At 39.3% G+C, this 102,855-nt stretch overlaps 1 pseudogene; it reads left to right on the forward strand.

Annotated features, from left to right (window-relative positions):
- Nucleotides 1–6,718: 6,718 nt before the first annotated feature.
- LOC131870861 (uncharacterized) lies at nt 6,719–77,509 on the forward strand (annotated as a pseudogene).
- The last annotated feature ends 25,346 nt before the right edge of the window (nt 77,510–102,855 follow it).

The raw sequence follows: 102,855 nt of genomic DNA on the forward strand, positions 1-102,855 counted from the left end.
CATACAAATACACGATTTCCCTCGCGCGCCTCAAATATGCAATTGGGTTGTTTATTAGTTGACCCAGGTCGCGTACTATTTATAAAACCTGCAATATTCCCTGTTGCTTTTGGTCGACCATCAATGTATATAGCCACTCGTTTACTTTGATCATTATCTTTCTGTTGTATATAATTTGTTGACAGTGCATACCTATGCATACTTTTTTTATATTTAACAATCTGCATCCAATTATTGTAATTGTAACAAGGTCCAACAAACTCCATCAATTCAACAACTCTATTGTAACAGACCTTTATGTTGTCCATGGAAAATAAGCCTAAACCATGTAACGACGAAGGTGCTATGCGATATATCCTATCGTTAACACAAAAATTGGTGTTTATTGGAGGAATTTCCTTGGGCACCCATTGTTTCTGTAGATGTTTGTACCTCAGTGGCACCTCAATGTCGCCTTTGGTCTCATCATCATAAGAACATTACCCCCCTTGAGCAAGAAAAATTTTCATGCGTTTATTGAATTTTCTTCTAATCTTTTGACCTCTTGTTGATCTCCCTATTATAGACCTACTACATGTGTCACTTTCATTTTCTATTCCTCCATTTTCCTCACTCGACGAAGACAGATCTGACAAATACCTATTCGGGGGTACCTGCACTCCATAAAATGTGAGAGTTAATTGGTAATGAGAGAGAATTTTTGCAAATGAGGGTAATGTTGATGAAGAAGTCAGCCCTAAAGTTGATTTCGGTATGAAAATTGAAATAAGTCCAATCGGGGCCTCAAGTGTTGATAACTGTATTAGATTTGCTGCTAATGTCGAGGTTTGAAAAACTGAGGAAGTTTGTTTTCCAAGTAATTTTTAAAAAATAAACTGTTTCTATAGGGTGTATTGACTAGTTATACCTGTCCATCCATGAGACTGTGCAGGATCCTCGTCAAAGGGGTTCAGGGTCCTGTGCAATGTAATTCAATTATCTTATGTTAGCTAAAAATTACATAGTACACAACATGAACATTGTAGACAAAAAGAGTATTAAATAATAAAAAGATGTTGTCATCAAAATCATTGTAATTTTTTTAATTCCTTACCTTTACTTTATGTAGACTATGCAAGAGCCTCAACTAAATGGTTGACGATGTCTGTAATCAACGATCTGTTCCCACCAAGGGTGACAACATCACATAGGGACTATACCTGAAATCAACACCATCGATTGAGCATCACAAGCATGACTACATTTGTAAGTTGATAAACAATAAATACATACGTATCATAAGCATCAGAAGCATCACATGATGTGTCATCATATATGTAATTGAGCATCACAATTAGCATCACATGTCATGTGTCATCATAAACATGTAATCCATCACATATGTATCATAAATCACCATCCATCACATAGGTAATAAACAATCCACATTATATAAATAAACACAAAGTTCAAAAAATGTCACATGCATCATAATAAACATGTGATCCATCACATATGTATTTTAAATCAACATCCATCACATAGCTAATAAACAATCCAATTTCCATAAATAAACACAGTTTAAAAAATGTCACATAAATAGTCACTCTCCCTATCTCCATCTCCATATTAAAAGGTGCATCATGAATTAATTATGTAATAGCATTAGAATTCAAAACATAATGAATTAATTATATAAAAAAAATTCTATCAAGAAGTTCGATCATGATCATCATCCACTTCATCTTCTACTTCTTTGGTATCTTCTTCTTCGATATCTTCTTCTTCCATCACATTATACTTTATCGACCTTCCTCTTGGATCATGTCTAACAACAAATGACCAACCCGGTTTACGTGGAACCTCTGAGTAAAATACTTGCTCACATTGACTTGGAAGACCATAGGGCTCATCCCCAACTTTCAAATGACCTTGTATTTAGCATTATAAAACCATTATCATGTTCAATAACAATTCTATCAGGATCATTTGTATTCAATCGTAGCCTGTACCATTTGACGACGAACAAAACTAATTTGAAGGAATTTAAGTCACGCTCAAATATATCATCCAAAATGCCATAGTATCGATTTTGAGATTGTTGAGGATGTATGTCATAGCTCGATGAAATATTTGTCACCTCAAAGACTGCAATGATGCCAGAGTCACAAGTTTTCTTCGTGTCATCCAACTTTTTTACGCGAAATTTATGACCATTGCAACACATAGCGTTGTGGTGTTTGACCTACGATATGTCAAACATGTAAATTTTATTGCATCGTGAGTTGATAAACATATGGGTGATTAATAAATTTATATGTACATGTTTATCTCTTAAACCATATGCTAAATCAATTTCCCTTTGCATAACATTGGAATCTCCATTACGATGTGCTTCTTTAACCAATGAAGCCACACCTTCCCATGTTAACGTGCGTCCAGAATGTTGACAAATTTCAATCCATACCATCATCCAATCAAGATTGTTTGCAATATACAAATATAGTGCATCCCACTCTCGACCAACTGTACAAAAAATAAATAGACGTCTTATAATCGATTTATTTTGAAGATTAAGAATTAATTAACTACAATAACATCTTATAATTACCTCTCACTTTCCTCAATCTACCTTTCCCCGTCAAGTACTCCCCTTCGAATTTGTTAATGGTGTTGGGATCTCAAATGCGATCCACGTGGATCTTTGATGCAAACTTAGGAAGATATTCAGAAATGTACACCATAGTTTGGTATACCATATATCCCTCCACCATAGAACCCTCAGGATGTGCTCTTTGTCGAACCAAAGCCTTCAAAAATTTCAAGTGCCTCTCAACCATCCACATTGACCTAGTGTGTGCAGGGCCACACAATTCAATCTCCTCAACTTGGTGTATGAGGTAGTGTTCTTGTGCATTGAAAAAAGCTGGAGGTAGACACTTTTGCATTTCACACACTAAATGAGGAAATTTTCTCTTCCAATATTTTATATCGTCTTTATGGATTTCTTTACATGATAACCACCTACAACGTATTCAAGACACAAAAAAATATATTACATAACAAGTAAAACAAATTGTAAATATAATATCTATACAACGAACTGAACAAATATCACTACTTACCTCATGTATTTTCCAAGATCATATATGACTTGCTTGACATTATTGTCGAAGTCGTATGGGAGAGATAGAGGTAGAACGTACTGCAACAATTATAAAATTATCTTTTCATTTTTTTGTAACATAATACAATGAAAAGTACATGTACGCGCAATACTTAAATACATACTAAAAACACAAGAACATGAATTACCTTAATGAAGGTATGCCAATCATGCGTTTTCATCCCTGGCCCAAATTCACTTTTCTTTGATATGAGATTGTTTATGTTCGCAGCCAACATTGCTTTGTTGGTCTGTTAATAACCAAGGAAGCTCACTTATATTAATCTGTTCTTCATGGCTATTTGATTGAATGACATTTATCAATGCATGATTGGAATCCTGAATGTCACTACATATTTTGACATTTTTTTCTTTATCACGCCTTCCATCCAATATTTTCCATACTGTATTTGTTATATTCTTTCCAATATGCATACTATCAAATGAATGAACAATTTGTAACTGCTCGTAGTAGGGCAACCTACTAAATTGTTAGGGATAACTTTTTATTCCCTTAGGAAGGTGGTCATTTATGGCTTCATGACCTTCATGATTATCAATCACATCATCAGTAAACAAAACAAAATAGAAAAGATGTTTTCTGACAAACCAATAGATGGAATGACATTACCTTGACGATTAAGTCTATTATATTCCAACTTCCACAGGTGAGGTGTCATTCTTCATGGCTTTGATGTATTCTCTTCTTTTTCATTGAAAAGATATTTTTCAGTATTTCGATACTTATGATTTTTGTGGAGAAAGTGCCTATACTCATCAAACACTTGCTTTCGTAAACCTTTTGAATGACGAGATTTCATCTTTGGACCACAAACCGGACATGCAAATTTTCCCTTTGTTTGAAGACCTACAAGATAATGTATAATTGGATTAAATATGATAATTTTTTGAATTATAATGTTCATGCACAACTTAAACACTATAACATACCACAAAAATGTGTTAGCCCCGGGGCATCGTGTATTGTCCATAGAAGCATCACATGGAATTGAAATTGGCTTTGTCCTATTGGTCTAGAGATGTCATACATAATGACACCATTCCATAACTCCAGCAACTCGTCGATGAGAGGCTTGATATATACATTCATATCTTTAACTTGGTACTTACCTAATCGAATGAACAAAAACATTACATAATTATTATGACCATTTTACTGCAATATTTATAATTAAATTTAGACGACTATATTTAAATGATAAAATACCTGGAACAATCATTGCCAACATTATGTGCTCCCTCTTTATTGACATCCATGGAGGAATGTTATTGTTGATAACAAAAACAGGCCACACCGAGTAAACAGATCTCATCTCTCCAAATGGATTGACACCGTCCGCTGCCAATGAAAGTCTGAGATTACGAGGTTCTTCTTTAAAGTGTGGCCACTTTCCCTTTATGTCCATACATGTTGAACCATCTGCAGGCATTCGAATAATGTCATCTCAACTTCTATTGCATGCATGGTAATCCATAAATTGTGCCAAGCTAGTGCACTTGAATAATCGTTGCATACGTGGATAATGGGAATATAGCGAAGAACCTTGTGAGGAACCCTTTTTGTTATTTGATTTGTTTGATATCTACTGATATGACATTCAGGGCATTCAGTTTGAAATTCATGTTGTTTGTGATATATAATATGATCATTGGGACAAGCATCTATTGCTTGATACTCCATTCCAATATCTTTTATAACGACAGATAATTCTCGGTATGAGCGAGGTAGAATATTTGATGGTGGTAACAAAAACTCACCTATCAATCTACAACAAAAAAATATAATTTGTTAATATAAAGAATATTAATGGTACAACATGATTCACGGTTTATTATGACATATATGACATACCTTAACATACGTGACATTGTTATGTTGGATAAACCATTCATAACCTTCAAGTTCACCAACAACAATACAACAGAGAGATGAGTTACCTGCGAGCCTTCGTAAAGGGCCTTAGATGCCTTCTCAAGTAGAGGGACATCATGAACAACATCAAGGTCATCTTCATCATCATCATCAGCTGTGCAAGTACTAAATGAGTCATGGATCAATGTATTTGTACCATCATCTTCAATTATGTTTTCTGGCTCATGATCGTCATCTTCCATGGGATCATTATCTTCAGCTTCGATATTCACACCTCCATGTTCATCCACTTCGAAAACCATATTCTCAGGGTTCTGTTGATCCATACCATGTGCTCCGAGGTGCTCAACCTATATAAAATTGATAAACATAAATAAACCGCGATCATGATCTCATCATCATGTGATTTATTATGTATATAAATTATTAAAACGATATAATGAAAAACTTACCAATGGATGATAATCATGTCTACCTTCAATGTGACCATGCAACCTACAATGTTTCTTCACTATTTTGATTAGAAGTCTTCTAGTCTTTGACCCCTTACAAATTTTGCACGAACAGTAACATTTTCCATCACCTTTTCTTTTCAAGTTAGACCACAATCTATCAATTGTCTCCTTATTTTGTTGTTCGTTGATATTGTCTGACATGGTCTTTCTTGACAGGCAAGAAAATTGGGCTATAGAACTAGTTATATAGAAGTTGAAATGTTAGTTATGAAATCACGTTTTAGTATAATATACCAAATCAAATTACTTGAAAATAGAAATTATCATCATTGAACCAAAACCATCTAACTCTTCTTTTTCATCTCAAAACATATCTAATGGCTTTGTGGTATGCAATCCTTGTATAAGATATTAAGTTGATTGATGTGTAATTGGGGTAATCCATGAGTGTGGAATGTGAATTCAGTATCCTAAACATTGGAGAGACCTTATTTGACTTGCCTAATCAATGTGGTTGCTGTCCTAATATGAAATATTGAGTTCTACCCTTGCCTCTACATCAAACTTCTCACATCATGTTTCTTCAACAAAGCACACTAATATGAATTGAGCCAACACCATGAGGATAGGGTCAAGTATCAATATGGAAACTAATCATAATACGTGAAGATGGGGTTCACACATAAGTGTTGGCTCTCAACAATGCCACACTTCCAAAATTGTCAGTCTCAAGACTTGTCCTATTGGGCGAGCACTCATTGATGGCCACAAGGCCAAATCAATGTATGTAGCCTTCGAACTCCTAACTCAAGGCTAGGAGGACCCTACAGAAGGTCTATGAACAATCACTTGGTCTAGGGGTTTCACTAGAGATATTCAATAGGAGGACCTAGAAGAACCCTCACTAGAGATATTGAATAAGAGACGGACTTCTACTGCTGCATTAAAAGCATTGGTATGTTCTTCATTTATTGATGTAAACTCTCTGTGACGCCACCACAACCAACAAAAATAACTGTAAAATATTTGGGCGAGCTTATATGCAAAAACTCATGCTTCCTGATGGGTTTATGTACAGAAATAAGCATGAATTAAGTGGTAAGGGGCTTCTGGAAACAAGAGGGACAAAGAGGCAATGGAAGTGAAAACTTCTGGTGTTGTGTTTGTCCATCTTAGAATGGGAATGGCGAAGGTGTTGTAAGAGGAGCTGAGAAGGGTGTTGGAAGAAGTGGGGGTGTTTACATTCCCCCATTTAAGCTGGCTCAAATGATGAAAGATGTGGAAGACAAGAGCAGTGTGGAATACTAGCGCATGACATGGGAGGCCCTTCGGAAGATTATCAATGGGTTAGTAAACAAGGTAAATGCATCTAACATCAAGAACATCATTCCAGAGTTGTTTGCAAGGAATCTCATCCATGGGAGGGGTCTATTTTGTAGGTCTTGTATGAAATCCCAAATGGCATCCCCTGGATTTACAGATGTTTTTGTTGCGTTGGTTGTTGTGGTAAATACAAAATTTTCTGAAGTTGGCAATTTGCTTTTGCGAAGAATTATTTTGCAGCTTAAGAGGGCATACAAATGCAATGACAAGCACATGTTGATAGCAGTAGCCAAATTCACATCTCATTTAGTAAATCAACAAGTTGCACATGAGATCATTGCCTTGGAACTTCTCACCCTTTTACTAGAGAACCCCATAGATGACAATGTAGAGGTTACTATTGGGTTCGTGAAAGAATGTGGTTCTTTGTTGCAAGACCTTTCACCCAAAGGTCTCTATGGGATTTTTGAAAGATTTAGAGGTATTCTCCATGAGGGGGAAATTGACAAGTGAGTACAGTTTTTAATTGAAGGCCTTTTTGCAATTCGCAAAGCTAAGTTCGAGGGTCATCCAGCTGTGTGTCCAGAATTGGACTTTGTAGAGCAAGAAGATCACTTAACACATGAAGTTTTCCTAGAAGATGAACTTGATCAAGAAGTTGGTTTGGATGTTTTCAAGCCAAATCCTGATTTCTTAGAGCATGGGGCAACCTATGAAAAATTGAAGAAAGATATCGTTGGAGATGCTTCTTTAGATGAAGTAGAAGGGGAGAATGATTCAGGTGATGATTCAGATGATGATGATGATGATGATGAAGAGGAAGGTGAGGAAGCACTGAGAATACAGGATGAGACAGAGACAAATTTGGTCAATTTAAGACGTACAATTTATTTGACAATCATGTCAAGTGTTGATTTTGAGGAAGTTGGTCATAAGCTACTAAAGATCAAGTTTGAACCTGGTCAAGAGATGAAATTATTCATCATGTTGTTAGAATGCTGCAGTCAAGAGAGAACATACCTTCCTTATTATGGTCTTCTTGGGCAAAGATTCTGTATGATCAATAAAATTTATTAGGAAATTTTTGATAAGTGTTTTGTACAACAGTATTCTATGATACACAGACTAGAAACAAATAGATTGTGTAATGTTGCAAATTTTTTTGCCCACTTACTTGGCACAGATGCTCTTCCATGGCATTGTCTTGCTTATATACGTCTGACAGAGGAAGAATATACTAATTCCTCTTCCCATATTTTTATAAAGATTCTCTTCCAGGAGCTAGCAGAGCAGCTTGGTATATTGTTGCTTAATGAAAGGTTGAATGATCCAACAATGCAGGAGTCTTTTGATTCAATTTTTCCAAAGGACAATCCCAAAAATTCACGATTTGCTATCAATTTCTTTACTTCTATTGCTCTTGGTGGTATCACTAAGAGTTTACGTGAGTATTTGAAGAATATGCCAAGGCTTATAATGCAATAGCAAAAGTCTATTCCTGAGTCAGATGAATCTACCTCTAATGATGATTCTTCTAGTTCATCAAGTTCGTCAGATTCTGAGAGTGAAACTAACAGTGAGAGCAGTAAGGAGTCACCAAGAAAGAAAAATAATTCAAAGCATGACAATGAGTATGAAAAAACAACAAGAAAGAAAAGGGTGAGGGCATCTGACTTGGAGAATAGAAGTGACAGTGAAAAAATCAGAAGGAAAAAGAAAAGGAATTAAAAATCTTTCTAGTCAGTTATTCAAGGCTCCAGTAGACACCGTTTTCCTAGACTGTGACAAACAAAAGAATCACTCCCAAGTGCTTTGGTTTTATAATTGTAGACACCTAAAATTGTCATGTCTAATTAAATAAATATTTTATTTATTTAATTATCCAAGCCTAATTCTTCTATTAATTAAATAAATCTTTATTTATTTAATTAATTCATTTATCCTCTTCTAGCCTTATTTCTCATTTAAATAAATACATTTATTTATTTAAATTATCCCTTTCCTAAATTAAATAAATATCTTATTTATTTAATTGGTCCCACTTCTTCTATTAATTAAATAAATCTTTATTTATTTAATTAATTCATTATCTTTTTCTACACATGACACATGTCATTCATCTCTTAATTCATACACTACCTACCTCTTTCATTATTTTACTATTTCTTTTACCTACCCTCTAATCATAGCCGACCTCCTTTTACACCTCTCAATCTTAACCCTCCATTTCTTATTGTGTCTTCTATTTAAGGAGATGCTTTCTTCATTGTCAAACCCTAATGACCTAATCACTCATGCTAATGATCTTTTATGCAATTGACTACACTACGATTCTACTTGCAACCACATTCCGTTCTTTGTTGAGCTCTTGTGCATATAAAATCTGAGAGCAAATATATCAAGCAAGATCAATGGAGATAGGAAGAATGGAGATCAAAACCCTATTGGACATGTGATGGTACAATCTTTGTGATTTTGAGTTATTTTGCATTGTCTTAGGTTATCTTCATATGTTATGGTGGATCTTTGTTCATTGTTAGGCTAGGGTTTGGTGGTTGAATTCATTTTAGCCTTTCAATATTGTTATTATTGTTATCCATTTTCACCATATACATTTTGGCACGCCCGGTGGGACTCTTGTCCCTTTGCATTTAACAATTTTGTTGCAGATTTCGCATTTTTGAAGTTGCAGATCGGACAATTTTCGATGACATTTTAGGTTTTTCCGCGTCTGCGAGCGTTCGGATCGCGTTTTTGTGTTTCAGGAGCGTCTGCGATATCGGGAATCGCGTATGTGTTTCTGTCAATTTTTATTTTGCAGGTTCCCGAAAGGTGCGTCTGTGATTCAGAACCGCATCTGTGCGTTATATTATTGCGTCTGCGTTCAGGAGAGGCGTCTGTGACCTCTGATCGCGTCTGTGAATTACAGAATCGCGTCTGTGTCATACAGACGCGTCTGTGTTTGGTATAGAAGCGTCTGTGCTTTCTGTTTTGCAAATTTCAATTTTCTTTGATTCGGATTTTCAGATTTTGTACTTAGGGTTTCAGATCTGGTTTATTTTCGGCTAACCCTTGCAGATCTAGTTAACCTGGTTTGTGCAGCTTGCTTTGGAGGCAAAAACGTTTTTGTTGAAGGCCCCTTTTCACAAAGTCTTTTGGGTTTTCTAAAAATTACCTAACTTGTGTGCTTGCAGGAAGGGGTGATCATTTGAAACAACCCAAACTACTAACAATTTTGTTATAGGGCCTTAGTTAGGGTTTCATAATTTTATTGTGTGCCTTGTTTTCATAGATTAGCAAACACTTCCATTGGTGCACTAAAATTGAATCATTGTCTTTTGTGTCTTGAGCAATAGGCTCTTTTTGTTTGATCTTTAGAGGGCCTGTCTTCCCGTGTGGTCATTAGGACTACTAGTGAGAAGAGAACGACCCAAGTGGTAGCGAGGAAAACCCACCTCATCCAAACCACTATAATCAAATGTATTCATGGTGAAAACTATGAATAACGTGTGCTGATTAGTTCATACCGACACTATGTCTCCCCATAAACCCGTTTGATCAAATTTATTTGATCATTTGTAGGGCGTAACCCCTACCGGCTGGGAGCCTTCTGTATTTACAGAGCTGAAAGTGCCGCATGTATGGCCACACGAGCGGATGCCCTTACTAGCACCTCTTTATTTTAGATGCCCAAATCCTTCTAGTTGTTGAGGCAGGAGGTCGGACCTCTGGTAGCGGCCCACACACATACGGTTCTTAGTAGAGATACAAAGTTCGCCATGGGGAGTTTTCATGGGGACTGATGCTTGGCTGACCCGAGAAGTGAGTGCCGAGGGTGGAGCCAGTGAGGTCAAGCATCTAAGTATCCGCTCTGAATAAGCGTAGCCTCGGGGGTAAAACCCTATGTGGGATCAACAACTATTGTCTTGGCCAGCCCTAAGATTTGTGCTTGTCTTATGCTAAACACTCAAACATTCAAGACAAAACAACAAAACATTGTGTCTTTTGTGTCTTCAAGTGTATGCAAAAATTTTTTTTACATCAAACAACATACTTTTGGAGTCTAAACAGTTTGCAAACATTGAGTCATCAACATTGTGTCCTCTTGTCACGAAAAACAGTCGAAAAATTAGATTTGGTCACAACAAAACAACTTCACAGATAGGAAAAATTGCACTAAGGTTACAGAAACGCGTCTGTGTCTGTTCAAACCGCGTCTGTGTCAGATAAGCGCGTCTATGAAGTACATAATAGCATCTGTGTTTTTATCAACGTCTGTGTCAAACAAAGAGGCGCCTGTGTCTGGGAAACGCGTCTGTGAAGTATACAGAGGCGTCTGTGTCAGGATTTGAAAACTTTAACAGTCAAGCAAACAAGAGAAATCAGTTTCGGCATACTTGAGCTTCTTAGGTTGTCTCTTCAGGTTTCATCTAGCATTCAGCCTGTTCTAAGGTTTCACACAGTCCATCATTGCTTCACATCTCATTTTACATTCATACTTGTCTAAACTTGAGTCAAAAAGGTCACTTGCTTGTCCTCACCATACTTTTTCAACACACTACATAAAAATACACTTTGCTAAGTGGTCCCTCATCAAGGTTTCTTACCTTTGGGTCTCATTTGGTCTTACTTAGAGTCAAGGTCAGCTTACCTCATCAAGAGAAACTATCCTCTCTTTGGAAGTCACACCTACTCTACTACATACATACTTGGTCTTACACTTTGGACATTGCAAGTACACCTCAAGATTCATTTACACTCCATACAACTCTTGGTCTTCCATACTTTTTCCATTTTTCATCTAGTTTCTCATCTTGGTCAAACACCTAGTTCATGGTTGAAACCCGCCTTCAAAAATCTAGGAGAATAGCTAAAGAAGCTCAAGAATCCGTAAACATGAGTTCTTATGAATATGACAATGATCTATTCTACAATCCGGAGCACACTACATTACCAGACATGAATGTTTATAAACACAATCCAAATGTGGAAAGCGCAAACACTATAAACAACAATGCTACACACAATGACACAGTGGACAATTCTTCAATACTATCAGCAGACATACAAGAATCCATAATGGATCCTCAATTCAATAGATTGGTTGAAGAGATAATGAGGAGAGATCGTCAATACTTTTTATACATGATGGCACAAAGTGGAGCTAAAATACCGCATGATTTTGACCTATCTCAACTTATGGAAAGTCGACCCTCACAACAAACTCAACCTAATATGGATCAAAGGAGACCAAATAGTGGAGGAAATAGAGGACCGAATAATATGATGCCGGAGTCACCATCAGCTTTGCTTCAAAAGCTAGCACTCCCACATACACAAGCTCAAACATATGATACTTACACTCAAGGACCATCATGGAGGCCTTATGCTCAATCACATGCTCAAGGTATGAATCAATCAAAACAAGTGGATACTCAAGGACATCCTCAAAATTTTGACACAAGGAGACCTCATGTCAAAATTGGGGGCAACACAATGGAAAATGAAAGGCCTATTGAATATGGTTTATACACACAAAACAGATATGGGGTCCCTCAACAAGAAGTTATGCCAAGTGCTCCATATATGTCACAACAATATAGACCTCCATATGGACATGTCTATGATCAGTATCATCCATACATGCAACAAGCTCCTCCTCAAATGGGTGTTTCAAACATGGGGTATGCTACAAGAAATCCATCTCCTCCCAAGAATAATTTGGAGCAACAAATTAGAGATCTACAAAAGAAAATGGAGGACATGAGTACACCAAAACCTACATACACTATGAGAGATATATGTCCTTATCCCTTTGATAAGAGCATTCCAATGCCTCCATTTCCTCCACATTTTGTAACGCCAAAATTAGACAAATATAGAGGGAGAGGAGACCCCAAGGCACACATAAGACAATTCTTCACAGCTTGCATTGAGGTAGCGGCAGAAGAAACATACTTGATGAGGTTATTCCCACAGAGCTTAGGCGATCAAGCTATGGAATGGTTTTCTCAATTACCTCCTGGTATTAAGTCATGGGGCGACTTAGCAGAGGCATTCATTCAACATTTCTCCTACAACATTGAAACAGATGTCTCAGTTACTACCTTGTGCAATACGAAACAAAAGGAAGGAGAATCTTTCGCAATATTTTTACAAAGATGGAGAAATTTAGCTAGCAGATGCTCTTGCGAAATCCCACAGAAACAAATGGTAGAAATGTTCACTCAAAACGTTAATAAGGCTATTGGCTATGATCTCAGAAAAGCTTGTTTGTCTACATTCAAGGATGTCATTGAAAAGGGCCTAGCAACAGAAAAGGTCTTAATTGAACAAGGAGTTATCAAACTATTCAAAGAAAACAAAGAGGACTTCAAAGGAAAGGACAAACCAAAATTTTGGAATAAGAACAAGAACACGGTTAATGATGGTGTTGTTGATGCCAATACGATGCGACCCAAATTCATCTTTTCAGGATCAAGTTCTACAAACAATCAAGTGAACAATCAAACAACTTCTAAACCACGAAGGAAGTACACTCCATTGGGAGAACCACTTGAATCAGTATTCAAAAAGCTTGTAGCAAACAAAGTGATTACAGTTCCAGACTTTCCTCCATATGAACCAAAGGTCAAACCGAATTGGTGGAATGATGATGAGTATTGCGAATTTCATAAGAGTAAGGGTCACAAGACAGGTAATTGCCATCGATTGAAAAACATTGTGCAAGATCTCATTGACAGAGGAGATATAGAGATTGAGGGACATTCATCTAATCAAGAACATGAGATGTTTAAGGAACCATTCCCAAAACATGACAAAGGAAAAGGCAAAGTCACAGATGATCAAGCCAATTGTACTAGAGCACCTTACAATTATGATTCTACTATCAATCACATCTCAATGGACAATCATATCTCTACCATTACTATCAAAAACAAAAATCCTGAGAATCCTTCTCAGAGACCCAAAATTGTCCTAAAAGGTGTGGGATCTTCGTCCGAATCTACCTCTGAATGTCATGTTACAACCCGTCGAGGTAAGATCACGTTGCTAGGTGCCTCCACTAAGAATACCAATCTTTCATCAACCAAGCCTGAGTACGACCTTGTAGAACAACTAGGGAAGACACCTGCACTCATCTCTATTCTTGAGCTCTTACGTATATCTCCTGCACATAAAGCTATCCTTGACAAAATCTTGAGAGATACTGCCGTCCCTACTGATCTGAACGTGGACCAGTTTCAAGCCATGGTGGGATACCTATCCGTTCCACACTCCCTCACATTCAGAGAAGCTGATGACGCCTCCATAAGTCAGCCACATAATGCACCTCTACATGTTGAAGCCTTCATACATAAACACCGAATAAAGCAAGTCTTGATAGATGGAGGAGCAGGTCTTAATATTTGTACCTTGAGTACCATCAGACAATTGGGATATTCTGACAAAGCTGTGAATTCTACAAACCAAATTACCATTAAGGCTTATGATGATGAAGAGCGCTCGTCCAAGGGCACGGTCACCTTACCACTAAGAATAGGGCCAGTCACAAAGGATGTGGTTTGTCAAGTCCTAGATCTAGATCTCATGTATAACATATTGCTAGGACGTCCGTGGATTCATGAAATGAGGGCAGTCCCATCAACATACCATCAGTGCATTAAGTTTCCTCACAATGGAGTTGAGGTAACGGTCAATGGTGATCCAAATCCATTCATATATTGTAATAACTTGAGATCACATACTGAGACTATCATCCCTAGCAATCGTGAGGCTACTCCTTCTTCAGCATATATTGATCCTGAGTCATTAAAGCCCTCGACATCCAAACAAGGTGAACTTAGAGCCAAGTTTCAAGACAAAGGCATGGGAGAATACACTTTGAATCAAACAATGTTTTTACGACAAGTCATGACCTCTCCCAAGGAATATGGGAGGCCACATCCTAACAAGCAAATCTCCATCATGATGCTCAAATGGGATCCTACCATCTTTCAAAAATGGGGTGAACTAGAGGAAGAAAATTTATATAAAATGCTCTATAAGGACGTTGAAGAGGACACACATAATCAGATTATTATACCCTGTGAGAACTATGGCAAAGGCTTCAAAATTTTGCAAAGATTCGGGTATGATGGAAAAAGCCCTCTCAGACTACGCAAAGAAGGCGTCATGGAGCCCTTACAACCTGAGCTAACTACAAGAAGGGAACGCTCCAAGGGGCTTGGTTTTCTGAATCCCAGACTACAAAATAAAAGAACAAAAGAGGCATGGCGAATCAAAGTTGCCGAAGTTCAACAAGAAGATTACTATTCCACAGATTCCAACGAATGGGAATGGGGTTCAGACAAATCCTCCAGTGACTATGAGCTCACTGAAACATTCAGAGAGCCAGATGAACCCACAGAGGAGGAGGAATTTTACAAAAAGTTCAGAGTTGGTCAAGAACCAACCCATAAGGATCCCGCACAAGCTTCGTTTCAAGGTCCTAGGTCAAAATCACATAGGATGAGGACACTTGTCCCAGAAGGCTCTACTAGTGATGACAATTTGGATTCGCTCACGATCGAAACGGATGAGGAGAGTGCCATCGATGACCTCAACGATTGCCTTGACATACCTGAATATAACCACATCTTCACTATTAGTCCTGCAAACTCTGAAAACACTAATGACCTTCCCCTTGTTCACCCCCAACTCATTGACTGGGATCATGAAGGACCAGCACAATTTGATACATTTCAAAATGATGAAGCTATTATCGACTACCTTGGCATTCGAGATGATCTTCCCCCTGGAGACCACAAAGCAGGATACGCCATAGAGCTCAACAACATAGCATACTTTGGTGAGGGTGTCGGGCCTTCTAGTCGCAAAAATGTGAAAATAAGAACAAAACAAGGATCTTATGGCGAAAACCACACTGTGGCGCTATCTGACTCCAAAAAAGTAAAAAGAAAGGACGTATCTGAGGGTGAAAACCTCTCTGACGCGCCCAAAGATGGAAGGCTCGACATTCTCCCAGCATCATACGAGGAAAAATCATCCATGTTGGTAGAGGAGACTATAAAAACAAACATTGGTACAACAGAGGTTCCACACAACATATTTTTGGCTCAATCATTGACAGAGGTCGAGAGAGCAAAATTCATACGCTTCTTTAAGGGACGACAAATCAACTTTGCATGGTCTTACGTGGATATGCTTGGGCTAGACCCGGATTTGGTGATGCATCATTTAACAGTCAAACCGGGGGCAAAACCAGTAAAGCAGAAATTAAGGAAAATGCATCCACAAGTGGCATTGCTAGTCAAGGCAGAGCTAGAGAAATTATTGGATGTCGGATTCATAGGCCCAATTGATTATCCTGAATGGATTTCCAATTTAGTACCTGTCAGCAAACCGGATCGCAGCATCCGAATATGTACAGACTTCAGAGATATCAACAAGGCTTGTCCGAAGGACGATTTCCCATTACCAAACATTGACTTGATCGTTGATCTCACAGCAGGCCATGAAATGTTATCTTTAATGGATGGATTTTCTGGATATAATCAGATCAGGATTGCACCTGAAGATCAACATAAAACATCATTCACTTGTCCATGGGGAACCTTCTGTTGGAATGTCATGCCCTTTGGGCTGAAAAATGCAGGCGCCACGTATCAACGAGCGATGACGACTATCTTTCATGATCTCATGCACATAACCGTGGAAGATTATGTTGACGATCTTTTGGGAAAATCAATAGACAGAGACACACACTTGGACATACTTTCAGTTGTCTTTGATAGACTGGAAAAATATAAGGTAAGATTAAATCCAAAGAAATGTGTCTTTGGAGTAACCTCCGGGAAGCTCCTAGGATTCATAGTGTCTAAAAGAGGAATAGAAGCTGATCCAGCAAAAGTCAAGGCTATCTTGGACATGCCACCACCCAAGAATATTAGTCAACTTCGATCTTTACAAGGGAGACTCCAGTCTATACGAAGATTCATAGCACAACTTGCATATAAGTGTAACCCTTTCCAACACCTGCTACACAAAAACATCAAGTTCAAATGGGATGAAAACTGTCAACAGGCTTTTCAGGCGCTCAAAGACTATCTTTTGAATCCGCCAGTTTTGATGCCACCAATTCCAGATCAACCATTGCTACTTTACATATCAGCTACTCCGACAGCACTGGGGGCACTCCTAGCACAGCAAATACCTGACGGCAAGGAAAAAGCAGTTTACTATATCAGTCGCACATTGGTGGGATATGAGCTAAACTACACACCAATCGAGCGTGCATGTCTCGCTGTGGTCTTTGCTTCACAAAAATTATGACATTATATGCTCACTCACAAGACTAAGTTGATTGCCAGAATTGATCCACTAAAATATCTTCTCAACAAAGCTACACTTACTGGGCGGCTGGCCAAGTGGGTAATGATTTTGAGTGAATTCGACATTGAATACGTGGACAGAAAAGCTATAAAAGGACAAGCAATTGCAGACCAATTGGCAGATGCTCCCATGATAGATGATGCTCCTCTACAGTCAGAATTTCCAGATGAGTCCATTCTAACAATATCACCTGCAAAGCCATGGCAATTATATTTTGACGGCTCATACACACAGCACGGGGTAGAAGCGGGTATACTCTTTATAACTCCCCAAGGTGATTCTATACCAAAGTCATACCGCTTATCATTTCCTTGTACTAACAATATAGCAGAATACGAGGCATTAACAACTGGGTTAAGAATTGCAGTTCAATGGAAGATCCAAGAACTTCGTGTTTTTGGGGATTCTCAACTTGTCATCCGTCAAGCAACTGATGATTATCAAACAAAAGATGAAAAGCTAATGCCTTACAAACAACTGGTAGATGATCTGAAATAGCACTTTGCAAAGATAGAGTTTGAGCAGATACCAAGAGAACAGAATCGCGTTGCTGATGCCATGGCTACAATTGCTTCGCTCGTTGATCTACCACAAAATGAGACCTGCTATGAATTTCTGGTAGGCAATCTACTGATTCCGTCATATGAGATCACTCCTACGGAAATGATATGTGTTGTTGGTCCTGAATCCCAGTTATATGGTCCCATATTCACATACCTTCGCGACAATATCTTACCTCCCGATCTATCAAACAATCAACGCCGCACTTTCATTCGCCAATCCTCTCGATACGTCATTTTAGCTGATATCCTATACCGACGAGGTCTAGATGGCACCCTTCTTAGATGTTTAGAGAATGACGAAGCTCAGATTGCGTTACGAGAAGTGCATGAAGGGATATGTGGTCCGCATACTAGTGGTCCTACCTTGGCCAAGAAACTCATCAGGACTGGATACTACTGGCCTACTATGGAAAAAGATGCATATCAGTTTGTCAAGAAGTGTAAGCAGTGTCAAATTCATGGAGACCTCATACATGCACCAGCACAGGAACTACAACCACTTGCGTCTCCTTGGCCCTTTTGTCAGTGGGGACTCGATCTCATAGGCAAGATTCACCCTCCTTCTTCCAACGGTCATAAATTCATTATCACAGCCACAGAGTATTTTACAAAGTGGATTGAAGCTGTGCCTCTCACACAAGTTACTGGGAAGCAAATCGCTACCTTCATCTTGAACTACATCATTTGCCGATACGGGATTCCTACTTCCATTATTACTGATAACGGACGTCCCTTCAAAAATCAGGATGTTCGTGAACTCTGTGAGTGCTTCCATATCTCCCATCATTTCTCCACACCATATTACCCCCAAGGTAATGGCCAAGCTGAGGCGTCTAATAAAACAATTCTCAAAATCCTTAAAAAGACAGTCGACGACGCTGGCCGTAACTGGCATATCCAACTCAATCCTGCACTCTGGGCCTATCGCACAAGTGCTCGCACACCTACAGGAGCTACACCCTACTCACTTGTCTACGGCTCTGAAGCCATCTTGCCTATTGAGGTCGAGTTACCTTCTTTACGAGTCTCCTTGAGAAACATAATCAACGATGAAGACTACAGGGTCTCTCGCTTACAAGAATTAGAACTGCTGGAGGAACGAAGGCACATTGCTTTTAATCATCTCAAGGCTTACCAACAACGAATGAGTCGCAGTTACAATCACAAAGTTAAGCCTCGCACATTTGAGGTAGGTGACTTAGTCCTCAGAGAGAACCCCAAGAATCAGCAAGACAGAGATAAGAAGGGCAATTTTGAACCAAACTGGCTTGGTCCTTACATCATTACAGTGGTATATGGATCTAGGGCATATCAGCTCTCAACTACAGAAGGTGAACCCTTAGAGGATCCTATCAATAGCATGCACCTTCGCAGGTTCTACACATAAGCTCTTCGGAATATCCTAATTCAAAAATACAAAAAAATCAAAAATTTCAAAAAAAAAAAAAAAAAAAATCAAAAAATTCAAAAATACAAAAAAATTATAAAACAAAAAAAAATCGTCACTTGGTGAAAACCTGGCAAACAGGCGCCTTGTGACACAAAAAAATTGAAAAATCGAAAAAAGTAAAGAGAAATAATTTCGTCCAATGGTGAAAACCACTTCGGTGGCACCCTGGGCAAGTACCATGGTGAAAACTGGGTCACCAGCGCCATGCGTAGAGACATTGCTCCTCCCTCTTTCAGGATTCTCTTTCATCCTTTCACTTCGCACACACTCACAACCTATTCATTCATAATAAACTTACCCAGTCCCATCATGGCTTGTTATTGATCTACCTAAGATTGGTTAGCCATCCATAACCCTCCCTTTTCACCTCCCTTTCCATCCACAATAAATCAGATCCTATCTGTGACTACGGCCAATTCCTACGTCTAGTGATGGGTGTGGAACTAAGAACATCACATGTTTCGAGGAGTACAGTTTCTTCCAGCTTCCTCCAGTCTATCCGCGCACAATCCGCATTTGCATCACAGATCCGCAATAAAGTTTCATCTTCTCCACAATAAAGTATCAGTTTCATGGATTTAGTCAGTTTCAGATGAGACACAGCAGCAACAATGGGCTTCAACAAATCAAATCTTTCAACAGACTCAGACAACATATGGTTCAGTGCTATCTATCTTTTTTGTGAAAGTGAACATTGTGACCACAATCGAATAAGACTTAAGCAAGTGACAAGAGACACTAAACTTGAGGACTACAGTGGATGTTGGTGTCGAGTCTTGGTTTTCTTTTGATTTTATCTTTTTGGTGACATGTCTTTTAGCTTTTCCAGGATGTCTTTGACTAGAAAGGCGAGGATGGGGTATCGTCACCTATTTGCATTTGCTGTCTAAGGATTATTTTTTAGTAATGCTATGACTTGTCCAAGGATATGAGGACACTGTGAGTCTAGTGTGAACTGGGGCATTCCTTGTTTGTGACTGTCTTATCTCCATGCAAACAGGTACAATGACTTTCTAGGTCGAACATATGCCTCGATTGTCATAACCTACTTGCCATAATAAGCTCAATGATGATAACGCACAAGAAGCTCTTTCACGTTCATATCTTCTGTCTTCCATCCCCCTTTCTTGATTGACTTCCATCGTCCTTCTCGAGTTCGCGTAGCCCGCTATCACATGACTGAGTATAATGACACACCAAAAACATTTGCATTTCATGTAGCTGCACCTACATCACCACATATAAGCATTTCATACATACATATAGATATCACAATTGCATCACATCCTGCACACAACACCTGTTAGCACAATTTATATCTGCATTATCATATTCATTTGCATTACATACATTCACATTTGCATCATGCATCACATATACAACATAAAAGAACAAAAATATATTGCATTGCATCATATAAGCATCCATATCATAAAACATACATCACATAAGAACATTTCATCACATAAGGTACACATGCATATAGCTGCCGCAAAAATGGATCATCTCTCATATATAATCAAAAGTGTCATGATACAATGATGTCAAAAGAATCATATGGCTACAAAATCACCCGCAGGTGTCTACAATACAAAAATGGTACATATACTGATACAAAGGGGAGCCCTCTATGGCTGTGATGAACTCCCTCCCTTGGAGCCGCCTGGCCTCGACGGAGTCTGAGCTCTAGATGGTCCCGCTCCAGGATCCCCCTGCCTGTCTGGTGGTGGTGGAGGTCCCATGACCCCACCGCTGGATGCCTGCCTCCTACGACTCCCTCCCGTAGTCGTCGCTATGCGCGACGATCTATGGAAGCTCCTCGCCCGCTGATCCGCTGGCACGACACCATAGTACAGATCCCTCCAGTAGGCGATCTCCTCCCCGGCTCGCAGCACATATGCGTAGCCTGCCCCTGCATCCTCTACTGCTCGCCTCCCTGCCCTCAGAGCTGTCTCGGCCTCAGTATATCTCTGGATGGCCTGGTCTCTCTCTCGCTTTGTGTCCCTGAGCCTGATCCTGAGGCGATCCCTCTCCCACACCAAATCAGCAATCTCGTCTGCCTGACCCTGGCAGATCTCTCGCAGCTCCAACAGCTCATCCTCCTCAGGATCTCCACCCTCAGCCTCTGCCTGTGGCTCCTCCTCTGCAGGTGCCTGTACCTGCGCCTCCGCCTGCACCTATCTAGGTGCCTGAATAGGTACCTATCCCTGTGCCTGTCCCTGTCCCTACACCTGTCTAGGTCCCTGTGCTCTAGGACCCTATGCTGCTAGTACCTGTAGGGGCAATCCACCTCGACCCCTCACCACCTGAGCTGCTCTCTCCTGTCCTCCCTCCCTCCGAGGTGCTACTCACCTCTCTCCCACCACTCCCCTCTGCCTCTGTCGACCCCTGCCTCCATCTCCTCCACCATCATCATCATCCTCCCCTCCAGCCTCTCCCTCCAACAGCTCTCCCGGATCTGTCAATCTCGGAAAGGGATGCTCTGCCCAATACGCAGAGTACTCTGCGTCCATCCTTGCATCCTCTACCTCCGGCCACATGTCCCATGGTAATGGCATCATCTCTGCCAGTTGTGCCACGGCCTGATCATATGATAACAGCGGCCCGAACTGTACCTGATCTCTGATTGTACGGGCATACATACCCGAGCCTCGTGGCATCCGCTGAATCCTGCCGAACTGTCTGCATACCCTGTCAACAAGCTGCCTCTCCAGAATATAGGGCATCCGCCCAATCAGATACCTGCTCTTGAATGCATAGGGTAGCTCCACTGCGTCGTCATCCCACTCCTCGCACCCCAGGTACGACCTCCAGATAACCATATCAATATCATCTATGACGCGTCTCCAATGCTCCAGTCGACCAATCCAAGGCTGTGATGTAATCATATCGTACAAATGCACAAAGCACCGTCCATGCCCTCTGCCTCTGAAGTGGATAGGTCGTGTGATCGGCAGGTGCTCATATGCCCACACCTGTAGGAGAGTCACTCCGCAGCCCAAGCCCACTGATCTGTGGTACACAAACTGATGCAGCTCATAGTACAAATGGGCTAGGACACATGGCCCCCATGCATATCTGGTGTGCTCAGTCACCAGTGTCTCCAATGCCCCTCCCCAGCCAACTGCCAATCCTCGTGTAGCTCTGTCCGGACATAAGTACCCACTAATGACTCCTCCGATAATAGCTGGTAAAGCTAAACCTGTAGCGGTCATGGTATCCCATGCCACGTGACCTGCTCGCATCTCCAACCCGGGATCCTGGAATACCCGTCTCAGTGCCTCCCTGTCACCATCTCGATCATATGGAATCAACTCTCCATCGATCGGAATATGCAGAATCCTGTAGACGTCCTCAAGCGTCACTGTCATCTCCCCCATAGGCAAGTGAAACGTGCAAGTCTCGGAGTGCCATCTCTCCGTCAATGCAGTCAGCAAACCCATGTTTGCCCGAAACTCGGGCACATATAGCACATGTGTGAGACCCATCTCCTCAATAGAAATCATGTTCTGAATCGACAACTCTGGTCGCAACCTCTGAGTCGATGGGAATCTCTCCCGTGACTCCAGCATAGGCAAATACTCCTGCAGTCAACCAATTAATCATGTCAGTTATCGTGGCATTCACTGTTTATCACAAAATGTTATTTGCTATCTAAATGCATATGGTTATCTATCCTAGTGACACTCACTGTTCATCACAAAGTGTTGCTATCTATCCTAGTAGTGCTCCTTGTTCATCACAAAGTACTACGTGTGTGACATTCCCTCTTCATCACAAAGTGTTACTCACATTCGCACTCCCTGTTCATCACAAAGTGCTGCCTATCTTGGTACTCACTGTTCATCACAAAGTGCCTTGATCTATCCTAATCTTCCTAGAGGACCTGCTTGAGTGTATCTTCTCAACAACTTATCCAATCGACAGCGTATGTTCATCACAGAACTGCCGATTTGACCTAGAAGACTCAAACTATGCATTTTGACACACAAACGCGCTTCAAACTCCTAAACGCGCTTATAGACTGCACAAACGCGCTTCTGCAACACAGACGTGCTTTCTGAACACAAACGTGCCTATACCATGCACAAACGCGACCAGGGAACACAGACGTCCCTACATGACATAAATGCCCCTACAGGGCACAGACGCTTCTACATTTCACAAACGCGTCCATATTCAGCACAAACGCGGTTCCAGTCATAGACGCGCCTGGACCCGACACAGACGCGCCTGTCCGACACAGACGCACCTGGCACTGACACAAACGTGGTTCCGCGTTTTTGCATATTTCAACTACCCTATTCCTAATGCATTTATTGCTACTTAGCATGCATTAATGACAAAACTTGAAATGCGTGAAAGTACGAGGAGGTTTTCGGGTACTTACCGGCTCTCCTGCATCTGCTGGTCGCTGGAATCGGCGAACGCGGTCGAATCTATGAATGAAGGCCATCGCTGCTGACTGCTGCTGCTCTTTTCTCGCTCTACACTGTGATCTTCTAAAGGTGTGGATGACAATGAGGATGTCTTTTGCCCGTGGTCTATCTTATAGCCTACCCTAGCCCTCGCCTTCATTTCCCGAGTCAGTATTCTTCATCCCGTGACTTTTTCACTTTATCCGATCAGTCCATTCTATCCCGTCTTTCTTATCGAGAGATTGTCTGCAATCTTTTCAGACATTTTCATCCAATCTCTCGAGGGGGCATATCATTCCCATTCTGAGGCAACTCTGTATCAGTTCATCTTATCTTCTTTGAAACAACGCGACAAGCCGCATTGTCTCAAAGAGGGGCAAAATGTAGACACCTAAAATTGTCATGTCTAATTAAATAAATATTTTATTTATTTAATTATCTAAGCCTAATTCTTCTATTAATTAAATAAATCTTTATTTATTTAATTAATTCATTTATCCTCTTCTAGCCTTATTTCTCATTTAAATAAATACATTTATTTATTTAAATTATCCCTTTCCTAAATTAAATAAATATCTTATTTATTTAATTGGTCCCACTTCTTCTATTAATTAAATAAATCTTTATTTATTTAATTAATTCATTATCTTTTTCTACACATGACACATGTCATTCATCTCTTAATTCATACACTACCTACCTCTTTCATTATTTTACTATTTCTTTTACCTACCCTCTAATCATAGCCGACCTCCTTTTACACCTCTCAATCTTAACCCTCCATTTCTTATTGTGTCTTCTATTTAAGGAGATGCTTTCTTCATTGTCAAACCCTAATGACCTAATCACTCATGCTAATGATCTTTTATGCAATTGACTACACTACGATTCTACTTGCAACCACATTCCGTTCTTTGTTGAGCTCTTGTGCATATAAAATCTGAGAGCAAATATATCAAGCAAGATCAATGGAGATAGGAAGAATGGAGATCAAAACCCTATTGGACATGTGATGGTACAATCTTTGTGATTTTGAGTTATTTTGCATTGTCTTAGGTTATCTTCATATGTTATGGTGGATCTTTGTTCATTGTTAGGCTAGGGTTTGGTGGTTGAATTCATTTTAGCCTTTCAATATTGTTATTATTGTTATCCATTTTCACCATATACAATAACAGATGATTATAAGATGCTACAATGTTGTCTTATGTATTTTAATAGCCACGGGTTTTAGAGTTTTGTACTTGACAGGTAATGGATAAATAGTGTTAGGAGGAGAAAATATTGAAGGCTGAGTGCAGATTGTGATAATACTAGATCAATGAATCATGTTATTTATTGAGTATTTCTTGTTTTCCATGTTGTGTGATGTACCATAAGCAAACTAGAAATCTAAATTCAATAAGATGCTTTGTGCTTAGATATTACTTTGAAAATGTCTTATGTATCTCCCCATGGATTTGGGTATATGCTACTGCCTGGGTTTTGTCTCTTTACTATCTCCTTGATGTCAAATGCTATCCATGAGCATACATATGACGTACCCAATGTATGAAGACCTTGAGTAATCAGACATATGACATATTTGTATATGGACTATGACATATTTGAATTTTCCAAACATATTCAACCCATAAAGAGAACTAACCCCCCCCCCCTCCAAAACAAAAAAATAAAAATAAAAATTTAAAGAACCATTCTTAACTTTTGCATGAGCAGTAAGATTTTGGGAAAAGGTAAAACACATAGAGTTTTTGGTCAATCTAGATAGACTATAAAATTGACAAGCATTATTATAGTCAACTTGATGATAGTCATAGAGTGCAAGATATGATACAAGTTTAAATTTTCAGGAATACATGACCCTTTTGTGACTTGAATAGCACCAAAATGCACAAAATTAACATCCTTGTGTCTCCTAATATATTCAATCTCTTCGGGAGGGAATGCAAATAACATTTTGGTATGGAAAGTTTGTTGGGGGTCATATTCTAAAGTTAACTCAATTTCTTTCATTCTAGGAACAACAATGTGCTTAATGTAGACCTGGTAATAAAATTCTTTGATGGATTGGGATTCAATGTACTCTTTTTATACACAGATTTTACTTTCAACTGAGGAGGTTTGTATGTACTTACTTGTCTTTCGATTGTATCCCTATTTCAATAATTTCTTCTATCAACAAATCATTTGTTGTAAGTTGTACAAGTGGAAGCTTGAACATGCCTTCCATGTTAGCCTTGTTGATACGTTCAACACCATCTTGTGCAACAAATCTTTAGAACTCCACTATTTCATTGAAAAGTGAGTAGTAGGGACAATCTAGGACACTTACAGGGGTTTTATAGAGATAAATAGACCTAAATATTATGGCTTAATAATGATCAATAGGTAAACAGATAAGAAACTCTCAATATCAAAATGACTTTCTCAATTGTCTTTACTAGAAATGGATAGATCTGCTAATAATGGCTTTATGACTGTATGTCAACTTTAGACTCAATCCAAGAAGAGCTAGAACTAATATGCGATATCAAGATTTATGATCTCTATAATATAACAATCCCATAATTATGTTTCCATGCATCTATACCACAACACAAACATCATGCTAGTGTTCAACCATAGCAATTGATATCCTAATTATAGAATGTGAAATATGCACATAACTATGAATAAAGATTAAGAAAAACAAAGAAAGATGCTTATTGCAAACATAAATGACTAATGGACAAGAATTGAATTCATTGTAGATAGTTTTGAATATCAAATTCACTTATTTGTGTGCATTTAGTAACTCATGTACTTGTGGCCAACCATTTATCTCTTTCATAAATTAAACACTTATTAATAACATTAAATGGTCGAGTAATTATGTTTTAGTTGAAATTGAAAATAAAATATTTTATTTCAGGACAACTCACACTATTCCCTATCATACTTTAGACTCTCAGTTTTGTTAGTAGTGGTTTGATGTCTTTGGAGCTGATCATTGCATTTCTTTAGTTAGGTTTGCCAGCGTACTCCCAGGCTGTGCCAAAATGAGAGCTTTGGAACAGGGTATGGACATCCATCAAAGCATAAAAGATAGAGGAATTTTGTCAGATGTAGTTGCAATTGCTCTGTTAGACATGTATGCAAAATGTGGAAGCATAGACAAGGCACGGGAACTGTTTGACGGATTGCCTCAAAGAAATGTGGTTTCTTGGATTGTAATGATTGTCGGATATGCACAAATGGATTTGTTGAGAAGGCTTTAGAAACTTTCAAGCAAATGCAATCGGTAGGTGTAAAGCCAAATTCCACGACCATTGCTACTATCATCCCTGCCTGTGCCAAAATGGGAGATTTGGAATAGGGTATGGACATTCATCGAAGCATAAAGGATAGAGGAATTTTGTCAGATGTTGTAGTTGTAACTGCCCTGGTAGACATGTATGCAAAATGTGGAAGCATAGACAAGGCACGTGAACCGTTTGATAGAATGCCTGAAAGAAATGTTGTCTCATGGACTGCAATAATTGTTGGATATGCACAAAATGGATTTGTCGGAAAGGCTTTAGACACTTTCAAGCAAATGAAATTGGTAGGCATAAAGCCAAATTCCACAACCTTTGCCAGCATCCTCCTTGCCTGTGCAAAAATGGGAGCTTTGGAACAGGGTATGGACATCCATCAAAGCATAACGGATAGAGGAATTTTGTTAGGTGTTGTACTTGCAAATGCCCTACTTGACATGTATGCAAAATGTGGAAACATGGACAAGGCTCATGAATTGTTTGATACGATGCCACAAAGAGATTGATCTCATGTGAACAATCAAAATGTGCATATACGAGAGGAAGGAATTGCTGCGACAAAATTGAATGCTCACTCCTCGATCACAGTTCTATGGTTTTACGAGATTGACCAATTTGCATTAAAAACTAGGACAATTAACCACCACATGTATATTTTTTGCAACATGAAATTAAAAACTAGGGCAATTTGAATCTACCTCTTGCGCAGGATTGCAATCAATGCCACAAATGCCTTCGATGCAGGTTTGATGTTCTTGGGGGTTGAAGTCGCCACAGATGCCTACGCGGGATTGCAATGCACAAATGAATTGCCCTCTTCGTTCTTTTTTTAAGTAATGGTCGTTGTCGTTGGAATTACGATGAACTCGAGCACTTTTTTGAAAAAAAAAGAAAATTCTCATTGCTAATGCCTTATTCATTGAAACCAAATGGCAAATTGTCATCGGAATTACGACGAATTCAAGCATTTTTTCAAAAAAAAAATCAAATTTGGCCACAATATACCTTATCCATCGGAAACCTCAGTCAAAAATCTAGTCCAAATGTATTAGTATTAGTATTAGTATTAGTATTAGTATGTATATGATAACTCAATGATGAATGAATAGTACCAAACCGGTACTGAGGGGGGGGGGGTGAATCAGTATAGACAAAATACAGACCTAAACCGGTTCAACAGCAATTACACTAAATGACTGGCAAACAGTGACACCGGTTTGAGACAGAGTGCAACTGGTAAAACTCATAACAACTAAAGCAGTCATAAACCGATTACTTACTGAGTTTTCCACTCAACTCAAAACTATACTACCATTTCACCCTTATGCATGAACAGGTAATCTATCATCATATCTTCACAATAGCTAGTTCAACATGTTTTATTGACAGGCATAAAACATAGAACCATCATATGCTTAACAAGCAATAACAAAGCATCACAAGATAAAAGCATCACATATGACACACATATTTTTCATGTGGAAACCCAACTGGGAAAAACCATGGTGGGGATGAATACCCACAAGCTTGTTGTTGAACTCTTTGGAAGTCCGCCCTGTTAGAAGCCTTGTTCGGTTAAAGACATTACAAAAGGTTCTGCTAGGAACCGATCCTGTTAGAGATCACCCGGTTAAGGGTTAAACCCTGTTAAGGGTACCTTGTTAGAGGATTTCAAGAACTCAATAGGTAAAGGATTTCCAGAGCTCTCTAGCTTTCTAGATCTCAATAACTTTGAGTTACCCTGTTAAGGGATTTACGACAAGCCGGTTAAGGCTACCCTGTTAGGGGATTTTCCAACTGTTGCGGTGGTTAGCGATCAACAGGTATTTCAATGATCTGGTAACAGCACTCAATGCCAATGCAAATCTTCTTAAGCTCCTCTTCACCTTCTGCACTTACACTCTACAGGTATCACTTCTCTCCTATGGTTTGGCAAGAATCGTGTATCCCTTCTCTTGGATACTCACACACAACTTTTGCCAACAACCTCTGAAAGAGTCACAACATCAACCTTATAGGACAACAGATAGGTCGGTAACATAAACCCTAAACCCTAGACCTATTAGGTTAAGGAATTCAAATAGTTCAATCCTGACCGTTGATCATACTGTATTAAATGCAGTAGATCTTTGAATAAATCTCAAGACATTCTCCATCGTTCATTTTCCACCGATTTCATAGCGGCTGATAATCCATCATGCGTTTTCACCGTTTACAATCTTCACACATTCCCGAGGTAGATAGGGATAGTCTTCTTCATGCAAGATCCTTCACGCGCACAAGGCTGACGTGGCAACACGATTTGTTCTTTGTTATACTGCTTACTCATTACACAAAGATCACTGGTTGAGCCATACAGACTTGAAGCACTTCAACTGGAAACCCTGAAGTTGAGACTACCAACCAGTAGTCATACAACACTTCCATGTGCCGGTTCCCATAACCATATGCCAATTCATCTTGAACAAGCACATTGCTTCACTTTGGCACAAATACCGGTTCTCACATATGTCGGTTCATACCTCTTCAACATATTGACATCAATGACAACATACAATGTCATTATGTCCACATACCAGTTCACATAATGCCAACAATATATATATATATATATATGCCATCCATCAGGAACAATATAACTTTGAGAGGGCTGTGAGGAGAGCCCATGAGTCATTGATTAATGCCTCCATCCCGATGGTCATGACTTGCCTTTCTTTCTTGAATCGACGGGTTCTGCAGGAGTGTCATTGATCGATCCCCGGAGGGCGGGGCATCCACCCCTTGCTTGAATTCATTGATTAGTGTCGAACCCACCTGCTTATTCCGAACCTACCTCCTATTGTTTCCATTATGAGTCCCCAAGGGTGGGAGGATATTAGTTGTCACAACAATGAGTGAAGCGTGTATCCGGTCATCCCCACCTTTTTGTAAAGCCTTCGATCGGGGGATAGAGACTTTAATGAGAGGCTCCTACCTCCTCAAACCTTCATCCTCCCAATGCAGGGGCACCTTTTTCTAATATACCTATTAATTAATTAGCCTGCCCTCGGGGGGCCACCCAACCCAAAGATAGTTGATGGGCGGGGGGTTCCCTTAGAATGGTAGGGGGTTTACCTCAAAAAAACTGCTCGATCATGAATGAAGCTGCCAAACCAATGGAGTGCAGGGAATAAATACTAATGAGAAGTGGTTCCATAAGCCCATATATATATATATATGTATATATACATACATATATATATATATATGTATATATATATATATGTATGTATGTATGTATGTGTATGTATACTTATACATACATACATACATATATATATATATATGTATATATATGTATATGTATATGTATATATATGTATATGTATATGTATATATACGTGTGTGTGTATATATATATATGTATACATATACATATACATACAAATATATACATACACATACAAATATATACACACACACACACACATCTCTATATATATCTATACATGTATACATACATATACATATACATATACATATGCATATATACACACATACAAATATATGTGTGTGTGTGTGTGTGTGTGTGTGTGTGTGTGTGTGTGTGTGTGTGAACATATGAACATATACATATATATGCATATATACATACACATACAAATATGCATGTATATATATATATACACATATATATACATATATGTGTATATATATATACATACATATTTGTATGTGTTATACATATTGTAGTCACATAAATCTGTCCATTTTAATTAAATGAATATTTGTTGTTTATTTATTTAAAAATCCACTGACCATTAGTTAATTAAATTAATATTTAATTAATTCATCTTCAAACATTCTCCTATTAATTAAATAAATTATTCAATTTATTTTAATTAATTCATTAAACCAAAATTCACAATCAAGTAAATGAATAATTATTCAATTTAATCCCCTTTCTTCTTTTAAATAAATTAAATAAAACATTTATTTAAATCATTTATTCCCCCCACTTGCATTTTCCTACATCTCCCGCTTGCCTCCTAAATCCCCTTCCTAAATTCTTCCAGAACCTATCTAATCTTAATCAATTAGCCTAATTCATCCCCTAATTATTGTCACATTCCTAAGCAACTTGGAGTCACTTCTCAAATACTTAAAAAGTCTTTGAAAAACATTAAATGCTTTGTGTGTTCACCAAATTAACCTCCAAAGTCTTCCAAACCACTTATGGCTCTTACATGACCATTTATGGTTAACCCCTAACTCAACCCTCATATGACTCGTGTCTCCTCAAGCATTTATTGCTTTGACCATGGTTATCCCTTTTACCTTTGCACAAGAGTTTATCCATTGGATAAAAGTTTTATTCTTTGAATAAAGAATTTATTCACTCAACCCAACCTTGACCTTAACTCCCAAGTTAACCTTCAGGTCATATCAAGCATTTAATGTTTATTCCCTCTCCTCTCAACCTATCTCATATTGACACTTGTCATACTGGGATTGGGTTGAAAGCCATCACATGGATTGAATATCATTCAATCCTGACCCTTGTTGAGATTACTCAATCTCAACCATCCATTGCTCCATTTTTCCTATAAATAGAGCCCATTTTTTCATAACCCAAATCCTGAAAAACTTGTATGCATCTAAGTTATAGAGAATTTTAGAGAGCATTTAGCATATCTTACTCGCATTCACTCTTTTTGGTTAAAATTAACAAATAGCATTTAGATAACTCATCCTATTTTGGTTATTAAGTTTGCATTTGCATGCTTTTCATAATCGTCTACAATCTCGAACCTCCGTAAGCATCCATAGTGCAAAAAGCTGCTGAGAGCTACACTAATTTGGAACTTGGAGAGGAGAGGAACAATGGAGAAGGAGCTAAGAGCATGCTAGAAGCCATTTGGAGATGTCTTCTTGCATTTATATTCAAAGTTAAATGCTTTACTTTGTCTTTAGTGTCTCTTTTTGCATGCTTAGACTAGTTTTTGGTTGATTAACACTAACGTTTGCCTTTGTTTTTTTGTTTTTTTTGTGTTATACGACCACAGGTTTTAGTCTAACCTTGCCCCATTTTGCAGAGCATCATTTTGTGAATCTGACATGAATCTAGCAACCAATAACCTTTTTATTTTTACAAAACTAACTTTTTGACTGTTTAGCTTGACACACAGGTCACGCTTTGACAGTTTTGCCCACGCTTTGGCAGTTTTGCCCACGCTTTAGCGCTATTGCAATTTGACATTTTAGCGTTATTGTTCTTACAATGGCGCTATTGTCTCAAATTTGGCACTATTGTCCATATTATAGCGATTTTGCTTATTAACTAGCGCGTTTATCCATACTTTAGCGCTCTTGTATTGTTGTTTACATGTTGTAGTTTAGTGCCTTTGTCTATACTTTAGCGCGTTTGTGTTAAGTAGCGCTTCTATTTTCACACAGAGTAGCACTATTGTAACAGAACATTGTAAAAAAAGGGCCTTGCAACCGATAATATTATTTTTTAGGCTTGTGGAAGCCCACCATGTTTTCAGATTTTTCTAACTGTTCGTTTCGTGTGCAGGTTTTAAACTAACCCCTTTTGTTACTTGACAAACAAAAACACTTCTTTTCGTGCTTTTAAAATCAACAAAAATAAATTTTATTTCTTGCAAGTTAGGATTCAAATTTCATTTTGGTGCATAAAATCAACAAAACAAACCTTTATTTCTTGCAAGTTAGGATTCATTCTCTTTTTGGTGCTTAAAATCAACAACACAAAAATTTGATTTCCTTATATCAATCCAAAATTAAAAATTCACAATCAACATTTTGATTTTGTACAAGTAAAAAGAACAATCAACTTGTCTCATTTTTGCAAAATGATTTTACTTCATGCAAACGTGTTTTTCATTAAGTTGACCAGGATTTTAAATTCTAGTTTACTCAACATTTTGTCTTTGAAGTTAAAAAGAACATCATGGTTGTTGGAGCTGTGAGGCCCAATATGGAAAGCTAATGTACTGAGAGGGGAGGGGTGAATCAGTACTTCAAAACTTTTCTTCAATAAGAACTTTACTGTTATGCATAAACCGAATAGTGCAGTAACATAATATAAAGCCAAAACAAATAGATAACAATCATACATGATTCACTCCATAACACATATATTTTGGTTACGCAGAAACTCTTGGTTAGAGAGAAAAACTGCGGTGGGGATGGCACCCACAACTTCACTACTGCAATAATAAAGAGTGCTCGATTAGAGCTACATGTTTAGCTATTTCTGATAGCTTACCTTGTTAGGAGTAATAAGATCCATTAGATCTACTTTGCTAAAGGATTTTACAACACTCAAACTAAATGTTGCACCTGGTTAGAGGCTTTACAATTTATAGACTTGATTAGAGTCTTTTACCCTGTTAAATTTTTCTCTTACAACTTCAAAATATTACAATAAAATCATTACAAATAACTGCAACTTTACATCTTGAATGTTATAGCAGATTCTATATGCTTAGAATATGATTACCTTGCTTATAGCATACCTTGGTAACCCATATAGTAACTTGGTAAACCCTTCTGTTTGCTCTGTTCTTTAACTGTTCTCTGAAAACCTTCTCGGTGACCTCTGTGTCTCTGTAACAGTCTTCTTACACTCATGCACACACCTGGTTAATTCTTAACTCATGCTGTATAAATAGATCTCTTATGTCGGTGATCCATTCATTGCTTTGATCTTACAAATATGATTTATCAAATGAATAACCATGCAAGATATTTCATTGGTTAGATGACCTCAAAATCATACACAATCTTTAAGTGCAATTTCCAATGTGATAACGGTTAGGTGTTCCTCGATCTTGTAACACGTTTTCATGTGTATGTCCAGGTTCAATGAATCTAGTAACATGTTTAACTCGGTGTATATCAACTTGGTGTGTCATCTTTACTGCTCGGTAGACATGGAATGATACTTGATAGACAGCTCGGTGTAAACTACGCTCTGAGACTACTTTCTTCTGTAACCGACTAGACTGTGCATACCGACTGAATATTTTGGTAGTAGTAACCAACTAGAGTATATAGTATAACTTTGACATGAAACTAATGGCAACTTGATAAGTAGTAACAGAAGCAACATCTCCAATTAGATAGAACATCATTGCAATGACAAGTTAAAAAGAACAAGTGTATTTTGTGTTTGGCACACTTGTGCAAAAGAGTTGGTCGAGTGGTCCTACTTCTAACACACACTATCCTCTCCATTGGCTTTCGTGGTCCTAGATACAAGAGAAAAGTGTTAGTAACACTCAAGTTTTATCTTTTTAAGAGAGGCTTGTCAAGAGACACATCACTCTTGGGAACGACCTCGCGTGGTAAATCCTTCGAGCCGCTATAGAATTAAGGTGAGAGCGAGAGCTATAGCCTTAGGTATAGCTGTTCCTACAGTGTAACTTGTCGAACAGACAAATGGGCCCCACCACAAGTTAGAAGGCTCTTAAGTGAATCACTGCATAATGAACTTATGTCCAAAAACATCAAAAATTACTAAACACTTTTAAGTAGTAGCCCACCCGTTCTATTGATTGAGGATATTTGTGATAAATTCAGTGCAAGAGCATAGATGGTTTTGCTCCCAAGATACTCACCATACATATTTCCTTGAGTAGAAACATAGCTTTTTGAAAGGTTACTTGTAGCCCGATAAAAGTGGTGACTCCCCCATCATAGGGATCATCTATTTGTTATGCTCGCACAAGACTTAGTATATCACATCCTTACCTACCACGACGTGATTCATAAGGTATGTAGTACCAAAGTTGAAGAAATATCAAGATGTGGGCTAAAATTATGACAACTGGCCATTTGAACTTAGGGATAAAAAGTGTTTGAAGTATTTTTGTTTTTGAGTCAAGACCAGTGCAAATTGAGCCGACTTCAGGCTTTGGAAACACCTAAAATACATTTGGAGGCAAGGGTCATAAAAAGTTCAAAAGATTGGTTTGATCTAAACCCACACTTACTTGTGCCTTTTGAGGCAACATTCTTGTGTTTGTTTGCTTGCTTTGTTTTCTTGTCAAAGAAACATCATAAAAACCAAAATCCAAAACAAGTATTCATCCAACACCAACATTTTCAAAAACACAGAAGATCAAAAACAAAGAGCAATAATCAAAAGTATCAAACTACATGACCATTTTTCGCATCTTGAGAAAGAAGAATCTTCATCAAAACATCAACTTGAAGAAAAGACCATTAAGCTCAAAGGCTTTTACCAAAAGGAGGAAATTCTTCTCTTAATAGACAAATCTTTGTCTCTCATAGAGCCTTCTTACGTCGCATGCATCTTTACCTTCAAGGGAAATCAAACGAATTTGACCCAAAATCATTAAACCGTAGAGCTTTTACTCAATACAGAGCTTTGAGTTATCACTAGAACAAAGGAGGCAAAATCAATCCTAACTTCTTTCCCAACATTTGCATCACATATAACGTAGCTCGGGAAGAACCACCAACTCCCGAAAGAGAAGAGGAGGAATTTGTCCCATATGTGACACAAAGCTTTTATTGAAGTTCACATTTCATCCATTATCACATTCACGTATCATCAATCCATTTCAACTCTCAAAACATCAAAAGGTTTTTGTCCTAAGTTCTATTTCAATATTGCTTAAATCAAACACAACACATCACTTTATAGAGTGTCTCTACATCTAGGATAAACTCATCCTAAGAGACATTTCTACGCAGGTTAAAACTAGTTTATGAGTGCATTCTCTCGTTACTAGGTAGTTGAGTCTGTAATACATCTCAGATTCCTCTACACCTTATCACATCAAACTTTGTCAATCCAACACAACAAGCAATTCAAGAAAGAACTTTGGTAACATCTACCTATAGTGCTAGGGATCTGTATGCAAAACACTTCACCAAACATCAATCTTTCATTTCATCACCAACTCATCATCATTTTCATTAAACTTCAACAAAAACTTGTAAACAAAATGGCTCATACCAGATCCAGGTCTAGACAACAAGAAATTGAAGAGGAAGAGGAGGAAAATCTTAATGAATTCCAAGAAGCTCTTGGAGGAAACACAAATGATGAAAATCCAAGTACTCCTACTCCTGCAGCAATAGAAAGGGCACAACACAACCCTCTCTTTAATAGACTTTTTGACGAAATACTCAGGAGCAATGCGGATGCTCACTTTTTAAGACTTGCTCAAGAGGTGGCTAAACTACCCTCTGACTTTGACGTTGCACAAGTAAGACAAGCATCAGAATGCCAAAGTCGTAATGAGGATGAAAGAGGTCGAGATCACATCAAATATAACCTTCGTCAAGGTAATCCCCCACCTCCTCCTCCTCCAAATGAAATGGACATGTTGCGGAAACAAGTCAAAAATCTCGCCCAACAACTTCATAGTGGTGTAAAAACCAATCAATTTTCACTTAATGACATTTGTCCCTATCCCTTTGATAGGAATCTTCATATGCCACCTTTTCTGCGAGGGTTTGAAACACCCAAGTTTGAAAAGTATAGAGGAAAAGGAGATCCTCGTGATCATGTTAGAGAATTCCATTCAGCTTGCCTCGAAGTGGCATACGAGGACACATACCTAATGCGACTCTTTCTCCAAAGTTTGGGAGGAACAACCACATCATGGTTTTCCCGATTACCAGGTGGCATTAGGACATTTGAAGAACTCATCTAGAAATTCCTGGCACATTACTCACACAACATTGAACGTGATATCACAATGGTTGATCTATGTAACACTAAACAAAAATCAGGTGAGCTATTTTCAGTCTTTCTCCAACGATGGCGTTAAATGTCTAGTAGACGTTCTCTTTAGTTACCTGAACAAGAACTAGTGAAAATATTTATTTCCAACTTAAATGACGAAGTGGAATTTCACCTAGACGTAAAAGACACAAACTCTTTCAATGACATGATCACAAAAGGCTTAAAATGTGAGCGGGCTCTCATCAAAAAAGGGCTTATCAAAATATATAATGAACCAAAGGATGGCCCTCGCCCATGCTTCAATAGTGACAAGCCTAACTTTTGGAACAAAAACAAAAATGTCGTCAACGACGGGGTTGTGGATGCAAGAACTATCAAAAGTGCACAACCCGTGGTTCGATTTGCAGGACAGAACCCCCCACTCAAGAATAACACAGTTGCTCCTCCAAATCAAGGATGCAACACATCTCAAGAGGAACCCAGATAACATCAACAAAATTTTAAACCAAAATGAACATACACTCCCTTAGGGGAACCCATCAAAATAGTGTTACATCAGTTGGTTTCTCAAAATCTGGTTACCTTACCCAAAACATCAAATTATGAACCTCAAGTCAAACCTTCATGGTGGAGGGATACTGAACATTGCGATTTCCATCAAGGGAAAGGGCATAAGACAAGCAATTGTCACAGATTGAAAGATCTTATTCAGGATCTTATTGACCAAGGTGAAATTGAAATTGAAAGACATGACCCAAAGACAACAAACAATGATCATCTCATGTTTAAAAACCCACTTCCATCACAAGATAAAAGGGGTCCTTCAACTTCAGGGAGAAACACAGATACTATTGATTATACGCAAGTTGCATATAATTACACTGTGAATCATCTATATGACGTCAGTGAATAGATTACAACTATTATCATAAAAAATCTCAGCTCCACTTGCAATGTTGTTACACGTCGCAACAAGATTACCATAAAAGCAGCTCTACAAGGCACCCCATCTATCCCAAAGCAGTATAACCTCGTGGAACAATTAGACAAAACACCCACACTGATATCTATCTTAGAGTTATTACGCCTATCTCCATCCCATAAAACAATTTTGGATCAAGCTCTCCAAGAGGCATCAGTCCCTGCAAACCTCAACACCGATCAGTTCCAAGATATGGTTGGAAACCTAAGGTCATCATCTTGTCTCACTTTCTCTGAAAGTGACAACTCATCCTTCCAACAACCTCACAATGTCTCACTACACATTGAAGGGTTTATCAACCAACATAGGATCAAGCGAGTCTTGATCGATAATGGAACAGACCTGAATATCTATACGCTGCAATTAGTCACAGCTTTGAGATATGTAATTGAATCAGTTGATCCCCGCAAGAAGATCATAATCAAAGCCTACGATTATGCAGAGCATTCATCCAAAGGAGCTATGGCGCTACCAATTCGAGTGGGCCATGTGGTGAAACACATCATCTGTCAAGTTTTGAACCTTCCTCTGCCATACAATTTATTATTAGGAAGACCTTGGATACACGCCATGCAAGTTGTTCCATCCACCTACCATCAATGTATCAAGTTCCCGCATAATGGTGTAGAAATTACAATCTTGGGCGATGCAAACCCCTTTGCATATTGTCATAATATAAGTCATCAACCAGAGATTACCGTTCCCAACAATAAAGAAGCCATCTCATCCACATCATACGTAAGTCCAGCCTCTCTTTCTAGTTCAAACACCACTATACTCAAGCAAGAGAAGCTCAAGATGAAAATAGCAAAGGAAGGTCCTGGGGAATACAATCTCAGCCAACTCTTTTGTGTTGGACAAATGCCCACTTCTCCTAGAACACATGGTAAACCTCAATGATTACTTCAAATGCCACTGGAAAAGCCAGTATGTACTTTGACGCCATTCATCCTTGGAAAGAGTCAAGAAGAAGAGACCAGAGATGAAGACTTAGCAAAATGGATCTATAAAGATCCCATCACCATCGATATTTTGCAAGCTAAGCTTCCCATAGATCAGTATGGCAAAGGCCTTCTCATTATGCAAAGAATGGGTTATGATGTTCAGAGTGCTCTAGGACCTTGCAAGCAAGGACAACATGAACCACTATATCAGCCTATTACAAAGAGGTCACCATTGGTTACAAAAGCAGCATCAATCACCATAGTAACTGCCCCATCGAGGCTAAAAATCTTAGCAAAACCATCCGCAACATCAATCATCCCACCAATCAAACCAGTAACCCCATCAGCAACAACAATAACATCAATAGCACCGTTAGCAACAACAACTATATCAGAACCCACAGTAGTATCTACGACACCGACAATTCCAGCAGAAGCAGCAGATTCAACACTATCGATACTCCCCGTATCAGATTCATTGATCCCCATAATCCTTCCTGTAGCACCAATCATTTCACCTCCAAAGGTACATCAACCAATCACACCTATAGTGTTTAACTCAAAGGATATCCCCATATGGTACAGTAATCGGCTACTGGAAAGTGATTCAGAGACTGACTCACATGAGTGGGAATTTGTTTCCATACAACTTAATACTTCAAATGAGGAAGACACATCACCACCTCCACCCCGCAAAGACATACCTATTTATGGAGAAGCACAAATAAAGACCTCTTGGGTTCCTGAAATGGAAACATCTTCCATAGACCCTATGTCTGATTCTGACAGGGAGAGTACCATCAACGACCTTCACCACAACGTCTTAACCCTCACTGACACATCTAACGAACTTAACTTAATCGATGAGGTAATGCCCATTATCCATCTCAAAATCATCGAATGGAACCAACCTAATCCCCCATGTCTTGACCATTTCCCAAATGATGAGGTGATCATTGAATTTTTGGAACTACGGGATAACATACCAAGCGGGGATCACAAAGCTGGATTTGCCATAGAACTTAACAGTGCAACATACTTTGGGGTGGATGCCAAACCTTTCAACTGCAAAAATATAACAATAAAACATAGATCTTCCAGTGAAAACCACACTGTGGTACTGTTTGATCCCGCAAAAGTAAAAAGAAAGAGCGTATCCAATGGTGAAAACCTCTCTAAGGCGCCTGAGGATGAAAGGTTTGACATTCTCCCCTCTAGTACACAGTAGGAACGATCAATAATTCTCATTGAAGAGACAAAAGAATACAACATGGGGACTCCTGAAACACCTCACCACATACATCTGGCATCTCTTTTAACTCTAGAGGAACAACCTAAGTTTGTAGAGTTCTTCCAAAAGCGTCAGATCAACTTCGCATGGTCATACGTAGACATGCCTGAGCTTGATCCTGATTTAGTCATGCATCACCTCACCATAGCAGAAGGAGCCAAACTTGTCAAGCAGAAGCTTCGCAAGATGCATCCTCAGATTGCAGTACTAGTCAAAGCAGAACTTAAGAAACTCTTAGATGTTGGTTTTATTAGACCAATTGATTATGCAGATTGGATATCCAATATTGTGCCTGTCGGCAAACCAAATGGGAGCATATGTATCTATACTGACTTCAGATATCTGAACAAAGCATGTCCTAGAGATGACTTCCCCCTACCAAACATCGACATAATAGTGGACTTAACAGCAAGACATGCAATGCTTTCTCTCATGGATGGCTTTTCAGGGTACAACCAGATAAAGATCGCACTTGAGGATCAACATAAGATGACCTTCACATGTCCATGGGGCACATACTGCTGGAATGTCATGCCTTTTGGTCTAAAGAATGCAGGACCGACCTATCAAAGAGCAATGACCACCATCTTTCATGACATGATGCATACCATAATGGAAGATTATGTTGATGACTTATTGGCAAAATCACTAACAAGATAAGGTCATCTAGAAATATTAGAGAAAATCTTTGATAAACTGGAACAATATCATGTTCGACTCAACCCAAAGAAATGTGTCTTTGGAGTAACCTCAGGGAAACTTCTAGGATACATTGTCTCAAGTAAAGGTATTGAGGTTGATCCTGCAAAGGTCAAAGAAATCATGGACATGCCACCACCAAAGAACATCAGTCAACTAAGGATATTACAAGGACAACTACAATCCATCCGAAGATTCATTGCACAACTCGTAGATAAGTGTCACCCATTTACACACCTGTTACACAAGAACATCCACTTTCAATGGGATACCAAATTCCAACAAGCATTCCAGATGCTTAAAGACTATCTCATGAATACACCATTGTTGATCCCACCAGATCCCAGTAAGCCTCTACTACTCTATATATCAGCAACAAATACAGCATTGGGTGTACTATTGGTACAACACAATGCAGAAGGGAAAGAGTGTGTTGTTTACTACATCTCTCGCACACCGGTTGGCTATGAACTCAATTACACACTGTGATGCTAAAAATGTTGTATATAAGAGGCATACACATATAATGAGACAATAAAGTATAATTGAAAAGCTTAATTCCAAAACTAAATCAAAGATGCAAACCATAAGCCTTCCTTGAAATGTCCCATTTTCCTCTAATCTTGAGGGCCTTGAAGGTGTTGGATTGATGGGCTCTCAGCGAAGCAATGACCTCCAAAGTGACAACTCAAGAGTTGAGTAGCTATTTGATCATGATTGACTATGGAGATCATATGAAATGCATGATTTAAGAAACTAGATTAATATGCTATGATAAATCCAAAAGCTAATTACTAGATAATTGATATGCAAATTGCCTATAGTAATGATGTCTAAATTGATATGAGATGGGATCCTTATTGCTCCAAAATGGGGGATATTTATAGGAATTCCAAGGCCAAAATTGAGGTGGCAGGAATCGACAGTCCAAATCTGATCTGAAGATATCAAGGGCCAAGATTGAGGAAGTAGGAGAGGAGGATGGAGGAAGAGACACTTGTCATCTCTATGGTGACAAGTGCCAAGGAGCCTTGCTCATGAGAGGGAAAATGTCCAAGGGAGGAGACATGTGGAAAAAGTGCCATGTGTCTCAAGGAGAGAATATCCACACCATGGGAGGTTAGGATAAGGAGGTTAGAATGTGCAAGATTGGATAGGGTTAATCAGACCCAAGATTAGATTGAATGGGTTAAGTTAGGGGATGGTTAGGTTGGGTGGTTAAATTTAGAAGCCATGTGCTCATTTGAATTTAGAAATTCAAATAATTGGAAAATGGTAATTAATCTCAACAAACTTGAGTTTGTTAATCTTAATTAGGGATTAGAAGAATTGATTGATATGGGGAGACATTAATTAATTTAGAATTAATTAATCAAAGGGGGGTATGAGATGAACTATATAAATAAATCATTTAGATTTATTTACTAGTAGATGAATAGAGAAATTAATTAAATTGCTTGTGAATTCAATTAATTGGGAAGAAGAATTAATCAAATAGCTGCGTATTTAATTAACTATCTTCAGACCATTTTTAGGTGTATACATTTTGCCCCTCTTTGAAGCAATATGTGACGACGTGTTGGTTCAAATAAAACTTGATTGATAATGTTGCTGATATTGATTTTGATAGGATGTAGATTCGATCTTGATTTGATGTGGATTTGGTTTCGATATGATACTGATTTGATTTGGAGATGATAAATCTCGATATGATGTTGATTCAATTTTGGAGATGATAAATCTTGATATGATGTCGATTTGATTTTGGAGATGATAAATCTCGATATGATGCCGATTCAATTTTGGAGATGATAAATCTCGATATGATGCCGATTCGATTTTGGAGATGATAAATCTCGATATGATGTGATTTCGATCTTGGAGATGATAAATCTTGATATGATGCGGTTTTGATTTTGGAAATGATAAATCTCGATATGATGCCCCAGATGCTAATTGATAGATATCGATGCAAGGATGCCCCCTCGGGAGATGAATCAGATAATTTTCGAATGTTTGTGAATTTTTTGTGATTTTTTTTATTTAAAAAAAAAAAATTGATTTTTAGATTTTCTGCTTCTTTTTTTTTTTTGAAATTCTTTCGATTTTTAATGATTTTCTAATTTTTAGAGATTTTTAGAGTCAATCCGATTCATTTCCCGATAAGAAATGATTTGACTTCTGCAACGTTGATTGATGAAAGTGTGAGTTCTTTGATCACTATGATGTGATTTTGGATGTGATGATTGATAAAGCTTGATTGAATTGATAAGATTGATTAGATTGATAAGATCAAGATTTAGTCTGGTTTCAGGAATGACACCTCCTGTATAAGACAAAGATGATCAAAGCGTCTGGTTTCAGGAACGATATATCCTATATAAGACTTGATCAAAATGTCTGGTTCCAGGAAGGATTCATCCTGTATAAGACATGATAGAATGGATCAGATGAGATAAAGAACTAACATTTTGTTGATATCCTATTGCAGGAAGATTTAGATGTTGATGTGGGTTCATATTTGAGGGGGTAGCAGAAGATTTGCGTTGGGTCGACAATATTTGGAGAGATGAGTCATCGTTCTAATTGTGTATACACATATGATGATACATTGATGATTCCTGCGATAGATTTGGCCTTGGATAAGATGATATTTTGTGATCCCATACAAGAATTAAATGCAAGCTAAATGCAAATGCAAAAATGAAATGCAATGCAGTGATCAAACCGATCATGAAGTCATTGCTTTGTTCCATCATTAAGCCTTTGAAATGTGGGAAGTGAGTGCAAACATCAATGGTATAATTGAACCATGATGACCTGAGCAATACTTTCTTGGGTTTTGATATTGCAAGTTAGCACAAGCATCGAGGTATAATTGAACCAAGATGACCAGAGTGTTGCTTGCGTAAAACAGGCAGTATTAACCATTTCTATATGCAAGTCCGAAATGTCTTCGATGATACTCTGATGATCATTTCCTTAGACAACTTTGCACATATTAATGATTAATTTACAGATAGTAGATAAGAAAAATATCATGTTCCTTCCTCGTTCCTCTAGTCAAAGACATCCTGGAGTTACTCATAAATCATGATAACGAAAATCAAAATAAAATAGTTGAACCATTATTGCCAAAGTGTTAAAATCACGAGTCAAGATATATCATCCATTGATATGTGTTTTGTCATGTTTAGATTGATATGTGATAGTTAATGGTTGACAATGTGATCTTATGTTCAATGTTGAATGTATCTCAGTTTTTTTGTTTGACAAGCATTGTCTGATTGTTGTTCTACATGATTTGATTAAGCTCAAAATGATTGCAACTTTTTGCCCCCAACCAAATTCAGGATTTTGCCCCCAGCCTAGAAACAAGTCTTATTATGATATAGTCAATGATCCAAACCATGACGAGAAATAGCCTGGGATGCCTGTGTATGTACAAAGGCTTTATGATGAATATGAACAACACTGATGGAAAAGAATGCAAGCGGAAGAAAGCGTGAACCAATAGATGGCAAAGCTAGCCGACAGATAGCGCCTGTTTGCCAGGTTTTCACCATCTGTTTTTATTACACTTTTTCTCATATTTGATTTTTTACTGTTTTTGGATTTTCTGCTTTTTCACTGTTTTTGGATTTATTTATTTATTTATTATTTTTTCACTGTTTTTGGATTTATTTATTTATTTATTTATTTTTTCACTGTTTTTGGATTTTTTAAACATAAAACTTCTTCAAATGCATGCTATTGATGGGTTCCTCGAGCTGATCTTCATCTTGTGTTGATAGCTGATATGCCCCTGACCCGAATACTATTGTGACCATAAATGGACCTAACCAGTTTGGTTCAAATTTTTCCTTTTCTCGATCTGACTGATTTTGTGGATTTTCCTTTAGTACTAGTTCTCCCACTTGAAAGATTCATGGTTTGACCTTGTGATTATAACTTTGGCACATTCTTTGTTGATATACCTTTAGATGATCAAAGGCATTTTGTTTTCTTTCATGGATCAGTTCTAACTCTTGTAGTCTAGATACTCATTGTTCTTCATCTGGGACAAGTCCTTTTAGTGATACACATAGAGAGGGTATCTCTACTTTGATTGGCAATATGGCTTCTGATCCATATACAAGAGAGAAAGGTGTGGCACCTGTTGGTGTGCGGATACTGGTGCGGTAGGCCCAGAGAGTAGGGTTTAATTGAATATGCCAATCTTTCCCAGCATCGTTCACTGTCTTTTTGAGGATTTTTAGAATAGTTTTGTTAGATGCTTCTACTTGCCCATTCCCCTGTGGATAATAGGGTGTGGAGAATTTGTGCTGGATCTTAAACTTCTCACATAGCTCTTGTACATCCTGATTCTTAAATGGTCACCCATTATCAGTGATAATGGTCATTGGTATTCCATAACGACAGATGATGTAACTCAAGATAAATGCAACAATTTGTTTTCCTATGATATTTGTGAGAGGTACTACCTCGATCCATTTTGTAAAATATTTTGTAGCTACAAGGATGAATTTGTGACCATTAGATGAAGAAGGATTTATTTTTCCTACCAGATCAAGACCCCATTGGCAAAAAGGCCAAGATGTTGCCAAAGCACGAAGTTCTTGTGCTGGTGCATGAATCAAGTTCCCATGGATCTAACATTGTTTGCACGTTCTAGCTATCTGAAAAGAATCTCGTTCCATAGTCAGCCAATAATAGCCCAAGCATATGAGTTTTTTCGAAAGGGTAAGACCACTTGAATGAGTGCCACAAATGTCATTATGGACTTCCTTTAAGGCCTTCTCAGATTCTTCTTCTTCGAGACATCTTAAAAGAGTACCATCTAGACCTCGTTTAAATAGGGTATCCGCAACAAGAGTATAATGGGAGGATTGGCGAATAAAGTTTCTCTTTTGATTTTTCGATAAGTCAGGAGATAAAATGTTATCTTTCAGGTATGTGTAAGTTTGGCCATAGCGGGAGGAATCATGTCCAATAAGTTGACAAATGGTTTGGAAATCAGGACAATTATGAGACGGGTAAAACAACTCTTCAACCAGGAATTCATAACGCTCTTGATTTTCCTATGTTTGTAATAGAGAAGCAAGTGTTGCCATGGCATATGCTACTTTGTTATCATTTCTTGGAATTTGTTCAAAAGTGATTTCAATAAAATATTTCTTGAAGTCATCCACCATCTTTTTGTAAGGCATGAGTTTGTCATCTTTTGTTTGATAGTCATCATTGATTTGATTGATGACAAGCTAAGAGTCTCCAAAGACCTGAAGTTGTGTAATGTTCCATTCCATAACCATTTTGATACCTGTAACCAAAGCCTCATACTTTGCAGTGTTGTTGGTGCATGGGAAGCTTAATTTGTATGCTTTCGGAATTGTATGACCTCGTGGTGTGATGAATAGTATGTTTACTCTTGATCCATGATGCGTTTCATTATTGATGCTTGTTCCTGGACTGATATTCGGGTGATTTATTATAAGATTTGGATCCAACCCTAGAATGTCTGCATATGACCATCTTTTGATTTGCCTCCTTTTGAAGAGTTCTAAGTATTTTTGCCTTTCTAGTTCCGATAGAGAAGGTGATGGATGTAGTTTAGTTGTGCCAATGATAACTGCCTCTGCTAGTTCCATGAAGATATATGACTTCTCTTGATAAAATTTAGATAAGGTGTCAAATCTCCCATCTTCTGGTGCCTCAAGGAGGTTTTCACTTTTAGATGCATCCTTTATTTTTACTTTTTCCTGATCTAATGTTTCCAATAAATGGTTTTCAACATTAGACTTGATATTGTTTTCTTTATTCTCATTTTTGCGACTAGGAGATTTAACACCCACTTGACATGAAGATACGTTAGTGGAATCCCTGGTGAAAGTTGTTGCAGGTTCAATTTCATTAAGATATAAGGATATAGCGTGGTCATTAGGTAAGGTATTAATGGTAGTATGTCCTTCATTTTCCTAGTCCATAGGTTCAGAAAAGATTAAGGATAAAGGATCTTCCTGTTGAATAGTTTCAAAGATATTAGGGGTCATGATAGAGATGTCAAAGCTTTTAGTATGTATTTCCATGTCTAGAACGATACTCTTATTAGAATGACCTCGCAAAAGTAGCTTTTGATTGTCCTCGGTTAAGTCCATGTCAGCCACATGTGATTCTTGTAGACACCTAAAATTGTCATGTCTAATTAAATAAATATTTTATTTATTTAATTACCTAAGCCTAATTCTTCTATTAATTAAATAAATCTTTATTTATTTAATTGATTCATTTATCCTCTTCTAACCTTATTTCTCATTTAAATAAATACATTTATTTATTTAAATTATCCTTTTCCTAAATTAAATAAATATCTTATTTATTTAATTGATCCCACTTCTTCTATTAATTAAATAAATCTTTATTTATTTAATTAATTCATTAGTTTTTTCTACACATGACATATGTCATTCATCTCTTAATTCCTACACTACCTACCTCTTTCATTGTTTCACTATTTCTTTTACCTACCCTCTAATCATAGCCGACCTCCTTTTACACCTCTCAATCTTATCCCTCCATTTCATATAGTGTCTTCTATATAAGGAGATGCTTCCTTCATTATCAAACCCTAATTCATCCTAATCGTTCTATGCATTCTAATCATCTTTTATGCACTTGACTACACTACGATCCTACTTGCAACCACATTCCGTTCTTTGTTGAGCTCTTGTGCACATAAAATCTGAGAGCAAATATATCAAGCAAGATCAATGGAGATAGGAAGAATGGAGATCAAAACCCTATTGGACATGTGATGGTATAATCTTTGTGATTTCATGTGATTTGCATTGTCTTAGGTAATCTTCATATGTTATGGTGGATCTTTGTTGATTGTTAGGCTAGGGTTTGGTGGTTGAATTCATTTAGCCTTTCAATATTGTTATTATTGTTATCCATTTTCACCATATACATTTTGGCACGCCCGGTGGGACTCTTGTCCCTTTTTGCATTTAACATCTTGTTGCAGATTTTGTGTTTGAAGTTGCAGATCTGGCATTTTCGACAACATTTTTGACATTTTCGCGTCTGCGCACTTTCGGGTTGCGTTTTTTATTTTCTGCCGCCTCTGCGACTTCGACATTATTTCACTTTTTTTTGCAGATTGCGGGATCGCGTTTGTGTTCCCGAATCGCGTCTATGAACCTCTGAACTGCGTCTGTGTTTTTGGCAATATTTTCATTTTACAGATTGCAGGTTTTTATTATAGGTGCGTCTGTGGGCACTTTAATCGCGTCTGCGAGATTTAATCACGTTTGTGATCATTTAAATCGCGTCTGTGCTCTGCAGGATTTTCTGTTTTGCATTTTTTTTGCAAAAATGCGTCTGTGAGGTGTTAAAACGCGTTTGTGTTGTGGAATCGCGTCTGTGTAGGGCGGAATCGCGTCTATGTAAGGTAAAATCGCGTCTATGTAAAAAAAAAATAATAATAATAAAAATTTTTAGGTTTTCATTTTTCGCCATTTTGTCTTGCATTTAATGTTTCAGATCCAGTTTATTTTGAGCTAACATTCTTAGATCTAGCTAACAAAATCGGTGCAGCTTGTCTTGGAAGCAAAATCGTTTGGTTGAAGACCCCTATTTTCACAAAGTCTTTTGGGTTTTAAAATTTACCTAACTTGTGTGTTTGCAGGAAGGGGTGATTATTTCAAACAACCCAAACTACTAACAACTCTTTGTTGCAGGTCCTTGGCAAGGTTTTTTTTTTTTTATTGTGTGCCCTATTTTCATAGACTAGCAAACACTTCCATTGGTGCACTAAAATTGAATAATTGTCTTTTGTGTCTTGAGCAATAAGCTCTTTTTGTTTAATCTTTAGAAGGCCTATCTTCCTGTGTGGTCATTAGGACTACTAGTGAGAAGAGAACGACCCAAGTGGTAGCGAGGAAAACCCACCTCTTTCGAACCACTATAATCAAATATATTCATGGTGAAAACTATGAATAACGTGTGTTGATTAGTTCATACCGACACTGTGTCTCCCCATAAACCTGTTTGATCAAATTTATTTGATCATTTGTAGGGCGTAACCCCTACCGGCTGGGAGCCTTCTGTATTTATAGAGCTGAAAGTGCCGCATGTATGGCCACACGAGTGGATGCCCTTACTAGCACCTTTTTGTTTTAGAAGCCCAAATCCTTCTAGTTGTTGGGGCAGGAGGTCGGACCTCTGGTAGCGGCCCACACACATACGGTTCTTAGTAGAGATACAAAGTTCGCCATGGGGAGTTTTCATGGGGACTGATGCTTGGCTAACCTAAGAAGTGAGTGCCGAGGGTGGAGCCAGTGAGGTCAAGCATCTAAGTATCCGCTCTGAATAGCGTAGCCTCGGGGGTAAAACCCCATGTGAGATCAACAACTATTGTCTTGGCCAGCCATAAGAATTGTGCTTGACTTATGTTAAACATTCAAAACATTCAAGACGAAATAGCAAAACATTGTGTCTTTTGTGTCTTCAAGTGTATTTAAAACAATTTTACATCAAACAACACACTTTTCTTGGAGTCATTGTCAGTCTAAACACTTACAAACATTGAGTCCTCATCAACATTGTGTCCTCTTGTCACGAAAAATAGTCAAACAGTCAGATTTGGTCACAACAAAACTACTTCACGGATTGGAAAAAATTGCACAAATTTTACATAAACGCGTCTGTGTCTGTTTTAACCACGTCTGTGTTGTCTAGGCGCGTCTGTGAAGGGCAGAATAGCGTCTGTGTTTATAACAGCGTCTGTGTTGAATAGAAACACGTCTATGTCAGGTAACCGCGTCTGTGCAGTATACAGGCGCGTCTGTGCAATATACAGGCGCGTCTTTGTTCAAAATTGCAAAAAAAATTTTACAGTCCAGCAAACATAAACAAGAAAATCTCAGAAGCTCGTCTGTGTTAAACAGAGTAGCGTCTGTGTCAGGAAATCGCGTCTGTGAAGTATACAGTCGCGTCTGTGTCCAGAATTGAAAAACTGTTACAGTCCAGCAAGCAAACACAGTCAGTTTTGGAAATCTTGAGCTTCCGAGGTCATCTCTCTAAGGTTTCATTTAGCATTCAACCTGTCCTTGGGTCTCACAAAGTCCATCATTGTTTTACATCTCACATTACATTCACATTTGTCTAAACTCGAGTCAAAAGGTCACTTGCTTGTCCTCATCATACTTTGTCAACACACTACTTACAACAACACTTTGCTAGGTGGTCCCTCATCAAGGTTTCTTACCTTTGGGTCTCATTTGGTCTTACTTAGAGTCAAGGTCAGCTTACCTCATCAAGAGAAACTATCCTCTCTTTGGAAGTCACACCTACTCTACTACATACATACTTGGTCTTACACTTTGGACATTGCAAGTACACTTCAGATTCATTTACATTCCATCCAACTCTTGGTCTTCCATACTCTTTCCATTTTTCATCTAGTCTCACACATCTTGGTCAATACCTAGTTCATGGTTGAAACCCGTCTTCAAAAATCTAGGAGAGAAACTAAAGAGGCTCAAGAGTCTGCAAACATGAGTTCTTATGAGTATGACAATGATATCTTTTTCAATTCTGATCATACTACATTACCTGACATGGATGCCTATAGAAACATTCCAAATGTTGAGAACATAGGCACTACAAACAACAATGTTACACACAATGACAATTTGGACAACTTATCAATACATTCAGCAGATGTGGAAGAATCCATTATGAATCCCCATTTCAATCGATTGATTGAGGAAATAACGAGGAGAGATAGACAATACTTCTTACACATAATGGCACAAAGTGGAGCCAAGATACCTCATGATTTTGACATGTCTCAAATAATGGAAAACCGACCTTTGCAACAAACTCACTCCAACATGGATCAAAGGAGACCTAATAGTGGAGGAAATAGAGGACCGCACATGGTACCTGAATCACCATCAGCTTTGCTTAAAAAACTAGAGGTCCCACATACACATGGTCAAACATATGATACTCACCTTCGCAGACCATTATGGAAGTCTTATGGAGAAAAATATGCTCAATCACATATCAATGCTAAGGATCAACCACCAAAGCAATGGGATATTCCAAGGCATGCTCAAAATTTGGACACAAGGAAACCTCATGTCAAATTTGGGGGCAATACAATAGAACATGACATGCCTGTAGAATATGGTATACATGCGCAAAATAGATATGGTGTTCCTCAACATGAATTTATACCAAGTGCTCCATATATGCCGCATCACTATAGACCTCCTCCATATGAATATGTGTATGATCAATATCATCCATATATGCAACATGCTCCTCCTCCAATTGGTGCCTCAAACATGGGGTATGGTCCAAGAAGTCGATCTCCACCTAAGAGCAATTTGGAGCAACAAATTAGGGACTTACAAAAGAAAATGGAGGACATAAATACACCTAAGCCAACATACACAATGAGAGACATATGTCCCTATCCATTCGACAAGAGCATTCCAATGCCTCCATTTCCTACACATTTTGTGATGCCTAAATTTGATAAGTATAGAGGAAAAGGGGATCCTAAGGTGCACATAAGACAGTTTTTCACAGCTTGCATTGAGGTAGCAGCAGAAGAGACATATTTGATGAGATTATTCCCACAAAGCTTAGGTGATCAAGTTATGGAATGGTTCTCCCAACTTCCACCTGGAATTAAGTCATGGGGTGACTTAGCAGAGGCATTTATTCAACATTTCTCCTACAATATAGAGACAGACATATCAGTCACTACTTTGTGCAACACCAAGCAAAAAGAGGGAGAGTCTTTTGCATCATTTTTACAAAGATGGAGAAATCTAGCCAGCAGATGCTCTTGTGAAATTCCACAAAAACAAATGGTAGAGATGTTCACACAAAGTGTTAACAAAGACATTGGCTATGATCTAAGGAAAGCTTGTTTGTCTACCTTCAAGGACGTCATTGAAAAAGGCTTAGCGATAGAGAAGGTCCTAATTGAACAAGGAGTCATTAAGATATTCAAGGAAAACAAATATGACTTTAAAGGAAAAGACAAGCCAAGATTTTGGAATAAAAACAAGAACACAGTCAATGATGGTGTTGTTGATGCCAACACAGTGCGACCCAAAGTCATCTTTTCAGGATCAAGGTCTACAAACAATCAAGTGAATACTCAAACAACTTCCAGATCACGAAGGAAGTACACTCCATTGGGAGAACCACTTGACTCAGTCTTCAAGAAGTTAGTGGCAAACAAGGTAATCACAGTTCTAGATTTTCCTCCATATGAACCAAAGGTCAAACCAAATTGGTGGAATGATGATGAGTATTGTGAATTTCATAAGAGCAAGGGTCATAAGATAGGAAATTTGTATCGACTGAAGAACATCGTACAGGATCTCATGGATAGAGTTGACATTGAGATTGAGGGACACTCATCCAATCAAGAACATGAGATGTTTAAGGAACCATTCCCAAAACATGACAAAGGAAAAGCTAAAGTCACAGATGATCAAGCTAACTATACTAGAGCACCTTACAACTATGATTCAACTATCAATCACATCTCGATGGACAATCATATCTCCACTATTACCATCAAGAACAAAAACCCTGATAATCCTACTCAGAGACCCAAGATTGTCCTAAGAGGTGTTGGATCTTCTTCCGAGCCTACCTCTGAGTGTCATGTTACAACCCGTCAAGGTAAAATTACTTTGCCAGGTGCTTCAACTAAAAACACCGCTTCTTCATCAACTAAACCTGAGTATGACCTTGTAGAACAGTTAGGGAAGACGCCCGCGCTCATCTCCATACTTGAGCTCTTACGTATATCCCCCGCTCATAAAGCTATTCTTGACAAAATCTTGAGAGATACTGCTGTTCCTACTGATCTGAACGTGGACCAGTTTCAAGCCATGGTGGGATACCTTTCCATTCCACATTCCCTTACATTCATAGAAGTCGATGACGCCTCCGTAAGTCAGCCTCATAATGCACCATTACACATTGAAGCCTTCATACACAAACATAGAATCAAACGAGTCCTGATAGATGGAGGAGCTGGTCTAAACATTTGCACATTAAGCACTATCAAACAATTGGGATATTCTGACAAAGCTGTAAATTCAACAAATCAAATCACCATCAAGGCATATGATGATGAAGAGCGCTCATCCAAGGGCACAGTCACCTTACCTCTAAGAATTGGGCCAGTTACAAAGGATGTGGTTTGTCAAGTCCTAGATCTAGACCTCACTTATAATATATTGCTAGGACGTCCTTGGATTCATGAAATGAGGGCAATCCCATCGACATATCACCAATGCATTAAGTTTCCTCACAATGGAGTCGAAGTAACAGTTAATGGTGATCCTAATCCATTCATATATTGCAATAACCTGAGATCACATACGGAAACCATCATTCCTAGTAATCGTGAAGCTGTTCCTTCTTCCGCATACGTTGATCCTGAGTCATTGAAACCTTCGACATCAAAACAAGGTGAGCTTAAAGGCAAATTTCAGGACGGGAGAATACACTTTAAATCAGACCATGTACTTACGACAAGTCATGAGTTCTCCAAAAGAATATGGAAGACCACATCCTAACAAACAAGTATCCGTCATGATACTCGAATGGGACCCTACTGTCTTTCAAAAATGGGGCAAACTGGAGGAGGAAGATCTATACAAAATGCTTTACAAAGACATTGAAGATGACACACAAGATCACATCAATATACCCTGTGAGAAATATGGCAAAGGCTTCAAGATTTTACAAAAAATTGGGTATGATGGAAGAAGCCCTCTTGGGTTATGAAAGGAAGGCATCATTGAACCTTTACAACCTGAATTGACTTTCAAAAGGGAACACTCGAAGGGACTTGGTTTTTTGACTTCCAAGATCCACACTAAAAGGACAGAAGAAGCATTACAAATCAAAGCTGCCAAAGTTCAACAAGAGGATCGCTATTCCACAGATTCCAACGAATGGGAATGGGGTTCAGACAAATCCTCCAGTGATTATTAGCTCACTGAGACATTCAAAGAGCCAGATGAACCCACAGAAGAAGAGGAATTTTATAAAAAGTTCAGAGTTGGTCAAGAAACAACCCATGAGGATACCACACAGTTTTCGTCTCAAGGTTCTAGGTTGAAATCACATAGGATGAGAACACCTATCCCAGAATGCGCTACTAGTGATGATAATTTGGATTCGCTCGCGATCGAGACTGATGAGGAGAGTGCCATCGATGACCTCGATAATTACCTTGACATACCTGAATATAACCACATCTTCACTCTTAACCCCGCAAACTCCGAAAACATTAAAGGCCTTCCCCTTGTTCATCGCCAACTCATTGACTGGGATTATGAAGGACCAACACAGTTTGACACATTCCAAAATGATGAAGCTATTATTGACTATCTTGGCATACAAGATGATCTCCCTCCTGGGGACCATAAAGCAGGATACACTATAGAACTCAACAACATGGCATATTTTGGTGAGGGTGTTGGACCTTCCAGTCGCAAAAATGTGAAAATAAGAACAAATCAAGGGTCTTTTGGCAAAAACCACACTGTGGCGCTATCTGACCCCAAAAAAGTAAAAAGAAAGGACGTATCTGAGGGCGAAAACCTCTCTGAGGCACCCGAAGATGGAAGGCTCGACATTCTCCCAGCATCATATGAGGAAAAGTCATCCATGTTGGTAGAGGAGACTATAAAAAAAACATCGGTACAGAAGAGGTTCCACATAACATATTCCTAGCTAAATCATTGACAGAGTCCGAAAGGTCACAGTTCATAAGTTTCTTCAAGGAACGACAAATCAACTTTGCATGGTCATACGCTGATATGCTTGGACTGGATCCGGATTTAGTAATGCATCATTTGACAGTCAAACCGGGGGTAAAGCCAGTGAAACAGAAATTAAGAAAAATGCATCCACAAGTGGCATTACTAGTCAAAGCAGAGCTGGAGAAGTTATTGGATGTCGGATTCATACGCCCAATTGATTATCCTGAATGGATATCCAATCTAGTGCCTGTCAGTAAACCAGATCGCAACATCAGAATATGTACAGATTTCAGAGACATCAACAAAGCTTGTCCAAAAGATGACTTCCCATTACCAAATATTGATTTGATTGTTGATCTCACGGCAGGTCACGAAATGTTATCATTGATGGATGGATTTTCTGGTTATAATCAAATCAGGATTGCACCCGAGGATCAACATAAAACATCATTCACTTGTCCTTGGGGAACTTTCTGCTGGAATGTCATGCCCTTCGAACTAAAAAATGCAGGTGCTACATATCAAAGAGCAATGACTACTATCTTTCATGATCTCATGCACATAACTGTGGAAGATTATGTTGATGATCTCTTGGGTAAATCAGTAGACAGAGATACACATTTGGACATACTTTCAGTCGTCTTTGATTGGTTGGAAAAATACAAAGTAAGATTAAACCCCAAGAAATGTGTCTTTGGAGTAACCTCCGGGAAGCTCCTAAGATTCATTATGTCCAAAAGAGGAATCGAAGCCGATCCAACAAAGGCCAAGGCTATCTTGGACATGCCACCACCCAGAAATATCAGTCAACTTCAATCCTTACAAGGGAGACTCCAGTCTATACGAAGATTCATAGCACAACTTGTAGATAAGTGTAATCCTTTTCAACACCTGCTACATAAAACTATCAAATTCAAATGGGATGATAACTGTCAACAGGCTTTCTAGACGCTCAAGGATTATCTCTTGAATCCGCTTGTTCTGATACCACCAGTTTGAGATCAGCCTTTGCTACTATACATATCAGCTACTCCAACAGCACTGGGAGCACTCTTAGCAGAACAAATTGCTGGGGGCAAGGAAAAGACCGTATACTACATTAGTCGCACATTGGTGGGATATGAGCTAAACTACACACCAATCGAGCGTGCATGTCTCGCCATGGTCTTTGCTTCATAGAAATTATGAAATTACATGCTCACTCATAAGACTAAGTTGGTTGCAAGAATTGATCCATTAAAATACCTTCTCAATAAAGCAACACTTACGGGGCGACTGGCCAAATAGGTAATGATCCTGAGTGAATTCAACATTGAGTATGTGGATAGAAAAGCAATAAAAGGACAAGCCATCGCAGATCAGTTAGCAGATGCCCCCATGATTGATGATGTTCCTCTAAATTCAGAATTTTCAGATGAATCCATTTTAACAATATCACATGCAAAGCCATGGCAACTGTACTTTGACGGCTCATACACACAGCATGGGGCAGGAGCTGATATTCTCTTTATAACTCCTCAATCATACCGCTTATCATTTCCTTGCACTAACAATATAGCGGAATATGAGGCATTAACAACTGGATTACGGATTGCAGTTCAGTGGAAGATCCAGGAACTTCGTGTTTTTGGGGATTCTCAACTTGTCATCCGTCAAGCAACTAATGATTACCAAACAAAAGATGAAAAATTAATGCCTTACAAACAAATGGTGGATGACCTGAAACAACACTTCACAAGGATAGATTTTGAGCAGATACCAAGAGAGCAGAATCGCGCCGCAGATGCTATGGCTACAATTGCTTCATTGATCGATTTACCTCCAAATGAGACCCGCTATGAGTTCTTGGTGGATAACCTTTTGGTTCCATCATATGAGATCACTCCTACTGAAATGATATGTGTTGTTGGTCCTGAATCCCAGTTATATGGTTCCATCTTCACATACCTTCGCGACAATATCCTACCTCCTGATCTATCAAATAACCAACGCCGCACCTTCATTCACCAATCCTCTCGATATGTCATTTTAGCTGATATCCTATACCGGCGAGGTCTAGATGGCACTCTTCTTAGATGTCTAGAAAGCGACGAAGCTCAGATTGCGTTACGTGAAGTGCATGAAAGGATATGTGGTCCACATGCTAGTGGTCCTACCTTGGCTAAGAAACTCATTAGGACTAGATATTACTGGCCCAATATGGAAAAAGACTCATATCAGTTTGTCAAGAAATGTAAGCAATGTCAAATTCATGAAGACCTCATACATGTGCCAGCACAAGAACTACAACCACTTGCGTCTCCTTGGCCCTTTTGTCAATGGGGACTCAATCTCATAGGCAAGATTCACCCTCCTTCTTCCAATGGTCATAAATTCATTATCACAGCCACAGAGTATTTCACGAAGTGGATTGAAGTCGTACCTCTCACACAAGTCACTGGAAAACAGATTTCTACCTTCATCCTTAACTATATCATTTGCCGATACGGTATTCCTGTTTCCATTATCACTGATAACGGGCGGCCTTTCAAAAATCAGGATGTTCGTGAACTCTGTGACCGCTTCCATATTTCCCATCGTTTCTCCACACCATATTACCCCCAAGGTAATAGCCAAGCTGAGGCGTCTAATAAAACAATCCTTAAAATCCTCAAGAAGACAGTCAACGATGCTGGCCGTAATTGGCATATCCAACTCAATCCTGCACTTTGGGCCTACCGCACAAGTGTCCGCACACCTACAGGAGCTACACCCTATTCACTAGTCTATGGTTCTGAAGCCATCTTGCCTATTGAGGTCGAGCTACCCTCTTTACGGGTCTCTTTGCAAAACATCATCATTGATGAAGATTACAGAGTCTCTCGCTTACAAGAACTGGAACTGCTAGATGAATGGAGACAAACTGCTTTTAATCATCTCAAGGCTTACCAACAACGAATGAGTTGCAGCTAAAATCACAAAGTCAAGCCTCGCACATTTGAGGTAGGTGACTTGGTTCTCCAAGAAAACTCCAAGAATCAGCAAGACAGAGAGAAGAAGGGCAAGTTCGAACCAAATTGGCTTGGTCCTTACATCATCACAGCAGTATATGGCTCTGGGGCATATCAGCTCTCAACTACAGAAGGTGAACCTTTGGAGGATCCTATCAACAGCATGCACCTTCACAGGTTCTACACATAGCTCTTCGGAATATCCTAATTCAAAAATACAAAAAAATCAAAAAATTCAAAATACAAAAAAAAAAAATTATATAACAAAAAAATTGTTACTTGGTGAAAACCTGGCAAACAGGCGCCTTGTGACACAAAAAACATTGAAAAATCAAAAAAAGTAAAGAGAAATAATTTCATCCAACGGTGAAAACCACTTCGGTGGCGCCCTGGGCAAGTACCATGGTGAAAACTGGGTCACCAGCGCCATGCGTAGAGACATTGCTCCTCCCTCCTTTAGGATTCACTTTCATCATTTCACTTTGCACACACTCACAACCTATTCATCCATAATAAACTTACCCATTCCCATCATGGCTTGTTATTGATCTACCCAAGATTGGTTAACCATTCATAATAAATCTCCCTTTCCATCCATAATAAACCAGATCCTATCTGTGGCTAAGGCAAATCCTACATCTAGTAATGGGTGTGGAACTGAGAACATCACATGTTTCAAGGAGTACAGTTTCTTCCAGCTTCCTTCAATCTATCCGCGCACAATCCGCAATAAAGCAGCATTTGCATCACAGATCCGCAATAAAGCTTCATCTTCTCTACAATAAAGCATCAGCTTCATGGATTTAGTCAGTTTCAGATGAGACAGCAGCAACAATGGGCTTCAACAAAATCAAATCTTTCAACAGACTCAGACAATATTATGGTTCAGTGCTATATATCCTTTCTGTGAAAGTAAACATTGTGATCACAATCAAATAAGACTTATACAGGTGACAAGAGACACTAAACTTGAGGACTACAGTGGATGTTGGTGTTGCGTCTTGGTTTTCTTTTGATTTCATCTTTTTTGGTGACATGTCTTTTAGCTTTTCCGGGATGTCTTTGACTAGAGATTCTATCTCAAGGATGTCTTTGATTAGAAAGGCGAGGATGGGGTATCGTCACCTATTTGTATTTGCTATCTGTGGATTGTCTCCTAGTAATGCTATGACTTGTCCAAGGATATGAGGACACTGTGAGTCTAGTGTGAACTGGGGCATTCCTTGTTTGTGATTGTCTTATCTCCATGCAAACAAGTATAATGACTTTCTAGGTCGAACATATGCCTCGATTGTCATAACCTATTTGCCATAATAAAGCTCAATGATGATAACGCACAAGAAGCTCTTTCACTTTCATATCTTTTGTCTTCCATCCCCCTTTCTTGATTGACTTCCATCGTCCTTCTCGAGTCCGCATAGCCTGCTATCACATGACTGAGTATAATGACACACCAAAAACATTTGCATTTCATGTAGTCGCACCTACATTACCACATATAAGCATTTCATACATACATATAGATATCACAACTACATCACATCCTGCACACAACACCTGTTAGCACAATTTACATTTGCATTATCATATTCATCTGCATTACTTACATTCACATTTGCATCATGCATACACATATAAAACATAAACGAACAAAAAATAAAATATTGCATTGCATCATATACATATTTGCATCCATATCATAAGCATCACATAAGAACATCTCATCACATAGGTACACATGCATATAGCTACCACAAAGATGCATCATCTCATATATATATAAAGTGTCATGATACAATGATGTCAAAATCATATGGCTATAATCATCCGTAGGTGTCTACATCATTATACAAAATGGTACAAAACTGATACAATGGGAGCCCTCTATGGCTATGATGAACTCCCTCCCTCGGAGCCGCCTGGCCTCGGTGGAATCTGAGCCCCTGAAGGACCCGCCCCAGGATCATCCTGCCTGTCCCCTCTATCTGGTGGTGGTGGAGGACCCGTGACCCCACCACTCGATGCATGTCTCCTCTGGCTCCCCCCGTAGCTGTCGCTATACGCGATGGTCTATGGAAGCTCCTCGCCCGCTGATCTGCTGGCACTGCACCATAGTAGAGGTCCCTCCAGTAGCCTATCTCCTCTCCTGCCCGCAGGACATATGCATATCCTGCCCCTGTGTCTTCCGCCGCCTGTCTCCCTGCCCTCAGTGTTGTCTCGGCCTCTGTATAACGCTGGATCGCCTGATCTCTCTCCCGCTCAGTATCTCTGAGCCTCGTCCTAAGCCGATCCCTCTCCCTCTCTAGCTCCTGAATCTCATCTGCCTGTCCCTGGCAGATCTCCCTGAGCTCAATCAGCTCATCCTCCTCTGGGTCAGCCCCCTCTGCCTCTGCCTGTGGCTCCCCCTCTGCGGGTGCCTGCCCCTGTACCTGTACCTGTACTGGTGCCTATACGGGTACCTGTCTCTATACATGTCTCTGTGCCTGTACCTATCTCTGTCCCTGCTCCTGTGCCTGTAATGGCACCTGTCCTTGTACCTGTCCCTGTCTCTGTACTTGCCTGGGACCCTGTGTTGTTGGTACCTGTAGCGGCAATCCACCGCGACCCCTCACCACCCGAGCCGGTCTCTCCTCATCACCTTCCCTCCAAGGTGCAACCCTCCTCTCTCCAACTACTCCCCTCCTCCTCCGTCGGCCTCGACCCCCATCACCTCCATCGTCATCATCATCTCCCCCACCATCTCCCTCCAGTGCCTCTCCTGGATCTGTCAACCATGGGAACAGATGCTCTGCCCAATAGGCTGTATACTCAGCATCCATGTCGGCATCCTCGATCTCTGGCCACATGTCCCAAGGTAGAGGTATCATCTCCACCAGCTGTGTCACTGCCTGATCATACGACAGCAACGGCCCAAACTATGCCTGATCTCTCACGGTACGAGCATACATGCCTAAGCCCCGCGGCATCCTCTGAATCTGGCTAAACTGTCAGCCAATCCTGTCTACCAGCTACCTCTCTAGTACATAGGGCATCTGCCCAATCAGGTACCTGCTCCGAAAGGTGTACGGTAGCTCAACTGCATCATCCTCCCACTGCTCGCAGCCTAGATAAGGTCACCATATGACCTCATCAATGTCATCAATCACTCGCCGCCAGTACTCTAGCCTGCCAATTCGTGGCTGCGAAGTGATCATATCGTACAGATGCACAAAACTGCATCCATGTCCCCTACCTCTGAAGTGTATCGGCCTTGTCACTGGCAGATGCTCGTAAGCCCACACCTGCAGCAGTGTCACCCCGTAGCCCAATCCCACTAACCCGTGATAAACGAACTGGTGAAGCTCGTAATACAAATGGGCCAGCACACATGGTCCCCAGGCATATCTGGTGTGTTGTGTCACCAGTGTCTCTAGTGCTCCCCCCCAGCCCACAGCCAATCCCCGTGTCGCCCTGTCTGGACATAAGAACCCATTGATGGCTCCTCCGATCACTGCCGGCAATGCTAACCCTGTGCCTGTCATGGTATCCCATGCCACGTGTCCTGCCCTCATCTCTAATCTAGGGTCCTGGAATACTCGTCTCAGGGCCTCTTTGTCGCCATCTCGATCGTATGGGATCAGCTCCCCATCGATCAGCACCCGCAGAATCCTGTATACATCCTCTAGGGTGACTGTCATCTCACCCATAGGCAAATGGAACGTGCACGTCTCAGAGTGCCATTTCTCAGCTAGCGCAGTCAGCAAACCCATGTTTGTCCGAAATTCAGGCACATATAGCACATGTCTCAAGCCCATCTCCTCGATGGCAGCTTGGTCCTCGAACGACAACGCCAGTCGCAACCTCTGTGTCGACGGGAATCTCTCCCGTGACTCCAGCATTGGCAAATACTCCTACAGTCAAGCAAATCAATCATGTCAGTTATAGTGGCTTTCACTGTTTATCACAAAATGCTACTTTTTATCTAAATGCATATGGCTATCTATCCTAGTGACACTCACTGTTCATCACAAAGTGTTGCTTCTATCCTAGTATTACTCCCTGTTCATCACAAAGTACTACGTGTGTGGCACTCACTGTTCATCACAAAGTGTTATTCACATTTGCACTCCCTGTTCATCACAAAGTGTTGCTCATACTTTGGGTACTCCCTGTTCATCACAAAGTACTCTATCTTGGTACTCACTGTTCATCACCAAGTGCCTTGATCTATCCTAGTCTTCCCTAGAGGACCTGCTTGAGTGTATCCTCTCAGCAGCTTATCTAATCGACAGCATATGTTCATCACAGAACTGCCGATGTGACCTAGAAGACCAAACTTGCATTTTTTCAATGCAAACGCGCTTACATTACATAAACACGCCTACAGACTGCACAGACGCGCCTGCACAACACAGACGTGCCTGTATAACACAAACGTGCCTATGCCTGGCATAAACGTGACTAGACTATGCAGACGCCCCTGCATATCGCAGACACGCCCGCATTCGACGTAGACGCGGTTCTAGACACAGACGTGCCTGGCACCGACATAGACGCGCCTGGCACCGATGTAGACGCAGTTAGACGGTTTTTGACATTTTTTAACTCTACTTCTAAGTGTATTTATTGCCCTATTCAACATGCATTAATGACAAAATTAAATGCGTCAAAGTATAAGGAGGTTTGGTGGTACTTACCGGCTCTCTTGCCTCTATTGGCCTCTGAAATCGGCGAACGCGGTCGAATCTGTGAGTGAAAGCCATCGCTGCTGACTGCTCCTGCTCTTTTCTCACTCTGCACTTTGATCTCGTGAAGGTGTAGATGACAATGAGGATGTATTTTCCCCCGTGTTCTATCTTATAGCCTACCCTAGCCTTAGCCTTCATTTCCTGAGTCAGTCTTCTTTATCCCGTGACTTTGTCACTTTATCCGGTTAGTCCATTCTAGCTTTTCTTTCTTATCGAGAGATTGTCTGCAATCTTTTCAGACATTTTCATCCAATCTCTCGAGGGGGCATATCATTCCCATCCTGGGGCAACTCTGTATCAGTTCATCTTATCTTCTTTGAAACAACGCGACAAGCCGCATTGTCTCAAAGAGGGGCAAAATGTAGACACCTAAAATTGTCATGTCTAATTAAATAAATATTTTATTTATTTAATTACCTAAGCCTAATTCTTCTATTAATTAAATAAATCTTTATTTATTTAATTAATTCATTTATCCTCTTCTAACCTTATTTCTCATTTAAATAAATACATTTATTTATTTAAATTATCCTTTTCCTAAATTAAATAAATATCTTATTTATTTAATTGATCCCACTTCTTCTATTAATTAAATAAATCTTTATTTATTTAATTAATTCATTAGCTTTTTCTACACATGACACATGTCATTCATCTCTTAATTCCTACACTACCTACCTCTTTCATTATTTCACTATTTCTTCTACCTACCCTCTAATCATAACCGACCTCCTTTTACACCTCTCAATCTTATCCTTCCATTTCATATAGTGTCTTTTATATAAGGAGATGCTTCCTTCATTATCAAACCCTAATTCATCCCAATCGTTCTATGCATTCTAATCATCTTTTATGCACTTGACTACACTACGATCCTACTTGCAACCACATTCCGTTCTTTGTTGAGCTCTTGTGCACATAAAATCTCAGAGCAAATATATCAAGCAAGATCAATGGAGATAGGAAGAATGGAGATCAAAATCCTATTGGACATGTGATGGTATAATCTTTGTGATTTCATGTGATTTGCATTGTCTTAGGTAATCTTCATATGTTATGGTGGATCTTTGTTGATTGTTAGGCTAGGGTTTGGTGGTTGAATTCATTTAGCCTTTCAATATTGTTATTATTGTTATCCATTTTCACCATATACAATTCTAATTCAAATAGGCTAGTTCTTAATGTTTGTTCTGCATACGTGTGAACTATATCGACTTCTACATCTTCTTCCCTTTCAACTTCAAGTTGCTCTTATTTGTTGTTCCATGATAGTGAATATTCTCTGTTTCCTCGATCTCTTAGTTGTATTTGTTTTTCCATGTTTGACAAAATTGATGCAAATGATTGTTCTTTGGATTGTGTGCTGGAATATATTGCCTCTTTGTTATGTGAAACCATGACCTCTTGAGCTGATTTCAGATTATTACAACACTGCAATGGATTTGAGTCTACTGATATTGTGATTTCCTTCCCATTGTAGGGAAATTTTAAGCACTGATAGCATGTTGATGGAATAGCTTGCATGTTTTGTATCCATGGTCTCCCCAAGAGTATGTTGTATGGCAGGTCCAAGTCTAGAACTTGGCATGTTGTCTCTTTTTGCAAAGGTCCCACGTTGATGGGTAACATCAAAATTCCTTTAGAGTAATGTTCTTCTTCACCATATGCTTTAATTTTGATCTTTTTCAGGGGATCAACTGCATCTTCTAAATAACCCAAAGCACAGACAAGACTTAAAGAGCAAATGTTTAAGCCAACTCCTCTATCTATCTGGACACGTTTAACAAGCGTTCTATGAATGAGGACTTCAATTTGCAAGGAATCAATGCTTGGATGTGAAGGAGATGAGATTTGAATAGGATCCTCCGAAGTAAGCTTGATGGGTATATTGTTTGGTAAGGATGCTATGGAAGGTTCTTGCAAGCTTTCAGGAGGTGTAGGAATAGATGCCTTTGTAGAGTTAATTTGCTTATGGAGGGATGAGCTGTTGCTAGACATAGGTGCACGATTTTGATCTTTCTCAGCCAAATACTTTAGGGATATCTTTAAGCGTTGCATAAAAGAGCCACCTTTCTTTTGAGATGTATTTGAATCCTTGTGAGGTTTTAACATGGTTGGATTCTAATTTTGGACTTGTTTGATTGTTCTGAAATGTTGGTTTGTTATATTTTCTTCTTGTCTTTTGCTTTGGTATGTCATGTTGATATGATTTTCAGCTATTGCAAATATTTTTGTTTCTGTTTCAAAGGTTTGATTGTCTAAAAGTTTTTTTGATGAGGGATCAACTGTCAATGTAAATGTGATAGCGCAATATGACACGACAAGATGGTTTAAGTGTTTTAAAAGTTTGCAAGTTTTTCGATCTTCAGTTTTTTAGTGCAATGGTGGTGATTTGATAAGAACCAAGTCCAATAGGAACGATATATCCTATGATAGAGAACGAGGTTATTTTGATCAATCATTGTAGTTTCATGATTAAAGGATGATAGATCCTAATGAAAAACTATGTTTGAGTGATCATTTTATCTAAGAAAATATGATGTTGCACTTTAAGGTGTTAGATCTTAAACTTGTTGGAGATGAATACTTGAGAACCTTAGTGTGTCTAGTCTTGAATCTGTTTTGACAGAAGATAACCTGATTGAAGGACCCAAGAAGATGACCTAGTCTCTATGTTTGACTGTTTGAGAAATGGGTTGTTTTTGTTTTCTGATTTTGATGTAGTTTACTGGAAACACTGACAAAATGACTAGGAACTCTACTATACTGACCAGAAACGCTGACAAACTTACCATAAATGCTGACAAACCGACCAAGAACACTGAGGAACATACCAAAATGCTATTATGTAGTGCAATAAAACTAAAGTTCAAAACAATGATGTTTAGACTCAGCAAATTAGGTGTTTGAACTTAGGAGATTGTTGTTTTGACCTATCTTTTTTATTTTCAGACTCAGATAACTGAAATTTAGGCCTAGCAAGTGCATACTAGGAGATTTTGTTGGCATTTTTGATGATTATGTTGTGATTTTCATTGATGGACACACACTTGCATTGAGATCATTTTTGTATGTATAAGTTAAAGCTCAAACGGTACATGTTCCAACCGGTAGGATGCATTTTAGTCCTTAGACTATTGGTGTTTTGCAGAAAGTGGTTACCAATCTGAAGCGGTATGTTGACCCCAAGCGGTTCGAGGATCTCAAGCGGTACGAAGAATCAAAGCGGTAGAACACATATTTCCCAATCTTCATTTTGTCAAATTGGCAACCGACATTTTGTATGAACCGGTAATACTCTGTGATGAGTTACCAACCGACATTTTGTGATGAGTTACCATCCACTGATTGTTTGACGATGCCGACACTTTAACGGTGTTTTTTGTGTCATGTTACCAGATACGTCTAGATGCATTGAACCTAGGAAATTGTAATGTAATCCTATTGGACCGACATGAAATCAGATTCCTTTATAAGGACATCATGTCTAGGGTTTTAGGTTGTTGTTGCGAAAGTTGATGTTGTTGCTAGGGTTTAAGGTGGTTGAGGAGTTAGAGAGAGCATGAATGTGTAGAAGACTGAAGTAATGCTGGAATGCATTAGGAACGAGCTATCAAGGATCTAACCAAGCAATCTGTGCTATTAGCTAGATCAATCACTTGTTGATTACTCACATCTTCGACAAGTCTGTAGCCCTTAACAGGGTAGGCCCAAAAGCCTCTTGTAAATCCTCTAACAAGGTGGTTCACATCTATGGATCTAAAATTCTCTAGCAAGGTAGTCTTTAATCAGACTTATCTCCTAATAGAGATTGAGATTCCTAATAGGATATGTTCTGGTAAAGAACATTGTAAGATCTTAACGGGTCTGACCTTAACCGGTCTGGTTCCTATTATGCAGATAGTTACTTGTGAGTCCCATCTCACCGTGGTTTTTCCCATTTGGGTTTCCACGTCAAAATCTCTTGTGTTATGGTGTTTGTGCTTCTGTGGGTGAATGCATTATTTGTTATTTGGTTTGCATGTGTGTTAACCGGTTTATCTGCTAAATTGTTTTACCAGTTTACTGTTTGTCTAGCAAAGTGTTTAAGTGCAAAGATTTTTGGAATACTAATTCACCCTCCCCCCTCTTAGTATCCATCAATTGGTACCAGAGCCTACTTTTCTATAAGTTTAACCACTTGGGAAGAGATATGGGGGAATACACATCGAGGGAACTTACTCATCAGCTCACTCAGTCTGAGCAAGCCTATGATGATCTTATGGTCAAATATAAGGGCCTCTCAAGCAAAAAGGAGAGAACATGCTAAAAATTTGATGGAGCTATCTGAAAATAGTTCCTCTGATGAAACAGACATGGAAGCCCTGATTCAAGAAGTAGAAAAGCTAAATGAATCCAATTCCAACTTGAGAAAAGAATTGGAAGGACTAACTATTCGAATGTGTCAAGAGCTTGATAACCGGAGGAAAGCTAAAGATCTAGTCAAATAAAAAGATCATGAAAACTCTAAGCTGAAGCAAGAGATCAGTGCCCCAACTGCTCAACTCCATGCGAGAAAAGTGGAAAAGGAAGACATGCAAGGAGAACTGAAAATTGCCATCTCTGAGAATGAAATCCTGATGGAAACAAATGCTGCTATTTCCAAAGAACTCTCTGAGTCAAAGGAAATACTTGCTAAGTTCAACAAGAGTACTGTCAAGCTAGAGCAAAAGCTTGAATCTGCCAAACTTGTCAAGAATGCTGATGGACTTGGTTATTCTGGTCATGAGGAAGGTGAGACCTCGGGTACAAATGCTAGAGCATCAAAGAATCAACCGACATCAAAGGATAAAGGTAAGCAAAAGTTTAAACCTATTTGCTTTAACTGTCTTGAAGAAGGACATACTGCTAATGTGTGTAGGAGTAAGGCTTACAATAATTTTCCTTATTTTCTAAATGATAAACCTAGATCTTATAAATTCAATGGTAACTACTATGCATGCAACAAGTTTGGGCATAGAGCATCTGAATGCAGGTCTGTTATGAATAACACTGGAAGATATCCTCAGAGGACCCAAGGAGTTGGTCCTGAACCTTTTGTGAACCAGAATCACAACCGGATTAATGCCTTCAATCATCAGTCAGGAAGCGGTGGCTATCAAGCAGCAACCAGATGGAGAGCAAACTGTTTGATCTGTCATGGTCATGGTCGCACTATTGCAACATGCAGGAGGAAGAATAACAACATGAATAATGGACCTTGGAGAGCACCTGGATTGGTCTCCTATCACTACAACAAATCGGGTCACATTGCCAGATTCTGTAGATCAAGAAAGAACATATCAGATGATATATCGGTCACTCTAGAAGGAAAGATTGATGTTGACACTGTTCAAGCGGATATGAACAAAACCTGGAAGAAGAAACCAGCGGTGTTACAAGAAGAACTGGTTTCTGCACCTAGTGTGGAAATATCGGAACCGGCAAACTAAGCATCAAAAAAGCTTAGGGGGAGAAAACGACAAAATGTTTCAAACCCCTGGTTTACACCGGTAAAAGACCTTAACTGGTATGCGATACCTGCCATTTGGTAGAAGACCAGAAATGGTAAAAAGGCAAATTAGGGTTTATGCCCTAATGGTGGAGCATTAATTGCGGTAGGTGAGGAATATGTTTAAAAGGAATTTTAAAATCACTTCTCACTATCATTTTTCGAAGCGAAGAAGGTTTTCAAGTGCAGAGCGATGATAAAGTGATTTGTGCTGCAATTCAGAGAAAGTTGGAAACCTTGAAGGAGATTCAAAAGCAAATTGCAAACGGTCAAGAGAAGAACTCAAACCGGTGATTCAACAACCGACGAAGTGAAAGGCGAAGTGGAATTTGCAAAGCCCTAAATTCTTGACTTTCAAAAGGTATTTCTTGAGCTTTCTATTTTGTCATGGCTTCCGCATCACATGATAGTTCTAGTGCAACTGTCGATTCTATGGACTTCATTCAAAGAAAATCAAAATATAATGCTTTGTCACAAGTACCGACTGGGGTTATAGTAGAAGAAGGGATTTCAGATTATATAGACTGCAAAATCAAAGACCTAGGGTCTCTTGTGATCCATTCGCAGCTAGGTCTGTTATGTGGGAAGGATAAGAAGATCAAACCGGAGTATAGCATTCTGGAGAAGAAGAAACTTCACAATGCGGTTTACTTCCTAGAGGATTTCACAGATGATCATATTAGAATCATTCTGAGCAGAGTTCATGGTGACAAGATGTACCTAGAGAGAACACATGATATCACTCCACAAGCTATTCATGTCGTCACTAGTTTCTGCAATACAGGGGAAGTGCCAACCCTAAGGAAGGTCAGCAAGACAGAAATGTCCAAGCTCACTGGTTCAGTGAGAGACTCACGAGGAATGACTGTTAATTCCATCAAGGATGACCTCATGAAATATGCGTGCATGGTGATTGGATACCGGACGTTCTCAGCCAGCAGAATTAACTCTGTATCTACTGCAACAGTAAATGTCGCTTACCGGATGATCAAGGAAGATGCATCATTTGACCTCTGCACTGGTATGCAAAGGCAACTCCTGTTAAACCTTAAATCAATCAAATAAGATAATGCATTGAAGTTCAAGTTTGGTCAGCTACTGGTCGAATTATTCTTTTATTTCCAAGGTTACTTCCCAAGAGTGGGAAACATTCAGTGGTCTGCGGACCAACCGATTACCAAGCAGATCAAAGAAAGTCTGCAAGTAGTCAGAACTAGCTACCCTGATGTTCTGAACAAGTTTTGATGAGTTCAAAAGCAAGATGAGCCTGAGGACGAGGATATCCGGTGACATAGTCAAGAAGTATGAAGATAATATCTGCTTTATCATCAAAGTTGATCAATGCATAATGGAGGTTGTTGAGCCTAGACACAAAGAAGTGGAGCCTATGGGCTATGAGGTGATGTATGATATGCTGGATGGATATGCCTCTACCCTAATTGCCTCACCCCTAGATCCCAAGGCACAGAGAACCGACACCTATCTGGAAAGGGTTGCACAGGTTGAAGAACCTCCTGAAAAGAAAGGAAAGGCAGTGCCTTCGGCATCGACACCAGTTACTGCAGCAAGTCCCAAAGTGACCAAGCGATCACGTGCAAAGAAGAAACCAGTAGCAGCACCTGCCAAAGTCTTCAAGAGAAAGAGGAAGACAAGGAATGCCTCACCGGACTCGGAAGAAACTGTGTCTAAGGAAAAACCTAAGAAGACAAGACAAGCAAAGAAAAAGACAAAGAATGAACTAGCATCATCGGCACCAGTAAATATTGACATCTCCTCCTACAAACCTTTGACACATTGTCAAAGAACTATCAAAAACATTAGGAGAAAAGTGTTGAATGATTTGATTGATTGTTTTGATGATTTCAATGATGATGAAAAAGAAGCAGTTGAAAAAGAAATCATTAAGTATTTATGTGTTAATGACCGGTTGCCCTCAGAAATTAGATCCGAGACACTGGATTCTTTGTATAAATCCCTAGATAATAAATGGCGCATTGCCATAGAGAAAGAACAGGAAATCAGGGAGAAATTTTTTGCTCAATACTTTCCTGACATGTCAAATTCAGAGTTATCTGATGTCATCAACCAAAATAAAGGACTCTTCTTCACCAAAAAAAGAAGACTCTGGTTGTTGGAAGGAAGAATCGATAATGTTGAAAAAGACACTCATCTGCATATGACAACAATGGTTCATACACATAAAGTGCTTCAAGCTAGCAAGAAGGCTGAACAAGAACTGGCAGTGACAAAACTGGATGAAGTGTTTGATGACGAAGGAAATCCGGTTGTTGAACCTATCGACACTATTGATGTCGATGCTCTGGATGGAGAGGATGTTGCTCAGGGTACACCATCGGAAGCAACGGGACAAGAGAAGTAGGCAGAACAGGAAGTAAAGAAAAAGGAAATTGAGGACAAAAAGGAGGAAGCAAAGAAGCAATCGGAGAAGAAGAAAGAAGAAGAGGAGAAGAAGAAGAAGGATGAAGAGGAGAAGAAAAAGAAGGATGGAGAGGAGAAGAAGAAGAAGAAGAAGGATGAAGAGGAGAAGAAGAAAAAGGAAGAGGATGAGAATAAGAGAAAGGAAGAGGAGAAGCGAAAGAAAACAGAAAAGAAGAAGGAAGAGAAAGATAAGGCAGAGGAGAAGAGGAAGGAAGTAGAGAAGAAGAAGACAAAGGAGGATAAGGAAGAGGAAAAGAGAAAAGAAGTGGAGAAAAAGAAGGCAAAGGAGGACAAGGAAGTAGAAGCGGCAAAGAGCACGCAGATGGAGACACCTAAGGCAACCGGTAGTCAAGCCAAACCGGTTGACCTCACTAGTCCCATTGACCTTCAGTCTGCAGGTGAAATGGAGCTACTGCATAGCATCAAGGTTGCTCAAGAACGCCTTGAAGTGATATGGAGGAAAAAGGAGAAAGATGTGATCTAAGCGGCGGTGGACACTCTTACCGGTTTGTTATCCGGCACAAACCTCCCCAGCACTGACTCATCATTGGCCCAATTGAAGCTCCTATGCACAGTAGTGGATGATCAAGTGCAGAGCTTAGAAGAGGTAGCAGAGGCAAATGCCAAGAAAGAGCATCAAAAGGCTCTCAACATTGCCCTGGTGAAGAAGCTTAATGAGCTCCGGTCTAAAATGCAAAAAGGATAGAAGGATATAAGGAATGCTCTAGATGAGGGGAATCTTCTACTCAGCAAGATTTGCCAACCCCGCGTGTTTTGTGATGATGTGATTGCACAGAAGCAAAAGCTTAAATCTAAATTACACTCATACATGAGCACCTTCAAGCCACCATATGACTCCTTTACAGCTTATGGGCAAACCATTCACCGGTTTCATATCCAGTCTACTAAAATAGAGCATGAGATCAGCACCCGGTCACGAGATTTGCAGGAGCTACAACTAGTTCTACTCCCACATCTGCAAATACTTCAGAAGTGTTATCTTAATCTGGATGCCTTAACAACAACACAGGAGATGAGCATAATAGACGCCATGGAAGAACAGGTCTCCCAGATTTTGACAAAGAAAGAAGTAGCCACCTCCCTACTTGAGTCCTGGTCTTTAACTATGAAACAATTATTGCAGGACTTTAAATCTGTTTTTGACAAGTTTTATTCTTTACTGTCATAAACACTTATCATTTTAATGAAACATGGGTTAGTCTGTAATATTATTTGTTGGTGTAAATAATTATTCATCATGGATATTATTACACTATACTTAAGTTTACTTAGGAAATGCATTTCATAGTAGTTTGGGTATGAGACACTTGGGTGTTTGTGCCACATTGGGATAGTGTGTGTAAGAGAATTTCCACCTTTTATGGTGTTGATCTTATTGTTACACTCCACATTCAGTGGGTGATCCACCTCATGTGGACTATTATATTGTTTCTCCAACCTACCCACACCTATTTCCTACCTACCCTTGTTTCTTATTGAGCCACGTCATGTTTGTGTGCTCACATATCCATATAGCCTTGCCTATATAAGCAAGCTCATATTCATTGTATGTAATGCTTAATGATCCAGTCGATCATATTTTTCATCTTGATAGAATACAGTTTATTTCTATCATATATTTTGTTCTCTCTTATTTGTGCTTTACATTGCCTCTTGATATTGGCAAAATCTCACATGGTATCAGAGCCATTAGAGTGTCATTGGTTTGCTAATTGAGAGAAATTTGATGTTATTTGGGGTTTGCATTTTGGAATTTTATATTCCAGGTTATTATTGAAGCTTGATGGATCAAATCTAAGCTTACCATTGGATTGAGGAGGTCCAAGAAAGTCATTTTTGCCTTTTGTTTCATCCAAATCGGACTTCGGAAGCCAAATCTAGAGGCATTTGAAGTTTGAAGCCGTGACGGAAATTTTCTAGAAATTATAATTTTGCGGGCGATTTTCAAATAGCGATATCTCACTCATCCAAACTCCTTTTTTCGATCAATGTTTTTTGTTTTGGGGTAGAATTTTGTGATCTGTACAATGGTGCAGGATTTTTCTATTTCTCGGATACAGGTTTTTCGGAAATCGTGAAATCCCGATTTTTACAACTTTGGAGGCTTCATTTGGGCTCATATGGACTCCTTTTTAGGTGCCATTTTTTTTGAAAGTGCATATTTTTTCATCTACTTTCATAATCTGCCATCTATTTGCAGTGATTATAAGTAGAAATTGTACTTTCTATATTTATCCATTTTTGGCATATTTGGTACTTGCATTTTGCTTAGATGTCAGTTTAGATCACTAGCAGTATTTGTTGAATTCTCTTAGATCTCATTTTGAGAAGTTGTAAATTGAAATCAGAAGTCCACCTTGCCATTGTTTGCAAGTGGCCTATTGTACACGCACTACATATAAAGTGCCAAAATCATCATTTTTGGGGGGTATTTTGATTGAGTGAATTTGGGGGGGTGTCTCTTGTGATTTTTGTACTCTCATGTTTCTTCCTTTTTGCTGCTATGGGTTCTTCTAAGTTTCCTCTCTTAACTCCTCATAATTATGCTACTTGGAAAATTGATGCATGGAGTAAACTTGTGGAAAAAGGACTAACTCATTACATTGATGGAACTATTGTTGCTCCCGTTGATCCAGTTGGTCACTTGGATTGGCTCACTAAAAATATCATGGCAATTGGTACCTTAAGAAAGTATGTATCAAAGGATCTCATTTTTCATATTGAGAAATGTACTCTAATCAAAGATGCTTGGAAAAAGTTTCAAGACTTGTATGGTCAAGTTGATGAGATTAGGGGATATCAAATTGATAGTGATCTCACCATGTTAGATCCGAAGAACTTTGATACTATACAAGATTATGTCACTAAGGAAAATGAGTTGAGGGCATAACTCAAAGATTGTGGCATTGATAAGAAGGATACTTAATTGATCTTCAACTTGATAGGCAAGCTTCCACGAGAATACGCAACATTTGTTTCTAGTTTCCAAACACATAGGATGACAATGGGTTCAAGCTACATAATGCCTACATTTGATGCTTTCAATGAAATGTTGACGATGGAACAAACTAAGTTGATAAGCATGGGCATTCTTAAGGCTTCTAAGTCTCAAGCATTAGTAGAAAATCAAGGGAACAGAGGAAATCAAGGAAAGGACAACTCAAACAAGAAGAAATGGCAATCAAAGCCTAAGGACAAAGCACCATCTTCTCCACAAAAAGGAGATACATCCTCTTCCAAGAGAGATAATTCACCAAAGAGGGAGAGACCTACTTGTGCCTATTGTAAAAAGTTTGGTCATGAGGAGCATTGTTGCCATTCTAATAAGATTGATGAGCTCACACATATCATCAAAAAGCATAACATTGATTTGCCTAATGTCTACAAGAAGGATGATTCATCAACTTCCACTTCCTCACATTCAAAAGGAAAAGGGAAAGCATTCATGGCTTCTACAAGTGGGAAGACTCACTCTTTTGGAACAAGAAAAGGAAAAGTTCTATGTGCTACTATTAGTCATGATTCAGAGAGATGGCTTCTAGATTCAGGGGCTTCTCATCGTATGGCATCTTCGCAATCTATGTTCTCTACATTTGAGCCTTGCACCATGCCATAGATTTTGATGGGCAATCATACATACTTGGATTCGATTGGGAAAGGATCTATTGACATTGGGGATAACTCCTTCAATGATGTGTTGTGTGTACCCCACTTGACAAACAATCTCCTTTCTATCTATTAAATCACACATGGCGCAGTTAAGAGAGTTGTGGAGTTCACACTTGAGTCAGTTTTCATTAGAGACTTGGAGACTAGAGCTATCATTGCGACTAGGGTGGTTGATCATGCATCTCAGTTATACTCCTTTTCAAATTTTGTTGATGATGATGATTTCACATTTGATGATTCTACACATGATGATCACACTTCTTGTGATGGTTCAATTTTTGAGAACTTTGGACACTTGAACATGGGGATTCTCATATGGGACCCCATTCTTGAGCCTTGTATTTCATCTCCTCATATTGATATCACATCACCTATTGCACCTGATGATGCAGATAGTGCGATAGTTTTGCCTTCATGTGATTCAGTGAAACAGGATATTCATTGTCTTCCAGCTTCAGATTCATGGGATGATTACTTGACAGACATTGCAGGTTTGTTTGTGGAATCCTACATTGCAGATTTGGGAGACATCATTGATGACATTCATCTTCTCTTTGATGAAGGTGATCCTTCTTCGATTGTTGCGAGGGAACACTCTGACCCTCTTGTTCATTCTCTACATGATCATTCTTTTGAGGTTGACATGATTGTGGATACCTATGTACAACAGTTGGAGGAGGTCTCTTTATTTTTTGAGGAGACATGTGAGTCTTTGGGACATGTCCTACATCCATCTCCACTAGATCTTGGAGTGCCTTTTTCAGCAGTGTGGCACAGTTTACCACCTTTGGAGGGGGTATCTTTCAACATCGACATGAGGACACTTGAGCAGTTTTCAGAGATTCCTTTCATCATGAGTTTTTTTCATACATCTTCCCTTCATGATTGGGGAGACTTCATGGATACACCTTTGGTTTTGTTTCTTCCTAAGGGGAGGAATATTGTTCAACATTCGTGGAGTAGTTTCTTCATACATCGAGCTTCTATCATTGGTGCAGATTCCACATTGAGGGGGGGCTTCTTAGCTTCTCTTCTTCTCTCATATGGGGGGGACTTTTTCCTCACATGGGGTTTTGTCCTTCACATACTTCTATGAGAGTTCTTTGTATGTTTTCATCTCTCTTTTGGGGGAGGGTTTTTTCCCATTGGGTTTTTCTCTCTTTCCCCACCTTGTGAGAGATTTAATTGCATGCATTTGCATTTGTACATGGGTACCTTGCATGGCCTTGTAGCAAATTAGGTGTTTGAACTTAGGAGATTGTTGTTTTGACCTATCTTTTTTATTTTCAGACTCAGATAACTGAAATTTAGGCCTAGCAAGTGCATACTAGGAGATTTTGTTGGCATTTTTGATGATTATGTTGTGATTGTCATTGATGGACACACACTTGCATTGAGATCATTTTTGTATGTATAAGTTAAAGCTCAACCGGTACATGTTCCAACCGGTATGATGCATTATAGTCCTTAGACTATTGGTGTTTTGCAGAAAGTGATTACCGATCTGAAGTGGTATGTTGACCCCATATGGTTTGAGGATCTCAAGCGGTACGAAGGATCAAAGCGGCAGAACACATATTTCCCAGTCTTCCTTTTGTCAAACTGGCAGCCGACATTTTGTATGAATAGGTAATACTCTGTGATGAGTTACCAACCGACATTTTGTGATAAGTAACCATCCACTGATTGTTTGACGGTGCCGACACTTTAACGATGCTTTTTGTGTCGTGTTACCAAATATGTTTAGATGCATTGAACCTAGGAAATTGTAATGTAGTCATATTGGATCGACATGAAATCAAATTCCTTTATAAGGACATCATGTCTTGGGTTTTAGGTTGTTGTTGCGAAAGTTGATGTTGTTGCCAGGGTTTAAGGTGGTTGAGGAGTTAGAGAGAGTATGAATGTGTAGAAGACTGAAGCAATGCTAGAATGCATTAGGAATGAGCTATCAAGGATCTAACCAAGCAATCTGTGCTATTAGCTAGATCAATCACTTGTTGATTACTCACATCTTCGACAAGTCTGTAGCCCTTAACCAGGTAGGCCCAAAAGCCTCTTGTAAATCCTCTAACAAGGTGGTTCACATCTGTGAATCTAAAATCCTCTAGCAAGGTAGTCTTTAATTGGACTTATCTCCTAACAGAGATTGAGATTCCTAACAGGATCTATTCTGGTAAAGAACATTGTAAGACCTTAACGAGTTTGGTTCCTATTCTGTGGATAGTTACTCATGAGTCCCATCTCACTATGGTTTTTCCCACTTGGGTTTCCACATCAAAATCTCTTGTGTTATGGTGTTTGTGCTTCTGTGGGTGAATGCATTATTTGCTATTTGGTTTGCATGTGTGTTAACCGGTTTGTCTGCTAAACTCTTTTATCGGTTTACTGTTTATCTAGCAAAGTGTTTAAGTACAAATATTTTTGGAATACTAATTCACCCCCCCTCTTAGTATTCATCAGATTTAGTGTTGAAACATGAGTAATTTGACATTCAACCCAAAAGCATTGACGTTTAGACCAAGAGAGCTGGCATTTAGACCGTAAGAGCTGAGGTTTAGACCAAGAGAGCTGACATTTAAACCAAGAGTGCCGACGTTTAGACCAAGAACTCTGAAGCTTAAACTAGTGATGTTAGAACTTATACAATGATTATTTTGACCCCAAGAGTTAATGTGTAGAATGAAAAAATTGATGTTTATACCTAGCAAGCTCAACCTTAGAGAGTTAATGTTGAAATATGAAAAATATAACATTCATACCAAGAGAGATGACATTTAAACTAGAAGAGCGATTGTTTGGATCGTAGGTGCGACTGTTTGAACCGCAGGTGGGACCATTTAGATCATATGTGCGACTGTTTGAACCGTATGTGCGACCGTTTGGACTGTATGTGCGACTGTTTGAACCGTATGTGCGACCATTTGAATCGTATGTGCGACTGTTTGGACCGAAAGAGCTAATCTGTAGGTGCGACTATTTGGACCGTAGGTGCGACTGTTTGAACTGTATGTGCAACCGTTTGGACCGTATGTGCGACTGTTTGAACCGTATGTGCGACCTTTTGGATCGTATGTGCGACTGTTTAGACCGAAAGAGCTAACCTGTACAAGATCCCAACAACATGAGCAAGGCACACACAAATCAAGCCCATGGAGAACATAGAGAACGAGGTTATTTCGATCAAGCATTGTAGTTTCGTGATTAAAAGATGATATATCCTGATGAGAAAACTATGTTTGAATGATCAGTTTATCAAAGACAATGTGATGTTGCACTTTAAGGTGTTTGATCTTTAACTTGTTTGGGGTGAAAACTTGAGACCTTTGTGTGTCTTGTTCTTGAATCTGTTTTGACAGAAGATAACCTGATTGAATGACCCAACAAGATGACCTACTCTCTATGTTTGACTGTTTGAGAAATGGATTGTTTTTGTTTTCTGATTTTGATGCAGTTTACCAGAAACACTGACAAAGTGACCAGGAACTCTGCTATACTAACCAGAAACACTGACAAACTTACCAGAAACGCTGCTAAACTGACCAGAAACGCTGACAGATAGACCAGAAACACTGACAGACAGACCAAAAATGCTGACACACAGACCAGAAATGCTGACAGATACACCAGAAACGCTGCCAGACAGACCAGAAATGTTGACAAACAAACCAGAAATGCTGACGGACAGACCAGAAACGTTGTTCTACAATACAGTGACTAAAAAGTTCAAATGATAATGTGTAGACTTAGTAAATTAAGTGTTTGAACGTAAGAGATTTCAATTTTGACCCAACTTTATGATTTTCAGACTCGGAAAATGGATATGTAGACCTAGCAAGTACCAACTAGGAGATTTGATACTACAACATGAGCAATTTGACATGCATCTCACAAGAGTTGTTGATTTGACTAAGGGAGCTGACCTTTAGACCAAGAGAGCTACTGTTTAGACCAGGAACTCTACTGTACTGACCAAAAATGCTGCTAAACTAACCATAAACGCTGGCAAACTTACTAGAAATGCTGCTAAACTGACCAGAAACTCTAATGTGCTCAACCTTGGAGAGTTAATGTTGAAATATGATAAATCTGACATTCACACCAAGAGAGCTGACGTTTGGACTAAAAATGTGACTGTTTGGACCATAGGTGTGGCTCTTTGAACTTTAGATGCAACTGTTTGGACTGAAAGAGCTAATGTTTGGACTGTGAATGCGACTGTTTGGACTGATAAAGCTAATGTTTGTACCAAAAGAGCTAATGTTTGGACTGTGAATGCGACTGTTTGGACTGATAGAGCTAATCTGTTGTGAAACTTGTGAATTTGACCATTTGAAGTTTGATTTTTCAATGTTTATTGTATTTCAATGGATGATATCTTGACTTGACTTACAAACACAGAATTCAGATTGTATTTTTGTCCCAAAGGACACATAAGTGTATGTTCAAGAAGCTTTAAAGAAAGCCCAAGTTTTCATGAGTTTTGAACAATTGAAAACACATCAATCAATCTATCCTAAGGAGATTGGCTTCATTATTAGTTGTTAGCCCACAACTTGGTACCCTGTCAGCTCACACAGCCTTGTCACCCCCTAAAGGGCGCTCGTGTTTTTGCCTTTGCCAGAGCTAGTGGAGTCCCATTATGAGCCTAGCAATAAGGTCTCAAAAGGGGAGTTCACACATACGCTCAAGAGGGACATATGGTGAGTATCTTAAGGAGAGATTCTTCCCCCTCCATGCACTAAGAATTTAATAATGTTCAGAGGTAAACTGGGTAGCTTCTAATTTACTTGGAACTAGTAAGGGATCCGTTCAACGCGTCGGGATATAAACTCAATTAAGAGGTCTCCCAGCCTTGAAAACCAAGGTTTTATATACCCGAAGGTACGGAGGAGAGCTATTACCGAGCACTATTGTTGCTTTGATTTTCATCAAAAACACATTTATTTTATAGTGGGTTGGAGTACTTGGCATTAGCCGTTCTCACTTAGGTCGTTCCCATCTCACCGGCCTTAAGGGCTAAGAGTTAATAACTCTTCTGGAGGGCAGGCCTACTAAAGAAATGCACTATTGAAAGCAAAGGATGAGTCTGGTTTTCTGATCACCTGAGAAAGGTGAGAGCATACTCGCCTATCATCAAAACACATAAGACATGTTTGTTCATTTCCATTGTAATTAGTCCATGTGCCTAATTTAACAAATATAAGTGCAAAATCTCACAGCTGCAAAAAAAGTTAGTAGTTTATGTTACATTTTTTGACGGCGAATAGTTTATGACTCCGATCTTTCACAGCAAAATAAGTACCTGCAAAACCAACAATCTGCCAATTAAATTCAGGAAAATGATAGTCTAGAAGCAGAAATGAGGAATGTAATATACAATATTTGCAAAATTCATAAAAAACTAAAAACACCATCAAATTGACCAAGAACGCCATCATATATGCCAAGAACGCTGCTCTGAACACTAGACACGCTGATCTGCACACCAGAAACGTTGTTTCGCACACCAGAAACGCTGTTCTGCACACCAAAAACGTTGTTAAACAGACTGAAAATGCTGATAAATGTACCAAAAGTGCCACTATACATACCAGAAATGCTAAAGTACAGATCGAAAATGCTAAAGTACATAAAAGCATAAAAACAGAGTTGAGGAATCTCCCATAAACGCCATTTGAGGTGCCGAAACACCACAATAGAGACCAAGAACGCGATTCGGGAGCCCAAGAGAGCTAATCTGCACTCTGAAAGAGCTAATCAACCTGCTAATGAAATTTTCTGCAAGCAAACTTGTTAAAGATCAAAGGGGCTAGGCCCCACAGTGAGTGCCAATTAATGTGATGCTAAAAATGTGGTATATAAGAGGCATACACATATAATGAGACAATAAAGTATAATTGAAAAGCTTAATTGTAAAACTAAATCAAATATGCAAACCATAAGCCTTCCTTGAAATGTCTCATTTTCCTCTATTCTTGAGGACCTTGAAGGTGTTGGATTGATGGGCTCTCAGCGGAGCAATGACCTCCAAAGTGACAACTCGAGAGTTGAGTAGCTATTTGATCATGATTGACTATGGAGATCATATGAAATGCATGATTTAAGAAACTAGATTAATATGCTATGATAAATCCAAAAGCTAATTACTAGATAATTGAAATGCAATTTGCCTATAGTAATGATGTATAAATTGATATGAGATGGGATCCTTATTTCTCCAAAATGGGGGATATTTATAGGAATTCCAAGGCCAAAGCTAAGGTGGCAGGAATCGACGGTCCAGATCTGATCTAAAGATATCAAGGGCCAAGATTGAGGAAGTTGGAGAAGAGGATGGAGGAAGAGACACTTGTCATCTTTGTGGTGACAAGTGTCAAAGAGCCTAGCTCATGAGAGGGAAAGTGTCCAAGGAAGGAGACATGAGGCAAAAGTGCCATGTGTCTCAAGGAGAGAATATCCACACCATGGGACGTTAGGATAAGGAGGTTAGAATGTGCAAGATTGGATAGGGTTAGTTAAACCTGAGATTAGATTGAATGGGTTAAGTTAGGGGATGGTTAGGTTGGGTGCTTAAAGTTAGAAGCCATGTGCTCATTTGAATTTAGAAATTCAAATAATTGGAAAATGGTAATTAATCTCGACAAACTTGAGTTTGTTAATCTCAATTAGGGATTAGAAGAATTGATTAATATGGGGAGACATTAATTAATTTAGAATTAATTAATCAAAGGGGGATATGAGATGAAGTATATAAATAAATCATTTAGATTTATTTACTAGTAGATGAATAAATAAATAAATTAAATTGCTTATGAATTCAATTAATTGGGAAGGGGAATTAATCAAATAACTGCATATTTAATTAACCATCTTGAGACCATTTTTAGGTGTATACACACACACACCTATTGAGTGAGCTTGCCTAGCAGTAATCTTGGCAGCCACTAAACTGAGACACTATTTGTTAACACATAAAGTACAACTAATTGCAAAGATTGATCCACTCAAATACTTACTCAGCAAAGCAACATTGACAGGCCGCTTGGCCAAATGGGTGATGATTCTAAGTGAATTTGACATCAAGTATGTGGACCATAAGGCTATCAAGGGTCAAGTTATTGCAGATCAGTTGGTCGATGCTCCCCTCATAGGCGATCATCCTCTCATTTCCAATTTTCTAGATGAAGAGATATTCATGATCACGATAGCACAACCATGGAAACTATACTTTGATGGTTCATACACTAGGCATGGCTCAGGGGCAGGCATTCTGTTTATCACACCTCAAGGTGACAGCATTCCAAAGTCTTACAGGCTCACATTTCCATGTACAAACAACATAGCTGAATATGAGGCCTTGATCACAGGACTCAGGCTAGCCATATAATGGAAGTTACAAGAACTACAAGTATATGGCGACTCCCAACTGGTCATTCGACGAGCAACAGATGAATATCAGACCAAGGATGACAAACTCACATCGTACAAACAAATGGTGGACAAATTAAAAAAATCATTCACTACTATCACCTTTGAGCAGATACCCAAAGATCAGAATCGAGCTGCTAATGCTATGGCTACCATTGCATCTCTCCTAGATCTTCCACATAATTCAACATGCTACGAGTTCTTGGTCGAACAACTTTGGATTCCTGCTTATGATATACCCAAATTTGAGATGATATGTCGCCTTATCAGTTCTGAATCCCCATGTTACGGTGATTTCTACACCTACCTCCGCGATCACACTCTCCCTCTTAACCAATTGAATAACCAACATAAAACCTTCATTCGCCAAACTTCTCAATATACCATTATTGCTGAAACCCTATACCGACGCATTCTTGATGGTACTCTCCTTCGATGTCTAAAACAGGATGAGATAACAAAGGCCTTGGAAGAGGTACATGAAGGAGTTTGTGGAACTTATGCAAGCGCTCCGTCACTAGCCAAGAAACTCATGCGCACTGGATACTATTGGCCATCCATGAAAAAAAACTCCTACTATTTTGTCAGAAAATGCAAGAAATGCCAAGTTCATGGAGATCTGATACATGCACCAGCACAGGAATTGCAACCAATCGCAACACCATGGCCCTTTTGTCAATGGGGCCTTGACCTTGTGGATAAAATCCATCCATCTTCATCCAATAGCCATAAGTTCATCATTACCGCTACTGAATACTTCACAAAGTGGATCGAAGTTGTTCCACTTACCCAAGTTACTGGCAAGCAGATCGCCTCGTTCATCCTTAATTACATCATCTGTCGGTATGGTGTACCCATGTCTATCATCATAGATAACGGGCTTCCTTTCAAAAATCAAGATGTCTGTGAGCTCTGTGCAAAGTTTCACATCCAACACCACTTTTCCACTCCCTATTACCCACAAGGCAATGGTCAGGCCAAAGCATCAAACAAGAAGATATTAAGAATCCTCAAGAAGACAGTCAATAATGTCGGTCGTGATTGGCATGTTCAGCTGAATCCAGCACTATGGGCATATCGAACTAGCAATCAAACCCCTACAGGCACAACTCCCTACTCATTGGTCTATGGCGCAGAATCTATCTTACCTATCGAGGTCGAGATACAATCTCTATGGGTTTCCTTGCACAATCTCATCGATGATGAAGCATATAGAGTATCCCATCTCCAAGACTTAGAGCTACTTGATGAGAAACGACAAGCTGCATACAATCACCTCAAGGCCTATCAATAGCGCATGAGCAGAAGCTATAATCATCGAGTTAGACCTTGTACATTTGAGGTAGGTGATCTTGTTCTTCGAGAGAATCCTCGTAACCAACCAAATCGAGAACATCAAAGAAAGTTTGAATCAAACTGGCTAGGTCTATATGTTATCACTACTATCTTTGGGTCCGGGGCATATCAATTGGCTACTTCAAAAGGAGAATCGCTAGCAGATCCGATCAACAACATGCACCTTAAAAAGTTTTATACATAAGTTGCACAGAGCATCAGGCTCACATGCATATCGAGAAAAACACCAAAACATTCGAAAAAATGTCCTGCAGAAAATACCAAAAAAAAAACATAAAAATAGTAAAGAAAAATCATGCATCCAAATGATGAACAACCACTTTGGTGGCACCTTGGGTAAGTGCGATGGTGAAAACCTGGCAAACAGGCACCACTCGTAAAGGCTATGGCTCCATTATCTTTCAGACTTGTTGCGATCACATTCACTCATCCATCAGTCCAAAACCATGGCTTGTTATTGATCTGCAATCCAGGATAGTACTTTATGCGTCTCGCATCTCGCTTTTTCATAGTCATGTCTAAAATTGGGGGCAATGACCTTAATCTAGGTGATGGAAGTGGATTCTACATTATTTTGTGATTCATGGAGTTCTCCATTCAAAACTATCTCAAATATACCCAAAACATTGAAAAACTATCCCAAAAAAAAATCCCAAAACATTCAAAACAATCACCAAAAACTCCTAAAACATTCAAAACAATCACAAAATACCAAAAACATTCAAAATCACAAAAATCCCAAAACATCAACCAAACAATCAACATCAAACACACAAACTGTCTTAACGAGGATGCATCCTTCCTTACCAAAAACAAAGACAAGATGACATTTTTCTTTGACAAGAAAATTTTGTTTAAGCTATCAATTACTTGGTTGATTTGTGGGTTATTTATTCATTTATATTAGGTTCCTACGCTACTCCAGGATATCCATAGGTGATTAGAGTAGCCGGGATGGTTCCTACAACATTGTTTGTATGTCTTCTGCGATTTATTCCGATGAAGTACTGGGGCATGTCCTAATGGTGTCTATGTGGGAAGTTCACTAAGTTACAGGATCATATGCAAAATACAGTCATAGATCACTACGACATGCTGACTACAACGTATACCTCAACCATATGAGCATGAACCATTATCGAGGGTTTATATTCTTTATTCTTTGTATACGTTGTTTGCTTGCAGATACCATGCTCCATCTTTGGTTCCTACTGCTTCATCCAAACTCGATAATGGTTTATCTCTTACTACGGTATGAACTTGTCTCGAGATATGATCAGCAAAAGATCAAGGAGGACGTTCCAAGTCATGCATGAAATGAGATAATCCTTGTCTATTCCGCAAGGAATACTCAGGACAACTTGATCCATTATATCAAGTTGCTTGTATTAACTTGCTATATCAAAATTCATGTAAGGAATACTCAAGTCATCTTGAATCATTATGTCAAGTTGCTTGTATCTTCTTACAACATTTTAAAGCTCAATGATGAAAATAAAGCACTATGGATCGTCATTCCATCTCATCTGTTTATATTGCATTTCGTTGCATATCCCCCATCCATTTACTCATTCATTATTCATATGCATGGTTTTGTATGTAAGGGTGAACAAAGTTAAAATGAGCAGTTATGTGAAAATTGAGTTGGTCTTGGATACAATCACGACTGAGTACTCTGATACATCATCAGTGCATCATGCAAAATCTGTACAACCTTGCATTCATCTATCATGATCATATCTTCATCATTACATTTAGTTACATTTGCATAGAGTGCATTTCATATCATTTAGTTGCATTTAACTATATATAGTTCATTATCATTTATTGGTATTAGTCTTATTATATCATTTCATCAATGCATAATCATGACATTTTAGATTCATTTATACATTCCTCATCATTGCATTTACCATCATTATTAGCCATTACTATGCATTCATTTAGTATCAGTTACCAAACATCATTTATCATCATTTAAACACATCTATACCATACATTTGTTTAGATTTCTCTAGTTGCATACATTTGTTTATCTATCCATTAGTTACGTGCATTCATTTAGTATGTTCTTATACTCATTCATTGCATTTTCATTTAAGGATTATCACAATGCATGAAGGTGCAGTTATTCGTTGCCCATTAGTTGCATTATCATTACACTATCATCTCACTTCATCATATTTTTCGCCATTTAGAATCATAATAAAACCATTATTTTCCACACTGGTTCATACATTATACATATGCATTCATTTAGAAATCATCATTTAAACATTTGTATTTTACACTTGTTTGTCCATATTGCACTCATCTAAGCAGACATCTAGATGCATTTACATATATAAAATCATTCATCACTACACATCATCATCTCATTATCTCATCAAAACATAAAATACAAAGTACCCTCATAATCATCATTTCATTAGGCACATATAATCATCATCACATTTACATACATAAATCATTCATGCATATCCACCTGCATCCACATATTAGCATCACATCATAAAATATGCATATAGACATCATGTAAAAATAAATCATCTCATAAACACATACATATAACAAGTACAACTATCCATCTGAGCATACAACCATAAAATCATCATCCCGCATAAGCATCCATACATGTCATCAAAATGCATATCATCACAGAATATGGGATCTCCTCATATCATATCATATCGCCAAAAATATACATGTATTAGAGTACAATGATGTCCAAAATATTGGCTACCAAGAGTCATCCAAGACACAGTCCAAAATAACAATGTAAATACATGCATACAAAATGCTCTCTCAGATGCCACTCTGACCGGATGCTGCACCACCATGACCACCTGCTCCCCCACTAGCCCCCACACCACCTGATCTATCTCTTCGTGGAGGACCCATCACACCACCACTGCTTTGCATCCTCTGAGACCGCTCTGATCTTGCCTGCCGCATCTGGGAATAGCTCAGTGCTCGTTGACTAGCTGGCACCACCTGCTTGTATAACCCCCGCCGATACTCTATCTCTGCCTGTGCTCGTTGAATCTCCCTCATCACCTCCCTAGTAGGACCCTGTGCTCCTACTCCAACCCAGACTCTCTCCCGCAACTCTACTAATCTCTCCACTGCATCATCCCTCTCTCGCAGCACTACAGTCAGCTTTGACTCTCGTGCAAACAACTGCACATCTCTAGTTGCTACCTCTACCTCCAAATCCTCTACGTGAGTCTGCAAATATCCTATCATATGATCCCGCAAATCTCTACCTATAGCTCCCTCCCCCATATCCATAAGTGTCTCCCTAGTGGCTCCCTCTCCAGTCACTCCCTCCCCTGCATCCATAGGTGCCTGTCCCTCGCTTGCATCCCTGCCACCTAATCTCATGCTTCCCTGCATCAAAGGTCCCTAAGATAGCCATAATGGCTGCCCACCTCTCCCTCTCCACTGTAATCATCCACCACCCCCACCTCCACCTTCGAATCCACCACCTCCTCCTCCTCCTCCATCACCACCTCCCCCATCCCCACCACCACCATCCCCTCTCCCCCGTCCACCCACTACTCCACGACCTCCTCTCCTCCTTCGTCTTTGTCCCCTATCCTCCTCAAAATCTGAAATCGGCTCTATTGGATCTGATATCTGAGGAATCAGATGTGCTGCAATATACTGCGTGTACTCCTCTGACACCCCACCATCTACTACCCCGGCCTCATCTGCCACGGTCTTGCCTGTAAGGTGCGGAACTCTGCTAATGCCTGATCATATGGTAGCACTAGCCCCCATAGGTACCTCTCTCAGACTACCCTTGCATACTCTCCCGAACCACTAGGCAATCCCTGCCTTCGCCCAAACTGTCTCAGCACCCTGCCAGGCAACTGTCTCTCCACATTGTAGGTTGTCCTACCAATGAGGTACCATGTCATGAACACATATGGCAATGCCTCTGCATCATCCTCCCACGGCTCACACTCTATATATGGCCTCCAAATCACTGTATCCAAGTCATCAGTGCCCGCCGCCACCACTCTAACTTCCTCAGGTGAGGCTGACTCATCATACCACCATACATATATACATATGGCTAATCCGCTGCTCGAAATCTCAGATTGACTGGTCGGGTAACTGGTAAGTGCTCTTATGCCCAAATATGCAGCAACGTGATACCCACTCCTAATGAGTCTCTCCCTCGGTATGCTACCTCATGTAGATCCTGATATAAGTGCGATAGCATGCACGGTCCCCATGCAAACCGGGTCCCTTCTGTAATCATCTGCTCGATCACCTGACCCCAACCAATGACAAGTCCATACGATCATCGATCTAGACAGAGCAGTCCCCCAACAATCCCTGATAGCACTGCTGGTAATGGCTCATATAAGGCTGCTATGTCCTCCCAGGTTATCGACCCATCATCAATAAAGACATCCTCCTCAAAAAATCTCTTCACTGCTAATGTCCTCCACGCTCGATCATAGCTCACCAGCTCTCCTCGAATAGGAATGTCAGGATGCACCATACATCCTCCAGTGTCACTGTCATCTCCCCCTGTGCCAAGTGAAATGTACATGTCTCACTATGCCATCGCTTGGCCAATGTTGTGATCAACCCGCGATTCGTCCGAATCACGAGCATATACATAACGTCATATAGGCATGTCGCTGCAATGCAATCCACCTCGACCTTTGTCAAATGATCGCACAACACCTATGTCACGGGATGTCTCTCGCGCATCTGTAAGACACGTAGATCCTCCTACATGCGTGCATCACCCATCATCATCAGTTGTTTTGTTTCAAACTTTCTTAAGTTTAAACCTAGACCATCAACAAATACTTTGATTAAGTATCTTCGGGTCTTAACATGTAAGCAATCATGACACACCTAGACTTCAATAGGCATTTATCCTAATGACTTAAGTCTCATCAGGACTGCTTTAGTTCAAAACAACTCTCACCACACATCTTCATCCATCCATCATTGGCATCAGGAGATCCTTTTTTCAAATACACTAGGGCATCTATCTTCCTACACATCAGCGCTATTTTGAATACAACAGCGTTAATACTTCACAACAATAGCGCTCAATCCACTACTCAATAACACTACAAAAACAAAAGCGCTAAAACAGCTATATCATAGCGCAACTTTTGCCAATAGCGCTAAAACCACTATGCAATAACGCTATAGCGGCACAATAGCGCTAATTAAATTGACAACAGTGCCAAAACATAGTTTTAGCGCTATTGTGTTGACTCAACTTGGACTAAGAAAAAACATATAAAAAATGCACAAAAATTAAAAATTCAAATTCACATACCGCTGGTTCGTAGTCGTCTGGCCGCTGGAATCGTCAGACTCTCTAATCGGTGCTCTGCTATGGGAACCGACATCCTGACTATTGCTTGCTCTTTCAAAAGGTCACTATCAGAGCTCAAATTTCAGTATGGATGTGAATGCAAATAAGCTTGTTTTCACCCCTTCTTCCCCATATATACCATTCGTTGTAACCCTAATTTTCTCGCGCTGACCGTCGTGGTCCCCGTGAACTTCCCGAACCTCCCCTTTCTTCATTTTATCTCCGATTTCTTCTATTTTTCATCAGCATTGCTAAAATTTTCTCTTCTACCACCCTGCCAATTTTCATCGTTTTTCGAGTGTTCGCCCGATTTTTCAAAAAAAATTGGCCCATCTCTCGAGAGGGCATACCACCCATTAAATTAATATTTTATGAGGCATTTATTCACACCTTTTTTTTTTTTTTTGAAACGATGCGATAAACCGCACCGTCTCAAAGAGGAGCAAATGTAGCCACATAAATTTGTCCATTTTAATTAAATGAATATTTGCTATTTATTTAATTAAAAATCTACTAGCCATCAGTTAATTAAATTAATATTTAATTAATTAATCTTCAAACATTCTCCTATTAATTAAATAAATTATTCAATTTATTTTAATTACTCATTAAACCAAAATTTACTATCAAGTAAATGAATAAATTCTATTTATTCAATTTAATCCCCTTTCTTCTTTTAAATAAATTAAATAAAACATTTATTCGCCCACTTGCATTTTCCTACATCTCCCACTTGTCGCCTAAATCCCCTTCCTAAATTCTTCTAGAACCTATCTAATCCTAATCAATTAGCCTAACCCATCCCCTAATTATTGTCACATTCCTAAGCAACTTGGAGTCACTTCTCAAAGACTTAAAAAGTCTTTGAAAAACATTAAATGCTTTGTGTGTTCAATATATTAACCTCCAAAGTCTTCTAAACCACTTATGGCTCTTACATGACCATTTATGGTTAACCCCTAACTCAACCCTCATATGACTCATGTGTCTCCTCAAGCATTTATTGTTTTTACCATGGTTATCCCTTTTACCTTTGCACAAGAGTTTATCCATTTATTCACTCAACCCAACCTTGACCTTAACACCCAAGTTAACCTTCAGGTCATATCAAACATTTAATGCTTATTCTCTCTCCTCTCAACCTATCTCATATTGACACTTGTCATCTTGGGATTGGGTTGAAAGCCATCACATGGATTGAATATCATTCAATCCCGACCTTCGTTGAGATTACTCAATCTCAACCATCCATTGCTCCATTTTACCTATAAATATAGCTCATTTCTTCATAACCCAAATCCTGAAACTCGTATGCATCTAAGTTATAGAGAATTTTAGAGAGCATTTAGCATATCTTACTCACATTCACTCTTTTAGTTAAAATTAACAAATAACATTTATATAACTCATCCTAATTTGGTTATTAAGTTTGTGTATATGGTGAAAATGGATAACAATAATAACAATATTGAAAGGCTAAATGAATTCAACCACAAAACCCTAGCCTAACAACAACAAAGATCCACCATAACATATGAAGATTACCTAAGACAATGCAAATCAAACGAAATCACAAAGATTATACCATCACATGTCCAATAGGGTTTTGATATTCATTCTTCCTTTCTCCATTGATCTTGCTTGATATATTTGCTCTCAGATTTTATGTGCACAAGAGCTCAACAAAGAACGGAATGTGGTTGCAAGTAGGATCGTAGTGTAGTCAATTGCATAAGAGATGATTAGAATGTATAGAATGATTAGGGTTTGATTAGGGTGATTGAATAGGGTTGATAATGAAGGAAGTATCTCCTTATATAGAAGACACTATATGAAATGGAGGGATAAGATTGAGAGGTGTAAAAGGAGGTCGGCTATGATTAGAGGGTAGGTAAAAGAAATAATAAAATAATGAAAAGGGTAGGTAGTGTATGAATTAAGACACGAATGACATGTGTCATGGGTAGAAAAAGCTAATGAATTAATTAAATAAATAGAGATTTATTTAATTAATAGAAGAAGTGAGATAATTAAATAAATAAAAATATTTATTTAATTTAGGAAAAGGATAATTTAAATAAAAAAATGTATTTATTTAAATGAGAAATAAGGCTAGAAGAGGATAAATGAATTAATTAAATAAATAAAGATTTATTTAATTAATAGAAGAATTAGGCTAAAGTAATTAAATAAATAAAATATTTATTTAATTAGACATGACAATTTTGGGTGTCTACATTTTGCCCCTCTTTGAGACAATGCGGCTTGTCGCGTTGTTTCGAAGAATATAAGATGAACTGATACAGAGTTGCCCCAGGATGGGAATGATATGCCTCCTCGAGAGATTGGATGAAAATGTATGAAAAGATTGTAGACAATCTCTCGATAAGAAAGAAAGGCTAGAATGGACTGACCGGATAAAGTGACAAAGTCACGGGATAAAGAAGACTGACTCGGGAAACGAAGGCTAGGGCTATGCTATAAGATAAACCATGGGGGAAAATACATCCTCATTGTCATCTACACATCCACGAGAGCAGATTGCAGAGCGAAAATAGAGCAGTAGCAATCAGCAGCGATGACCTTCATTCACAGATTCGACTGCGTTCGCCGATTTCAGAGGCCAACAGAGGTAGGAGAGCCGATAAGTACCACAAAACCTCCTCGTACTTTGACGCATTTAATTTTGTCATTAATGCATGCTAGATAGGGTTATAAATGCGCTTAGACTAGGGTCTAAAAGTGTCAAAAAACATCCAGGCGCGTCTGCGTTGGTGCCAGGCGCGTCTGTGCTCGCGAGGCACGTCTGTGTTTGTGCCAGGCACGTCTGCGTTTGAACCCACATCTGTGTCAATTGCGGCTGCGTCTGTGATGTTTAGGCGCGTCTGTGCCAAGAAGGCACGTCTGTGTCACCCAGGCGCGTCTGTGTAGAGCATAGGCACGTTTGTGTCAATCAGGCGCATCTGTGCAGTCTGAAAGCGCGTTTATGTCAGGTAAGCGCGTTTGTGTTGAAAAAGTGTGAAGTTGCATCTTCTAGGTCAAATCAGCAGTTCTGTGATGAACATACGTTGTCGATTGGATAAGCTGCTGAGAAGATACACTCAAGCAGGTCCTCTAAGAAGACTAGGATAGATCAAGGCACTTTGTGATGAACAGTGAGTACCAAGATAGAGTACTTTGTGATGAACATGGAGTACTAAAGTATGAGCAGCACTTTGTGATAAACAATGAGTGCAAATATGAGTAACACTTTGTGATGAACAGTGAGTGTCACACACGTAGTACTTTGTGATGAACATGGAGTACCACTAGGATAGAAGCAACACTTTGTGATAAATAGTGAGTGTCACTAGGATAGATAGCAATATGCATTTGGATAAAAAGTAGCATTTTGTGATGAACAGTGAATGCCACTATGACTGACATGAGTGATTTGTTTGACTGCAGGAGTATTTGCAGATGCTGGAGTCACGAGAGAGATTCCCGTCGACTCAGAGGTTGCGACCTGAGCTGACAGCCGAGGAGCAAGCTGCGATCGAGGAGATGGGACTGAGACATGTTCTGTATGTGCTCGAGTTTCAGGCAAACATGAGTTTGCTGACTGCATTAGCTGAGAGATGGCACTCTAAGACGTGCACATTCCATTTGTCGATGGGTGAGATGACAGTCACCCTAAAGGATGTATACAGGATTCTGCGGGTACCGATCGATGGGGAGTTGATCCCATACGATCGAGATGGAGACAGGGAGGCCCTGAGATGGGTGTTCCAGGACCCAAGATTGGAGATGAGGGCAGGACATGTAGCATGGGACACCATGACAGCCACAGGGTTAGCATTGCCGGCAGTGGTAGGAGGAGCGATCAGTGGGTTCCTGTGTCCGGATAGGGCGACGCGGGGGTTGGCTGTGGGCTGGGGAGGAGCACTGGAGACACTGGTGACGCGGCACACCAGATATGCCTGGGGACCGTGTGTGCTGACCCATTTGTATTATGAGCTTCATCAGTTCGTGTATCATGGATCAGTAGGATTAGGTTGCGGAGTGACATTACTGCAGGTATGGGCCTATGAGCATCTGCCGGTTACCCGACCGATACACTTCAGGGACAGGGGATATGGACGCAGCTTTGTGCACCTATATGATATGATCACATCACAACCACGGATTGACAGGCTAGAGCACTAGCGGCGGGTGATAGATGACATTGACATGGTCATATGGAGACCATACCTGGGCTGTGAGCAGTGGGAGGATGACGCAGTTGAGCTTCCTTACACTTTCCGAAGCAGGTACCTGATTGAGCGGACGCCCTATGTGCTAGAGAGACAGCTTGTGGATAAGGTTGGCCGACAGTTTGGCAGGATTCAGAGGATGCCCCGGAGCTCAGGCTTGTATGCACGGATAGTCAGGGATCAGACACAGTTTGAGCCTTTGCTGTCGTATGATCGAGCAGTGACACAACTGGTAGAGATGATGCCCCTACCCTGGGACATGTGGCCGGAGATTGAGGACGTCAGGATGGATGCTGAGTACACAACATACTGGGCAGAGCATCCATTCCCATGGTTGACGGATCTGGGAGACCCATTGGAGGGAGATGGGGGTGGGGATGATGATGATGGTGGAGATGATGGGGGCAGAGGCCGACGGAGGAGGAGGGGAGCAGTTGGAGAGAGGCGGGTTGCACCTCGGAGGGAGGGTGGCGAGGAGAGGCAGGCTCGGGTGGTGAGGGGTCACGGTGGATTGCCGCTACAGGTGCCAGTAGCACAGGGTCTCAGACAGATACATGTGCAGGGACAGGGACAGGGACAGAGATAAGTACCAGCATAGGTACAGGCACAGGCACAGGGGCAGGCACCCGGATAGGGGGAGCCACAGGCAGAGGTAGAGGGGGCTGACCCGGTGGAGGATGAGTTGCTAGAGCTGAGGGAGATCTGTCAGGGCAAGGCAGATGAGATCCAAGAGCTAGAGAGGGAGAGGGATTGGCTCAGGATGAGGCTCAGAGATACTGAGCGGGAGCGAGATCAGGCTATCCAGCGCTATACAGAGGCTGAGACAACACTGAGGGCCGGGAGACAGGCAGCGAAGGATATAGGGGCAGGATATGCTTATGTCCTGCGGGCAGGGGAGGATATTGCCTACTGGAGAGACCTCTACTATGGTGCAGTGCCAGCAGATCAGCGGGCGAGGAGCTTCCATAGACCGTCGCGTACAGCGACAGCTACGGGAGGGAGCCGGAGGAGACAGGCATCGAGTGGTGGGGTTATGGGTCCTCCACCACCACCAGATAGAGGAGACAGAAGGGATGATCCTGGGGCGGGTCCCTCAGGGGCTCAGATTCCATCGAGGCCAAGCGGCTCCGAGGGAGGGAGTTCATCGTAGCCATAGAGGGCTCCCTTTGTATCAGTGTTGTACTATTTTTGTATTGTAGACACCTGCGGGTGCTTTTTGTAGCCATATGATTTTTGACATCATTGTATCATGACACGTTTTGATTATATATATGAGATGATTCATTTTTGCGACAGCTATATGCATGCTTACCTATGTGATGAGATGTTCTTATGTGATATTTATTTTATGCTATGGATGCAAATATGTATATGATTCAATGCAATATTTTTGTTCTTTTATGTTTTAACATGTTATGCATGATGCAAATGTAAATGTATGTAATGCAAATGTAAATTGTGCTAACAGGTGTTGTGTGCAGGATGTGATGCAGTTGTGATATATATATGTATGAAATGTTTATATGTGGTAATGTAGGTGCAACTACATGAAATGCAAATGTTTTTGGTGTGTCATTATACTCAGTCATGTGATAACAGGATACGCGGACTCGAGAAGGATGATGGAAGTCAATCAATAAAAGGGGGATGGAAGATAGAAGATATGAAAGTGAAAGAGCTTCTTGTGCGTTATCATCATTGAGCTTTATTATGGCAAGTAGGTTATGACAATCGAGGCATATGTTCGACCCAGAAAGTCATTGTACCTTTTTGCATGGAGATAAGATAGTCACAAACAAGGAATGCCCCAGTTCATACTAGACTCACAGTGTCCTCATATCCTTGGACAAGTCATAGCATTACTAAGAGACAATCCACAGACAGCAAATACAAATAGGTGATGATACTCCATCCTCGCCTTTCTACTCAAAGGCATCTTGGAGATAGAATCTCTAGTCAAAGACATCCCGGAAAAGCTAAAAGACATGTCACCAAAAAAAGATGAAATCAAAAGAAAACCAAGACTCGACACCAACATTCACTGTAGTCCTCAAGTTTAGTGTCTCTTGTCACTTGTATAAGTCTTATTTGATTGTGGTCACAATGTTTACTTTCACAAAAATGATAGATAACACTGAACCATAATGTTGTCTGAGTCTGTTGAAAGATTTGATTTTGTTGAAGCCCATTGTTGCTGCTGTGTCTCATCTGAAACTGACTGAATCCATGAAACTGATACTTTATTGCGGAGAAGATGAAACTTTATTGTGAATCTGTAATGCAAATGTTGCTTTATTGCAGATTGTGCGCGAATAGACTAAAGAAAGCTAGAAGAAACTGTACTCGAAACATGTGATGTTCTCAGTTCCGCACCCATCACTAGACGTAGGATTTGCCTTAGCCACAGATAAGAGCTGATTTATTATGGATGGACAGGGGTGAAAAGGAATGTTTATTATGAATGGCTAACCAATCTTGGGTAGATCAATAATAAGCCATGATGGGAATGGGTAAGTTTATTATGGACAAATTGGTCGTGAGTGTGTGCAAAGTGAAGTGATGAAAGTGAATCCTGAAGGACGGAGGAGCAATGTCTCTACACATGGCGCTGGTGACCCAATTTTCACCATGGTACTTGCCCAGGGCGCCACCGAAGTGGTTTTCACCGTTGGACGAAATTATTTTTCTTTACTTTTTTCAATTTTTCAATGTTTTTTGTGTCACAAGGCGCCTGTTTGCCAGGTTTTCACCAAGTAACGATTTTTTTTGTTTTATATTTTTTTTTGTATTTTTGAATTAGGATATTCCAAAGAGCTATGTATAATACCTACGAAGGTGCATGCTGTTGATAGGATCCTCCAAAGGTTCACCTTTTATAGTTGAGAGATGATATGCCCCAAATCCATATGCTGTTGTAATGATGTAAGGACCAAGCCAATTTGGTTCGAACTTGCCCTTCTTCTCTCTGTCTTGCTGATTTTTGGGATTTTCTCTGAGAACCAAATCACCTATCTCAAATGTGCGAGGCTTGACCTTGTGATTGTAGCTGCGACTCATTCGTTGTTGATAAGCCTTGAGATGATTAAAAGCAATTTGTCTTCGTTCATCCAGTAGTTCTAGCTCTTGTAAGCGAGAGACCCTATAGTCTTCGTCAATGATGATGTTTTGCAAAGAGACTCGTAAAGAGGGTAGCTCGACCTCAATAGGCAAGATGGCTTCAGTACCATAGATAAGTGAATAGGGTGTAGCTCCTGTAGGTGTGCGGTAGGCCCAAAGTGCAGGATTAAGTTGAATATGCCAATTACGACCAGCATCGTCGACTGTCTTCTTTAGGATTTTAAGGATTGTTTTGTTAGACGCCTCAGCTTGGCCATTACCTTGGGGGTAATATGGTGTGGAGAAACGATGGGAAATATGGAAGCGGTCACAGAGCTCACGAACATCCTGATTTTTGAAGGGACGCCCGTTATCAGTGATAATGGAAATAGGAATGTCGTATCGGCAAATGAGATAGTTAAGGATGAATGTAGCAATTTGTTTTCTAGTAACTTGTGTGAGAGGCACGACTTCAATCCATTTTGTAAAATACTCTGTGGCAGTGATAATGAATTTATGACCATTGGAAGAAGGAGGGTGAATCTTGCCTAGGAGATCGAGTCCCCACTGACAAAAGGGCCAAGGAGACACAAGTGGTTGAAGTTCTTGTGCTGGCACATGTATGAGGTCTCCATGAATTTGACATTGCTTACATTTCTTGACAAACTGATACGAGTCTTTCTCCATATTGGGCCAGTAATATCCAGTCCTGATGAGTTTCTTGGCCAAGGTAGGACCACTAGCATGTGGACCACATGTCCCTTCATGCACTTTCCGTAACGCAATCTGAGCTTCGTCGCTTTCTAAACATCTAAGAAGAGTGCCATCTAGACCTCGTCGGTATAGGATATCAGCTAAAATGACATATCGAGAGGATTGGCGAATGAAAGTGCGACGTTGGATATTTCCTAGATCAGGAGGTAAAGTATTGTCACGTAGGTATGTGAAAATGGAACCATATAACTGGGATTCGGGACCGACAACGCATATAGTCTCAGTAGGCATGATCTCATATGAAGGAACCAAAAGGTTATCCACCAATAACTCATAGTGGGTCTCGTTTGGAGGTAAACCAATCAGGGAAGCAATTGTAGCCATGGCATTTGCGGCACGATTCTGCTCTTTTGGTATCTGCTCAAAGTCTATCTTTGTAAAGTGTTGTTTCAGGTCGTCCACCATTTATTTATAAGGCATTAACTTTTCATCTTTTGTTTGGTAATCATTAGTTGCTTGACGGATGACAAGTTGGGAATCCCCAAAAACACGAAGTTCTTGGATCTTCCATTGAACTGCAATTCATAATCCTGTTGTTAATGCCTCATATTCCGCTATATTGTTAGTGCAAGGAAATGATAAGCGGTATGATTTTTGTATAGAATCCCCTTGGGGAGTTATAAAGAGGATGCCAGCTCCTACCCCATGCTGTGTGTATGAGTCGTCGAAGTACAGTTGTCATGGCTTTGCATGTGACATAGTCAAAATGGATTCATCTGGAAATTCTGAACTTAGAGGAACATCATCTATCATGGGAGCATCTGCTAATTGATCTGCAATGGCTTGTCCTTTTATTGTTTTTCTATCTACATACTCGATGTCGAATTCACTCAAGATCATTACCCATTTGGCCAGTCGCCCAGTAAGTGTTGCCTTATTGAGAAGATATTTCAATGGGTCTATCCTTGCAACTAACTTAGTCTTATGAGTGAGCATGTAATGTCATAATTTATGCGAAGCAAAGACCATGACGAGACATGCACGTTCAATTGGTGTGTAATTTAGCTCATACCTTACTAATGTGCGACTGATATAGTATACTGCTTTTTCCTTGCCTTCAGCCATTTGTTGTGCTAAGAGTGCCCCCAGTGCTGTTGGAGTAGCTGATATGTATAGCAACAGTGGTTGATCTGGAACTGGTGGCATCAGAACTGGCGGATTTAGAAGATAATCTTTGAGCGTCTGGAAAGCCTGTTGACAGTTATCATCCCATTTGAATTTGATGTTTTTATGTAGCAGGTGCTGAAAAGGATTACACTTATTTGCCAGTTGTGCTATGAATCTTCAGATGGACTGGAGTCTACCTTGTAAGGATCAAAGTTGACTGATATTTCTTGGAGGTTGCATTTCCAAGATGGCCTTAACTTTTGCTGGATCAGCTTCAATTCCTCTTTTGGATACAATGAATCCTAGGAGCTTCCCGGAGGTTACTCCAAAGACACATTTCTTGGGGTTTAATCTTACTTTGTATTTTTCCAACCGATCAAAGACAACTGAAAGTATGTCCAAATGTGTATTTCTGTCTATTGATTTGCCCAAGAGATCGTCAACATAATCTTCCATGGTTACGTGCATGAGATCATGAAAGATAGTAGTCATGGCTCTTTGATATGTAGCATGAGATCATGAAAGAAAGTCCCCCACGGACAAGTAAATGATGTTTTGTGTTGATCCTCGGGTGCGATCCTTATTTGATTATAACGAGAGAATCCATCCATCAGTGATAACATTTCATGACCTGCTGTGAGATCAACAATCAAGTCAATATTTGGCAATGGGAAGTCATCCTTTGGACAAGCTTTGTTGATGTCTCTGAAATCTGTGCAAATTCTGATGCTGCGATCTGGTTTACTAACAGGTACCAAGTTGGAGATCCATTCAGGATAATCAATTGGGCGTATGAATCCGACATCGAGTAATTTCTCAAGTTCTACTTTGACTAGTAATGCCACTTGTGGATGCATTTTTCTTAGTTTTTGTTTTACTGGTTTTGCCCCCGGTTTGACTGTCAAATGATGCATTACCAAATCCGGATCTAATCCAGGCATATCAGCGTATGACCAGGCGAAGTTGATTTGTCGTTCTTTGAAGAAACTTATGAATTTTGACCTTTCGGACTCAGTCAGTGATTGAGCTAAGAATATGTTGTGTGGAACCTCTTTTGTACCAATGTTTGTTTCGATAGTCTCCTCTACCAACATGAATGACTTTTCCTCATATGATGCGGGGAGAATGTCGAGCCTTCCATCTTCGGGTGCCTCAAAGAGGTTTTCACCCTCAGATACGTCCTTTCTTTTTACTTTTTTGGGGTCAAATAGCTCCACAATGTGGTTTTCGCCATAAGACCCTTGATTTGTTCTTATTTTCACATTTTTGCGACTGGAAGGTCCGACACCCTCACCAAAATATGCCATGCTATTGAGTTCTATAGTGTATCCCGCTTTATGGTCTCCAGGGGGAAGATCATCTCGTATGCCCAAATAGTCAATAAAAGCTTCATCGTTTTGGAATGTGTTAAACTGTGCAGGTCCTTCATGATCCCAGTCAATGAGTTGGTGGTGAACAAGGGGAAGGTCGTTAATATCTTCGAAGTTAGCGGGGCTAAGAGTGAAGATGCAGTTATATTCGGGTATGTCGAGGTAATTATCGAGGTCATCGATGGCACTCTCCTCATCAGTCTTGATTGCGAGCGAATCCAAATTATCATTACTAGTAGCGCATTCTGGGACAGGTGTTCTCATCCTATGTGATTTCAACCTAGAACCTTGAGACAAGGACTGTGTAGACTCCTCATGGGTTGTTTCTTGACCAACTCTGAACTTGTTATAAAACTCCTCTTCTTCTGTGGGTTCATCTGGCTCTCTGAATGTCTCGGTGAGCTCGTAGTCACTGGAAGACTTGTCGGAACCCCATTCCCATTCGTTGGAATCTGTGGAATAGCGATCCTCTTGTTGAATTTTGACAGCTTTGATTTGTAAGGCTTTTTCTGTCCTTTGGGTGTGGACCTTGGAAGTTAAGAAACCAAGTCCTTTCGAGCGTTCCTTTTTGAGAGTCAATTCAGGTTGTAAAGGTTCAATGATGCCTTCCTTTCGTAATCCCAAAGGGCTTTTTCCATCATACCTGAATTTTTTTAGAATTTTGAAGCCTTTGCCATATTTCTCACATGGTAGATTGATGTGATCTTGTGTTTCCTCTTCATTGTCTCTAAAAAGCATTTGGTATAAATCTTCCTCTTCTAGCTCACCCCATCTTTGAAAGGTAGTAGGGTCCCATTTGAGCATCATGATGGAGATTTGTTTGTTAGGATGTGGTCTCCCATATTCTTTTGGGGAACTCATGACTTGTCGTAAGTACATGGTCTGATTTAAAGTATATTCCTCCATGCCCTTGTCTTGAAACTTGCCTTTAAGCTCACCTTGTTTTGATGTCGAAGGTTTTAATGACTCAGGATCAATGTATGTCGAGGAAAGAACAGCCTCACGATTACTAGGAATGATGGTCTCAGTCTTTGATTTTAGGTTATTGCAGTATATGAATGGATTAGGATCACCGTTAACTGTTACTTCCACTCCATTATGAGGAAACTTAATGCATTGGTGATATGTGGATGGGACTGCCCTCATTTCATGAATCCAGGGGCGTCCTAGCAATATGTTGTAAGTGAGATTTAAATCCAGGACCTGACAAACCACATCCTTTGTAACTGGCCCAACTCTGAGAGGTAATGTAACTGTGCCCTTGGATGAACGCTCTTCTTCATCATCATATGCTTTAATGGTGATTTTGTTTGTAGAATTCACAGCTTTATCAGAATATCCCAATTGTGTAATAGTGCTTAATGTGCAAATGTTTAGACCTGCTCCTCCATCTATCAGGACTCTTTTTATTCGATGTTTGTGTATGAAGGCTTCAATGTGTAGTGGTGCATTATGTGGCTGACTTACAGAGGCGTCATCGGCTTCGGTGAAAGTAAGGGAGTGTGGAATGGAAAGGTATCCCACCATGGCTTGAAACTGGTCCATGTTTAGATTAGTAGGAATGGCAGTATCTCTCAAGATTTTGTCAAGAATGGCTTTATGTGCAGGAGATATGCGTAATAGCTCAAGGATGGAGATAAGCGCGGGTGTCTTCCCTAGTTGTTCTACAAGATCATACTCAGGTTTGGTTGATGAAGAAGCGGTGTTTTTAGTTGGAGCACCTTGCACAGTGATTTTACCTCAACGAGTTGTAACATTACATTCAGAGGTAGGTTCAGAAGAAGATCTAACGCCTTTTAGGACAATTCTGGGTCTTTGGGTAGAATTCTCAGACGTTTTATCTTTGATGATAATGGTGGAGACGTAATTGTCCATTGAAATGTGATTGATAGTTGAATCATAGTTGTAAGATGCTCTGGTATAGTTGGTTTGATCCTCTGTGGCTTTAGCTTTTCCCTTGTCATGTTTTGGGCATGGTTCTTTAAACATCTCATGTTCTTGATTAGACAAATGTCCCTCAATCTCAATGTCACCTCTATCAATGAGATCTTGTATGATGTTCTTCAGTCGATGACAATTTCCTGTCTTATGACCTTTGCTCTTATAAAATTCACAATACTCATCATCATTCCACCAATTTGGTTTAACCTTTGGTTCATATGGAGGAAAATCTGGAACTGTGATTACCTTGTTTGCCACAAGCTTCTTGAAAACTGACTTAAGTGGTTCTCCCAATGGAGTGTACTTCCTTCGTGATCTGGAAGTTGTTTGAGTATTCACTTGATTGTTTGAAGAACTTGATCCTTAAAAGATGACTTTGGGTCGCACTGTGTTGGCATCAACAACACCATCATTGACTGTGTTCTTGTTCTTATTCCAAAATCTTGGCTTGTCTTTTCCTTTAAAGTCATCTTTGTTTTCCTTAAATATCTTGATGACTCCTTGTTCAATTAGAACCTTTTCTGTAGCTAAGCCTTTTTCAACAACGTCCTTGAAGGTGGACAAACAAGCTTTCCTTAGATCATAGCCAATTTCTTTGTTAACATTCTGGGTGAACATTTCTACCATTTGTTTTTGTGGAATTTCACAAGAGCATCTACTGGCTAGATTTCTCCATCTTTGTAAGAATGATGCAAAAGATTCTCCCTCTTTTTGCTTAGTGTTGCACAAAGTAGTGACTGATATGTCTGTCTCTATGTTGTAGGAGAAATGTTGAATAAATGCCTCTGCTAAGTCACCCCATGACTTAATTCCAGGTGGAAGTTGGGAGAACCATTCCATAGCTTGATCACCTAAGCTTTGTGGGAATAATCTCATCAAATATGTCTCTTCTGCTGCTACCTCAATATTTCTATGGTTATTGCTACATCTGCAACAAGTTTGGTCACAAAGTTGTTGATTGCAGATCTAATGTTAGAAGAAATAGTTATGCTCCACAACATACAATCACTTGCTATAATTGCAATAAACCAAGACACATTGCAGGGTTTTGTAGGGGGGAGACAATGAGGTCTACTACTCCACAATAGAAGTTTGATCTAGATCATGAAAAGAAGAAGATGAGAGAAATGTAGAAAAAGTCAGATGAGGTAGTAAAGGATCTAAGCTTCTGCCCTATGTAAAAGTATCCTTAGGAAATTAAGAAGAAAGCATAGAGTTATGGGGAGTTATTCAACGCATATATTTCACCCCCACAAAGATTTGAGGCTTCCTCTTGGCAAGCTAACTAGTCAGGTTGCATTTAAGAGATGCAAATCTACATTGAAGTAATGATGAAAACAAGGAGATAAATTAGAAGGTTTGAAGGAAGTTGGAGGTAATTATACTACTTCAAAGCGTAGTGTTCCTGAATGAAACAAAAAGAAAGGATGATCCAAGTAAGTAATGTTGCAGATGTTAGTTATGTTTTTGGTAATTTTTATTTATTATTTAAAATAATAATTTTTTTAAACCATTATTATTAACAACAATTCATCTTGAAAATATTATTAATTATAAAATTTTCATCTCCACTAAATTAAAAATATATCATATTTAGATTAAATAGACAACTCATTGCTAAAAACACTCACACATATATTTATCATTACTAAAAAATATCAAAATAATGTAAAACAAAAAGAAAAATTGTAAAGAATTTCACCAATACACCTAAACAATTAGTAAAGATTGTTTATTTTCCCATTTGTAGATATCAAGTACACTAGAATCATTAAAACTCTCCATTTAATTAAAATAGAAATTTGTATAGTAAAATGTTAAAACCTTTCAAGTTTAAATTTGATGGTTATATAAAATGATTCTAGTGTACTTAATATCTAGTAATTTGAAAATAAACAAGTTTTACTAATTGTTTAGTTGTATAGATGAAATTCTTTACAATGTTTTCTTTTTGTTTTACATTATTTTGATGTTTTTTAGTTTTGATAGATATGTGTGTGTGTGTTTAGTAATGAGTTGTCTAATTAATCCGATTAAGTACACTAGAATCATTAAAACTCTCCATTTAATTATAAAATAGAAAATTGTATATTAAAATAACTAAAGTAAAATGTTAAAATCTTTGAAGTTTAAATTTGATGGTTATATAAAATGATTCTAGCGTACTTAATATCTAGAAATTTGAAAATAAACAATCTTTACTAGTTTTTTAGGTGTATAGATGAAATTCTTTACAATGTTTTCTTTTTGTTTTACATTATTTTGATGTTTTTTAGTTTTGATAGATATATGCATGTGTTTTTAGTAACTAGTTGTCTAATTAATCTAATTAAGTACACTAGAATCATTAAAACCCTCCATTTAATTAAAATAGAAAATTATATATTAAAATAACTAAAGTAAAATGTTAAAATCTT

The sequence above is a fragment of the Cryptomeria japonica genome, chromosome 2 (assembly GCF_030272615.1).
Source record: "Cryptomeria japonica chromosome 2, Sugi_1.0, whole genome shotgun sequence".
Lineage (NCBI taxonomy): Eukaryota > Viridiplantae > Streptophyta > Pinopsida > Cupressales > Cupressaceae > Cryptomeria > Cryptomeria japonica.